Source organism: Trichosurus vulpecula (assembly GCF_011100635.1).
Source record: "Trichosurus vulpecula isolate mTriVul1 chromosome X unlocalized genomic scaffold, mTriVul1.pri SUPER_X_unloc_1, whole genome shotgun sequence".
Classification (NCBI taxonomy): Eukaryota; Metazoa; Chordata; class Mammalia; order Diprotodontia; family Phalangeridae; genus Trichosurus; species Trichosurus vulpecula.
The window spans coordinates 8,850,571-8,992,892 of record NW_023494377.1 but is presented as its reverse complement, the minus strand read 5'-3'; the positions used below and the strand labels follow the sequence as shown (position 1 = coordinate 8,992,892).

General features: G+C 46.2%; 4 protein-coding genes across 7 annotated transcripts; 2 read left to right on the top strand and 2 right to left on the bottom strand.

Moving 5' to 3' along the window:
- Positions 1–10,010: 10,010 nt before the first annotated feature.
- PNCK (pregnancy up-regulated nonubiquitous CaM kinase) lies at positions 10,011–19,415 on the bottom strand. Of its 4 annotated transcripts, XM_036740408.1 has the most exons (13): positions 19,330–19,390; positions 19,056–19,148; positions 18,030–18,135; positions 17,142–17,273; positions 14,146–14,220; positions 13,692–13,830; positions 13,172–13,295; positions 12,781–12,856; positions 12,077–12,189; positions 11,867–11,945; positions 11,693–11,780; positions 11,308–11,439; positions 10,011–10,842 (listed from the first exon to the last, which is right to left on the bottom strand). In XM_036740408.1, the coding sequence occupies exons 3-12, from the start codon at positions 18,104–18,106 to the stop codon at positions 11,344–11,346; spliced, it is 999 nt and encodes a 332-aa protein (XP_036596303.1). In that variant the 5' UTR covers positions 18,107–18,135; positions 19,056–19,148; positions 19,330–19,390; the 3' UTR covers positions 10,011–10,842; positions 11,308–11,343. The 4 variants fall into 4 exon arrangements, with proteins under 4 accessions (XP_036596303.1, XP_036596305.1, XP_036596304.1 ...); XM_036740410.1 differs by lacking the exon at positions 19,056–19,148 and having other exon boundaries at positions 19,330–19,415; XM_036740409.1 differs by lacking the exon at positions 19,330–19,390 and having other exon boundaries at positions 18,839–19,173.
- Positions 19,416–64,428: 45,013 nt separating this feature from the next.
- Positions 64,429–77,260, top strand: SLC6A8 (solute carrier family 6 member 8). Its single transcript, XM_036740476.1, has 13 exons — positions 64,429–65,719; positions 69,613–69,744; positions 69,935–70,184; positions 70,354–70,486; positions 71,540–71,674; positions 72,388–72,491; positions 72,603–72,727; positions 73,898–74,010; positions 74,146–74,283; positions 74,377–74,479; positions 74,611–74,711; positions 74,852–75,022; positions 75,590–77,260. Exons 1-13 carry the CDS (start codon positions 65,452–65,454, stop codon positions 75,728–75,730), a joined length of 1,914 nt encoding a protein of 637 aa, XP_036596371.1. The 5' UTR covers positions 64,429–65,451; the 3' UTR covers positions 75,731–77,260.
- A 1,438-nt stretch (positions 77,261–78,698) lies between these two features.
- BCAP31 (B cell receptor associated protein 31) lies at positions 78,699–113,959 on the bottom strand. Its single transcript, XM_036740374.1, has 8 exons — positions 113,860–113,959; positions 112,560–112,675; positions 111,799–111,899; positions 108,309–108,456; positions 84,412–84,547; positions 82,009–82,123; positions 80,848–80,948; positions 78,699–79,181 (listed from the first exon to the last, which is right to left on the bottom strand). Exons 2-8 carry the CDS (start codon positions 112,649–112,651, stop codon positions 79,143–79,145), a joined length of 732 nt encoding a protein of 243 aa, XP_036596269.1. The 5' UTR covers positions 112,652–112,675; positions 113,860–113,959; the 3' UTR covers positions 78,699–79,142.
- A 447-nt stretch (positions 113,960–114,406) lies between these two features.
- On the top strand, positions 114,407–138,514 carry ABCD1 (ATP binding cassette subfamily D member 1). The gene is made up of 10 exons (XM_036740474.1): positions 114,407–115,863; positions 121,663–121,843; positions 127,600–127,742; positions 127,827–128,001; positions 130,859–130,953; positions 132,285–132,430; positions 132,587–132,732; positions 134,230–134,314; positions 136,282–136,407; positions 136,735–138,514. The coding sequence occupies exons 1-10, from the start codon at positions 114,931–114,933 to the stop codon at positions 136,961–136,963; spliced, it is 2,259 nt and encodes a 752-aa protein (XP_036596369.1). The 5' UTR covers positions 114,407–114,930; the 3' UTR covers positions 136,964–138,514.
- Positions 138,515–142,322: the final 3,808 nt, after the last annotated feature.

The window sequence follows — 142,322 nt, the reverse complement described above, 5'->3', positions numbered from 1 at the left end:
TAATGCTTGTTGACGACTTCAATTCTTGCTGAGTAAACACACTAGTGGGGGCTTGAGCCAGTAGTATTTGGGAAAGCTGCCCCATTGCCCCTCTGGCCAAGATGTTCGGGTAAATGTTTGACAACAGCTCAGGGGGGTGGGGGGATGTAAGCCAAACTCACTTTTAAATTTAATCTTCATTTTAACATTTTCTCACTTTTTTTGGTCTAAACAATCAACCAAACAACCAATTTCCGAGGAGTTAACTTCTCACACTGAAATTTTAATTATCAGCTCTGAGGGGGCAGTTTGAGCTAACTCCAGTTCCCTTCTGCCTCAAGGGTACCTCCAGAACCCTGAGGGGGAGAAGTGGCCAGCCTAGTTCTGGGAGCCAATTCATCTGTGAGAATAGGAACTGGGATAAAGAAGTGATGTCAAACTCTAACCACTCAGGCTGCTCACTTGTACATAAGGATCCCTGCTGGCTGCACATCAACTTAGTTTTCAAATGTAGCATTATTTATTGTATTTTTATGCATTCTGTTAAGTATTTCCCAATTACATTTTAATCAGGTTTGGGCCACAGTCTGCAGTGTTATGGACCTGGGAGGCCAGCCTTCGGTGCATTGGACACCTCAGCCTCAGGATTACATTTAAAAAGAAAAACACATTTAAAAAGAAAAGCCCTCTGGTAGGAGTTGGCCCCAAAGCTCAGCCTAGGAGAAAGCTAGAAATTCTAAAATGCAGGCGTATGGCAAGAGTCTATTCCAAACTCGGCAGACGGAATGACTGAGTTGGGGGAACAGTGAATGGTCCCACTGGGCTGGAGTGGGTGAGGAAGAGTAATGTGTGATAAACCCTGGGAGGGTAGGCTTGGAGTCAAATTGTGAAGGGCTGTCAAATATTTTGTGTCTTATCCCAGAAGCAAGAGAGGCCATCTGAAGCTTGCCTGAGCAGGGAGGTGATAGGATCAGACCTGTGCTTTAGGAACATCAACTAGATGGCTGGGTGGGGAATGGATTAGAAAGAGATTGGAGGCAGGGATCTAAGGATCATTAAAGATCATGTAAGGTGGGAAGGGACCTTAAGAGCTGGAATAGTCCAACCCCCTCTTGTCCAAGCCTAGGCCCAGAGACTTCGGATAACTTACCCAAGGTCGTTAGTATCAGAGGCAGAACTAGAACCCAGGTCCACCAACCCCACACCTACCCCCAGCACTCTACCCACTGTACCAATTGAGAGCTGTGGGAGACACAGCATTAACCTTCCAGTTGACGGAGACCTCTGTGATCATGTTATCTAGTCCCCTCATTCTACACATGGCTGAGGTCACACAGTCAGCTGGTAGCTGGAGCAGGACTAGACCCTGGCTCGGTTGCACCACGTTATGTGGAGTGATGAGACTTGCTTGGCTCAGCCTGTCCTGCTCCCCAAGCTTTGCGTACGTGTTGGGGAGCTCCTTAGGGCAGATCTACAGTGGGAGGAAAGGATGACCTTTTGTCGACCTTGGATGTGAACTTGGGTCCTAGCTGAATTATCCTTTTACTAGGTACACTTGTAATGATGCCTGGCATCTACATAGACTGCCAGGGTTGCCCAGAGCTTCACCTACATGATCTTATCCGAGTCTCTTGTGTCTCAAAACACCCTGGTAAAGTGGAAAGGCCAGTGGGGAGGTAAGGGAAGAGAGGTTCTTTTTTTTTAAAAAATTCAGATCTGTGACTTCACTTTTGTAGGAGCTACCTCCTGGTGGGGGCGGGGGGAGCCCCTCTGATGATATAGATCCTACTGAGTAATTTCCAGTCAGAGAGCTGTACCAAAGGCTTAAGGGACTCTGCCCAGGCTTGCTCAGCCAGAATGTGTCAGGAATTTGAATCCAGAACTTCCCGACTTCCCTACTAGAGTAGCCCCTCAAGGCAGGCACCTGGAGAACTATTCTCACAAATTTAGAGGAACTGTGTGAGGTCATAGATTTTCCCCAGGGATACACAGCAAGTGAATAACATTCGAATCCACATCTCTCTGCCCCAAAGTTCAGCACTCCCTTTGTTATGGGCATTAGATAAACAGCAATCACCTTTTCCCTCCCAAAAGAGGATGCCCCCAAGCCAGTCTTCTGACTGAGTCTGAGTTTGGGATTATAAACCAAAGAATGAGCTTGGTGCTGAGGCCTACCCCACGCTCCAGAGGACTACTCCCAAATAGGCATGGGGGGTGGGGGAAGGGGTGGGGGAGGGAGTGGGGGTGGTTTTGGGTACAGAGAATTAGGCAAGGATGGGGGGCATAGGGCCTCGAATTTTTTCTGGAGAATGCCTTAACAAATTGGCTGCCACCTGACTGGGTCATGTGCTTTGATGAACATTTGAAATGGCCTGAAGCCCCATTCTTGGTGTTTCTAAATATTCTCTTGTGAATAAGCCCTGGAAAACACACCCTGATGGTATCAGACCTGGACCCCTGGGCAAACAGGAGTGAGGGGAATGGGGTGGAGAGAGGGGTAGTGCCTGAACAGGGAGTAGATGTAATCATAGGCTCCTGGGAATGTTAGGGCTGGCAGGGACCTCAAAGATCCACTCATCTGGCCCCTTGGTGTTACAGATGTGAAAACTCATGTCCAGAAAGAGGTAAAACATTACCCAAGGTCACACAGCTAGTAAATAGCAAGGGCAGGAATCCAATGTGAATATTCGGATTTGGAGTCTGGAATTTCTGAAGCCAGGAAGCCAAGCAGGATCAAAGCCCCACAAGGAGACTGGGGGGGGGGGCAGTCTCCTGTCCGGGGTACACCATCAGGGAAGCAACAAATAGGCTCAGAAAGAAAGACTTTCATGAGGGCCAAGGGTCAGAGCCCCAGGTGGACCATGGCTCAAGGCAAATCTTTCTCAGCCTATCTTTCTTCCTGCCTCCCCGGAAAGAACAGCCAGCCCAAGGCTGTTCAACCCACAGGAAGAACTCTGGAAGATTGGTTAATTGGCTGATAATGAGAGGAAAGAACATCAGGATCTCAGAAAGCCTCTCTCCCCAGAGGTCAGAGCTGGTCCCCATCCCCACCTCCCACATATCCTATCAGCTCTGGGTCATCCATAACTAGAATTTCTTGCAACTAGGGCAAGGAAAAATTACAAACCACAGGCTGGGCCTCAGCTTAGGAGAAGGGAGAGAAAGGGAGAGGAAGGGGGTCAGGCCCAGGGGTGTGCCCCACCCCACCATCTGGACAAATTATTTTTGTTACCTTGGTACCAGGCTCTACTGCTCCTATATTTCTGGAATGAAAGTGGCATCAGCACTTCTGCCCCCAAAACTGGGCCCCTTGGGTAAAAGCCCCAGCTGTCTGCCTACCTTAACCAGGGATCTATTCCTGTCTGGGATTTTAGAGGCTCCCCAGTCTCAATCACTGAATCTTCCCTCCCTTAAGGTGGGCCAGGCCTAGAAAGGGCGGCAGAGAGATGGGAATCTTAAAAGTCAAATAGTCCAATCCCCTGTGAATGGACAGCCTTTACCTGGGCTATGAAGCTCCAGGGCAAAGACTCAGAAGGAAGAGTCCCCACTCACACCAGAAGGGAATGGAGCTGAGGACCTGAGCCTGGAAAGGAGCCTGTGGCCTTTCTGTGGGCTCATCTCTACTTTGGCCAGCCCAGTCCCTGGGCAGGGGTAGGGAGGGTGGCCTTGTTCAGCACCGTGAGATCCTGGGCCTAGAGGAAGGTGTGTATTTCTGCTCTTTGGCATTTGGACATCTTTCCTGGGGCAGCTAGGTGGCACAGTGTCAGACTTGGAGTCAGAAAAAACTGAGTTTGAATTCTCCTTCAAACGCTGACTAGATGTGTGACTCTGAACAAGTCACTTAAGTGCTGCCTATCTCAGTTTCCTCATCTGTAAAATTGGGATAAGAATAGCTATTATTGTTATTGGTATTGTTGTTTTCCCCTCTCCTAAACAAGAAAGGCAGATGGAGAGACAGCTGGAACTGGAGGGCCTTGCCCCAGCCAGCCCCAGAACCACAGTCACCTCACATGCAAAATGGGCAGGGTAATGAATACCCAAGGATGTTATTAAAGGAAGAGAAAACTGGATTTGGAGCCAGAGCGCCTAGGTTGAAATCTAGGTCTTGTGTGGCCTTGGGCAAGTGCTTTCCTTTCCCAGCTCTGTAAAATGATGTGGTTAGATTTGATTCCCTCTAAGGTGTCTCCCAGCTCTCATTCTTTCCAACTCTCTTATTTCCTCTCCACTGGCAGTTTGTCCCCTCAATCACAAAGAGGTAGTGTAGTCTAGTGGAGAGAATGCTGCCAAGGGGCTATGGGACTAAATTCAAATCCTACCATGGGTGCTTACTAGCAGTATGACCCTGGGCAAGTCCTTTAACCTCTCCGAGTCTTGGTTTCTCCATCTGTAATAATAGGACCTACCTCCCAGGACTGATATGAAGATCAAATGAGATAATGGATGTAAGGTGCTTTGCAAACCTTAAATGGGGTTATAGGAATGTCAGCTGCTATTATTATTAATCACCGAACTCTCCCTTTCTGCCTCCTTTCACTTGCCCCCAGCAGTCCTTCAAACTATCATGCCCCTATGAAACAGCCAAAATCCCAGGGAAGAAAGTACCTACCTTCCTCCTCTCCTTTATTTCTTTACAATGTGACTTTCAATGTCATCATTCAACTCAAAAGTGTTCTCTCCAAAGTTACCAATGATTTTAGTTGCCAAATCGAATTGGTCTTTTCTTAGTCTTCATCTTTCTTGGCTTTGACTCGATTGACCCTCCTTTCTTCCTGGCTAGGCTCACTTTCCCCAAGTTTTCATGAGAATGCCCTTTCCTGGTTCTCCTCCTTTCTGTCCAACTGCTCCTCAACATCCTTTGTTGGCTCACCGTCCCTGTCCTGCCCTCTATGGGTGTCCCCCAGGGTTCTAAGTCACTTGCAAGTGCAGACATCCCCCTCCTGATGTAATTGGTCCTCTTCCAGAACGAAGGTCAAACAACAACAATCTTTGGCCCTGGTTCTTTACACCCTTTCTGAAATCTTATCAATGTCACACATCTAGATGGTGGTCCTCAAAGTCTTAGAGGAGCTCAGAAGCTTTAATAACATAAAGCTGTGCTAACACTTTGGGGACTCTTTACATATCCAGCCCCAGTCTCTCTCCAGAACCCTAGTCCTGCATCTCCAAATGCCTATTGGATCTCCCCAACTGGTTGTCCACTGACATCTCAAACTCAACACGTATCACCTACCTAGTCCATTCTCCATATCACTTCCAAAGAGATATCGTGGCTTCCATCAAGTCCTCGCATCTACAAGAAGCCTTTCCCAATCTTTTTTTTTTTTAAGGAATTGGGGGTTAAGTGACTTACCATGGGGCACACAGCTAGTAAGTGTCTGAGGCCAAATCTGAACTCAGGTCCTCCTGACTTCAAGGCCAGGGCTCTATCCACTTCACCATCTAGCTAACCTCCACCTCAATCATCCTTAATCTTAGTTCCTTCCCTGGGAGACTATCCCCAGTTCATCCTGTATATGTCTCATTTGTAACATGGTTTTTTGCAGATTATCTCCCATTAGATTGTGAGCTCCTTGAGAGCAAGGATTGTCTTTTGCCTTTCTTTGTATCCTTAGGGCTTAGCCTGCTGTACAGTAGGTGCTTAATAAATGCTAGTTGACTTCACTTGATATCCCTAAAACATAGATCAAACTATGTCAGGTCCTTACTCAAGAAACTTCAATGGCTCTTTACTACCTCTAAAATCAAACACAAAATCCTCCATCTGGCATTGAAGGCCCTTCACAATCAAGCTCCTGCTTCCTCTCCAGATTAGGCTGTATTGAAAGTTACTCCCTTTTTTGTGCTCACTGTTGCAGCCACTCTGACCTATTTGCTGTTCCCCATACAGGATATTCCAGCTCCAAAGTCTGTGCTTTTGTGGAGATTGGTTCTTAAGGCTGGAAGGCTCTCTCTTTCTCCTTCCCTCTTAAAATCCCTAGCTTCTTTTAGTCACAAAAGCTGCTTTCTACATGAGGCCTTTCTTAATACCCCAAGTGGGTAGGCACCTCCCTCCAATATAATTTCATATTTATTATGTGCATATTTTGTACTTTGCATATAATTTGTATGCATACATTACAAAAATTATTTTATTGGACTAGAAAAAACAATAAAATTCATTTGAAAGAAGAAAAGATAAAGAATATCAAAGGAATTAATGAAAAAATATAAAGGAAGAAAATTTAACAGCACTAGATCTTAAACTATATCACAAGGCAGTAATTATCAAAACTATCTTGTACTGGCTAAGAAATAGAAAGGTGGATCCGTGGAACAGAGTAGACATAAAATTTGTTGTTTGTCCTTAGTTCTGGAAGAGGACCATGACATCAGGGAGGTGATGTCATGAGATGCAAATGAATTGGATTTAAGTGAGGGAGGGTTGTGGAAAGAAAGGGGGGAGAGAGAGAGAGAGAGAGAAAGACAGAGAGAGAGAGAAAAAGACAGAGAGAGACAGAGAGAGAGAGAAGGAAGGAAGGAAGGAAGGAGAAGGAAGGAAGGAAGGAAGGAAGGAAGGAAGGAAGGAAGGAAGGAAGAAAGAAGGAAGGAAGAAAGAAGGAAGGAAAGAAAGGGAAGGAAGGAAGGAGAGAGAGAGGTGTTGTCCAACTTGCCGGTTCCACTTGGGTCCCCGAGGTGGGGCAGCTCCTACTACTACTCACAGAGGTTGTTGTTTGTCCTTCATTCTTGAAGAGGACCATAATATCAGAAAGGTGACGCCATGACCTGCAAGTGAATTGGATTTAAGTGAAGGACAGCTGTGCAAAGTCACCAGCCTCACTTTCTCTTCTGGAGCCATCTGGGCCCAGTGTCCAGATATAGATCAGGATGACTGGAGATGGCCCTCAGACATCTAATACACAGTAGTAAATTATTATAGTAACCTTGTATTTGATAATTGCAAAAATTTATGCTTCTGGTATAAGAATTCACTATTTGGTAAAAATTGTTGTGAAAATTGGAAAGCAGTCTGGCAGAAATTGGGCATAGACCAATATCTTGCACCATGTACCAAGATAAAGTAAAAATGGATACATGACCTAGATATAAAGGGAGATATAAGAAAATTAGAAGAACATGGAACATATTACCTATCAAATTTAAGGATAGGAAAAGAATTTATGAAAAACAAGAGATAGAGAACATTGTGAGATATAAAATGGATAATTTTGATTACATTAAATTAAAAAGGTTTTGTACAAATGAAACTAATGCCAAGATTAGAGGCAAAGTAGAAAATTGGGGGGAAATTTTTATAGACAGCTTCTCAGATAAAGATCTCATATCTAAAATATATAAAGAACTTCATCAAATTTATAAAAATGAGTCATTCTCCAGATGATAAATGGTCAAATGATATAAACAGGGAATTTTCTCATGAAGAAATCAAAACAATTTATAATCATATAAAAATGGTCTAAATCATTATTGATTAGAGAAATGCAAATTAAAACAACATTGAGATGTCATACCTATCAGATTGGCTAAAATGATAGAAGAGGAAAATGACAGATGTTGGAGGGGATGTAGAAAAATTGAGTTGCTAAATACACTTTTGGTGGTACTGTGAACTGTTCCAACCATTTTGGAGAACAATCGGGAATTATGCCAAAGAGCTTTATAAAACTATGTTTACCTTTTGACTCAGCAATACCACTCACTACTGGGTGTTTTCCCAAGGTGATCAGGGAAGAAGGAAAAGAAACTATATGTTCTAAAATATGTCTCTTTGTGGTGGCAACGAACTGCAAAGTGAGGGTATGCTGGGGAGTGGCTGAACAAGTTGTGGTATATGATTGTGATGGAATACTACTGAGCTGTATGAAATGATGAGCTCCATTATATTAGAAAACCATGGAAAGGCTTACATGAAATAAAGAAGAGTAAAATGAGCAAAACCAAGAGAATGTTGTATCCAGTAAGATCAATATTGTTCAAAGAACAACTGTGAATGACTAAATTATTCTGAATACTATAAATACTCAAATCACCTACAAAGGACCCATCCACCTCCAGAGAAAGAACTTATAAATGGAAGTATGCATAGTATGGTTTTACATATATGTATGTATGTGTGTACATCTCTCTCTCTCTCTTTCACAAAACCTTAAACACAGTTCACTCTGAAGCTCATAGATTGGACCACAATAGGTCCCTGCCTAAGCTCCACTTAATGGCTGTATTTTGGGCCCTCCTGGCTTAGAGTGAATGTCAATGGTAACTGTTTCTCTTTGGAACAGCAACACTGAGGGTCTTCCCCTCCGAGCTTGATTTTTTTTTCTCTTCTTCTAATTAAAGGGGTCATCCCTTAGACTCACTTCTTAAACAGGCCTATTCACTGAATGGGCATTACCTTACTCTAAGTGAGCACAAGAAAAGGCCTTAGCCTAAAAGGGCCAGGGTCTCCTATTGCATCCTGGGTCATCTCCAGTCATCCTGATGAATAGCTGGCTACTGGACCCACATGTCTCTGGAGAAGAAAGTGAGGCTGGTGACCTTGCATAGCCCTCCCTCACTCAAATCAAAGTCAACTGCAAGTCATGTCATCATTTCCCTGATATCATGGACCTCTTCAAGAACAAAGGAGAAGCACAACTATATAAAATAGATATAATCTGTATCAGTCTCTAGTGTGGGGTAGGGAGGGAGAGAGAGACGGATACAGTTTGGACAGGATATAAAATATAACAAAATAAATACATTTTTAAAAATTGTTTTTAACTGTATGTCTTGGTGAAACTGTTGTAGGAGGAGATAGCTGACCTGGGAATCAGGAAAACCCCTGCCTCTGACATCCTGGCTGTGTGACCTTAACCTCTTAGTGCCCCAAGTAACTCTTCAACACTAGAAACTAGAGTGGGCATCGACTTGCTTTGTCGAGGGAGTTAGGAAACACTGGACTTTCCCTAAGCCACCAAAATCTCAGATCTGATTTGAAATGGACATAATTCGTAGAGACTTTTCTATGCGCGGACTTCTCACCAGTTGAATATGTTTCTGGAAGGTAAGAACATTTTTATTCTTGTCTTAGTATCCTGAAATGCTGCCACAATTCTTGTTGGTCTGAATGAAATGTAAAGTCTCCAGTATAGAGAGCCTGGCCTTTGCTCAGCACCTTGCAGCCTTCACCTGGCATGGAGAGAAGGTATCCCAGCCCAAAGACAGAGGGCAGAAGAAATGGAAGGGTCTTCACTGCCATCCTCAGTGTTCTGCCACATATTGGTGACATGTGGAAGGAAGGATGCACCTTCGATTACCTTCTGTTGAACAGGGAGTTCCCTATTCTTCTCATTCAGTTTTCAGGAAACCCCATTACCCACCCACCTCCAGAATTCCCCCTCCAAAACCTGTGTCCAGGAGACTGAAGTCCAGAAGACAAAGCTCCCTATCATGCATGGAAGGTTCCAGTGATCCAGATGAAAAGCCAGAGCTGAGAGAGCCTAAAGAGAACATTTTCATACACGAATACACACACACACACACACACACACACACACACACTGAATGAATGAATGAATGAATGAATGAATGAATGAATGAAAAACCATGAATTAAGCATTTATTAGGTGCTAAATGCTACGGTAGTTGCTGAGGAGAAAATTACAAAAGTTACACAGTCCCTTCTCTCAAGGAACTTATATTCAAACAGAGGAAACAATATACATAAGGGAATAGTGACCAAGGAGGAGGACCTAGGTACAAAAAGTTAAGGGAGGAGATGGAAGGGGCACTAAGTGGAGCCTTGGTGAAATAGATTGACACACCCTATCCAGGAACAATGGCTGAGTTGATGTGATTGTGATTCAGGAATCCAGAACTGGAAAGTTGGGGGTGGGGGGAGGTTGGGAGAAAGAAGTTGGTATGGGGGCTTAGGCCAGGATAGGAAAGAGTAAAAGAGTAAAGTCTCTCTTCACACACACACACACACACACACACACACACACACACACACACACACCCCTTTAAGGATCACATCCTCCTCTTTTTTTTTTTTTAGTAATTTTATTTGCTTGATGAAAGGGCAAATGCTGGGGGCTAGGGCTGCTAGGGACAGGAAGGACCACAGACAGACAAACATACAGACATGCCCTGGGCCAGAAGGAAGAGGGAAAGGGATCCCCATTCATGGAGGCAATGAATTTCGAGCTAGGCAGAACTTTAATAGACCAACTGAGTCTGCCACCCATGTTAACTGTTGGAGAAAGGGAGGCTCTGATTGTGAAAATAGCTCACCCAAGAGTCTAAAAGCTCTTAGCTTTTTAGCTCCAAAAGTCTCCATCACTGATTTCCCCTCATCCCCACTTTCCTCTTCACTGCCTCCCCTATGAAGAGGTTGAGTCCCCAACCCTTTATTGGTCCCTTTCAGAAAAACTAAGAAAATCTTAGGCCCAGCCCCCATCCCCACCTCCCCAAGGGGAGCAGAATGGGAGCAACAGTCAAGCTTCTAGCTCCAGCCCCCTCCTCCTTCCAGCTTCCTAGGCTACACTTTCACTGGGACCTCAACACCTCATGCTGCCTCCCAACAGCACCAGTGTCTCAAATCAAGCCAGAGGGATTCCCCAGACTCCCCTCCACCTCCAGCCCCCAGGCCTCCCACACATATACACACACACATACACATCCAGACAATCCAGCCCAAACTATGAGACCCGGTGATTGCCGGGGCAGGGGTGCCAGGCACAGATAGTTATAACTGAGAGGGGTGGGGGAAAGGAAGGAGGAGGAGAGGACTCAGGGCACAGGCAGGAAAGAAATTGATGGTAACATCCATGAGAGCTAAGGAGCGGGCTCCTCTTCCAGCACTTCCAGCTCCAGGTGAAGGGATTTCTGAATCAGGGAATGGGAGAAAAAAACTAAGGCTCAGAACCCTGCTCCACTTTTCCTAGCTCCCTGACCATCACCTATCAACTCCAATTCTTCCAGAAGGCTGGGCTGGAATGCTGTGGCTCCCGCTTATCAACCAGATCATATTCAATCTTTTCAGCCACACATTCAAAGGGAGATCTCTGGCCCCACCCTCCTCAGCCAACCTTTTCTCACTTCCCTCTTCATTAGCAGACTGCTTAACAAAGCTCATTCCTACCTGAAACTTTGCCCCTGGCCTGGAATGTCTTCTGCCTTTCCTTCCCCCTCTCCCTTCCCCCTCTCCCATCCTCAATTGTCCAGCTCTGGTGCCACCTTGTCCAGGAAGCTTTCCTTGCCCAGCCCCAAGCAACCACTCCAGGACTCAATGTTTGTGTGGCTTAGGAGTCCTCTTGCTCTGGGCCCCCCAACTAGGCTGAGGGAACATACCTTGATGAATGAGTGGCCACTTGGCATGAGGCATCATCACTTTTTCTGCTGCCCTCCTTCATCCCCATCTGTCTCAGTGCTCTGCCCCATCTTGGTGATGTGCCGAAGAAAAGATGTGGCATTGATTGCCCTCTGGAGTGTGGTAGAGTGCCTATCAGTCTTGGTTTTGCCCTCATCCCTCTTCCCAATCTGTCTCAGGGTCCCCAAGTCACTGCCACCCCCAAATCTGTCCAGAAGGCAAATATTTCCCTCAAGCCACTGGGCCCAGAGAGGAGGTAGCTCAATTACCCTCACCACTAAGGAACAGAGACTAAGAGCTGGGCCTGGGGCCATTAACATCTTTGAAGAAGTCCCCCTCACCCTCTCTGGCCTCCTCTAATCTTACCTTCCAGTGGGTCCGAGCAAAATTCTTCTGGATCTGCTCACTGACAGAACTGAGAATGTTCTTGTCCAGGGCTGTGTCCCCAGAGATCCTATGGACAGGGGGGGGGGGAATCCAGAGGGTCGGGGTGGGGGAAAAAGAAGAGCGGGGCACCCACCCACTACCAAAGGTGCTTACCAAAGATGCTGCAAGGCTTGCTCACAGCTGAACCGCCTCTCAGGGTCTCTCTCCAAAAGGTGCCGAATGAAATCTTTGGCTGGGAGTTAGGAAGATCCCAGTCAGGGAATGCCCCTCTGTCCATAATGGCCTCCTCCATCCCCTCCCCCCCCCCCCCAGGAAAGCCCTGGGACTCTATCCTCCCAGGGCCAGGAGCTGCCGAAAACTCACCCGATTCAGAGATGTCATCCCAATATGGCGAGTCAAACTCATAGTTGGCTTTCAGGATCTGACTGAAGAGCTCCGAGTCATTCTCATCATAAAAGGGGGGGTAGCCACACAGACTGGGGGGAACAGAGCAGTGTGGGGTAGGAAAAATACCAGGGATGAGATTAGGAGATAAAAGAGAGAGAGACAGAGAGGAGAGAGACACAAAGAGAGGAGAGAGAGAGAGAGAGAGAGAGAGAGAGAGAGAGAGAGAGAGAGAGAGAGAGAGTGACAGACAGAAAGAGGAGACAGAGAGAGATAGACAGAGAGAGATAGACAGAGAGAAGACAGACAGAGAGAGGAGAGAGCAACAGACACAGAAAGAGGAGAGAGACAGACAAAGGAGACAGACAGAGAGAAAGAGAGAACGGGGGGAAGAGAGAGAGAGTAGGGGAGACAGACAGACAGAGAGACAGGAAGAATGAGAGAGAGGAGAAGGAGAGAGAGAAGGGGACAAACAGTGGGAGGAGAACCTGTTCAGGGTCCCACTTCCCAACCCTCTAAGCTTTAACCCATCCCCAGGCTTAGCCTCAGTTCCCAGCTCCCCACCTTTTGAAGGGTTAGGGTTAAGTATCTTAGGATCCCCTGTCCACCCCCTGGAAGGGGCCTCCAAGCTGAGGGGTAGACAGACAGCTAGAACAACCAGATGCCCATCTCTAGTAACTCACAGGATATAGGAGATGACCCCCAGGGCCCAGACATCTACAGCCTTCCCATAGGGCTTCTGTTCCAGCAGTTCAGGGGCTAGGAGCCAGGCACCCGGACACAGAGAAAGACAGACAGACAGACAGACAGATGGACATACATACAGTAACAAAGGTATGCAAGCACACAGAGACACAGGTATATAAGGCTCAAGAGGCAGAAAACACAGTCCCCTTGGCACCACCCTCTGCCAGCCTAGCCCACAGAGGAGAGGATTATGTGTGGCCATGGGTATGCAAGGGACTGTGCATTTGGATCCCAGGCCAGCCCTCTTTGCTCCCTTTTTTAAAGTCCCTTCACCATTCAACAACCCGTTGGCACCACCCACCAATGCCCACAGGCCTTGGCCCTCACCAACATAGCCTGGGGTCCCACAAGCAGTGCCCAAGACGTTGCTCTCCTGGATCTTGGACAGGCCAAAGTCAGAAATCATGATCTTAGAATCCTCAAAGGGGGTGGCGTACAGCAGATTCTCAGGCTGGAGAGAACACAGAGAAGGAGATGGAGGAGCCCTAACCCTGGGCTGGGGGTGGGGTGTTTGAAGGGAGTTTGAAGAGGAAGGGCAGTGTTGAAATCTGAGGGGGCCCCTGGGAGCTCCAGTTCCTAATTTGGGGGCAGTCCAGGTTCCAGGTCTGGGCAAGGAGTTTGGGCCTGGGGCAAGGAAATCCAAGGCCTGGGCCTTGGGGGTCATCTCCTGCTCAGCCTCCCAAGATTTCTCAGCTCCCTAGAAGCAGTTCAGATGGCCTGCTCTCCCCAAGGAGCTGAGACAGGGCTGTTCCAATCATAGGCCAGAGGGGCCTCCATTTGGCTATGGAGGGTGAGTTTGGCTCTGGGAGAAAGGCAGCTCAGGGTTCCCAGATTTCAGCTCAGGTACTTTTAAGTCACGGTGCACGATGTCCAGGCTGTGCAAGTAGGAGACAGCTCCCAAGACCTGGCCCACCAGGTGGCTAGCATCCTTCTCTGTGTATGAGCCTCGTTCCATGATGCGTTCAAATAGCTCTCCCCCTGTTACCCTGCAGAGAAGGGGGCAGAGGGGCTTACACCTTTCCCCGCTTTGCCAGGCAGCAGCCCACCTGCCTCCAATAGAACAGAAGCTACCTAAAGGCAAAGATTGTTTCATTTTTGCACCTAGCATAACATCTGACACACAGGAAACACCTCATCATGCTTACTGAATTGAATTTGGTCCAGGTACCATCTGGGGACCCCCCGTCCTGATCCCCAGTGGGGTCACCCCCTCCCTGCCCCCTCCAGTGCTCCATCCCCTCCTCCTGATCCCCAGTGGGGCTACCCCCTCCCCACCCCCTCCAGTGCCCCATCCCCCTCACAGTTCCATGGCCAGGTAGAGATGGGAGCTGCTCTCATGGACATCTTCAAGAGCCACAATGTTGGGGTGACTGACCCTGGAATGGCAGCAAGGGTTTACTGTGAGGGGGGCTTCAAGGGGGTGAGGGGATTGGGGCTGGGGAAGACAGAGAAGGGGACAGGGAGGAGGAGCATATCAAGACCTACAGAGAGCTACATATACACAAACCCAGAGGGATACACACACACATGCACACACATACATACATGTACATACACACACAAACACAAACTCAACATGTGACAAGATTTTATCAAGTGCCTACCATGCACTGTGCTAGCCACTGGAGTCACAAAAACAAACTATGATTATTTGTGTGTCTCTCTCAGACAAATAAATATACACAGGGCAAAATTATTAAGTTGATCTTTGGTGCCCCAGACTGCCTCTTCTCCTGGATGAGCTCAGAGTCATCAGATCATAGATTTAAAGCTGGAAGACGAATTAGAATTCATCTAGACTTCACTCCCTCACTTTAACAGAGAAGGAAACAGACCCAGTGGAGGAGAAAGGACTTGACCAAGGTCACCCATATAGGAAGGGACAAAGGCAGAATTTGAACCCAGGTCCACTGACTCCCCAAACAGTGCTCTTTCCTGCTGTTCTATTCCTCCCACTCCCCTTGTTGCCCCTTTCCCCAACACAACCTCCTCTTAGAAAAGGGTATGAGATGCCAATGGTTGACGGAGCCTAGGACACAACTTCTACAAAGGGACTATTGCATCTTAACAAGGGATGGCTTTTTGCCAAAGGAATGACTATCTAATGGTAATATTTTAGGCGTCAGTTCCCATGGGTTTGACTATGATTCCTATGTAGGTGACTGTGTCAACAACTACCTGCTAGACCTTTCTACTTGGACATCCCATAAGCACCTCAAACTCAACATATCCCAAATTGAATTCATTCTCTTCCTTCCAAATCCATCCTTCTTTGTAAGTTCCCTATTTCTGTCTGGGGCACTACCATCCTTCTAGTCACCCAAGTTCAAAACCTTAGGGTCATCCTCTACTCAGTCATTTTTCAGTCGTGTCCTACTCTTCATGACCCCATTTGGGGTTTTCTTGGCAAAGATCCTGGAGTAGTTTGCCATTTCCTTCTCCAGATCATTTTACAGATGGGGAAACTGAGGCAAACAAGGTTAAGTGACTTGCCCAGGGTCACCCAGCTAGGAAGTGTCTGAGACTGGATTTGAACTCACGAAGAGGAGTTTTCCTGACTCCAGACCTGGTGCTCTATCCACTGCAGTGCCACCTAGCTCATGGTCCATCACTCAGTCCATTTTCCAGTTCTTGCCAATTTTACTGCCACAATATATCTCTAATCTTGCCTCTTTTCTTTACAGCCCCAGACTAGTCCACCTCCTGCCTAGATTATTGCCTAGTCTCCTAATTGACCTCCCTGCCTCTGGTCTTGCCTGTCTCCAGCCATCCTCCACATGGCTGCCAAAGTGATATTCCTAACACACAGGTCATGCCACTCGCCCTGCCAATAAAGGGGAAAGGACTCGACCAAGGTCACCCATATAGGAAGGGCTTATTGCTTTGATGAGGAAATCCCAACTCTTTCATTTGGCCCTTCCTGATCTAGCTCCTCCCAACCCCCTCCAGGTTTACTGAACATTAGTCTCATCCACACCCCTTCTTTTCTAGCAAATTGGCCCCCTGTCCTCTAAACCCAGACATTTCATCCGTCATCACTGTGGCAAGAGGAAGAGTCTATCCTGATTCCCCAAACTGCTAGTGCCCCCTCAGAAAAGATAACTTTGCATATGTTTTGTATTTAATTGGAGAATGTAAGCTGTTTGCATTATCAGCATTTAGCCCAGTACCTGTCACATAATAGATGCCCATACTAAATGTTTGTTGGCCAAATCGGGGATGATTGCTGGGGTGGGCTTCCTTCTCAGAGTCCCCTAAATCAATGCATGCTACTCTTAAGGCAACCCTGGACAGGGATGCAAAGTCATACATAGTACATATATATGTGTGCATGAGTGTGGGGGTAAGGATGTGAGGGGTATGGGGGGATACTGATCAGGAGGAATTCTCCGCTCAACTCCATGAGCCCACAGGTCAAGGAGCCTTTGTGAGGACTCTGTGTCTTTTTACAGAGGATGTGGTCAGGGCCATGGACTGGGGCGCCCCCCCCCCCTTAGGGACACTGCAGGTGAGGCCCTCTCCTGAAATCTCTTCATCTGGGGAGAAATTGATCAGCTCCTGGATGGGAGATGAATTGCCCAGCTCTTTCCATTCAAGCCAATCTATTCATTCCCAAAGATGAGACTTCAGGACCTGTCTTTCTCAATGTGGTCATCAGATCCTAAGATCCCAACTCTGGAGCTTTGCAAAGACCAACCCTCTCATTTGACAGGGGCCCAGGGAGGGCAGACAGCTTGTCCACAGTCACACAGTTATTGGAATGGCCACAGGAAATGTGCCCTACTCTATTCAGGGTCCTAGACAGCCCCCCCTCCCCAGCCTGTAAGCTCAGTGTGCTAACCCCGAATACACAGAGCCCCCACCCCGGGCAGGCCTCCTTGGCAGGAAGACCAGGAGTCAGGAAATATTTGACCTAGGCAGAAAATAACCAGTCCCCAGGAGGAATGGGCTGAACCCTCCTCTCATTTCTCACCCCCCTCCCCTTCCTCCCCTGCTTACCCCTCCTTCCTCTCATCTTCCCCCTTCTCCCCTCTCTCCTCTCCATCCTTCTCTTTTCTTTTCCTCCCTTTTCTTTCCTCCCCATTACGCAGCGCGCGCGCGCACACACACACACACACACACAGAGTATGACACACTGGGACCAGTCGGGACTGGGCTGGAAAGCCTCTTGGGAGAGCAGTGAAGATCTTCCTACTGCCCCAATATATCTCCAATCTTGCTCCTTTTCTACCACTCCCTCCCCCTACACATCCAGGTATACCCCAATCATCCCCTTATCCCTCTGCCATGTCCTTACTTCTTGAGAACAGCGATCTCATTCTCTACAGCCACCTCTTTCCCCCTCAGAGCCTTCTTCGGGATACACTTGAGAGCCACCAATCTCTTGGAGCATCGATTCTGGGCCAGAAACACCTCCGAGAATGCTCCCCTGTGGAAAAGAAAGGTCTGGGAGGTAAGGAGCAGATACCCTATGCCTCAATGGAACCATTGACAGGCCAGGTGCACCTGACAAGCTGCAAATCACAACTCAGGGACACCAATACCCTGGGGAAGAGATGGCCTAGTATAATTGAAAGGAACCAAGTCCAAATCTCACCTCTGCTACCTGTATGACCCTGGACAAGTCCCTTTACCTCCCTGGGCCTCAGTTTCCTAGTCTGTCAAATGAGGAGGTTGGATTTGATGGCCTCTGAGGTCCCTACCATCTCTAGATCTAGGTGTGAGTCTCAGTTTCCACCCTTGTAATATGAAGGGGTTGGATTAGATGATCTCTAAGATACCTCTTGGTTCTATCCAGGACCCCAAGGACCCCTGATCCCATAGTCTCCAGCCCCTTACTTAATCGAGAACATCTAATAGGAGAGAATCCAAAACAAAAACAGAGAGGAATCAGAGGGCCCCAATTACAGAAGAGTGAAGCAGGAGCCCTGGCCTTTACCTTCTCCCCACCCAAAGTAGCCCATGGCTCTGGTGCAAAGGCAGGGGCAGAGAAATTGAGAAGGGCCTTAAGACAGAGACTCAGAGAAACAGGAGATTTGGAGGAGGAGCTGTGGAAATGCCCATGGATTGAGTCATTGATGGAGGGAGGCCGAACATCTGTCCAGAGGTGGAAGAAATGCTATCTGGGAAGAAAGGGTCAGTAAAGCCCAAGGTAGTCATCCCACTCCCAGTTGCCAACACTTACGCCCCAAGTTTCTCTCTGATGTCGTAGATTTTGCCAATGTCTTCGGTCCTCTTCTTCCAGCCTGAGCCCAGCAGCATGTCTGGGGGAATAGAGGGGCTGAGCTGGCCTGGGGGCAGAATGAGAAGTCGGATTGGAAGAGCACATCCCAGCTGATCTCCTCCCCCTACAGAGGGTTGAGGGACCCCCTCTCTGACCCCATGAATCCCAGACCCCCAAGGAAGGAGACCAGCCCCCCTGGGGTAAGGACGCATTCAGTGCTGGGAGACATCATGCCTGAGTCTGGACAGAGGCGGGGTGGAGAAAGCTACATCGCCAGTGTCTGATGCTGCCACAAAATCTACACACACACACACACACACACACACACACACACACACACAGACACCCCACACAAATGCATGAACGCGCATGGGCACATACACATATACACCCACACACATACACACACACACTCCAAAAATGAGAGGGTGGCTCCCTTCCAGCTTTAACATTTTATGATTCTGTGGCTCCATCCTCAAACATACATCTGCACAGCACTGTACATACAACATATACATAACAGAAACCACAGTGGACAACCCAACTCAAATCTACCACCCACATAAATCCTCAGCTAAACACTCAAAACACACACACACACACACACACACACACACACACACACACACACACACACATTTGCCCAATCTCCAGACTGCTCCAATAGTAGGAGACATAGCATCAGTATTGTGCCCTGCCCTTCCCCACCCCATCCCTGCCCCCACCCCCACTCCTTCCCTCCCCAAACACAGACACACATACACACCTACCTCAATTTCAATTCTGGGTCAGGAGGTTCCTTAGAACCAGGACAGCACCCTTGCCCCACTCCCGCTCCACCCTGCTTGGAATCCCAGGGAAGGGAGGGAGCCCAGAGAGATTCGGGAAGCAGGGGAGGGGGATGGGATGGAAGAGTGCCAGCTGTGTGTGTGTGTGTGTGTGTGTGTGTGTGTGTGTGTAGGTCTGTCGCTCTGCCTGCCCACCCACCTGCAGCTCTGCGGGGAAAGCTAGTGGTCTTCTGTATGACCAGCTAGAGCGCTGACTCCTGCTCGCCTGTATCTCTGGAGCATCCAGGTGTGTCTGCATTAAAAGGGGAGGGGGAAAGAAGGCTGGGAAAAGAGGATTGGTGGTCAGGTGTATCTGTGCGGCACTGAAGTGCTTCTGTATACCTGCCCCTCTGTGATGGGGTGTGTGTGTGTGTGTGTGTGTGTGTGTGTGGTGTATCTATCGTGAGTGACTTGGGGCGGGGGGGCAGCCTTACCTTTCTCCAGCAACTTTCCCTCCAGCCTTGCTGTTCTCTCCCAGCCAAGCCTTCTCCTCCCTCCTCATTCACTCCCTCCTTTTCCCTCCCTTCCCCCTGCCCATCCCTGCCTGCCTCCCCACTCTCCCTCCCTCCCTCTCTTCCTCCCTCCACTTCTCCTTGTAAGGACATCTAGAGAATCCTCCCAGGAGCCTGCAGCACTATAGAGAGGGAGCCCCCAAGCTCTCAGGGTGTGTGGGAAGGGGAGGGGAAACAAGCCTAGTCTCTAAGGGATGCCCCTGCCCACCGCCTGAGAGCCAGGGTGGGGCTGGGAGAGGATGGTATCAGGGATTCTGGCACCCCCCAAGCCAGAGAGGAGACCCCATGGACTGCTAACCCTGCCTCCTACCCACCTCTCCCAGGCAGAGTCCAGACGGAGCCAGCTGCAGAGACAGAGGGGAAGGGAGACATAGAGGCATGCCTGGGGAGAAGTACAAAGATGGAGACTGAGAAAACCAGAGGCAGAAACAATTGAGAATGTACATCAGAGACCTCCAGACAAAGGAAGGGAAAGAGAAATAAAAGTACCCGTATCACCAGCCCCTTCCCATTCCCAGGCTCTTTATCTGGGGAGGGGGAGGGAGGAGATGTTGGAATTCTAATGGTGCTGAGGGCCAGTGAGAAGGAGGGTCCGGTCTGTACAGGAGAGGATACAGGGAGGGGCAGGAGAGGATTGTGGGGGTGGATCCAGGTCAGGGGAGATGGTGGTTGCCTGGAGAAATGAGACTGGGTCAGAGAATTCAGATAAATTGCCCAATTTCTCAGGGCGACACAGAATGGTCCTGCTACCATATTGGCTCAGAATAGAGGGTTATGCAAGGAGGGGGAGCCAGGCCTCTCCTGCAGCTGGGCCTGTGCTGCCCTGACATTTTCAAACCAGCAAAGGGGACCTTGGAGGGGAGAGAGGGGATTGAAAATTCCACAAAACCGTCCCCAGAAGAAAAGTCAAGGTCAGCAAAGTGTTCACTAGAATGCCTTTGCCTTGGTATCACCAACGCTGGCACATAGTAGTCACTTAATACATATTGATTAATTGTATGATTGGATCTGCCTTGAAGCTTGACAAGCTTTCAGGGGAGGGCCAGATCTGTATGACCTGAGAATCTTCTTAAATCCAAACCCTGATTACATACAGCCTCTGATCCAAAATATTATATGGCTCCCTAATACTCCAGATAGGATCTGACCAGACAAGCACAAGATACTATACTTTTAATGCTACTGAAAATCACATTAGCTTTTAAGCTATTTCTTTGTTTGGTTTATATTCCATCATCTTACACAAAGTAGGTGCTTACTAAATGCTTATCATTCTGAGGCTCCACATGATATCCACCAGATTGGCGAAGTTGACAAAAAATGGAAAATGACAAATGCTGGAAGGTCTGTGGGAAAACAGGCTCACTGTAGTACACTGTTGATGGAACTGAGAACTGTTCCAGCTATTTTGTAAAACACTTTAAAACTATGCCCAAAATGTTATTAAATTGTGCACACCCTTTGATCGAGGAATACTAGGTTTATACACCAAAGAGATCAAAGGAAGAGGGGTAGGATTTACACGTACAAAAATATAGCAGCTTTTTGTGGCAGCAAAGAATTGGAAACCAAGGAGGTGCCCATCAGTTGGGGAAAGGCTGAACAAGCTATGGTACATGAATGTGATGGAATACTGCTGTGCCAAAAAAAGATGAAAGGGATGGTTTCAGAGAAACCTGGGAAGACTTGTAGGAACTAATGCAGAGTGAGTTGAACAGAATCAGGAGAACAATTTATACGGTAACAACAACATTGGAAAGGCAAACAAGTTAGAAAGATTTAAGAAGTCTGATGAGCACAATGATGAATGATCAGGACTCCAGAGGATCATGATGAAACATGTCACCTACCTCTTGACAGAGAGGCGATAGACTCAAGATGCAAAATGAGTCACATTTTTTGACATGGACAGTGGGAGAATTTGTTTTGTTTGACTATGCATAACTAAAATTCCTTTATCAGACCATAATATTTTATTATTCCATCTTTTCCTCTGCCTGATAACCCTGTTCTTTGTCCTTACTTTGTACTTTAATCTCTTGGTTCTTTCCTAGACCATCACCCCTGCACTGACTACACACACTCTTTTCCCTTCCCTATCTCAACCCTTTAGTGAACCAGTTCAACTCTACACTATGTTCCACACTCGAATTCTTTGCCTCCTTATCCTATCACTGATCACTCCTTGCCAAGCACCAACTTTGAATTACTCCATCCACTGCCTTCATGTCTATTCACATGTTGTTGAATGAAGATGCGTCTATTCACATGTTGTTGAATGAAGATGGAGAAAGTCGCAAAACCAGGCTTACTGGGTCCCCTACAAGCTTATGTTCCTCTACTGTAGTAAGGCAATCCTTTTATACCTGCTTAATGGCTTCCCTATTCCACACACAACAGTGGCTATTCCAAACTTTTTCATTTCCAAGCCTCCCATGGCTCCCCCACCCTCCTCCCTCTCAGCTGAAAACCTTGCCACATACTTCACTGAAAAAAATTAAAGCCACTTCCAAAGAGCTCCCTCTTCTCCCCTCTCTTTAATTTTACATCACTCAGGTGCCTTCTTCCACTCTCTCCTCCTTCACCTCAGTCTCACAAAAAAGTGGCCCTTTTCCTTGACAAGGCAAACCCCTCTATGTGCACAAGTGATCCCATTCTATCTCCATCTTCTTCAGAAGATTGCCTCCTTTATCATCCCCATTCTCTCACTAATAGTCAGTTGCTCCCTATCTAGACTGCTTCTCTATTGCCTATGAACACAAGAATGTCTCCCCAATCCTTAAAAAACCCTCGCTTGATCCATCCATCCTGGCCTGCTATCATCCTGTATCTCTCCTCCCTTTTATAGTTAAACTCCTTAAGAAGGCACCTACCACATTCTTTCCTCTCACTCTCTTCTTAACTCTCTGGCTTCTGACCTCATTCAACTGAAACTGCTCTCTCCAAAGTAACCAATGATCTCTTAAATGCCAAGTCTAATGGACTTTTCTCAGTTTTCATCCTTCTTGACCTCTCTACAGCCGTTGGCACTGTTGATCACTCTCACCTCCTGGATACTCTCTTCTCTCTACATTTTAGTAATACTGCTTCCTCCAGATTCTCCTCCTACCTGTCTCACTGCTCCTTCTCAGTCCTTTGATGAATCTTCTGCTAGGTCACAACTACTAACCATGGGTATATACCAAGGGTCTGCCTTGGGCTCTCTTCTCCCTCTACTGTCTCATTTGGTGATATTGTCAGCTCCATTGGGTTAAGTTATGCAGATAATTCTCAGGTCTATTTATCCAGCCCTAACCTCTCTCCAGACCTCCAGTCTTCTATCACCAACTCAACATTTATAAAACTAAACTCATTAACTTCACCCTACCCTTTCTAACTGTCTTGATCTTCCTTCTCGCTATTGTAGCTTTTTATGGTCAGGTTCTTTTTTTGTGGTTGTTGTTTGCTCATTTTTCCAGCCTATTTTTTGACTTTGAACTTTATGCTAAAGTTAGGTTCTGTTCACTGAGTGCAGGGTGGGGAGGAGCCCTGTCCCAAACTTCAGGCTTTTTTTGCACTGCTGTTTTTAGAGTTAGTTCCGGGAGTTTAGAAGTTTCTGATGCTTCCAAGGTAGTGTGATCTGGGAAGAGATGTTTACTCTCTGTTGGTATGTGCTCTGGTCCTTACCCAGGAAGGGTCCCTGATCCCTTGGGATGGCAATCGATATTGCTCCTCAGGGTCCCTGCTCACTTGGGACCAAAAGTGTTTCTTTCTACCCTTGAACTGTGACCTGGAAGTGGGTATAAGCAATGGAGTTGCCAAACAGCATCTGGTTCTGTGTCCAGTGCTAGCACAGGGGTCCCCTGTAATCTCTTTCTGGCCAGTTGCCAGGTCCCCTTACCATCTCTGGCTTGAGAACTCCTGAAGCTGCTGCTGCTTCTGTCACCACCACCTGGTCCCACCAGTGGTGTTTCACCCACCCCCAAGTCACAGATCTCTCCTTCCAACCTCCTAAGTTGTGTTGGGAGGGAGGAATGTCTCACTCTGACGTTTTGTTGGCTCTGCCACTCAAGAATTCAATTTGAGATGTTACTTTAAAGTTGTTTGGAGGAGAATGTTGGGAGAGCTTGACTGAGTGCTTCCTCTACTCTGCCATCTACTTCCCTATTACAATCAAAGGCATCACCATTGTCCCTGCTACCTAAGCTCAAAATCTGTCATCCTTGACTACTCACTCACACTCAGCCCACACATCCAATCTGTGCTAAACCCTGCCCTTTCCACCTCTCCAACATCTCTGAAGCACTCCCTCTTCTCTGACGCTGCCACCACCCCAGTACAGGGCCCCATCATTTTAAGCCTGGATTATTGCAATGGCCTGAAGGTTGGGCTGCCTGCTTCAAGTTTCTCCCCCCTCCAGTCCATCCTTTATTCTGCTGTTAAACTGGTCTTCCTAAAGACCAGGTCTCACCTTATCCCCCCCACCCCCCTCCTCCATTCACTAAATTTCAGGGGCTCCCTAAGAATGAATATAAAATCCTATGTTTGGCTTTTAAAGGCTTTCCTTCTTAACCTGGCTGCTTCCTGCCTTTCCAGTCTTCTTTCACCTCCCCCCAACCAATTACTCTGTAATCCAGCGACACTGGTCTCCATGGTGTTCCTGGAACATGATACTCCATCTCTCAGCTCTGGGCGTTTTCACCGGCTATCCCCCACACCTGGAATGCTCTCCCTCCTCACCTGCACCTCCTGGTTTCCCTGGCTTTCTTCAAGACTCAACTCAAATCCCAGCTTCTACAGGAGGCCTTTGCTGGTCTCCCCACTTTTCCCCCTTCTTCCCATTAGCTCCTTCCCTTTGATACTATCATTTATATAGCATAGATTTTATATGTACATAGTTGTTTGCATGTTTGTCTTCCCAATTAGAAGATGAGATCCTTGAGAGAAGGGATAATATTTTCCCCTTTCTTTGTATTCCTGCCCCACCCCGCCTCCCAACACACAGCACAGTGCTTAGAACATAGTAAATGCTTATAGACCTCTAGATCCTCAAGGGTGGCCTTTGGACTGAATCCAAACTTCCCAGAACAAATCCCTTTAATAAAAGGATTTATTCTGGAAAACTTAGTCAAAAGGCTGCACTAGAGAACCTAGAGGGCCACGTGTGGCCTCCAGGCCAAGGCAGGTTCCTCAGCACTGGACTAGGTAGTGCAGTGGATAGAGCTCAGACTAGGAGTCAGGAAGACCTGAATTAAAATCTTGCCTTATAATTTTACTTAGCTGTGTCACCCTGGGCAGATCACTTAACCTCTCTCAGCCTCAGTTTCCTCAGTTGCAAAAAGGGGATAATTTTTACCACAGGATTGTTACAACGATCAAATGAGATAACATTGTAAAGCACTCTGTCAGTCATGCAAACACTAGTTAATAATTATTGATAACTTTGTTATGAGGGTTCTGTTTTTCCTTTCTTTTAAATGGGGAAGTGTATATAGGAGAAAAAATAGATGCTTTAAAAATTTTAAAAATCAATTTATAAAGCCAATAGAGGTTGGAAAAAATATTAACACTGTACTTGGCATTTTAGGCACAAGTTTGCCAGAAACAATTTTTATTAACTTAACATTATCCTAAATTCAAGCATTTATAGCTAAATGGCAATGTGCCTGTGGTCAAGAACTGAGTTCAAATACAGCCTCAGAAACTCACTTGCTATGTGTCCCTGGGCAAGTCACCTCAGTTTGCCTCAGTTTCCACATTTGTAAAATGTGGATAAGAAAAGTACCTACCGCTAGAAAAAGCTGTCCACATCCAGAGAAAGAACTAGAGTCTGAATGCAGATTGAAGCAAACTATTTGCTCTCTCTTTGGTTTTGTTTCTTCTTTTTCATGGCTCATTCTAATGAGATTTGGGGGCTTAGGGGTGCTCAAGACCCCCAAATACCAATACCTTGGGTCCTGCTCCACAGAACTCGACTCAAGCCTTCCTCAGGCAAAGAAAAGAACAAAGTTTATTAAAGATTAGCCATATTGAGTAGAGTCCTGAGAAATCTCACCATTTGTGAGGGCCAGAAGACCTGAGGAGAGTTATATTGAATGAGCACCTTCATGCAGGCAAGATGGATCTTACATACAGAAAGATTGGGGGAGGGTATCTAGGGTGGTCCTGCCATGATGGGAGGAAGGCTTTAGGGAAGGTCTTAAGGAGGAGTCTAAGGAGGTTCTTGATGGGAGTGGGGTGAGATCAGACTCCTAGGGAACCAAGAGAATGGGATTAAGGGTGGGAAGTAGCTGAAGGCTACCTGGAGATAACAAGATTTGGGCATAGACACTTTGATAGGATCAAGGGTGAGAAGTAGCTGGACAATGGAAGGCTAGGCTAGGTTAAGGGTAACCTAGAGATTTGGGTCTCAGGCAAAGGCCTATTCAGGTGGGAAGATTCAAGGGGGCTCCCAGAGCCTGTACCCCATTAACTGCATTGGTTATAATTCTTTACAACATGACTATTGTGAAAATAAGTTTAATGTGAAGGTATATGTAGAACTTATATTGAATTACATGCCATCTTGGGGGGGGAGGGGAGAGGAGAGGGAGGGGGAGGAAATTTGGAACTCAAAAACTTGTGGAATGAGTGTTGTAAACTAAAAATAGAAATAAAATTTTAAAAAAGCGCCTACCTCCCAGGGTTTCTGTAAGGATCAAATAAGATAATATTTGTAAAATGCTTCACAAACCTTGAAGTACTATGTAAATGCTAACTATGATTATTAGAGAGAAATGTCTAACCTGACATAGCTACTCCATGCCCATAAGCATCTCTGTCTACCCCAAGATATCTCAAATGAGTGAACATTTATACTAATCTTAAAGGAGAAAAAAAAGTCACAATATGTTATACAGATTAGGCTTACCTTTGCAGAACAATTTTTTAAAAGCTAGCATTTAGATAACATTTTGAGGCTTACAAAGCACTCTACTGTTTAGATTTATGAGGTTTAGAGTTGTTAGAGCTGGTTCAGGTGTGAAAGAATTCACTTAGACCTTCTCTGTAGCCATTGGGAGCTTTATTGGCGCAAAAGCAAAGGGGCTAGCTCTGGAAAAAGGACTAGCAATTTACAGAGGGTTAGGGGCTTGGTTTTTTAAGGACAGGATAAGGGAGACGGGAAAACTTATGACCCAGGATGAGGGAGACAAGGAATTTTGTGGGCCAGGGTAAGGGGGATGTTTTAATGTATTCCAAGATAAGGGAAAGAGACTTTAGGATATCCTCAGGAGGGGCCTCACAAGGTACTGAAAAAGCAACCCTTAATATTAAAGCCTTAGGGCACCTTTGTAGCCACATCAACATCATCTCATTTGCTCCTCACAGCAACCCTGGGATGTAGGTGTTTTATTATCCCCATTTTACAGATGGGGAAACTGAGGCAGGTAGAAGTTAAGTGACTTGTCCAGGGTCATACAGCTAGGAAGAACTACTCAACCCCTTCCTGGGCCATTCCCCTCCTTTCTAAATGGAGAAGGGTGGCCCATAGCACCATCTCTTCCAGGGATAGGGAAGGTCATGATCTGAACTAGACAAAAGATAGTTCTCCTTTGGTCTTGGAATTTTTTTTGTTTGGTTGGTTTTTTAGGGGGGGGGGGCAGGAGGCAGGGTAATTGGGATTATCTTTGAATTCTTTCACATTTTCCTAAAGGGAAAAGTCTGGAAAGTGTTTTAGATTGAAAAAAATTACGTTAAGGAGATTTTAAATATGCTTCCACAGAGTATGATATGGGAAAAATAAATGCATGTTGGATTGGCCAATGGCATTGGGCTTGAGGCCCACCAAAACCATGGGAGCCTTTTCAGCCGGTGCTGCCTAGTCATACCTCTCCCCTGCTTCTTATTGTCATGAGCTGTGCAGATCCAGAGGTAGGCCAACGCAGACCCATCATACTGTTCTCTGGCAGTGTTCTTTCTGTGCTGCTGATGAGGTCAGGTTACCATAGGTTTTTAGGGATTATGGGGTGCTCAAGACTCCAAAATACCAACACGCTGGTCCTGCCAAATGAATTCAACCCAAACCTTCTTATAGCTAAAGAAAAACAAAGTTTATTTAAGATTCACCGTATTGGGTAGAGTCTTAAGGAGGCTGAGCATTTGTATCGCTAATGCCAGCTGGCCAGATTGAACCTTGAGCCTTGGTAAGCAGGCTAGATAGAATCTGAGCACCTTCATGGAGGCAAGATGAGACTTATAAACAGAAAAAATGGGGCAGCTAGGTGGTGCAGTGAGTAGAGATCCAGCCCTGGAGTCCAGAGGACCTGAGTTCAAATCTGGCCTCAGACACTTGACATGGACTAGCTGTGTGACCTTGGGTAAGTCACTTAACCCCAATTGCCTGGCCCTGCCCCCTCCAAAAAAACCCAAAAAACAAACAAACAAAAAAAAGAAGGGATCCAGGAGTGGTCTAGTAGTCTGGGTAATGCAGGAGGGGTCCAGGGAGGGTCTTGAGAAGGAGTCTAAGGAGGATCTTGATAGGACTGGGTGACTAGAGGTCAGACTCCAAGAACCAAAACAATGGGATTTTGAGGGTGGGAAGCAGCCAGGGAGGTAAAGGGTAACAGATTTGGTCCTAGATAATGAAAGGCTTGCAGCCTCAGGGAAAGGCCAGATCTAGTGGGAAGATTCAAGGAGAGTTCAGGGGGGCTCTCAGATTCTACCACCCATCACTGCCACATAAGCAACTTCCTCCCTATCTCCCTACCTTTCACCCACCACTAACTCTGGAACAGTCATCAACTCCACACTACTATTCCTGGAAAGGATGTGACAATCAATTGCCCTATGGCTCCACTCACTATCCTCGGGATTTCCCAGACCAAAATACCCGTCCATGGACACCATATCCCTATGTGTATTGTTTCCATTTATTAATATTACTGTATAGTATTTACATAGCACTTCAAGGTTTGCCAAACACCTTTATCTCATTTTATCCTCATAGCATGAGAGGAGAGTAGGTGCCATTGTTATTCCCATTTTGCAGATGGGGAAACTGAGACAGAGAGAAAGGTTAAGTGACTTGCTAAGAGTCACACAACTAGTAAACAAATATCTAAGCCACAACTTGAACTCAGGTCTTGACTCCAAGTCCAGTGTTCCATGCACTACTACTATATGCTCCTTGAGGGCAGGGACTCAGAAGACAGCTTTCTCACTGCTCCCCATGTCACCATATGCACTATCACCTACCCTCAGCCAGTATTTGGGATCTCTGTGAGGCTGTGGTATCCATGGGATCCTAGACTTCAGAGGGCCATCATCATTGTACACACACTTTGAGCAGCATCCGTGGCTCTTAGCACCAAAATTGACTTTTAATAAGCACTTAAATACTCTTATATTCATTCACCTAGTACCTGCTCAGTTTCTTTTTGAACCTGATTTCATACATATAAAATCCTATATTTGCTCATTGGGCATACCAGTCAGTCAGCTAACATTCCTTCTTGTTGTTGTTGTTGTTGTGTTGGGCACTTTGCTAAGCTCTGAGAATACAAAGAAAAGCAAACTACAATCCCTGCCTTCAAGGGGCTCCAAGTCTAATGGAAAGACCGTAAGCAAACATAAGCATAAACAAGCAGTATCCAGGAGAAATTGGGCAGTAGGCTCAAAGAGAAGGCACTGAGGTTAAGATGGACTAAGTGGGAAAGGCATCTTGCAAGAAGGTGAGGCTTTAGCTGAGATTTAAAGAAAGCCAGGGAAGCCTGGAGGCAGAGACAGAGAGTGAGAGAATTCCAAGCATGGGGGGTGGACAGCCAGCGAAAACACTTGAAATCTAGAGATACAGTGATGGGGTACAGTCTCTGGAAGCCCCCTTGAACTCTCCTTGAATCTTCCCACTTATTCTCCTGAGGCCATAAGCCTCCCATTTTTGCTAGGCCCAAAATTCTGTTACTCTTAAACTAGCCTAGCCCTACTTCCCATCCTTGATCCTATCAAAATCCCATTCTCTTGGTTGCTGGAGTCTGACCTCTAGTCACCCCAATCCCATCAAGATCCTCCTTAGACTCCTCCTCAAGACCCTCCCTAAACCCTTCCTCTAGTCACCCCAGACTACTTGACCACCCCTAGATCTCTCCCACAATCTTTCTGTATATAAGATCCATCTTGCCTCCATGAAGGCACTCAGATTCAGTCTAGCTCACCTTAGATTCAATCTGGCCAGCTGGCATTAGCAATACAAATGCTCAGCCTCCCTAAGAATCTACCCATTATGACGAATCTTTAGTAAACTTTGTCTTTTTATTTGGCTGAGAAGGCTTGAGTAGAATTTATTCAGCAGGACTCCCAGTGCGTCAGTATTTTGAAGTCCCCTAAACCCCTAACCTCAACATATGGTTCCCTCACCTCATCACTTGCAATAGCTAGTAGGTCATTGTCACTGTATCACAGAGAATGTGTGGGAGTAAAAGGTATAAGAAGACTAGAAAGGTGGGGCTGGTTATGAAGGGCCTTCAATGCCAAACAGGAGTTTATATTTGATCCTGGAGGCAATAAGGAACCACTGGAGTTGATTGAAAAGAAGGGTATATGGTGAGATTTGTGCTTTAGGAAGATCAATTTGACAGTTGAGTAGAGAATGGACTGGAGTAGGGAGAGCCTTGTGGCAGGCAGCCCCACCAGCAGCTACCACAATAGTCCAAACATGAGGGGACTAGAGTCTGCACCAAAGCAGGGGCAGTGTCAGAGAAGAGAAGGGGGTATATACAAGAGATCTTATGGAGGTAAAATGAATAGAACTTGACCACTGATTGGATATGGGGGATTAGAGGGAGTGAGGAGTCAAAGATAAGACCTAGGTTGCAAGCCTGGATGACTAGTAGGAAGGTGGTACTTTTGACAGTAATAAAGAAGTTCAGAATTGGGAAAGGTTTGGAGGGAAAGACAATGAGTTTAGTTCTGGACATGGTGAGTTTAAAATGTCAGGACAGAACAGATGTGATGGATATGATCTAATAACTGAGAAGAAGAAGGAACAGCCAGATAGGTAAGTGGAACCAAGAGAGAGTAGCATCCTGAAAACCTAGAGAGAAGAGAGTGTCAAGAAGAGAGTAATGCAAAATGTCACAGGTTGCAGAAAGGTCAGGAAGAATGAACATGGAGAATAGGGCATTAGATTTGGCAATTAAGAGATTAGCAGCTTCTGTTGAATAATAAAGTTGGAAGTTTGACCAAAAAAAGGTTAAGAAGAGAGTGAGAGGAAAAAAGAAGGCACCAATTGTAGATGACCTTCTCAAGAAGTTCAGCCCCAAGAGCAGAACCAGGAGATCATTATACAGGATTACGGTATCTATACGGACTAACTGACAGACCTGACTCCTCTCATCAATACAAGATTCAAAGACAGCTCCAAAAGACTCATGATGGAAAAAGCTATGCACATCCAGAAAAAGAATTATGGAGTCTGAATGCAGATCAAGGTAAACTTTTTGCTCTTTTTTTTCCTTCTTTTTTGGTTTCATTTCTCCTTTCTCATGATTCATTCCATTGGCTATAATTCTTTACAATTGGACTATTATGTTAATAATTTCAATGTGAAGGTATATGTAGAACCTACATTGGATTCCATGCTGTCTTGGCGGAGGAGGGAGGAGAGGGAGGAAGAGAAAATTTGCAACCCAAAAACTTGTGGAACTGAGTGTTGTAAACTAAAAATAAAAAATAAATTTATTAAAAAATAAAAGTTCAGCCCCAAAAGGGAAGAGAGATACAGGACAATAGCTAGTGGAGATGGATGAATTGAGTAGAGTTTCTTGAGGATGGGACACATGGACATGTTTATATACTCTAGGCAAACAGCCAGTAAACAGAGAGTGATTGAAAATTAATGAGAGAGTAGGGATGATAGTGGGGCAATCTTCTGGAAAAAACAGGATGGAATGGAATCACTTATGCATGTATAGGGGTTTGCCTTGGCAAGGAGCATGGCCACCTCTTTATTTGAGACAAGGGTGAATAAGAAAATAGTGGCAGAAGGCACTATGGTGATGTGAGGTGAGGAAGAGAGAAGAAAAAGGAGCTTATGAGGAATGGCCTCAATTTTTTCAGTGAAATATGAGGCAAGGTTCTCAGCTGAGAGGGTTGGGGGAGGGAGAGCCATGGGAGTTTTGATGAGTGATGAAAAGGTTTGAAAAAGCTGCTGTTGTGAGTGGAATAGTGAATCAATTAAGGAGGTAAAAAAGGATTGCCTTAGTCATCAAAACCTTTAATATTAGTTAAAAAATAGAGAGACAGATTAGTAGAACAAACTAGATAAGAGAGATTCAGAAACAAAGGAACTCAATAACCTAGGGTTTGATTAAGTGGAAAACATAAGTTACCTAGGAGAAACTTCCTATTTGATAAAAACTGATAGGAAAACTGGAAAGCAATCTGGCAGAAATTAGTCTTAGACCAATATCTTATACTACACTCCATGATACATTCTAAATGGATATGTGACATTAATATTGAAGATCAAACCATTAAAAAAATTTAGAGGAGGAAACATCATATATTTCTTATAGCTGTGGGTAAGAGATGTAATTTTTATATAAGTATTTTATTTTTTCCAATTACACGTAAAGATAGTTTTCAACATTCATTTTTGTAAGATTTTGAGTTCCGAATTTTTCTCCCTTCCTCCCTCCCCTACCCCGTCCCCAAGAACAGCAAGCAATCTGATATAGGTAATACATGTGCAATCATGCTAAACATATTTCCACATTAGTCCTGTTGTGGAAGAAGAAACAGAATAAAAGGAAAAAAAACACACAAAAACCAAGGAAGTGAAAATAGTATGCTTCACATTCAGATTCCATCAGTTCTTTCTAAGAAATGTATTCTTAACCAAACAAGAGATAAATTACAAAAGATAAAATAGATAACTTTGATTACTTGAAACTGGAGAGCTTCTGCACATACAAAATAATGTATTTATAATAAGAAAGGAAATGGTCAAATGGGAAAAAAAAATCTTTGTATCAAAATTTCTCTGCTAAGAGCTTGGTATCCAAAACATATGAACCATATCCATCTATCTACAAACACACATACATACATACACATACACACACATCTATAATTATATCTATATCTATATCTATATCTATACACATGCATGTTTATATAAAATAGAAATTCCTTAATAGATAATGGACAAATTGTTAAAGGATATGAACAAACAGTTCTCAAAAGAACTACAAAGTATTCACAACCACATGAAAAAATGTTCCAAATCACTAATAATAAGAGAAATTCAGAATCAAAACCACTCTGAAGTTTCACCTTACATCCTGCAAATTGGCAAAAATGATAAAAAAGACCACAGTCAATGTTGAAAAGGTTGTGGGAAGATAGGCACACTAATACATTGTTGGTGGAGCTGTAGAACAGCACAACCATTTTGGAAAGCAATTTGGAATAATGCAAACAAAATGAGGAAAATGTCCATGCCCTTTGAACCAGAGACTATATTATTGGGTTTACATGCCAAGGAAGCCATCAATAAGAAAAAAGTCCCCATAGACTCCAAAATATTTGTAGCAATACTTTTTGTGATAGCTAAGAATTTGAAAAAATAAAGTAGATACCTATCAATTGGAGAATGGCTAAACAAATTGTGTTACATGAATGTAATGGAATATTACTACTGTGCTGCAAGAAATGATGTATGTGGGGTGGGGAGAGGATAAGAGAAGGATCCTTGGAAGGGGGGTAGGTTAAGTAATAGGAGGGCAAGGTAGCAGATAGAAGTAAAGTAGAGGAGTCAGCAGGGATAGGAAATAAGAGATACACACAAACATAAATAAAGATCAGGAGTAGAATTTATTAGGGGTGAAAAGGCAGGGATAGTAATCATGATTTCAGACAAAGTTAAAGCTAAAATAAATTTAATCAAAAGAGAAAAATAGGGAAACTACATATATGTCAGCCATATTAATATTGTTTTAGACTATTTAAAATAACTAGACAGTATAAGGTAGGAATAGTGCTGTGGTGTAGGAAATGACAACTCGGCGGACTTAGAAGGATATGGAAGGAGTTGGACCTATAAAGGAAGATGTTATCCACCCTCAGAGAAACAGGAAAAACAAGTATAGTAAGGTATTACATAGATACATATGAAAGTATACGTCTATGTATGAGTATGATTATAGACAGTAAGTATATGTATGTGAATATAGATATGTTTGTGTGTATCTTATGTATATATGTTTGTGCATGTATATGTATGTGCATATACATATATATATTTATATACACATACATATGTGTGTATATAAATACGTCCATGTTTAATTGTCGCCTTCTTGGTGGGGGGAAGAAGAGGGGAAAAAGAACAAAGTAAAAAGTACACAGCAGAGAACAAAAGAAAATTTACAAGGAAGCAAAGAAAAGATGGACAGCTTGCAGCACAATGTATAGTATTTATTATTTTGGCTTTCTTGAAATGGACATTTATTGCTGTATAATTTGAATCCTCTTATGTTCTGCTGTGCACGTGGCAATGCTTTTTTTTTCTTTTATTCTGTATTTAAGTTTATAGAATGTTTCTTTTTCTTTCCTTATTGTGTATTTAAGTTTTAGTATTTAAAATAAAGAACAAAAAAAGGGGATGAGGGCTTGCAATGGATATAGCACCAGCTCTGGAGTCAAAAAGACCTGACTTCAAATCCAGCCTCAGACACTTGACACTTACTAGCTGTATGACCCTGGGCAAGTCACAACCCCAATTGCCTCACACACACACAAAAAAGAAATGATATATGTGATGAATACAGGGAAACACAAATGATTTATATGAACTGATGCAGAGTGAAGTATACAGAGCCAAGAAAACAACAATGTAAATATTCATGCCAATGATATACAAAAAAAAATCAAAAGTAAATTTAACAAAATGCTAAAGGTCAAACAGGACTCAAATGAAGACAGATGAGAAGACACCTCCAACCTACTCCTTCATGGAGGGGAACAGTCCCCAGGTGTTACACATTGCATATGTTTTTGGACTTTTTCAACATATCTATCAATTATGCTGATTTTTTTCCTCTCTCTCTCTAAAAAAACCCAACATTATTTGTCATATGGGATAGCTCCTGGGAAGGTGAAGGGGAAGGGATACATGGAATACTATGGTGAGGTTAAAACAAAACAAATCAAACCATTAATTAAAAACAATTTTAAAGGACTGCCTTGTTTCAGTGAGGGCCCAGTTGAGATTATGTTGTTTGTCCTTTGTTCTCAAAAATCAGGAAGGTGATGTCATGACTTGCAAGTAAATTGGATTTTAGTGAGGGAGGGCTGTGCTCAGCCTCACTTTCTTCACTTTCTCCTCTGGAGCCATCCGGGTCCAGTGGCCAGATATCAATCAGGACAAGTGAGATGAACCCAATCAGCACCAGTTTCCTGATTTTCTCTATCTTTGCTCAGCAGCATATGAGTAGGAGCAAAGGCAGTGTTTATTGGGAGTAATCCAAGGCTAGGATTTAGAGGGGCAAGCTCTTCAATAAGAATAAAGGGGCAAGGGACTCCAAAGAAGGAGACAGTGCCAAAAAAAAAACTTCACAATGTACTGTTATGTGTATGATTTATCTGTGCACATCCTGTGTTTCTTATCCCCCAACCCCAATAGAATGCAAGCTCATTGAGGGAAGGGACAGCAATCTTTTATTTTTTTAATCTTTGTATCATCAGTGACTAATGCTGTGTCTGGCACATAGTAGGTACTTTAAAAATGCTTGCTTAACAAATAAGTGCACACGTGTACCTCTCGATAATTCAGCAATGCAAGGATCTAAAACAGTTCCAACGGACTCATGATGGAAAATGCCATCCACATCCAGAGAAAGAACTATGGAGTCTGAGTGAAGAGAAAGGCATATTATTTTCTTTTTTGTTTTGTTTTGTTTTTTTCTTTCTCATGGTTCCTTCTACTCCTTCTAATTCTTGATACAACATGACTAATGTGAAAATATGTTTAATAGGAATGTATATGTAGAGCCTATATCAGATTGCATGAGTCTTGGGGAGGAGGGAGGGGGAGAAAATTTAAAATTTATGGAAGTGTATGTTGAAAACTAAAAATAAATAAACTTAAAAAATTAAAAATAATAATTCAGAAGTCCCCTGATGGCTGTAATGGTGTCAATATTCATCTTTCTATCCCCAGCCACCACTGTGGGAGTACCAAAGTCTCCCTGAAGCCCAGTGTCAAAACTTGCACACCAGTAGGAGGTTCTTAAATATCCTCAAATGGCTGAGATGGTAAGAGGACCCTAAACTGTCTTTAATTTTCAACTCACCAGTAACTGCTCAACTACATCCCAGAGAAATGAAAGAATTTCAGATGAGCTCCATGGGGTCATTGTTGGTGACAGGTTTAAAAATCATGAAGATCAGGAGAGGTATCTCAGGACTGGACAGAGGCTGAACATGGTTCTGATAAAAAGAGAGAGGGAGAGAGAGAGACTCTCAAGACACTTCTAGCTGTGTGACCCTTGGCAAGTCATTTTACCCTGAATACCTAAAAAAAAAAAGGAGGCTGGTGCCCAACCCTTTAACGTCAGGATTACATGCCAGCAAACCCCCAAAGCTATAAATGTCCATTTTCAGGATCTGATTAATAGTCTGTAATGTATGTTCAGAAAAGGAAATAGAAGGAGGTAGCCAGGAACCACAGGGCCTTGGGAAAAGGCCTCTTCTTAGGACTCCGAATAGATAAAACTGTACTGTAAGGAATGAAGAATATGAAGTATTCAAAGAAATATGGAAAGACTTGCATGAAGCGATGCTGAACGAAGCTGAACCAAAAGAGCAGTAAAGACGACTTTAGCTGAGGACATCTTTAAAAACAACCAGACTCAAGCACAGGGCCACTCTGGTACTGACTCATAATGCCCACACTCATCTGTTCTTTTACTAAAGGGGAAATGACCTAGCTGCAAAGATGCTGCATGTATTGTTGGCACCAGCACTGGGGGCTTTTTTTCTTCTCATTTTACTGCTTTGTGAGGGGGGGAATTCATTTGGGATCAGGATGGGGATCTGTATGATGTGTTGAGACAAAATTAATCAATGGGAGGGAAATAAAAACGAGACCTCTCCCAGAAACTCTAAGAAATCTGGGCACTGATGTGACATGGTCTAGGGGAGAGGATGCTGGATTGGAATTTATCCAACAAGTCCCACTTATCTCTCAGGCCCTTGGTATCTCTGAGGCACTCTGAGTCTCTCTAAATTGGACTAAGGTGACCTGTAAGATCCCTTCCACCTCTAAAGCTATGATCTCATAACTGAGCTGACTGAGACTTTGACAAATTTAGGTTATCTAACCTTATCTAGGGCTTCAATTGCTTTATTAAGGAAATCCAGTTCCACCAGTTTAACTGATTGTCACCTTAATCCCATCTTCTTCAGCAGAATGCTTCCTCAGTCATCTCTTCTCTCTAATCTTCCTTCCTTCCTTTTTCTTTCCTTTTTTTGAGGCATTGAGGGTTAAAGGACTTGCCCAGGGTCACACAGCTAGTAAGTGTCTATGGTCTGATTTGAACTCAGATCCTCCTGATTCCAAGGCCAGTACTCTATCCATTGTGCCACCCAGCTGCCCTTCCTCTCTCTAATCCTAAAACTTTCCCAATCTACTAGTTCTTTCCCTACTGCCTGCAAACAGAGCCCAAAATCTCCTCCATCCTTAAAAAAAAACCTTCACCAATCCCTACCATCCCAGCAAATTGTTGTCCTCTATCTCTCCCCCTTTTCTTAGCCAAGTAGATTGAAAAAGTTGTCTACATTTATTGCCTCCAGTTTCCCTCCTCTCAGGCACCCCTCAACCTTTTGAAATATGGCTTCTGACCTCACCAAAAGTGCTCTCTCCAAAATGACCAATGATTTCTTTATTGCTCGTGGTCTTTTCTCAGTCCTAATTTTTCTCCACTTCTTTGCTAAATTTGATCTTGTTGACCACCCTCTTCTTCTGGATACTCCTTCTTTTCTGGATTTTGTGATATTACTTTCTCCTGGGTTTCCTCCTACCTGTCTGACCACTTCTTCTCACTCTCTTTCACTGACTCATCATCCAGATCATACCCCCTAACTGTTTTAGTCCCTCTTCTCTTCTCTCTCCACCCTTTCTTTCTTACTGACCTCATTAGCTCCCTCCATCAGATGACACCCACATCTATATATTCAGCTCCAGTCTCATACCACTACTTGCCTAGTGGATATTTCAAACTGGGTATGCTAAAGGGTGGTATCATAAGCTAATTCATGGAGCATGGAAGAAATTAACTGTCATATCTATGGATAAGAAGAGTTCATGACCAAAAAGCAGATGTTCACAGGAGGTAAAACAGATAATTTTGATTACACAAAATTAAGACATTTTAGCACAAACAAAACCAATGCAGCTAAAATTAGAAGAAAAGCAGGAAACTGGTGGGGGGGGGAGGGAATCCTTGCACTAAATTTTTCTAATAAAGGTCTCATTCCTAAAATATATAGGGAACAGTGTCAATTCCCCCCACTGATAAATGGCCAAGGGATATGAATATGCAGTTTTCAGAGGAAGAAATCTAAATTATCAATAGTCTTGTGATAAAATGCTCTAAATCACTAATAATATAGAAATGCAAATTAAAACAATTCTGAGGTACCACCTCATACCCAGCAGATTGACAAAAAAAAAAGTAAGAAAATGAGAAATGCTTGTGGGAAAAAAGGTACTTTAATGCACTTTGGGTGGAGCTATAAACTAGTCCAATCATTCTGGAAAGCAATTTAGAAATGTGCCCCAAAGGCTATTAAACTGTGCTATTAAACTACTACTAGAGCTGTGCTCCAAAGAGGGAAAAGGAAAAGGACTCATATGCACAAAAATATTTGTAGAAGTTCTTTTTTTTATGGTGGCAAAGAACTGGAAACTGAGGGGATGCCCATCAATTGGGGAATGGCTGAACAAAGAACAATATATGTATGTGATGGAATAGTATTGTCTTATGAGAAATGATGAAGGGAATGACTTCAGAAAAGCCTGGAAAGATTTGTATGAATTGATGCAAAGTGAAGTGAGGAGAACGAGGGGAACAATTTATAAAGTAATTGTAATATCGTAAAGTTAATCAACTTTGAAAGACTTAGGAACTCTGATCAACACAATGGCCAACCATAATTCCAAAGGACTCATGATGAAACAAGCTATCTAGCTCCAGATAGAGAGCTGGTAGAGTCAGTGTGCAAAGTGAATTATATTTTCTTCTCTTTCTTTCTTTCTTTCTTTCTTTCTTTCTTTCTTTCTTTCTTTTTCTTCCTTCCTTCCTTCCTTCCTTCCTTCCTTCCTTCCTTCCTTCCTTCCTTTCTTCCTTTCTTTCTTTCACATGGCTAATGTGGGAAGTTGTTTTATATTACTACAGACCTGCACAACTTGGCAGTAGGTAAGGGCCAAAATTTAAAATAGGCTAAACTTCTTTGGGCTGCAAATAGGTTTTTAGCAGCTCACTTTCCAAATAAAGGTATAATTAATGATTAAACTATTTTGCAAATAAAGAATATTTTTAAAAAGGGAAATTTCAATGAGTATCAATTAATTACATTTATCACTTAAGATTTTTATTTATCATGAAATCACATTAATGGTAAAAAAAATTACTTTGCTAAGTGACTCGAGTTTTAATACATTTTTCAGGTTTTTTGCTGTTTACATTTAGTTAATGGGCCATATTACACTTCTTGTCAGCAATCAGTTTGTTGTACTCTGGAATTGTATTTGAAATCGATTTCTTTAGAAATCTGAAAACTAATCTTAGTAGCCACCTCATTTTCTGAGTTTATTTTCTTGAAAAACTGCTGTTCCCCACAGAGATTTTTCAACAATTTCGACACTTTAATTTGTTTTTCATTGGTGTCCAATTTGCTTAAGTCAGGATGTTTTGATTCGAAATGGTGATGAAGGTTGTATTCCTTCAGAACTGCTATTACTTCTCAGCAAACCAAGGACAATATTTTGTCTCTCACATAAGTAAGCAAGTATTTATTGGTCAACTCTGGATTAAACACTCTATGTTCTGATTCGATCTTCTGTTTCTTTTTATCACCCATTTTACAAAGTTACCCCCAAAACTTTAATATTAGAATCAAAAAATCTCCACAGCAACTGTTCACGCATAAAGAAATACTGAACTGAGTGTCTGACCTTGGAGAGAGCACCAGACACTCATGTATCTTGGAAGGCGAGGGTGGCTGCACAGTGAAGGAGGGGAAAAAACCCTTGAGTTGCTGCCACTTATGGCATAGATACAATGGTGTGTGGCTGCACTTACTTTGTCCCTGTAATAACCAAAAACACAATAAAAAGACATGACTCACTCCTTTCAGACTAAAGACAGACTGACCATGGTTGGTTGCCATGGGTCCCGTGGCAAACAGGAGATAGTGTACGGCGGCAACCCACCCAACAAGTTACATGATGGGCACAATAGTGACTAGTAGAAGACGGGTTAAGCAGGGCACTGACAAAGCATTCATTATATCTTTGTTTTCTTTTATATTCTCTACACTATTCATGTGCCAGCTTTGGAGGGCTGTATGTTATGCAGGCCTGCATTACTATACATATTTGTAATAGGATTGACTTTTCTTGCCTTTGCCATGGGTGGTGGATAGGAGGAGGGAGGGAGAGAATTTGGAACTAAAAATAAATAAAACTGAATTTTTAAAAAATACCCAGACGTCCCCAGAACACCTCAAACTTAACATGTCCAAAACTGAAGTCATCATCTCCACCCTGCCTCCACCTTCCCAAACCCTCCCCTCTTCCAAGCTTCCCTATATCTGTCAAAGGCACCACCTTCAGTATCCCAGCTTCATAACCTTGGCATCATCCCTGTCTCTTCACACTCCCTCATCCCTCACATCCCAAGTTACTGCCAAATCTTGCCCATTTGACCTTGAAACATCTCTCCCATCTGACCCCTTCTCTCCACTTACATAGCTACCATCTTACTTCCGATAGTTGTACCAGCCTCTTCATTGGTCTCCCTGCCTCATGTCCTCTCTCACCGAAGCCCATCCTCCACACTGCTGCCAAAGGGATTTTCCTTAAGTACAGATGTGACCATGTCATTCTCCTAGACCAGGGCCGTCCAATCTTAGGTTATCTTAGGGCCTCATCAAAATAAAATAATTATTCGAGGGCTGCACCCAGAATAAAAAAATAGAGTACACTAATAGAAAGTGGGGGAACACATGTCATCAATATGACAGGCAAAGGCCCAAGGAAAGCAAACACAAAACAACAAAGTGACAACACAACAGTATGAAGGTAGGCACATACTAACTAGTCTGCATCTTACAGACAGAAGGCATCCCAAAGATGGATTGAAAATTCCATGTGATATGTTCTGTCCGTAATACTGCTTAAAAACACCAAAGAAAATTAACATCAACAAGATTATTTATTAGTGATGGAATTAAAAAATCTAATACACATAATATTTTATTTTTTCACTTGTGAAAATTAAAACCCACAAGCGGGCCTCATAAAATCACACTGTGGGCCACATGCAGTATTTTGGACAGCTCTGCCCTAGACAATCAGCTCCAAATGGCTCCCTTTTACTTCTAGGTCAGAGGTTCTTAACCTGGGGTCCATAAACTTGCTTAGAATTTTTTTTTCCAACAACTGTATTTCAATATAATTGATTTCCTTTGTAATCCAATGTATTTTATGTATTTAAATTATCCTGTCAAAGGGATGTTATACCAAAAAATTTAAAAATCCATGCTCCTAGGGTAAAATATAAGCTCCCCTGTTTAGCTTTTAAATCCCTATGTGATCTGGCCCCTAGCCATCTTTCCCGGCTCGTTGGATGTTTCAACCTCGGGGATCCAGTCAAAGTGGCTTACTCTCTGTTCTCAGGATGCACCATCTCCTAACTCTATGCCAGGGGTGGGGAACCTACAGCCTTGAGTGGCCTTGAGGCCACAGGTTCCCCACCTCTGCACCTTAGTCTTGGCCTTCTCCAGCACGAAGAGAGTGAGGCCCTCCTTACCCTCACCTCATAAAGCCCCTTATTTCCTTCAAGAATCAACTCAAGAGCCATCTACCCCTAGAAGCCTCATCTCCCCACCGGCTTGAGCTTGTATTTGTCCTTGGTTTTTGAAGAGGACCATCACATCAGGGAAATAATGAGATGACTTGCAGTTGACTCTGATTTGAGTGAAGGAGAGCCATGTAAGGTCTCCAGCCTCACTTTCTCCTCCAGAGCCATCTGGGTCCAGTGACCAGATATTTATCAGGATGACTGGAGATGGCCCAGGATGTGATGGGAGATTGGAGACCCTGGCCCTTTTAGGCTAAGGCCTTTTTGATGTATTCATTTAGAGTGAGGTAACAGTGAATAGGCCTCTTTGAATAAAGCAATGAATAATTCAAAGAATGAAGCAATCAGTCAATAAGCATTTATTAAATCCTTATTGTATGAAAAGCACTGTAATAAGCCCTGGGGATACAAACTGAAAAGTAAGACAAGTCTCTGCCCTCTAGGAGTTCACATTCTAAGGGTAGAGACAATACATATGAAATAAAATGATCAGAGAACTCCCTGTCAAACAACCATGTACTTAAGGTATATTTGTATGTATTAATTGCCTATTGATTTGGTGAATGTAAACTCCTCCAGAGTAGGGATTGTTTCATTCTTTGTACCAGGCCTGGAGTCAGGAAGACCTGAGTTCAAATCCAGCCTCAAACACTCACTAACTGTGTGATCTTGGGTAAGTCATTTAACTGCTCTGTGCCTCAGTTTCCTCCACTGCAAAATGGGAATAGTAATAGCACCCACCCTACAGGTTGTTATGAGGATCCAATGAGATCAAATTTGTAAAAAGCACTCAGCACAGTCCCAAGGCATATCATAGGTGCTATATAAATGATTATTCCACTTTTCTTTTCTTTTTCTTTTTTTTTTTAGGCAATTGAGGTTAAGTGACTTGCCCAGGGTCACACAACTAGTAAGTGTTTGAGGATGGATTTGAACTCAGGTCCTCCTGATTCCAGGGCCAGTGCTCTATCCAATTCCCTTCTCTTTCTTCCTTCCTCTGTAGGGCTCTGCCTCTTTCCCTATAACTTAATTGTTACTGGATTGTGTCCCAAGCTTCTCTGGATCCCCAGAGACTTTCCCAGGGAGTTGGGCACAGCAGGTCCTTCATAAGGGTTGGTAGATCCTGATAAAATTGCAAAAAGGTGCATTTTGTCTACAAGATCTTGACTCCATTAGAGCTACCCAGCAATGTAGCCAGCTCCCTTGAGAGTGAATGAGCTCCCTGCTGTCACTAGGAGGTTAGGTCTGGGAGGTTTAAGGCTCCTGACCTGGGATGGACAAGGGGCCCAAAAGTCCCTTGTGAGAGCAAGAAATTCCCCAATTCTATTGTCTCCTAGCCTGACCCCTAGGGGCTTGAAGTGTTATTGCAAGGAGTCTAGGCTTCATCTGCACACCAGGCCCTGGGCATTCTGGTTTTGCTTTCCCTCAAGCCAGCAAACCATACAGCCATGATTCAAATAAGCAAATATACCCTCTGTAACTTGGATGAGGGTAATATGTCACATACAAATGATGGCTTTTGGTCATCCATCCTGCATTTTCCTAATCAACAAATTTGTTGTTGTTTAGTGGTTTCAGTCATATTTGAACCTTTATGACCCATTTGGGTTCTCTTGGCAAAGATACTGGAATGGTATGCTATTTCCTTCTCCAGCTCATTGTACATTTGAGGAAACTGAGGAAGACAGGGTGAAGTGATTTGCTCAGGGTCACACAGCTAGGAAGTGTCTGAGGCCAGATTTGAACTCATGAAGAGGAGTCTTCCAGACTCCAGGCCCAATATTCTATCTGCCACCTAGATGCCTGGAATCAACAAATACTAATGGTAAACTTACACCCGAGTTCAAATCCTGCCTCAGATACTTAGGGATTGTGGGACCCTGGGCTGCTGGGCCTCAGTTTCCTCCCCTGTAAAACAAGGAGGTCCCTTTAAACTCTAGATCTAGAGTCCTTGGGTAAGTCACTTCCCTTCCCTGAAGCTCAATTTTCTCCTCTAAGGAAATGAAAGGAACTGGCCCCCAAGGTCTCTAGGTCTAGGGGCCTGTGACCCATATAGGGGACAGTCAGACAAAAGAGTTATTTAACTGAAAAAGGGGAGAAGAGGATGGCGGCTGGAAAGCAGGGACTTGTGTGAGCTCCCCACCAAGTCCCTCCAAAAATCTATAAAAAATGGCTCTGAACAAATTCTAGAACTGCAGAGCCCACAAAATAGCACAGAGAAGCAGGCTCCAGCCCAGGACAGCCTGGATGGTTGCTGGAGCAGAGCAGAGCCCAGCGTGGGCGATGCAGACCAACCAGACCAGGAGCTGGTCGGAACAGGCCCTAGCATCCTGAATCAGTGAGCTATGGCAGTTACCAGACTTCTCAACCCACAAACACCAAAGACAACAGAGAAGGTTAGTGGGAAAAGCTGTGGGGAGTGAAAGGAGTTTGCAGTTTGGCCACCGCCCTGGGGGCAGCAGAGGTGGTGCAGCTACAGAGCTACAGCTGCAGTTGCTTGCAGCCCAGGCCCACCTGGTGGGAGAAATTAAGTGGCAGATCAGAGCAGGAGTGCACAGCCTGCTAAAGATCCCAGTCAGGTCCAGGTTGGTGGTTCTTGGGGAAGGAGCAGTGCTGGTGCGGCAGAGCTGGCTGTATAGAAATACCTCTGAAAACAACAGCACATCCCCTCAAGCTTGGAACAAAGTACTCTTTACTCTACAAGCAGTCATACTCTGCTGAAAAACTCAAGGGTCAAATAACTTGGCTGTGAACATGACCAGGCAGCAAAAACGCACTCAGATTCAGTCTCAGAGAAGAAGAGTCTCAAAGAAGACCAAAACATACAGCCAGAAGAAGTCAACAAAGTCAAAGAGCCTACATCAAAAGCCTCCAAGAAAAACATGAACTGGTTTCAGGCCATGGAACAGCTCAAAAAGGATTTGGAAAAGCAAGTTAGAGAAGTAGAGGAAAAATTGGGACGAGAAATGAGAAGGATGTGAGAAAACCATGAAAAACAAGTCAATGACTTGCTAAAGGAGACCCAAAAAAATATTGAAAAAAATACCAAAGAAAACAACACCTTAAAAAATAGACTAACTCAAATTGCAAAAGAGCTCCAAAAAGCCAATGAGGAGAAGAATGCCTTGAAAGGCAGAATTAGCCAAATGGAAAAGGAGGTCCAAAAGACCACTGAAGAAAATACTACCTTAAAAATTAGATTGGAGCAAGTGGAAGCTAGTGACTTGATGAGAAATCAAGATATTATAAAACAGAACTAAAGGAATGAAAAATGGAAGACAATGTGAAATATCTCATTGGAAAAACCAATGACCTGGAAAATAGATCCAGGAGAGATAATTTAAAAATTATTGGACTACCTGGAAGCCATGATCAAAAAAAGAGCCTAGATATCATCTTTCAAGAGATTATCAAGGAGAACTGCTCTGATATTCAAGAGCCAGAGTGTAAAATAGAAATTGAAAGAATCTACAGATCGCCTCCTCAAATAGATCCCAAAAAGAAATCTCCTAGGAATATTGTCGCCAAATTCCAGAGCTCCCAGATCGAGGAGAAAATATTGTAAGCATCCAGAAAGAAACAATTTGAGTATTGTGGAAACACAATCAGAATAATACAAGATCTAGCAGCTTCTACATTAAGGGATCGAAGGGCTTGGAATACAGTATTCCGGAGGTCAATGGAGCTAGGATTAAAACCAAGAATCATCTACCCAGCAAAACTGAGTATCATGCTCCAAGGCAAAAGATAGATTTTCAATAAAATAGAGGACTTTCAAGCTTTCTCAGCGAAAAGACCCAAGCTAAATAGAAAATTTGACTTTCAAACACAAGAATCAAGAGAAGAATGAAAAGGTAAACAAGAAAAAGAAATCTCAAGGGACTTACTAAAGTTGAACTGTTTTGTTTACATTCCTACATGGAAAGATGATGTGTATGATTCATGAGACCTCGGTATTAGGGGTAGCTGAAGGGAATATGTATATATATGTGTATATGTGTATATATATATATATATATATATATATATATATGTGTGTGTGTGTGTATGTATATATATATGTATGTATGTGTGTGTATATATATATATATATATATATATATATATATAGACAGAGGGCACACAGGGTGAATTGAATATGAAGGGATGATATCTAAAAAACTAAAATCAAATTAAGGGATGAGAGAGGAATATATTGAGAGAGGGAAAAAGGGAGAGATAGAATGCAGTAAATTATCTCGCATGAAAGTGGCAAGAAAAAGCAGTTCTGTAGGAAGAGAAGAGAAGGCAGGTGAGGGGGAATGAGTGAATCTTGCTCTCATAGGATTTGACCTGAGGAGGGAATACCATACACACTCAATTTCGTATCTTACCCCACAGGAAAGAAGGAAGAAGAAGATAAAAAAGGGGGGACGATAGAAGGGAAGGCAGATAGGGGGAGGAGGTAATCAAAAACAAACACTTTCGAAAAGGGACAGGGTCAAGGGAGAAAATTCAATAAAGGGGGATAGGTTAGGAAGGAGCAAAATTTTACAACATTAGTATTGTGGAAGGGTTTTACATAATGATATGCATGTGGCCTATGTTGAATTGCTTGCCTTCTTAGGGAGGGTGTGTGGGGAGGGAAGAGGGGAGAGAATTTGGAACTCAAAGTTTTAAAAGCAGACGTTCAAAAACAACAAAAAAAGTTTTTGCATGCAACTAGGCAATAAGATACACAGGCAATGGGGCGTAGAAATTTATCTTGTCCTACAAGAAAGGAAGGGGAAAGGGGATGGAAGGGAAGTGGGGTGACAGAAGGGAGGGCTGACTGGGGAACGGGGCAACCAGAATATACACCATCTTGGAGTGGGGGGGGGGGGAGGGTAAAAATGGGGAGAAAATTTGTAATTTAAACTCTTGTGAAAATCAATGCTGAAAACTACATATATTAATTAATTAAATAAATAAAACAAAAAAGGGGAGAAGAGCCCCCCAAAGGCACTATCCAGAGTTTCTAAATGAAAATTAAAATCTTTTTTTCCCTTGAAGCCAAATCAAGCAAGCCATCTCACAGCTGAGGAGGGATAAGGAAGATTAAGAGAAGTATGACATTCTGCACCCTGTTTTCTTCTGGAAACCTAAGACTCCAAGGAGACAAAATGCCTGGTGGATAGGCTGGTCGCCAGAGGGATGGGGAGGGGAGAGGGTGAAGGGGGGAAGAGGGAGACACAACTACTCCTCCCCAAACCTCAGCTTTCCCACCTGTAAAATGAGTGAGCCAGACTCCAAAAGCTCTCAGGTGCCTTTCAGCTCCCAATTCCCTGATCTGCTGCTGTGGATGAGAACAGCTAGCATTTATGTAGTGCCTTGAGGTTTGTGAAGTGCTTTCCGTGTAGCATCTCTATGATAGAGGGCCTTCTTCCTCAAGGGAGAAGGTCAGAAGAGTGTGTATTTCTCTACCGCAAGGCCCTCTCCTTGACAAGAGGGCTCCTTCTTGTCTGATTCAGGACTAGAACACTTAGCCACCTAGGGATGGGGAAGCCCTTTGAATTCTATAATTAAATTCAACAAGGTGTAAAGGCTTTGGGTCTACTCTCCTAACCCCCACTAGAACTGACATATCAGGTCCCCAGACCACAGATGCTACTTCTCCTCTCAAGGTTCTAGGGAGGTGATTTTACTAGCACTTTAGCTCATAAGCCCTCATTAGTGTGCTGTTCCCAATGATTGTCAATTAGCCAGACAGACTTAATTAGTGTTTAGTTTGAGGTATTTACTGAGGTGGCATGGTAAGAACAATTGATATAAAACATCTCTCCAAAAGCTTGTAACACACTCTCCCACCAGTACCAAATAGAATCCAGGGGAAAGTAGCCTCAGGCTTATAGAGCTCAGGTAGGAACTTAAGCCATAAACTCACAGGTCAAAGAACTTTACTGTCCTGGGTGGACATTAGAATGTCAGAATTAAAACTAGTTTGCAAGCCCCTCAGGGAATGACTGAGCATACTCAACCAATCCCAACATATTTCCTATATAATTTCATTTCATCCAATAACCAGGAGCATTCTACTCCTTCTCTATTCGATTCCTTAAATCAGCAGTTCTCAAACAGTGATTCTTGGACCCCAGAGGGGAGTTAGTAAGGTCAAAATGATTTTCATATAATACTAAGACATTATTTGCCTATTAAAACATTCCTTCAAGGGTGGAACCAAGATGGCAGAGAAAAGAAAGGGATTTGCCTGAGCTCTCCTAAATTCCCCTCCAAACAACTTTAAAATAATGCCTTGAAAAGAATTATGTAGTGTCAGAACCCTCCAAAGAATGGGGCAAAACAATTTTCAAAACAAACAAACAAACAAATAAAACAATTTTCCAGCCAAAGACAACTTAGAAGGTCAGCAGGAAAGGTTTGTCACATCAGAGCGAGAGTAGAACACAGTACAAAGCAGGCTGTGCCTTGGCAAGCCAGCAGCAGGCCTTGGAGAAACTGAATCGGCAGCAGCAGCTTCCAAAGCTCTCAGCCCAACTGGTCAGAAGGAGATTATAGGGGTCTCTTTGCTGGCACTGGGTGCAGGACTCTGCTGCATTGCTCATATGAGGATCAGGATCACAGTCCTGGGTTGCAGTCTCAAGGCAAGGAGGAGCACTAGCACTCCAGAGCTTGCAGCCACAGGGGAGCTGGGACCCTGGTCACAGTTCCAGGGCAGAAAAGAGTACTTGTGGTTATTTACAGACCAGAGTATGGGATAGGAGAGTAGCAAACACACCTCTCCTTAGATCATACCACCTTGGAAGAACTGGAAACTTGCCAGACCTCCAGAATTAGCTTTAAAAATAGCTGCACTAAAATACCTGAAACTTGGGACAGTACCCTCTCCATCCTGGGAGTAGAGCCCATCTTTAGCATAGAGTTAAAAGCCAAGAAATAGGCTGGAAAAATAAACAAGCAAAGAAACAAAACCTAACCATAGAAAGTTACTATAGTGACAGGGAAAATCAAAATATAAACTCAGAAGAAGACAACAAAATCAAAACTGCTACATTCAAAGTCTCAAAGAACAGTGTGAATTGGTCTCAGCCCCCCCCCAAAAAAATTCCTGGAAGACCTCAAACAGGATTTTAAAAATCAGATAAGACAGGTAGAGTAAAAATGGGGGAAAGAAATCAAAGTGGTGCAAGAAAACCATGAAAAAAGAGTGAACTGCTTGGTAGAGGAGGCACAAAAAATACCGCCAAAAATAACACCTTAAAAAACAGAATGGTAAAAGAGTCACAAAAATCCACTGGAAGAAAAAACTCCTTAAAAAGTAGAATTGGCCAAATGTAATAAAAAGGTACAAAAGCTCAATGAAGAAAATAATTCTTTAAAAATTAGAATTGGGCAAACAGAAGCTCCATGAGACACCAGGAAACAATAAAATAAAATCAAAAGAATGGAAAAAAAATAGAAGGAACTGTGAAATATCTCATTGGAAAAACAACTAACCTGAAAAATAGATCCAGGAAAGCTAATTTAAGAATTATTGGAATAGCTGAAAGACATAATCAAAGAAAGAGCCTAGATATCATCTTTCAAGAAATTATCCAGGAAAACTGTCCTGATATTCTAGAACCAGAGGGTAAAATAGAAATTGAAAGAATCCACTGATCACCTCCTGAGAGAGATCCCAAAATGAAAACTCCCAGGAAAACTCCCATAGCCAAATTCCAAAGCTCCCAGGTCAAGGAGAAAATGTTGAAAGCAATAAACAGGAAAGAGAAATCATATGGGACTTAAGGTTAAACTGTTTACATTTCTACATGGGAAGATGATAATTGTAACTTATACAACTTTTGTATTATTAGGGCAGTTAGGAGAATATATAGAGGGCACAGGGCACAGGTGTGGGTTAAATATGAAGGGATGATATCTTAAAAATACAATTAAGGGATGAGAAAGAGGAATGCACTGGGAGAAAGGGAAAGGGAGAGGTAGAATGGGTTAAACTATCTTACATAAAAGTAGCAAGAAAAAGCTTTTACAGTCAAGGGGAAGATGGGGGAGGTGGGAAGGGGAAGGGAGTGAACCTTACTCTCATCCTAATTAGCTCAAGGAGGGAATAGCATACATACACAACTGGGTATAAAATTTATCTTACCCTACAGGAAAGTAGGAGGGGAAGGAGATAAGACAAGGATGGGGTGATAGAAGGGAGGGCAGGTTGGGGGAGGGGGTAGTCAGAAGAAAAACACTTTTGAGGAGGGACAGTGTGAAAGGAGGGAGAGAATAGAATAAACTGGGCGGGGGAGGAAATAGGATGTAGGGAAATACATTTATTTTTTTAAAGGGATAAAGTATTTTTTATTTAAAATTTAGATCCAAACCTCATGACATATGTCATATTAAATTCAGGATGAAGTATCGACAGAAAAACTATAATAATACATAGAGAATAACAGAATAATAAATTTCTCTAAAATGTACAGGGGAGATACACATTTAGTTATTAAACAAAAAGAAGTAATTCATAGGTAGATGTACTAGTTTGCTTAAAAATGAAAAACCTCTACAGAGAAAAACAATAAAATAGAAATAAAAAATAAATTGGGGGAAATACGGCAAATATACAAGTAAAAGACTATCTAAGAATTTTTTTAAAATGTTTTATTTATCCTTTTTGTTTTTATATAACAGTCATTTCTGGATATTCCTCTGCTCTGCTTCCTTCAACCTGAGAATTAAACTTTCTTCTTGGAACAAGCATAGGAAGTTAAGCAACATAGCACAACACAATTACGGTGTCTAGCAACATCTGCAAACCTCTAAATCCAAGGTCAGCTCCCTCTCTGATGCGTCATTATCTTTTCTGAGACCAAGATTTGTTTGAACAACTACTTAGAAAGACTTCAGCTGTCTTTTAGTGTTCTATTTATGTTGTTGGGTTTAATCTGTTCTCTTATATTATTGTGGTCAATCTGTATGTTGTTCTCCTGGCACTTTTCCTTCTGTAGGAGTTCATACAGATCTTTCTGATTCTCTGAATATGTTGGTCATTTCTCATTGCACAGTAACATTCCATTATGTTACTAACCAGTTTGTTCAGCACTGATGGGTACCAACCTTGTTTCCAGTTCTTTGCTGTCAGTAAAAGTACTGTTATTAACTTTGCATATATGAAGCCTTTCTTCTGTCTTTGACCTCCACTGGTATATGTTCAGCAGAAAGATTGGTGAGGAGGGCCCACGGCCCAGCCGCTGGTGCTCACGCCCTCCTACCCCTTGGCTCTCGCTGGGGCGAGGGCAGGCTCCCGACCAACCAGACCTGGGGAAGAGACGCGGGTTATGGGAAAGCCGTCGAGGCCCGTGGGCCCGGGAACTAGCGTGACCCCCCAGCCCCGTTCCCACATTGTCCCTCAGACGGAGGAGGGTCCCCCTGGAGACGCTGACCCTGCAGCAGCTGCAGCTCTAGCTTCAGACCCGCCGGGGGACCGGCTACCTCCATTGGGGGTCATCAAGGCGGGCGGGAAGCGGCTGTGGATGCCATAGGGTGCCCCTTTTCAACGTACAGAGTGAGGGAAATACATTTACCAAGTGTGACTGTGGAAAAAATTTGGAAGCAAGTTTCTCTGATAAAAGCTTCATTTCTCAAATATATAGAGAACTGAGTCAAATTTATAAAAATAGGAGCCATTCCCCAATTGATAAATGACCAAGAGATATGAACAGTTTTCAGTTGAAGTAATCAAAGCTATCTATAGTCATACGAGAAGGTGCTCTAAATTTCTATTGATTAGAGGAATGCTGATTGAAACAATTCTGAGGTATCACCTCATACCTATTAGATTGACCAATAGGACAGAAAAGGAGAACAACAAATGTTGGGGGGGATATGGGAAAAATGAGACATTAATGCACTGTTGGTGGAGTTGTGAACTGATTCAACCATTCTTTAGAGGAATTTGGACTTGTGCCCAAAGGGATATAAAACCAGGCATACCTTTTTGACCTAGCAGTGACACTACTAAGTCTGTATCTAAAAAGAGATTAAAAAAAAACCCAAAGGGAAAAGGACCTATATATATGGAAATATTTCTAACAGCTTTTTTTTTCTGGTGGCAGGGAGTTGGAAATTGGAAGGATGCCCATTAATTGGGGAATAGCTGAACAAATTGTGCTATGTAATTGTGATGGAATATTATTGTGCTATAAAAGCAATGAGCAGGATGCGCTCAGAAAAACCTGGAAAGACTTATATGAGCTGATGCAAAGTATAATGTACTGTGTACAAAGTAACAGCAATGTTGTGAGATGATCATCTGTGAAAGCAATACAATGATCCAAGACAATTCTGTTTATTTGTTTGGTTTTTTTTGGAGGGGGGAAAGTAGGGCAATTGGGGTTAAGTGACTTGCCCAAGGTCACACAGCTAGTAAGTGTGTCAAGTGTCTGTGGCCAGATTTGAACTCAGGTCCTCCTGACTCCAGGGCCAGTGCTCCACTCACTGTGCCACCTAGCTGCCCCTGATGCAAGACAAGTCTGAAGGACTTATGATGAAAAATGCTATCCGTCCCCAGACAAAGAATTGATGGTGTCTAAATACAGACTGAAGCATACTTTTTTAAAACTTTCTTTATTTTTCTTGAGTTTTTTTGGGTCTATGATTTCTTTCACAACATGACTAATATGGAAATATGTTTTGCATGACTATAGACATATAACGTATATAGAATTCCTTGCCTTCTCAATGTGGGGGTGGGGGGGAGGGAGGAAGAGAGTGAGTGTGGAGCTCAGTTTTAAAGATGAATGTTAAAAATTGTTTTTACATGTAATTGGGGAAAAATAAAATACTAAGAATTTTTTTTTTAAAAAAGGATATGACATTCTGGTAGGCAAAGGAGCTAGAATTACAACCAAGAATCACCTACCCAGCAAAACTGAGTATAATCTTTCAGGGAGAAAATGGATATTCAATGAAACAGAGGACTTTCAAGCATTCCTGATGAAAAGACTAGAGCTGAGTAGAAAATTTGACTTTCAAATATAAGACTCAAGAGAAGCAAGAAAAGGTAAAAAGCAAAGAGAAAATACATAGGATTTAATAAGGTTAAACTGTTTGCATTTGTGCAAGGGAAGATGATATTTGTAACTCCTAAGAACTTTCTTATTATTAGGGCAATTAGAAAGAGTATACATAGAGGTCAATGTTGTGAGTTGAACATGATGTGATGATATCTAAAAAATAAAATTAAGGAGTGAGAAAGAGGGATGCATTGGGAGAAGGGGGAAGGGAGAGGTAGAATGGGGTAAATTATCTCACATAAAAGAGACATGAAAGAGTTTTTACAATAGAGGGGAAGATGGGGGAGGTGGGGATAGAGAGCACTTGAACCTTACTCTTATCAGAATTAGCTCAAGGAGGGAATAACATACATACTCAGTTGAATACAGAAATCTACCTTACCTTATAGGAAAATAGGAGGTGAAGGTGATAAGAGAAAGGGGGGTTGGTCCTGATAAAAGGGAGGGAGGATTGGGGGAGGTGGCAGTTAGAAGCAAAACACTTTTAAGGATGGACAGAGTGAAAGGAGAAAGAAGATAAACAGAGAGTGAAATGGGAATGGAGAGAAATACACAATTAGTAATCATAACTGTAAAAAAAATTACAGCAAGTTTCTCTGATAAGGATCTCATTTCTCAAATATGTAAAGAACTGAGTCAAATTTATAAGAACATAAGTCATTCCCCAATTGATAAATGGTCAAAGAATATGAATAGGTAGTTTTCAGATGCAGTAATCAAAGCTGTCTATAGTCATAGGAAAAAATGCTCTAAATCACTATTGATTAGAGAAATGCAAATTTTAAAAAAAGTTTGTTTTTCTCTCACTTAATAGTGTTTTAGTTTTCCAATTACACGTAAAGATAGTTTTCCACATTCATTTTTGTAAGAGTTTGAGTTCTAAATTTTTCTTCCTCCCTTCCCCCTTCCCCAAGACAGCAAGCAATCTGATATAGGTTATACATGTACAATCATGTCAAACATATTTCCACATTAGTCATGTTGTGAAAGAAGAATCAGAACAAAAGGAGAAAACCCCAAGAAAGAAAAAAACAGAAAAAGTGAAAATAGTATGCTTTGATCTGCATTCAGACTCCATAGTTCTTTCTCTGGATGTGGATAGCATTTTCCATCATGGGTCTTTTGGAATTGTCCTGGATCATTGTATTGCTGAGAAGAGCCAAGTCTGTCATAGTTGATCATCACACAATGTTGCTGCTACTGTGTACAATGTTCTCCTGGTTCTGTTCACTTCATTCAGCATCAGTTCCTGTAAGTCTTTCCAGGTTTTTCTGAAATCTGCCTGCTCATCAAAGAAATGCAAATTAAAACACTTCTGAGGTACCACTGCACACCTATTAGATTGGCTAATATGACAGAAAAGAAAAATGACAAATGTTGGCGGGGATGTGGGAAAAATGGGACACTAATGCACGTTGGTGGAGTTGTGAACTGCTTCAGCCATTCTGGACAGCAATTTGAAACTATGCCCAAAGGGTTATAAAACTGTGCATATCCTTTGACCCAGAAATACCACTACTAGGTTTATATCCCAAAGAGATTTTTTTTAAAAAAGGAAAAGGACCTATAGATGTGCAAAAATATTTATAGCAGCTCTTTTTGTGGTAACAAAGAATTGGAAATTGAGGGGATGCCCGTCAGTTGGGGAATGACTGAACAAGTTGTGATTTATGACTGTGATGTAAGAAATGACAAGCAGGATGCTCTCAGAAAAACCTGGGAAGACTTACATGAACTGATACAAAGTGAAATGAGAAGAACCAGGAGAACATTGTACATAGTAACCAATATTGTATGATGATCAACTGTGAATGACTTAGCTATTCTCACTAAAACAATGATCCAAGACAATTCTAAAATAGTCATGATAAAAAATGCTATCCGTCTCCAAAGAAAGAACTAATGGAGTCTGAATGCAGATAGAAGCATACTTTTTTAAACTTTATTTTTCTTGTTTGTTTTTGGTCCATTTTCTTTCACAATATGACTAATATGGAAATATGTTTTGCATGACCGTACATGTATAACCTATATCAAATCGTTTGCCTTCTAAATGAAAGGTAAAGGGAGGGAGAGAGAGAATTTGGAACTCGAAATTTTAAAAAACAAATGTTAAAAATTGTTACATGTAATTGGTAAATAGTATTTTTTCCCAATTACACGTAAAGATAGTTTTCAACATTCATTTTTTAAAATGATTTTGAGTTCCAAATTTTTCTCTCTCCCTTCCTGCCCCTCTCCCCAAGACAGCAAGCAATCTGAGATATATATACACATATACATGAGTAATCATGTTAAACATAGTTCCACATTAGTCTTTTTACATGAAATTGGGAAAAAGTAAAATATTGAATAATTGAAAATGCTCCATTTTCCAATTACATATCTGTATGAGGCCAAATTTTCTTCATATACCTCAATCAAAACAACATATCACAAAATATTCAATGCAGAAGCAGATATGAGAATCTATGAGAATCCAGCTGTCTTTACAAGGCCAGATATTAAAGAGATTTGTCTTTTAAGGGGTGTGATCTGATGGAGAAGATGGGAGATCATTATTTTAAATTAATTACTAAATACAGATTTTAAAATGCTGCCAGTTTTCATTTTTAATATGGTAAATATCAATAGACGCAAGTGAAGTGAAGTTCTTTGGGTCTTCAGTAACTTTTAAGAATGTAAAGAGGTCCTGAGGGGAAAAAAAAGTTTGAGGACTACTCTAGGGTGTTTGATTGGTTGATTGATTCAATGGATGGAGACCACCCCACACACACTCCCACCTTCTGCCAGAGTATCTGGTAGAGAGGAGGAATACCTACACCCCGCAGGCCCTGGTAGAACCCAACTCCAAGCCATGCCAATCCTTTACCAGCTGCAGGAGAGGGTACTACCCACCTATCCACCACCGTACCACTGCTCCATCCCCTCCATCAGCCACCTCAGTAGAGAGGCAGACCCAGGGCTGCCACCTGAGCTCCCTCTATAACACTCCTTGGAGACTGTGGACTTCACTGTTCATCTGCCAACAGCTATTATCCTTATGGCTTCTTCTCTTTCTCATCTTATTTCTATACTAATTAATCACCAGCCACTTAGGAGAACACTATCCTCATCCCCTTCCCTTTCCATCATCCTGACTCTTCATCTCTACCCCAGCCTTGTCCCATTGCAACCTTGCCCACCCCTTCTCCTGTGCCCTCTGGAATTTCTATTCCATAGTGAGCAAATCTCTCTTCATCCTGGACTTCTTTCTCTCAAATTCCTTCCATCTATTATCTGAGACTCCCTTCTGACAACACTGCATCCCTGGCTCTCCTCTCCAGTACTGATGGTACCTTGAATTGGTCCTGGAGGGGTGTCAGAATACTCCTTGCCCCCCACTATTGCTTCCAGAAGTCCGATTCTCCTCCTTCACTCATCAACCTTCCATCTTTTGAAGTCCACTGAATCAGAATTTGCCACCCAATCCAAATAAGGGTAGCTGTAGCATGTCAGCCCCGGGGGCATTCTCCATCCCATCTTCAAGAAGTCACTATCCCAGTTTACCTTCTGCCTCTCTTCCCCAACCCCCTCCTTTATACTAGGAGACTTTAATATCCATGTAGATGCTACCTCAACCCACTGCCTCCGCTTCCTTTAAACTCGTGACCTCCTCCTTCACTCTGCTTCAGCCACGTATAGGGATGATCACACAGTGGCTCTCATCATTGCCCTCAAGGATTCCACTTCCCTAAATGGACTCTGGCATTCCCCTATCTGATCAGAACTTCCTATTATACTTCCTCTCTTCATGCTTCAACCCTCCAAAGTTGATTTTTCATTCTCACCGATCTATCTGATCCCTCCAACCTGCAATACTTTCTCAGGCCATCACCCCTGCTCTGACTTTGCCATCTCTCTCTCCAATCGCAACCTGAGTTAGGCTCTACTCTAAACTGTCCCTTGCTCTGGAGTCCCTTCCTCCCTTCCCCTATCAACATTCTTATCTTGACAAACCTCAGCCTGAGATTGTTTGGACCAGGGGTGGGGAACCTGCAGCCTCAAGGACACATGTGGCCCTCTAGGTCCTCAAGTGTGGTTCCCCAATTTGTTCTGTGAAGTTTGGATGCTGTCAAAGGGCCGAACTTGCCTTGAGGCCGCACAAGACGTTCCCCACCCCTGGCTTGGAATATTTCCCTCCTCCTCTGCTCCTACTCAAACCTTCCTCTGCTCCTACTCAAACTTCTGCTGCTCCTACTCAAACCTTCCTCGGCTCCTACTCAAACTTCTGAATGTAGGTGGAACAAATCTCATAATCATGCTGAGTGGGCACATTATAAATGCATGTTACCAACCTCAACTGGACCCTCACTGCAGCAAGGCAGTCCTTTTATTTTTTCCTTAATTGATTTCCACCCCCCCCCCCACCTTTTTGGGAGGCAATCAGGGTTAAGTGACTTGCCCAGGGTCACAGAACTAGTAAGTGTCTGAGGCTGGAATTGAACTGAGGTCCTGCTCACTATAGGACCTGTGCTCTATCCACTGAGCCACCTAGCTGTCCTCTTAACTGATTCCCTATCTCACCATTTCAAACTTTCTCTTCTTTTCTCAAACCTTCCACACCTCCCCCTCACCCCTCTCTCTCAGCTTACCTTTTACTTTCCTGAGACAGAGCCCATTCAATAGGCACTCCCTCTACTCCCATTCTCATCATCTCCAAATCCCTTGTCATCATGTCCCTGCTTCTTCACCTTTCCTTCAGTCTCTGACAAAATGATAGCCCTTCTCTTGGCCAAAGACAATTTTCTCCAAGTGCATTTGATCCCATCCCCTTCCCTCTTCTCCATCAGTTATATCCCTAATCACCTCCAGCTTTCTCAAATCCTCAGCCTCTCCCAATCAATTGGCTTCTCCCCTACCACCTACAAACAAGCCCAAGTATCCCCTCATCCTTAAAAAGCTTTCATTAGGTAGAGCCAAGATGGTAGAGTTTCAGGGATAAGTACAGTCAGCTCCACCCCCACCCACCACAAAAACCAAAACCTTCTTCTAAATAGATCTAGAAAATACACCAAACCAAATCCTGATCAGAAAATCCAAGGAAAAAAATCATAGCGAGTCATTTTTCCAATCTAGATTGGCAAAGGGAAACAGATGGATGAGTCTTCGGACATTGGGGGCTGGATCTGGCCAGAAATGCACCTCACAGAGCTGAGCATTCCAAGGCAGGGAGGGGCCGCATACTAAGGCAAGAGGAGGTCCCAGCACACAGGGGCCTAAACTTGTACGTTATGTGGGAACAGGTGCCAGCTGGCAGCTCCATCACTCACTACCCAGCTCTGGGCCATAGATCAGGGCAGACTGAAAAAGAGCTCTGCCTTGTGCCTGGGGGCAGTGTTCCAAGGTGAGGAGTAGTCCTGGGCTTTGGGCTGTATACTAAGAGAGGAGCATATTCAGAAGCCAGCAACATCTGAGTCCAGGAACAGAGCAGGGTCTCAGTTCCAGCCCACTTTGAACTTTGCAAAGGAACAACCAAGCCAGGATTCTCAGAGCAATGACAAGTCTATAATCCCTCTGAACCAGTAGAGCTTCCCAGCTGCCTGATAGTGCAGTATTAGTCCACTGAAACTCCAAATGGGGCAAGCACACAGGCTTGTTGCTCAGACCCAAACTCAGGTCAGAAACTTGCAGAACCTGGACAAAGTGCAGCAAACAGACTTTGCCCTCAATCAGACCACTTTGGGAGCACTGAAAGCCTTCAGGTACCTAGCCTGAGCTGTCCCTGGGATCCTGGAATAACACAACACTCAGCACCTGACAAAAGCTGTAGCACAGCTTCCAGAAACACACAGAATCCAATCCTAACACAAAGTCTCAAGTCAAGAAGAAGGGGCAAACAAACACAAATTCCACCATGAGCTATTATGGTGACGCAGACACTCAAATCTAGAAGAAGAAAATGATTCTAAAACATTTACAAGCAAAGCCTCAAAGCAAAACACAGCTTGGGCACAAGTTCAACTAGAATCCCGAGAAGAGTCGAAGTATGAATATTTTTTTAAAAGAGTTTTATAAATGTTTTTATAAAAAGCCTTTACTAAACTCTGCTATGTCTTATAGCTATCATGTTATATCTTTTCTCCCTTTCTCAGCCAAGCTCCTTGAAAAAGCTGCTGTCTCTACTTTCTCCTCTCTCCACAATCCTTTGAAATTTGGATTCTGACTTCTTCATTTAACTGAAACCACTCTTTCTGAAGTTACCAATGATGTCTTTTTTGGTTTTATTTATTTTTAAAACATTCATTTTAAAAAATTTTGAGTTCTAAACTTTCTCCCTCTAGTCCTTCCCCCACCTATTGAGAAGGCAAGCAATATGATATCCATTATACATGTAAAGTTATGCAAAACATTTCCATATTAGCCATGTTGCAAAAAAAAAACAAAAAAAACAAAACCCCAAACCAAAAAAACCAAGAAAAATAAAGTGAAAAAAAAATGCTTCAATCTGCACTTAGAGTTTATTAGTTCTCTTTCTGGAGATGGATAGCCATTTTCATCATGGGTGTATTGTTGGAAAATTATGACTTTAAAAAAAAAAAGAGTTTCAGGACATCTAGGTGGCTCAGTGGATAGAGCACTGGCCCTGGAGTCAGGAGTCTGAATTCAAATCCAGCCTCAGACACTTAACATTTACTAGCTTTTTGACTCTGGGCAAGTCACTTAGCCCTGATTGCATAAAAGAGAGAGAGAGAGTTTGAAAGTTTGAACTGGCTATTTTCGTTTATTTGAAATGCATTTATTGATTTTTTTTTGTTTTTATATGACAAAAAATTTTCCCAGCATCCTCTTCCCAGAAAAGCATCTATTATAACCAAGAATATTTTTTAAAGAATGAGGAAGAGAAAAAGAATCCAAGTACACCAATCCATTTCAAACCATTGAAAAAAATCTGAAAATATGTGCAATGTGCCACACCTGTGGACATCCTACCTCTGCAAAGGATTGGGGTGGGGAGGTCTTCTCTTATCTCTTCTTCCAAACCCAGCATGTTCTTTTATAATTTAGCAACATTCATTTTAGATTGTTTTGTGGTTGTTCTTTCTGTTTACATTGTTGTAGTCACTGTATATGTTGTTTCCTTGGTTCTGTTTACTTCACTGCATCAGTTCATATAAATCTTTCCATGCTTTTCTAGATTCATCATAGTCCTCATTTCTTACAGCCCAGGAACATTCTATTACATTCCTGTACCACAACTTGTTTAGCTGTTCCCTTATCTTTGGGCATCCTTTTGTTTACAATTCTCTGCAACAAAAAATGTTGCTGTAAATTTTTGGTTTATAATAGATTCTTTCTTTGGTATATATGGGAACCTTCAGGTATATGTCTAATAGTGGAATCTCTGGTTCAAAGGACCCAATGCCCTCTTAATTGCTTAGTCCAGGGGTGGGGAACCTGTGGCCTCAAGGCCACCTGTGACCCTCTATACCCTCAAGTGTGGTCCTTTGACTGAATTCCAACTTTACAGAACAAATCCCCTTAATAAAAGGATTTGTTCTGTAAAACTTGGACTCAGTCAAAAGACCGCACCAAAGGACCTAGAAGGCCACATGTGGCCTCAAGGCCAGCTGCAAGTTCCCCACCCTTGAACTATTATCTCCACTGGATTACTCCCAAATCTATACAGTTATCCCTTGCACATCAAGATTTTGCGCATCTCGGTATCAACATATCACAGGTCCAGGTCGGCATGAGAAATTAAATGGAAATTTGGGGGGAGTTTTGTGGAAGGCACAGAAAACACAGAAAAAAATTTAGAAACTCAGAAATGCATAAAATATATGTATAGTATTGTATAATACCAACATATTCTAACATTTAATACCATATTAATTAAAGCTTCTTCTCTGGTACAAAGGGAGGGCCAAAAAATTTTACTCGAATTTTCCAGATTGCTGGGGAGGGGTGGGGGGAAAGCCCCTAACCCCTGAGATGTAGAAGGGATAAGTGTATATCCAGCCCCCAAGTCCCACATCACCAATTGCCTATTTCAAACTATATGTCCCAGGAACACCTCAAACTTAACATGTCTAAAACTGGAGTCATTACCCCACCCCCACCCCCAAACCCTCTTCTCTTCCAAGCTTCCCTATATCTGTCAAAGGTACCACTATTCCTCTAGTCTCCCAGCTTCATAACCTTGGCATCATCCCTGTCTCCTTACACTCCCTCATCCCTCATATCCCAAAGTTACTGCCAAATCTTGCCCCTTTGACCTTGCAATGTCTCACCCAACTGACCCCTTCTCTCCACTCACATAGCTGCCATCTTACTTCTGATAGTTTTACCAGCCTCATCATTGGTCTCCCTGCCTCACGTCCCCTCTCACTGAAGCCCATCCTCCACACTGCTGCCAAACCACAGACATGACCCCAAGACAGTCAACTCCAATGGCTCCCTCCTACCTGAAAGATGAAATATAAGTTTCTCTGTTTAGTTTTTAAAGCGTTTTGAAATCTGACCCCCACCTCCCTTTCCAGCACCATTGGATGTCCCTCCTTCCATACTCTGGGATGTGACAAACTCTCCTCTAAATCATACTTCTGCCCAGGCCCCAAACCTTGCTGCACCCTCTTGGCATTGCTTCACACAGCTCAGGCACTGCCCTCTAGATAAGATTTTTTCTCTTTACCCCCAACCCCCAGTGTCCTCCCTCCCCAGCTATCTTGTACTTAAGGATTTTGTATTTACTCCTCTTAGATTTATGCTGTCTGTACTTATACATGCCCTGGTTGCCTTCCCCATTAGAATGCCAACTCCTGGAGGGTAGATATTGTTCCAGCTTAGTACTTGTGTGCCAAGGTGTGGCACAGTCCCGGTATGAAACACTTATAGGTTGTCACCTGATAAAGAGATCAGGGGATGCGGCACTTTGTTAAGTCACTTTAAGTGGGGTGGAGTGGTGTGATTGATTTAATTGCCCTCCCCCCACCCCTTACAAAGGAAAGACGTGCCAGGAAAGATATTAACTCAAGACACCTTTGGTTGTACACACCCTCCATGATAATGTCAGAAGTGGCTTTGCTCCAGTACATGGGGCTCTCCCGGCTGGCTCTGGCTCCCTCCTGCTCCTCCCAGGCCTCACCATTGAGCAACCCAACCTTCTACTCTCAGACCTATGGGCAGGAGTTCTAGGGGACAGCAGTTCAATCTGGTTTACTCTGGGACTGGATTTGCCAGCTCCAAGCTGACTAGAGGCTTAGCTTGCTGAAATTTAGGCCTGGGCACTGGGGCCCTTGGCTGGGAGGAGAAGGAAAGGAGAAAGGAAGGAAAGGAGGAAGGGGAGAGAGGAAGAGAAAAAGGGAGGGAGGGAAGGAGACAAGCAGATGAGTTGCTCCTTACGGCAGTGCCCAAGGAAACCACCCATTCTAAAGTGCTGAGCCTTAGGCCTGGGATGGTGGAGCCAAGGAGTGGCAAGTACAGCTGGAAATTCTGGGCAGGGGCCTCTTGGGCCCATAGGGGGAGGTTCCCATAGTGGTCACCAGAGGGCCGCCGAACCACACTTCTTCCTCTCTGAACCATTGGCAAGGGCCGAGGATTATTGGAGAGGGAAGCGTCTGGAAGTGGGGAGACCACTTAGTAGAAGAAAGCTGTGATCAGGGCCTGAACCTGGTGCTGATTGTGTGGGTAAAATAAAAGGGGACAAACGCCAGAGGCCTACGGAGAGATATTTGAGACCTGGCTACTGATTAAATATGGGGGTTGGGGCTGGGAGATTTGAGGGTGACTCTGAAGTTGATGAATCTGGGTGACTGGAAGAACAAGGGTGCCCTGGACAGAAATCGGAACGTTAGAAGGAGGGGTTGATTTAGGAGGAAAGACATACTGAATTTGAGCGGTATTGTGAGCCATTTGAGAGGAGGTCTAATGTGCCAATGCAATCTTTGCAAACAAACAAATCCAGGACTTCCATTTCTAGGACCCTTTAAGGTTTGCAAAGCACCTCACTTCCGACCACCCAGTGACTGAGGGAAAAGCATCATCCCCTTTTTCCAGATGACAAAGCTGAGGGTCTGAGAGGTCACGCATATATGCTAAGGAAGTATCTGAGACCTAGTTTCCGTTCTTATCTCCCAACTAAGGCCACAAATGTAACCACAACTTAGTTCTTCCTTTACAACTCCCCTACATTGATATACCTGCAGACCCACACCCCGGTGGATGGAGTCCAAAGCCCTCCGGTGCCAACCCTGCCAATTCATTCCCAACTATCTGTGTGGCCTTGGCCAAGTCACCAGATGATCCTAGTTGCTTCCTGTCTCGGTCAGACATAGGCTTTAGGAAAAAGTCACCTTAGCAACTAGCTGTGAGAGGGCCAAATTAGGGAGGAAGGCTCTCTGGGCCTGAGCCTTGGGGCCAGGTGGATAATGAGGTCAGCAGGCTGGGAACTAGATTCAACAAATATTTCTCTAAGATCACTTCCAGTTTCTGTTTCTGAGGCAGAGAAGTAGAAGAACTCGTATATACACAACCATGCACACCCACATACACACCCTCAGTCCACACACATACAATGGAAGAGAGGGCTGATCACCTCTTTGCCCATTTCTTCCATTCACAAAAAGGACTTTTTCTTAATGACCAACTGCTCTAACTGGTTCCCTTTCAGAATCAGAAATGCCCAGCCGCTTTGGGTTGGGGGTAGGAGGTTGATCCTTGTAATTAGAGAAAGACTGCTAGAAGGGACTTTCTATTCATTAATCCACCTTCATCCCCTCCCCACCACCCCACCCCATCCCACTCATTTATGCAGACAAGGCAGCTGTAGGATCCCTCCGAGGCACCACCCTCACTACGGGTTGCTAGGCCTCAGGGAGGTAGTTACCAGCCCAAAGCCTACCCCCACCCAGACCCTCCATCCACAATCCGGTAACAACTCTCGAGGACCGCCCGAGATCTATTGTGCCTTTCTTTGTTTCAATATAATCTTTGTTGTGACAATATAATCTTATCTCTGCTGATAGTTTGATTTTTACAGTATACTCTTTTACAAATTTATCGGTCCGCTCCCCGGATGCAACAAGTCATACTTTGTAGCGAAGAATAAAAAAGAGAAAACCTGCGGTTCAGCAAAACCAACCCATTAACTGTGTCAGGTAGCGTAAGTAATACTCCATACCCCTAGTCATCCACCTTTAAAAAAGGGAAGTCCGTCAGCCCCTTAAATGAAAGCTACTGACCCAGAAAGGGATGTTCGGTTAGGACAGTTTAGCAGCCGCCCCAACCCCCACCGCCTATCTTAAGTTCAAGCTTCCCCCTTTACCCCCTTGGGCCATTCCATGAACCCCTTCCAGCGTCAGGGAGGGGCTAGAGATGGGGTAGACAAATGGAAGGGGGGGTCAGGGAGGAGACCGTTCTAGGCTTATGGGGGGGAGGGAGGGTGGGCAGTGTTTAAAGGTGCCCTGAGTTGCAAAGGGGGGGCGAGGAGCAGGAACGAGGCCCAGGAAGGGGGGGTGCTGGGGAGGGGAGGAGGGATGAGGCCGGAAGGTTTGTGTATTGGGGTGGGGGAGACAGGCGTTCTCGCAGAAAGGGAAGTAAAGGTTATAGGGAGGGCAGGGAGGGCAGCGATGGGAGCCAGGGCTGGCCCAAAGGACTCGTTCTGCGGCAGCGGCAGCGGCAGCCTGGCAGGCGGGGGAAGCGGGGGGGGGGGGGGTGCCAGGGCAGAACGCTGTAGGGCTTGGGGGCGGGGAGGGGAATCCGCTAAGAAGCCTTTGCCAGCGGGGGCCCAACCCATCCCAAGCGAGCGTGCTGGGAGGAGGAAGGCAAGGAGGTGGGCGGAGTGATGGAGAGGGAGGAACGAGGAGCGGACTGTCGGGGGTGGGGCGACAGTGACATCACCTCGGAGCAGGCTCTTAAGCGGCCCCGAGACGGGGGGAGAATTGTTCTGCCCGCTGGGGAGAGCTAGGAGGTCGGAGCGGAGGAGCAGCGGAGTAGAGGATAGGAGGATCGGAGGATCGGAGGATCGGAGATCGGAGGTTGGAGGATTGGAGGATTGGCCAGGAGCCGGAGCTGCCGGGGACAGACCAAGGTTGGGAGAGCGCCTTTGGGGCTCGGGCCACAGGGCCCCCCCTCCCTGCTCTGCAGGGCCGCCCAGCCGCTGCCCCCCTTCTCGACCTTCTCGGCCGCCGACTTCCAGAGTTTGCCGACAGCGGGCGTCCGCTCTCCCTCTTGCGCCTCTTGGCATTCTATTCCTCCCGGAGCGCCCAGGTGAGCCTCGGACCCCGCTAAACCCCTGTAGGCGTCCCCCCCCCGTAGCCGCCACCGCCGTCGCAGCCGCCGGGCCGGGTCCCCAGCAGCTGTCCGAGTCTCCCCCCGCCAGCCCCGGACACACATGAGATTCTTCAGGCTGACTTTCAAGTGTTTTGTCGACTGCTTCTGAGTACCCCCCCTCCCGCCCCCTCGAACCTCACGGCCCTTTATCCTCCCCCCAACTAGGGGAATTCCCATCCTTTTCCCCTTCCCCACCCCCTCCCCTTCCCTCTGGAAAATAGTTTTCCCCCCCTCCCCAAATTCTGGGGGTTGCTCCCTTGCTGCTCCCGTAGATCTTGGGCTTGTGCCCTCCTCCCCCAATTGTTAGGGGCATCTGTCGACAGTTGGCGAATTCTTTAGAGGGGATTTGGGGAGACCACCTTGTGGGTCAGAGCACCCGGGCCTCCCGGGGTGTCCCCCTCCTTTAAAGGGGACCGGAGTACCTAGACAGTGTCCTTTGTATTCTCTCCGTGGTCCCCCTCGCCCCAATCCGAGCCCTCTGTCGTATTCCCTCCACACACACACTCACACATTCTCACACACACATATACACACACACATACATACATATACACACACCCCAGCCCTGCCCTATTAGCGGGGCCATGGCGAAGAAGACCACAGAGAACGGCATCTACAGCGTGTCCCGGGAAAAGAAGGGCTCGCTTCTTGACTCCGCGGACGGGGCCCCCCCAGCCAAGGCAGAGGTGGTGGCAGCCGGGCGGGGGGGCCCGGGCTCAGGCCCAGGCCTGGCCATCCCGCCCCGGGAGACATGGACCCGCCAGATGGACTTCATCATGTCTTGTGTGGGCTTCGCGGTGGGCCTTGGCAACGTCTGGCGTTTCCCATACCTGTGCTACAAGAACGGCGGAGGTGAGTGTAGCTGGCCTGCTTGCCGGCCTCTCTTCTCTCCTGGATGCTCATCTCCTGGCCCACATCAGTCCTTTCGGGCCTTCTCTAACCCCGCCCCCCCTCCTTGCCCTAGCCTCTTCAACCCCCCTCGGTCTGCCTACTCCAGCCCTGCTCCCTTTCCCTCCGACCCCATCCCCGCCATCTGCTTCACCTCCAGCTCCTAATCCTTGGCAGACCTTTTCCTGTCCTCCTCGCTTCCCACCACCAGTCTACTGCCCATTGCAATCCACACACACCCCTCCATTGCCTTGGTCATCTATCGGCCTTCTTCCTCCCTCTGGTCCATCCCTACCCAGTCAGAGATGCCAAAGTCCATGGACAGGGAGGACCCGGAAGGGGAGGGGAAAAGGGTTGTGTCTAGATAGGGTGGGGAAGGGATAGCAAGAACACCAGCAAGTGACTGGGGTCCTGAAGCCCCGTCCCCTCCCTGAGTCTGGGACCCAGGCCTGCCACTCTCTGCTTTGCCCACCCTAAAGGCTGGGGAGCTGGAATGGGAAGGATAGCAGAGGCTCCTTGGTTGTGTGGGGTGGGGGTTGGCAGTAGTGAAGGCAATTTTAAAGGCTAGAGAAGGCGCTTCCCCAATCTATCTCTCCAGGGGCTGACTGCCCCTTTAAGAGCATGGGCTCCTGGGAGAGCTCTAGGTGAGTCTCTGCCTGACCCCCCCACCAGGGCCCACAGTACCATACTGTGTGGGTGCACCCCTTCCCCCCTGCGCTGCACAATGGGCCACTATCCTGCCTGTCACACTGGGTGCTTCTGCTCCCTTAGGTGCACAGGCTTGGCTTTATGTACACATGCATACGCACGTGTTCTACGCATGTGTTTATCATTCATGCTCATCCACATGCTGTTACATGTGAGTACAGACATGGTTGGACCGTGCATCACAGGGTACATGCATTCAGTCATTGCTCATTCATACATGACTGACATGTTGCACGCATGTTCTTGGCATACTCATAAGGCTTATGGAGTCATACTTTGCACCCTAAGGATGGGGGAGTGCCAGTGGGGAGGGTGCTGTCTAGATAGCATCATATTACTGAGGAGAGTGAACAGGGCCATGGGGTTCAGGGAACTTAGAGATGCCCAGCTTTGCTGTCTGGAGGGAAGGACAGGATTGGGGAGGACAGGATAGATGGTCCCAGACCCTCAGGATCTCAGTGGGCTATGGGTACTGCCTCCAGTTCCCCTCTCCCTCCCTCCTCCAGCCACTGTCCTTGGCCTTGACCCTTCTGCTAGCCCAATCCTCAGTGCCTGAGACCCTGGGGAAGGAGGGGGCAAGAAGGAGGGGGCAGGCTTCTAGCTGCCTCAGAGACAAAGCTGGGTAAAAGCAGCATCTCCAACCCAGATCATCAGGGCTTCTGGCTGCCTGTGTCTGCTGGGCTGACTCCATCACCTCCCTCAGGCCACTTGTCCCACATCTCTTGTCTCTGTCTCTTGGCCTGTCTTCTCTTCACTCCCTGTCTCATCTCTATCTCTTGCCCCGTCCCAGGCTGCCACTCAGTTTTTACTTTTCTCCAGAAAGCTCTTCCTGGCCCTCCCCCATCTGTACTTCTCTCCTGCCCAGGTTGTGGGACCCCGGGGCCCCTCCCTTGCTCACCAGCTGTCTCCACCCCCTGGCGTGGGTTTCTCTCACATGCATGCTCGTGGCTGTTGCGTCACATGACGCAGTGTGGCGCAGACACATGAGGCAGGCAGTCTGGGAGCGTGGTTCACAATGTCTTCTAGGGATTACGTGTGACCTGAAGCTTGAGGGGTCTGAGCTCTGTGGCCATCTGCCTCTCGCTCAGTCTGTTTTCTGCTCTTTACACCCACCTGTGTGTGTTTGTATATGTGAGTGTGTGTGTGTTGCTAAGGGAGGCTATAGCTCACTGGGGACAGCAACCTGAATAACCAAGATGATTGCCTCTTCATCCCACACCCCTCCCTCCCAGACCTGCCCCCCTTTTTCCCAGAACTTGTCCCAACCTGCCTGGGGTGGGGAGAGGGTGAGGCCCCAGCAGGGGGTCTGGGCTGTGAGAGGAAGGCCCATCCCCTCCTGAACCGACCTTACAGAGCCCAGTGGCACCTCCTCCCCACCATCTGCCACTGCCAAAATTGACCACCATCACTGCCCCCCTCCTCCAATTTCCAGCTCCCCAGCCTCTGGAGTGAATAAGGCAAGGACTGCTGGAGCCTGCTAGGCCAGGACCCAGCTTCCTTGTACCCTGCAGCCCCAGGCATCACTGCAGGTGGAAGACCTGTTACCTACTGCTTTGTCCTCCCTTAGTGTCCAGTGACAAGAACCAAAGAGGGAAGGAGTCTGACTTTGGGAGGAGAGAACCTATGTGATTTTAGAAGACCTAGTTTTGAATCCTGATTCTGTAGTGGCTCTCCTAGGCGACCTTGGGCAAATCACTTCCCCTCTGGGCCTGTTTCCTCATGTCAAATGAGGGGATTGGATTAGAGGATTTCTCCATTAGAGGATCTTTAAGGTCCTTTGCTTTAGGGTCTCCCTTCTCCGAAAGCAGTCACAATGGAAAGTAGCAATTTGATAGACCAAAAAGCCTCTCCTACAAGGCCTTTAGATGGCAGGGTAGACAGCATGCTTGAGTTGAGGTCAGGAAGACCCGAATTTGAATTCTGCCCAAACACTTAGTTGTGTTGACCCTGGGCAAATCCACTTCTGAGCCTGTTTACTCCTGTAAAGTTGGCAGATTTAACAAAGCACCAACCATATAAATGGTGGCTTTATTTCCTATACTTTCTAGGCCCCCTGTTTTACCATACTCCTTTAAATTGTTTGAGCCACCATCTCACTGAAGCCTCAGCTCATGGTTGCCTGACTGGCCAGCTGGACTTTAGCCACAGTGCCAAACTGCCTCTACCAGCTGTGAAGGCCATTTTAGTAACAATTGAAGGTTTGCAAAGACACTGGATATCATCCATCCTCATCAGAGCCTCCCCACAACTTTTGAGGTGCTGTCTCTGAGGTCAGGATCCCCAGGATTTGTTTTGGTGACTTGGCCCATGGCTACACTGCTGGGTGGGATGTAAACCCAGACCTTCCAGACTTCCTGTCCAGAGCTATAGCTGGCATTTTGTTACCAGCTTCTATAAAAAGGAGTACCGGGGTAGTGAGTGCCCAGGATAGACTGGGGGCATGTTTTTTCCCTGAGTGATGTCTTTGTCTCTCATATCGTTTTATGTAGTCTTCTACACCCATAGGACCCCACCTCAGCAAAGGATGGGGTGGGGACCAGAATAAACAGGACATTTCATCTAATTCAGGACAAAGTTGGCCATGATTACTGTTACATTCTGTCTTTTGGCCATCCTGCCTCTACCTACCTCTTCAGTCTGCTCTCTTGGAGAGCTCACCCTCACCCACTTGAGACCAAAGGACAGGATGTGACGGACTAGCTGCAGCCTTCCCAGGAGAGCATGGCATTGGCTGTCCAAGTGGACAGGGTAGCCTTCCTAGAGGTGGGGACCCTTGAAAACAAGGCTGATTGAAGACTGGCAGGCTAGGGGGAAATTGAGTGGCCGATGAGCTGAGCCCGGTGGGATGGGAGATGTGGCTGGGTAGAGTAACCCAAGAGATAAGGAGGACTTTCTGGACAGCCCTCAAACCTGGCCAAGTTATGGGGTAAGACAAGACCTCTCATGTGATCTTATGGCAACCCTGGGAAGTATTTTATAAATAGGGAACTTTAGAGCTCCGAGGGGTTAAGTGGTTTGCCCACAGTTACTCAGCTAGCTTCAGTGGGGAATTCAAAGCCTGGGCTCCTTTGGGAAGAGATATTGTCTTCTGGAGCCATAAATGAATGTGGATGTGACTTGGACTTGAATTGTTTTTTTTCCTTCCATAGGAGTATTTCTCATCCCATATCTTGTGATTGCTCTCCTGGGAGGGATCCCCATTTTCTTCCTCGAGATCTCGCTGGGCCAGTTTATGAAAGCTGGCAGCATCAATGTTTGGAACATCTGCCCCCTCTTCAAAGGTTGGCATCTTTGAGCAGTTTCCCTCCCTCACCGTGGAGGCCAGGGGCACCTTCTAAGCTGTGGGTCTGTGGTGAGGGAGATTCTGGCTGGCTGGGTTATATAGTAGAGGACTTGTTGGACTGGGCAGGTTGGGTGGGCTAGGGCATCAAGGCCCTGATTTACTTTTCACCTATTCTCTTCTACCCCCAGGCCTAGGATTTGCCTCGATGGTGATTGTCTTCTATTGTAACACTTACTACATCATGGTGCTGGCCTGGGGTTTCTACTACCTGGTGAAGTCCTTCACGGCCTCACTACCCTGGGCCTCCTGCGGGCATGACTGGAACACCCCAGAGTGTGTGGAGATCTTCCGCCTGGAGGATTGTGCCAATGCCAGCATAGCCAACCTCACCTGTGACCAACTCTCAGATCAGCGCTCCCCTGTCATTGACTTCTGGGAGTGAGTCTTCCCTCCCCTCCACCCCCCCCCACATCTTGTTATGGGTATGGTTTGGCCCTGTGCATGCCAACAAAAAGGCCCCCACCTCTAGCCACCTTGGGTACGTTGGTTATCCCTTTTTCCTGCCTCAAGCCATAGCCCTTCATTCTCTTGACATCTTCCCTTCCAGAAAGAAAGTCCTTCGCCTGTCTTCAGGTCTAGAGGTGCCTGGGGATCTTAACTGGGAGGTGACTCTCTGCCTTCTAGCCTGTTGGGTTTTGGTCTATTTCTGCGTCTGGAAGGGAGTCAAGTCAACCGGAAAGGTAACTGCTCACCCAGCCCCACAGCTGAAAGGCCTGCCTTCTTAACCCCTGCCCCTTCGCTACTTCCTGAGTGCCCTCCAATTCAGCTCCTGGGTACCCTGCAGTGCCCCAGACTCCAGCCCTCTGCAGATATATCTGAGAAGAGGCCAGCCATAGGTCTTCAAAGGAAATGCTGTCTCCTGGCTTCACAGCCAACCCATCATAACCATAAGCCCACATTCATACACACAGGGGCAGGCAATCCCCACTCATCCTTGACTCTCACCCCCTTCACTCCCGGACTCTGAGGCTCATAGGCTGGGATATGGATGCTGTTTCCACAGCAACAGCCTAACAATGTTCATCCTGGCCCCTTTCCCAGTCCCAGCCCTGTTGGGGGAGGGGAGGCAAGAGCAAAGCCCTGCTCCCCTGCTGGTCTGACCCCCCCCCCAACTTGGCCAGGGGTAGGGGGGGCATTGACATTTTCTTGGGGGCTTCCCCCCCCCAACAGGCCCTACCCTGGATTTTCTAGAATCCAGAATGGAGTTGGGGAGGGTGGGGAGAAGGGAGGTCCTAACTGCTTCCTTTCTCTCTATTCCTCCCCTCCCGGCTTCTGACCTGACCCCATTGTCAGGGATGGTGGAGGTGGGGGGGTGGGCAAAGGGAGGGATTGGGGATGGTTAGTCCTTGGGGCCTCCCAAGGCCTCTTCTCTAGTATTTGAGACAATGAAGGAGAGAGGCAAAGGGGGGGGGAGAGGAGTGAGGGAAGGGGGGGCAGGGAAGCACAGGAATATGAGAGAACAGGTGAACAACAAAGGCAGCAGGGGACTGGGGCCCTGGAAGGAGAGTTTGCATGGTCCCTCCCTATTCTGATCCAAGCATCCCTACCCCTATAGCCTGGGCAGCTGCTGCAGAGGAGGGGAGGTCTGAGGAAGGATTTTAAGACCCACGGCCTTCCAGACAAGGCCTCTGAAGAGAGGAAGACCAGGAAGGCCAGGCTAAGCTGGGAGGCCTAGCCTGGAGGAGGGTGATCTTGGGGACTCTAACTGGGGCTTGGTGCTCATCTCAATGCAGATTGTTTATTTCACTGCTACATTCCCGTATGTCGTCCTACTTGTCCTGCTGGTGAGGGGGGTCATGCTGCCAGGAGCATTGGACGGCATCATCTACTATCTCAAGCCTGACTGGTCGAAGCTGGGGTCTCCACAGGTAAGCTGCCTCCCTGCCCCCATCTCTAATATACCCCCCAGAAGTAAATTTGAGTACAGATAGCAAGTCTGATACAAGCAAGGCTTCCTAGCCTTAAATGGTCCACTGAGGCAGACCAGGAAACTGTTCTAGTCTTGCCTAGAGCATTTGAGACATTATGGTACTTGCGCAGAGCCACCAAGATCTTGATTCTAAGGCCATTATATCCCAGAGCACTTATGCTCTGAGGCTGGCTCTTCTCCCCCCACCCCAACCCCACTCCCAATTTACAAAGGAGGAAACTGAGGGCAGGAAGTATTTGTTTTTTGTTTTCTCAGCATCCTACACTATAGAATTGAGAGGGCAGGATTTTTCTGGGCTGGCCACTCAAATCCTGGCAATTGGAAGGCTTTGGTCCCTGCCTAGGGGCTCTCTTCCCATACCTTCTAGGCCCCCTGTTTTACCATACTCCTTTAAATTGTTTGAGCCACCATCTCACTGAAGCCTCAGCTCATGGTTGCCTGACTGGCCAGCTGGACTTTAGCCACAGTGCCAAACTGCCTCTACCAGCTGTGAAGGCCATTTTAGTAACAATTGAAGGTTTGCAAAGATTGGATATCATCCATCCTCATCAGCCTCCCCACAACTTTTGAGGCGCTGTCTTTGAGGTTCCCCTGCCCTGGGCCTCCTGACACTCTTGCTCATTGTTTTTACATTCTCTCCCTGCCCCCCAGGTGTGGATTGATGCTGGCACACAGATCTTCTTTTCCTATGCCATCGGCCTGGGGGCACTCACAGCCCTGGGCAGCTACAATCGTTTTAACAACAACTGCTACAAGTAAGACTACTCCTTCCCCAAGATGCTTTGCTTTCCTTTCTGGAATTTGGATCCCCTCTTGGATCACCCCCCCCAGTTGCAGTGGCATCTTCTAACTCTCTTGTGTTCCAGGGACGCCATTATACTGGCGCTCATCAACAGCGGCACCAGCTTCTTTGCTGGCTTTGTGGTGTTCTCCATCCTGGGCTTCATGGCCACAGAACAGGGTGTGCACATCTCTAAGGTGGCTGAGTCAGGTATGTGAGGGTCTGCTGGATCAGGGAGCGGCAGGTGGTAGGTAGAACATCCAGGTAAATGGTTTGAGCAGGTAGAGATGATCCCAGTCCCCTTTGATACAGGAGACCCATGTGTGCAGATTGAGTTGCTATGCTATGCCCCCCTCTCCACCCCATTTTATAGAAGAAAAATTTGCCTTTCCTAAAGTTGACACATCACAGGTGGTCGGTCAATGGTAAAGCCAGCATTTGAACTTTCGGCCCATTTTCTCATTGGCCCAACTCCTGGTATTATCCTTGTAGAAAGGGAACTGAGCCCTCAGTGGTCATGTGCCCAGGGTTGCACAGTTAGTAGGAATTAGAACTCAAGGTTCTCGGGGGTTCTTGGACACCGAGTCCTAGCACGTTTTATACTCCACCAAGCTGCCTAGCATTTCAACACAAAGGCAGTGGGGTGTCCTGAAGCAAACAGCTGTCCTGGCAGTTGAATGAAAGACCCACAGGCCTCAGTCAAGCTGGGTGAGAGTGCTGAACTCCTGGCCCAGGCCAGAAGGGAGCCCATAAGGTAGCTCTAATGAACTCTGCTCCCTACGCTCTGCAGGGCACTCTGTGAGCGGAGGAAGCCAGGAGGAAAGGATTATTTGTTTAGAAAGTTCACAGGGGGTTAAGTAAAGGTAGGGGGGCACTTGTGCTCTCCCTGTTCCCCCAAGCTCTGGCAGCCAGTTTCTAGGGGTGTCATTTGTGCTAAGGGAGGATGGGAGGAGGGGTAGCCTGGTCCAGTGTAGGCTCTTCTGCTCTGGCCCCTGCTGGGCTGCCCCAAGGGTTAATGGGTGACCTCTCTGGTTTCAGCAGCTGCTGCAGACCAGCTGCCCCTCCCTGGTTAGGGATCAGATGTCAGGCTGGAGGAGGGGAATGGAAGGCACAGTCATCAGATTCTGATTGGGGGGGTGGGTCATGGGTATGGGGACTTGATGAGGTAAGTAAGGGCTAAGGCCTCTTTGGGTCCTTGGGAAAACAGACAGGTCAAGGTAATTGAAGGGTGGGCAAGATGCAGCATGCCCAGTGCCTCAGGGAAGCTGCTCAGGGGGATGCCCACCATGAGACAAATAACAACCTGGGTGCAGTAGGTGCATGGACGCCCTGGGGCGAAGAGCTGTTGAACAAGCCTGTGTCTCTTCTGCCATCCAACAGGACCAGGGCTGGCCTTCATTGCATATCCCCGGGCTGTTACCCTGATGCCTATGGCTCCACTCTGGGCTGCCCTCTTCTTCTTCATGTTACTGCTGCTCGGCCTGGACAGCCAGGTGGGTCCCGGCAGGGAGGGAGGCTTCCTCTATCTGGGAGGGCCTAAGCCAGCCCCTGAGGGAAAGAGGAAGCACCCTCCAGTTCTAAGCTGTCTTCTGTCTTGTCTTTCCCCTCTTCCTGTTATGGGGCCACAGTTCGTAGGGGTAGAAGGATTTGTCACTGGTCTCCTGGATCTCCTCCCAGCCTCCTACTACTTTCGTTTCCATCGGGAGATCTCTGTAGCTTTGTGTTGTGTAGTCTGCTTCATCATTGACCTTTCCATGGTTACTGAAGTAAGTTGGAAGGAGGGTTGGGAAGGGAGAAGGAAGAGGCCAGGCAAGATCTTGACTTTTTCTTCTGACCTTGACTTTTTTCCCTCTTGGAAGGGCGGCATGTACGTCTTCCAGCTGTTTGACTACTATTCGGCCAGTGGTGTGACCTTGCTGTGGCAGGCTTTCTGGGAGTGTGCAGTGGTTGCCTGGGTTTATGGTAAATGAAAGCATGGGGAGAGATGTGTTTGGGGTGGGCAAGAAGGTGGGACATTGTGGGACATTTGTGGGGATAGATCAGATCAGTGCTCCCTTCCCCTCCCCCCCCCCTCAACCCATCCTGTCCACTAGGTGCTGACCGGTTCATGGATGATGTTGCCTGTATGATCGGCTACCGGCCTTCCCCTTGGATGAAATGGTGCTGGTCCTTGTTCACCCCACTGGTCTGCATGGTAACAGCTAGGGAGGGGGCAGTGCGGGATGTGACTGGAGGATCACTAAGGATGGAGGGAGGCTGGCTGGGGGAGGGGTGTGCAGCCAGTGGCCACCCAGTAGTAACAAGTGTGACTGCTAGCCTTCTTAATCCCCCCAGGGCATCTTCACCTTCAATGTGGTATATTACAAGCCACTTGTATACAACAACACCTACGTGTACCCATGGTGGGGCGAAGCAGTGGGCTGGTGCTTTGCCTTTTCCTCCATGCTGTGTGTGCCGCTTTACCTACTCTACCACCTCCTCAGGGCCAAGGGGACATTCATTGAGGTCAGCCTCCCCAATCTGCCTTAGCCAAGGGTCCCTCTCGCCTTGCTTTATCTGTCTGCCTAATAGTGCAACAACCATTCAGTAACCCTTTGCCTATCCTCAAGTCCATCTATTGTCTCTTTGGAGACTTGGGATTCTTCCATTTTAAACATAGAAAACTAACAAGCCTGTGGTCTGGGTTCCACCAGGCCAAGCTGCCTACAGAGCACTTGCCTGTTTTAAGCCCAGACGCTGTCCCCGAGGAGTTCCTGCTCCCCAGTTCCATAGTCTCACTAGAGACACAGGCTTATTACTCAAACATGGGCAAAAATAACCTGGCATTGCCCACAAGTGCTGAACCCAAGTAGTGACACAGACACTTGAGGCTTAGAAAGACACCCAGAAAGATACCCTGAAAAGGCTGAGGTGGGGTGGGGGGCAGTACACTACACTGTCTGTGGGGAGTTCCAAACTGAGGAAGAGGGTGGGCCCGTGAGGAGGCAAGGGACCTTCTGGGAAATGGGCAAGGGAGGATTCCTGGGGGACCCTGTTGGAAAGGAAATAACCCTCCCCTATCTCCCCCCTCAGCGTTGGCGTGACCTGACCCAGCCAGTGTGGGGTGTCCATCACTTGGAGTACAAGGCCCCTGACTCTGATGTCAGGGGCCTGACCACCCTGACTCCAGTGTCTGAGAGCAGCAAGGTCATCGTGGTGGAAAGTGTCATGTGACCTGCCCTTGCGGGGGTGGGGCAGGAAGGGGGCACCTGCCTCTGCCCCCAGTGCCCAAAGCCAATGGGGAGAGACAGCCACGCTCCCCCTCTCCTTTGCCTACCCACTCCCCCACCAGCCTCCCTTCTTTTAGCCATAGTAAAACCCCCTCTCACTCCTTTCAACCCCCCTCACTGAGACCCTGGGGAGGGGGGAGCCTTTTCTGTATGATACTGATAGAGGGGACCCGGGTCAGGCTGGGGCCACAGTGTATGAGTGCTTGAGTTGAACTGGTTTTCTCTTCTTTTTTTAAAATAAAACACCAAAAAAAAAATAAAATTTTAAAAACACCCACCAAAATCAAGATCCCACCCCCACCCATGGCACCTAGTCTAGTTAGTGGGAATGTTTTCCACTTTAGTTGCCCCCCCTCCCCATTTGGGGAGGGAGCTGACCTCCAGAGGAGCAAGCCCCTTCTTGGTGGATGGTGGACTCCCTTGACCCCCCTGGTGTCACTACAGTCCAGTCCCCTCCATCCTTCGTGGGAGCCAGCTGCAGCTTACCTGTGTGTGGAGCAACTCAGCTGGAGTAAACAATTTGAAGCTCCTCTTCCCCCGCTCCCCCCACCCCTCCCCAGCTTTTAGACCTTGTTGGTTAGGAGTCTTCTGGCCCCTGATCCTCAAGACCAAATTCCTGACAACCCCCAAGATTAAGGTGTGTATGTGTGTGGGTGGGTGGTGTGTTGGCCTGCGCATGTATGTGTACATATATACAGTGGCTATATATATATATACAGTATATAGATATATACAATACATATATATATACAGTATATAGATATATATGGAGTTGAGAATACCAGGTGTAAATTATGCCTGAGGGCAAAGAAGACTTGTATTTTGCACATTTTGTAAAAACTCTTAAGAGTGATTTCTGCCTGTATATTTCTAAAAAGAGAAACAACCCTCCTCCATCCCCAAACCCAAGAGAGCTTGATAGAGATCTAATTTTGTTAGAAAAAAAAAAAAAGCTGAAAAAAAGCCTCCAACCCTGGTTTTGTTACAGGTTTTTGGTCCTCAGTCCCTCCTTCCTCACCACCAAGAGTGGTGAGGCCAGATCCCTTACTCTGCCCCCTCCCCAGCAATGTTGCCTGCCTGTGGCATGGTGCCCAGTGTTTCTGGCCTTTTAGGAGGGAGGGAAGGGGCATCTCCCAAAACACCAGCCTGGCACAACCCATGGTGCCAGTTCACACTCATCCCCGCCCCCAGCCCCTTCCCTTAATGCCATCCTGGGAAGGGGAAGGAAGGGGCACTGGAGGGCACCTCAGAACCCCTGCCCATGTCCCCCCCACTATGTCTGATGCACTTTGCATATCTCAGTCTTCCACATAGAAGCTTTAACCCGCATTGTGTCAAAAGCAAAAACCGTGACAGCCAAAATGGGCCTCACAAGAGACCGGGCCCACTCTAGGTCTTGGGGGGCACCCTGGGACATTGTGACTGCTAAAAAGCCACCTGCAAACATAGCAATAAAGACATGTCATTTTTCAAATTGTTGCTCTGCCTTTCCTTTGGGGGACAGGTGCCTTTGCAGGTCCTTCCATATGAACCTATACCATCGTGGTTTTCTTTCTCTAATGATTTCTTTGACAAGTTCACAACTTGTCTCCCTAGCCAACTGGCATTTCAAGTCAATCCTGGGCGCTTAATTATCTGCAGACCTCTTTCTGTCCTCCTAAGCTGCCCTGGGCTGAAAACTCACTGGGACCTTTTGTCCCACTCTGAAATTGTTCCGAGCCGTCTTGGCTTCAGCCTCTTGGGTGCTCCCTAGTCTCCCCGCCCCCAAAATTACCGTGTTTTCTTCTTTGGCAAAATGGTTTCTCCCATGTTTTCCTTCTGCCAAATTTCTGGGTCTCACCTTTGAAAATGGCTTCCCCAAGGGCTTCTTGGGGTAACACCTCCACAGCCCAGTTCAAATTTGGGAAATGCTGCCTTTTGATGGCAGAGACTGGTGGAAGTCTCCCCACTACTCCCCCACTCAGGAAAGCGCCTATGGGCCTTCCTCATTCTCATCTCTGAGATATTGAATTGGTTGCTAGGAGGTGGATTGGATCTATTTTGGAATTTATACCAAATCCAAGAAAAAACATTGCTAGCCATCGCAACTCATGCGATTTGTTGAAAGTTCCCCTGGGCAAGTCAGATTTACAAATCCTACCTGCTCCAACCAACATGGTCTCTGGCCCCTCCAAGGCCTTACCCATTCCATTAGCCCCTCAACTGGGATCCTTTGCCAACTTGTCCACAGTTGTCCACAGTTTGGGATCAAAAGCCTGGGGCACTTCTAGGAAGGCCACTCACAACCCCCATATCCAATCTGTTGCCTAGGCCTTGATTTCTTCATGTGCCTTTGGGGAGGGTGCCTTAGACCTAGAGCTAGCCACCTCAACAGGGCTAGCTTGTTCTACTTACAAACAAATTTGGAAGACTCCCCCAACTTGGAAGACTGGTCCACCATAAGCATCTCGGAAGCCAGTGCTTACCCAAATACAAATTTTATACAAATAAATAAATCCAGCCCCACCCTGCCCAGAAAGGCAAGTCCTTTCTGAAGAGCTGGGATTTGGAAACTCTGGTTTATACTGGTCAAATACTGGTATATACTGATCAAGGAATCAAAGGCTGGGCTTTTTTCCTTAGCTCCCTGGGAGCTGTTCAGATCCCAGAAGCAGAGGCACATTTGCCTCTGCCCTACTGTAACAGAATAGACCATAAACTGGCCTTCCCTTTGGCCCCAAGAGGCTTTCAGGTTCCAAAGGGCAGATGAGGCAAGGTGAAAGATTCATGTCAGGCCAAAGCCCGCCTTTGTACAGGGAGAGTACCAGGGGAGGGCTAGGAAAGTGGGATAAGAAACCCAGGAGTTCTGGAAGTCTGGGAGACTTCCAGAGGGAGAGAATCTCTTCGGTGCCGGCAAGATCCACGCAGTCAAGTTGCTTTGATGAACAAACTTTATTTCTCCAAGAGAAGCTGGGAACCAAACCAAGCCCAGAAGTCCCACACTGGAGAGAACACGAGAACACACGATGCCACAAAAAAAACAGTCACTCTGGTGGCCCCTACTCAGACAGCAAACCCCTTTGGAAGATGAAGGTAGAAGGGGGCGGAGAGCAAGGGGGGTAATAAGAAGGGGCCCAAGCTCCCTGCCCCATCTCTAATTGCTAATTGTCCTCTAGATTCAGGGTAAGGCAAGCATGGGTGGGGGAGTTCAGTGGTGAAAGTTGGTCAAGCAAAAGCAGTTGAGTCAGCACAGGCCCAAGGAAGACCAAGGAAGTAAGGGCTGGATGGGGCAGGGAGCATTCCTTGCGTTCCCCTTTCCAGAGAGAAGCAGCTGCTTGTGATGGGGAGGAAGGAGGAAGAGGAAGGCAGCCAACCCCTCACTCCTCTTTCTTGTCTGTCGGCCCATCCACCGCAGCCTGGAAAGAAGAGAGGGGCAGAATGGCATGAGTGGTCCCAACTCCCTCTTGGCAATGTGTGAGTATGCACCCTACCTAGCCTTTAATTCTACCCCTCTCGCCTGGCCCCAAACCCTCCCCAGTAGGAAGTGTCCAGGCTGGGGGTGGAGGGGGAGGAATGTCAGCCTCCCAAATCCAAGTTAAAACTCTCCCCATCATCCCTGGCAGTAGCTCTGAGTCTTGGAGCCTGTGGCTGTGATGTGGCTGCCAGGACCCAGCCAGGAGCCTGGTGACTGAGACAGGGATTGAGTGAAGCCTGGGAAGACAGCCGAGCGGACGCTTCAGGAGGAGCTGGGAGGCTGGGCCCCTGCCAGGGTGGGGCCAGTTGGAAGGGACAAGACTCTCCTGTTTACCTTCCCAGAACACGAGCAAGAACCAACTCTACCACCTACAGCCCTACTAGCCCCTGCACCCCCTGTGCTGAGGCCCCACCCCCAAGGCCTGGCCAACCCAAGCTGCTAGCCCAGAATGTGTGCCTCCGGCAACAGTTAAGGCTAAGGGAGGAGCAGCAAGCTGCCCACTGAGGTTGGGTGGCTCCCTCCCACCTCCCATTCAGCTGTGACAGGAGCCCACAGGGTCAAAGAGGGCAATGAATGACAGGAAAGCAATAAACAACCTCCTTTGCTACTTTGGGCCTCAAGCTTTGGCATCCAGTATGGACACCAGAACATGGTAGCTGCCAGGGTCAGCACTTAAGGACCTCCATGGTCAACCCCATGGCTCCCAACCCCCCTGCAGGGCAGGACTGGTTGTGATTGCCCAGAATAGCTGCTGGGGGCCTATAAATAACTCCCCACCCCAACCTGAGACAAGATCACTTGGGCTTCCAGAGTCTGCCCTTGTGGTTTCAGAGCTATTCCGGGGTAAGTATGGGGATATGTGGGAAAGCTGGCCCACACCCCAACCTGTCATGTCCATCTCTGACTCAAGAGAGGGTAATGGGCTGCCATCACTTAAGCAGGCCTCCTGGGCCCAGATGTGTGGCCAGGGAAGGGAAGCGCTGCTGGCTTTTTTCCCCTCTGCTATGTCCAGATCTGCGGAGGGGGGAGGGCCCAGGCAGCCAGAGGGCCTGTGATGGAGTAAGAAGCCACAACCATGTTGGTTTCTCCATCTCCCCTAATACTGCCAGGTGGAAGCATATGGTGGATATGAACCTGGGAGAGCCAGAGCTCTCCCCCATTTCCTACACTCTGTCCCAGTACTTGGTATGGACACTTTAGGGTAGGAGGGCCCAAGAAAGATGATAAGGTAACAGAGGATAAAGAAATTGGAGAGAGACTGAGGAGCTGCCTGAACCTATGCAGACAGCTTTCAGGGGCCCTCCCACCCTACAAGCATCACTCCCATACCCAAGGCTGGCAAGCAGCCTCTGAAGGAGTCTTCAAAACATGCCCTCCTACGTGCTGGTCCAGCAGCTGGCATCACTTGGCAGGAGGAGGGGCTAGTGCTATCTGGGCCCCTCCTGTTCCTTGGCTATTTGAGGAGGCCCAGGGTCAAACTGGTTTTCTTTTCTTCATTAACTGCTCTCAGCGTCCCAGGGAATGGAGAATCCCCTCAGCATCCCACCCCTATACCTGGAGGTCTCCCCACCCCTAACCCCATCCCAGTGCCAAGCCTATGCACGTACCTGGAGGCGAGTATGCTCCTCCAGCAGGCGGTCATACTCTTTGGTCAGCCCTTCTGACTGCTTGCGCATGGCCAGGGCCTCATTTTCTGCTCGCTCCAGGTCTTGGGAGAGGAGACAGGAGACAAATTAGGGTGGGAGGGCATGGCTTGCGGTCTGCATGCCACAGTCCATTTTTCAGAGTCTTCTTGGCCAAGGACAGGGGAGGTTGGGAAGGGTCACTGTCTCTAAAAGGAGCTTAGGCATGCTTTCGAAATCAGTCTGTGTGCCCCCTTTTTCCTCATGCACACCTACAGTCTTAGAGGCTAGAGGACTAAGTAAAGAAAAGAGAGGTGTGCCACAAAAAGACATCCCAATATCACAAAGGGATCTTGGTGCCACACCAACCAAGTGTCCACATCTGGATCCACAATCTGCTGCCCAGATAGGCTGGCAACAATGAAGAACCCAATATCCACCAAGTTTGGGGGAGGAGGTGGGCAGAGTTCAGACAAGGAAACAAATCACCCAAACCTTGGGCCATTTTTGTACACCTAGTCCTGGCCCTAGCCACCCCTTCCCTGCCAGGCCACCTCTACTGGCCAACCTGCCACAGCAGGGCAAAGAGGCCATCATCTCTCAGGACTTTCCCCCATTTGCTCAGACTGAGCTAAGCAGCTCAATCACTGGGAGGAACAGGGGGCAGTCCAAAGCCTGGGGGTGTTAGAGAGAATAGATGGGAATTGGGGGATGGAATGACTTGGGGAGGCTGATAGCCCATCTGGATTTATGAGAAACTCAACTGTCCACTCCCTTCATGAACTTTTCTCTTTGTGACCTTTGAACCTTCTTTCCACCTTCACTACTCCGCCCCCAATACCCCTTTCTGTTCTCAGCTCAAAGGTATCTCTGGGCTCCCCACACCTCCCCCTTGGCACAGCTAGTCTACATTGTATGCTGCTGCAAAACACTATCCGGCTTTCTGTATCCACTGGCACTGCCAGCTCCTGACCTCTGCTTGGCATTGCAGGGCCCCATGATAGCTTGGCATACACATAAATGTGTGTGTGTTGGGGGGGGCCTGGCAGGGAAAAGCAGAGGGAAGAAACTCTGGGTTTTTCTTCCTCAGCTTCCCAGAACAGGGGGCAAGACCAGGGAGCTTCTTCTCATGGGCCCAGCTCTTACTCCGCTTGCTGACGGCCAGCTCCTCCGTGAGTTTCTTGAGCTCAGCCTTTAGGTTTTTGTTCTCCACTAGCACATCATCGTTCAGGTCCAATTTGCCACCATTGGTGCCAGCTTCCTAGGAAGAACACCAAAGAGGCCTGGGTTACCCAACTCCCTGGGGACCCAGACCCACCCTTCACCTCCCAATCGAGTTGCCCTTAGGGAATAAGGGAGGAAAGCCTCTGTCAGCCTAGGCCTAAGGCCTAAGGCCAACAGGAAGTCTTGTCCACAGTTTGGGCTAGTCTTTATCAAAAGCCTGCCTTCTGGGGAAGTTCTAGGAAGGTCATTTACTCGCTCACAACCCCCATATCCAATCTGTTGCCAAGGCTGTCATATATGCCCCCTGACATTGCCCCCACTGTGGTGCAAGCCCCCAACTCCTCATGCCTTGACTATTCCAATAGCTGTTGGGGGGGGGGGGGGTTGCCTGCCTCGGTTCTTTTCCCGCTCCAATCCATCCTCCACTGAACTGTCAAATTGCTCTTCATAAAGCACAGGTCTGACCATATCACACACTACCCTTCCCCCTTCCTGTCCACTCGGTCAGTTTCACTGGCTTCCTATCAACTCCAGGATCAAACAGAAAATCCTGTTCGCCATTCAAAGCTTTTCCTAACCTGCCTCCTCACACATACCTTTGCAGTCTTCTTAAATGCTACTCACTCCCATATACTCCGCAATCTAGTCACACTGGCTTCCTTGTTGCTCCTCACACAAGTCCCTCCATCTCCCAACTCTGTCATGCTGGAACTTTCTCCCTCCTCATCTCTGCATTCTGGCTTCCTTTGAGATGCAGCTTAAATCCCACCTCCTACAGGAAGCCTTTCCCAATCCCTCTTCATGCTATTATCTTCCATCAGTCAGTCGATAAACACTTATTAAGTGCCTGCTACACACCAGGAAGTGTGCTAAGCACTGCGGATACAAAAGGAGGTAAAAGATAATCCCTGCTGGCAAGGATTATTTCTAATTTATCAAGCACTTAATAAATGCTTGCTAACGGGATATGGCCCAGAATAAGGACCAGAACTGAACCCCTACCCCCCCGCCCCATTTCCAGCCATTCCCTTCTCACCAGAAGAAACAACTGTCCCTTACCAATCAATGGGCTGGGCAGGTCATCCAATTCTAGCTAATCTCCTTGGCCTGGTCTTGCCAATGGCCCCTATAATCACACCAATCAATTCCATTTTATCCCCTCCTCCCCCACCTCTGACTGTCCACTTCACCCAAGATAATACCATGGGCAAGATCCATTTGGCCTCTCAGCCAACAAAACCTTCCAAGACTCACCTAATGCAACTCTGGTCACTAACTCCTCATCGCTAACCTCTCAGCACTTAGGGATTTTAACCTACCCTAACTTAGCAGTTAGATACCTCCGACATATCTGTGTCTAGGGATGTGAGAAAGAAAAAGGGAAGCCCAGATCCTAGCAGGAGTATCTCCTAAAGCCAAAGATGGTACTTGTTCCCACCTGTCTGGCTAGCTAGAATGGATTCCCCTCAGTGACAGCCCTTTAGCTTCAATTTCTAGTCTAACTGCCTCAGAACTCCCAGTAAAAGGCTTCACCCACAGGCACCACCCCAGCCAGGCTGCTGGCTTACTGGTTCACCTCTGAAACCACCCCCACCCCCCGGGGCGGGGGGGGGGGGGAGGGGGGGTCCATGCTAGAGCCAGCTCTCCCTGGCTATCAAAAGCCAATTGACAAATCGGGCCTTGATTTGCTGCTTTGTTGATTGTCTAAAGCAGGGGTAGATAAACTCCAGTCCCACTGACCCTTCATTTTGGGCAGCCTGTTTTTGTACTGACCCTGCTTGAGCTAAAAACGATCTTTACATTTTTTAAAATAAAACTTAATTTTACTTAAAAATGCACATGGGCCTTCAGGCTGTAGTTTGTCAACCAACCCACTTAAAGTGATGGAGAAAAAGTTAATAATGCCCATTTAAAGCATTTCCTGCACATATTCTTCCCCAAGATACAGCTATTAACCATTTATCAGCATACCTTGGGAAAAAAAAGCTCAGGGAAAGGGAAAGTGACAAAGAAAGTCAGAGTAGAGGGTAAGGAGCTCACTCTCAACAAGGAAAACCTTTGAGCTGAATCACTGGGACACCTGGGATTGAGTCAACACCACAGAGTACAGCCCACCCAGCCAGGCTTCTTGGGTTTTGCCACAGGCCAGCAGTTTTACAAGATGTTGTCAGTAGGGACATTTCCAGGCAGTATAGGGCGAGGCTGCTCAGGGCCCTGGCAGCTGAAGCCAGAGCAGGAGCCCTTGTGCTTGGCCAACTGCTTGAGGCTGCCCACCTGGCACAGCCCCAGGGCTATCACGTGCTAAAGGGAGGGGCCAGAACTCACCTTCTTCAGCTTGTCATTTTCTTCTATGTATTTCTTGGCGGCTTCGCTGGCACCCTCAGCCTGTTTTTTGAAGGCTTCATTGGAGGCCAACAGTGTGGCCTGCTGGGAGATAAGGGTCACCAGGCGTCTGAGCAGGCTGTGATTGTTTAAAAAGGAAGAGGATAGTATTTAAAAAAAGAAAAAAAAGGAGCCAGATGGCATGACCTACCCTGACTGACACTTCTGGGTTAAGGGGAAGGCTCCTGTAGCATCCATCCCTAATAAAGCACCTACCACACTTTATATCTGACTTAGTCTGTTCCCCATTGACCTCACAGAGAGACAGTCTCCACCCTCAAAGGGCAGGGAAGCAATTCCATCTGGTCACAAATAGATATACCTGAAGATCTGTCTCCAAGAGCACACCAGGGTTGCTATGGCTTATCAAACCCACTCCCTGATACTGGGCTTTTCCTGCCTCTTGTTTTTTGAAGGAGAGGGAGAAGACTCACAGTAGGGTCCCTGGAGACAAAGTGAGAAGTGATGAATAGACACCCTTACAGACTAGACCTGCTGATTCTCTATATCATCTAGGGCTGGCCTGTAAATGTAAGGCCCAGAGGGAACCAGAGTTGTAGGGCATTCCCATGAGGGATGGAGAGGATGCTGCTTTAATTCCCACAGGACCAGCCACCTTGTGGCACCAGGCCTGCCTTGTATGGTAGATGGCAGGATCAAGGGGAAGGACAGACCAGACTCCTAGGCCCTGTTTTAACTTCCCTTCCAAAGTTCCAAGATATTAATCTCAGACACCCAAATCCTGACAGCCAACACACAAGGCAGGGCTCACAGCAAGGAAAAACAAAACAAACCAGGCCATGTGAGCAGAATGGGTGTCTGATTAGCCTAAAGAAGTGAACACAGGGCAGCTGAGCCAGTACTGACTTCCTAGACCCCTAAACCAGCAATCTGAGGGGCCTCAGCTAGGAGTAGAAGGAGCGTCAAAAGCAGCATACAACCTTCCAAGAGGGCAGGCCCAGGGCCTAGCCTGGGCGAGCCCTCCTCCTACTCACAAACCCCAGTCTTAGACAGCTGTGAGAAGTTCAAGGATTCCCCCATTTTCCTGAAATCTGGGGAGATACTTCTTCATCCATCAAATTTAGGGAGACATTGCTTCCCCCCAAAGGGATTTGCTGGAGTATGAGAACTTCTCTCCCCCTCCCATTTGGCACAAGGGCACAAAGGTCACAGAACTAGGGAGTGAGCAAGAAATCTTCACCTCCCAACTCCATTCTCAGAAAGGGATAGAGAACAGCCAGGAAGAACAGCAGGGGGCAAAAAAGCTGGGCCCAAGCTACAGCCCTGGGACAGTGCTCACTCACAAGGCCTTTGCTGTGCTTTTCGCTTTTCTCCTTCCTCCTCCTCCTCCTCCCCTTCCCTCCCCTACCTCAAACAAATGCTCACATTTTCCTCGTGGTTTCAGTGGCAAAAAACCCTTTAAAAATAAAGAACCAGGAGATTTCCCCCAATACCACCTCCACTTCCCTTGGGGGCTCTGCCTTGCCCAGTTTTTGGGCAAGCACTCAGAAGAGAAGTGGGAGTGGGTCACAGAAGGCCTTCCCCTTTCCTTTTTTCAGTTAATTAACAGCTATTCAGTCCCATCCAAGTCAGGGGTACAAGAACCAGGGGGGCTCCCCCAGGAACAGGCCCAGGGCTGGCCAGACTGCTGCCATCTGGCAAGAGCAGCGAGTTTCCAGTGACATGTACCCTCTAAAATTAGCGGTCTCAGGGATCTCGTGGCCCAAGGCTCAGATTTCCCTAACTCAGGCTGTAGGACCCCTCCTCAGCCAGGCCCTCTGCACCAAAGGCCTTCCACCAAGGGCCAGGCTGAGCAGCAACCAAGACGGCCGGCTCATCTACATACAAAGAGGCAGTCTGGAACTAACCACTGGGGGGGGGGGGGGGGGGGGGGGCACAGTGGAGACAGGAGATAGATGGGGACCACAAAGATTGGAAGGGCAGGCATGTCTGAGTCAGATCGGCACCCCCCCCTCCTGCCAGCACAAAGCCCTCTGGGGCTCCAGTGCAGAAGGAGGATGACGCCAGGTCTGGAGGACCACCCCTTCTGTCGAAGAAGCAAGGGACTTCAGAGTGCCACCTGGTGGCATAGATGGGAACCACTGGACACTGAAGGACCTTGGAACCCAAGCTGGTGAGCATAGACAGCACTTCCCTCCCCCTCCTAGACAAGTGGCTGACATGAGAAATGTTCAAGAACACTGGTAAGTAGCCAAAGGTGCATTGTTAAGAGGCTGGACCCAGGGCAGGGGTGGCCAACCAGCAGGTGAACAAGAGAAGGAGCCTAGCTCTCAGCTGCAGCCTCCTAACTCCTGTGATCAGTGGAGCAAGGCAAGGGCAGGCCTGATATGCGCTGGGGGACAGCATACACTTGAGCCCCAAGAGTTCCCATCAATTTCCTTCCCTGTCCCTCACTGGGCCAAGGCAGAAGAGAGGAACTCCCGAACCAGGACCATCTGCGGCGCTTCATCTTAAAGGGCCAAGCTGAGCACTGGAGGGAGTTCAAGCTGTCTGCACAATCCCTCTTACCAGAGGCCTTGACTTGACCCAAAAAATCAAGGTCATTTGCCATCATCAGCCACCTCCACTGTCTCTTTTCGGTCTGAGGAAGACATAGCCCTATATCTTGCCAAGGCCAACCTTGATACTTGGGCCCCCGATCACTTACCTTAAAGTACCACACAAATGTTGGCTGCCCACCCACCTGCAGTCCCCTACCACTAATTCCCACTGCCTTCAAGCAGGTTTTGGTCTCCTTGACTCAACTCTGCCATGCCTTTAAGTTATGATCCACCTGTCTCTTCTATTTCACAACTAAACTCCTGGAAAAAGCTATCTGTAAGATTGCTAGGGACTGCAAAATGGAGTTAAAGAAGCTGCTCTTTCCAAGGGGGCCAATGGCTTTTCTCTGCTGTCAAACACTCCCTTCCCCCATCTTCCACAACAATATTCATCTGGCTCTCTTATTACCCAACTGTTCCTTATCTGTCTTTTTTCCTGGACCATCACCCAACCCCAACGGGTCCTCTCACGGCTCTCTCCTGGGCCTTCTCGTCATTCCTTTGCTTGGTGAACCACATGGAGCTCTATGGGCATGACTCCCAAACCCACATAGCCAGCCCTAATCTCTCTCATAAATTCCAGTCCTACATCACTGACCTGCTAACTATCAACACCGGGATGTCCCATCTCAAACTGACCCCCCTTCCAAACCCAACCCTCCCCCAAACTTCCCTATTTCTGCTATGGACACCACCTAGTTAACCAGGTTTACAAGAGTCTTCCTTGACTCTTGATTCTTTGTCACTCCCATATCCAATCAGCTGCCAAGCTTTATCAAGTATCCCCCCCCCCACCAACTCTCAAAGTATGCTCCCTTTCCTTCACTCACCAGGCCTTCGTCACCTCTCACCTGGACAGCCTCCTTTTCGGGGTACCCGCCTCCAGTTTCTCCCCACTCCAATCCATTCCCCATACAGCTGCCAAAGCACAGATCCAATCACATCAGTCCCCTACTCAAAGAGCCCTTGGGGCTCCCTAATGCCCACAGGACAGAATACAAGCTTCTCCATGCCCTTCACAACTGGGCTCCAGCCTACTTCTGCAGACTCATTTCCCATGACTCCTTTTCTTATAATCTGTTCAGCTCAACTGGCCAACTTTCTGGTTCCCAAACATTCCACCCCTCTTCTCCATACCTCTGTATAGAGGCATGTTCCCCAGAAATGTACTCCCTCCTTCCACCTCTGGTCCTTAGAATCTGGAGCTTCCTGCCAGACTCAGCTGGGACACTTCTCAAAGGGAGTCTTTCTAGTCCCTTTGGTTGCCTGTCCTCTACACTTAAACTGTTTGGAGGTTCCATTCCCCAATACACCCCGGGGGAAGGGGCACATACAATGTCTACCACTACACAGCAAGTGCTTACTGGCTCTCAAGTCCAGCCCCCTATTTTACAGATGGAGACACTGAGGGAGGGCTTTGCAAAGTCACCAGCCTCACTTTTTCCTCTGGAGCTACTTGGGTGTAGTAGCAAGATAAAGATCAGGATGACTGAAGATGGCCCCAGATGCAATGGGAGACTTTGGACTTATTAAACTAAGGTCTCTCTGAGCTGTCACTCTGACTCTGAGGCAACACCCATTCAGTGATTAAAGCTGGTCAAGAAGTGAGCCAAGGAATGGCCCCTTTTATTGAATAAAAAAAAAATCAATCAGAGAGGGGACAGCCCTCAGAGTTTCTGGCCAAAATAGAAACATTTACTATTTACATTCACTCTGAGCCACCAGGACCCAAACAGTGACCACTAAGTGGTGCTTGGGCTGGGACCTATTGTCGGCCAATCAATGAGAGCCAGAGTGAACTGGGTTTAAGGCATGGTCTTTAAGAAAGAAATCTAGCCAGCAAACCCTAAGATATCTTGCTGGGTTTCAGCCATCAAAATTTACATTCCTTTGGGCAGAGCACCCACAGGTAAGGGCACAATACCCATGTGGACAGAGGGAGAGGAAGGAGGGAAATGAAGGGAAAGAGGAGAGGACAGGACGAGCTGAATTTCCCAACTGGAACTGGCCAATTGGGTCCCTAGCGGGGCAGCTTGGACTACTCACAGGTTGTTGTTTGTCCTTGGTTCTCAAAGAGGACCATGACATCAGGAAGATGATGCCATGACTTGCAAGTGAATTGGATTTAGAGAGAGGGCTGTGCAAAGTCGCCAGCCTCACTTTCTCCTCCAGAGTCATCTGAGTCCAGTGGAAGATATCAAGACAGCTGGAGATGGCCCCAGGTAATATCCGTATATTTATCTAAAAGGCCCAATACAGCACCAGCCTGTGGGCCCTGAGCCAGGAAAAAAAAAAACTGGACTGGATGTAAACATCCACTATGAAAAGCAGGTGAGAAGTTGTACAGCAGCAAGCTTTTGCTTTTGTTGTTTTAATTCTACTCTGGGTGGCACCAGGAGTTAAGGATGAGAAAAGAGATCCCCAGGTAGGCTACAAAGAAGAACGTGGGGCCCAAGTGAAAGCAGAGAGGGGAGGGAGTAGTGAGGGGTCACTGCCAAGTGGACTCTTCACAAACCACTGGATTTCAGCTTCCTCCAAAGAAGAAAAGGAAGAAAAGACTTGAAAGCAAGCAGGAGGAGTGATAAGTAAAGCTTTTCTCTTTTCCCCGGGAGAACTCCTGTGCCTGACCTTCCTTCTTGGCATCTGACCTTAGGTAAGGGAATAGGTCCTGTCCGTGGTACCATCATTCTCTTAGTCACTCATGCTTCAAACCTCAGTCACCTTTGAACCCTCCTTTCCTCTCTTACAACCCCCAGTCTAGCCGGATGGGGAGCTCTGCTGACTCTGTCAACCCTTCCAAATTTATTCTCTTCATTCCCATGAATTATGGCATGCCCTCCTCCACCTACAATCCCGCCCTCCCTCCTAGATCTCTCCTGGTTGAGACTCAAGCCCTTCTTCCAGGGCTCAGTTCAACTTCTGTCTCTTCAGGAAAACCTAACACTTGTACTTCTCTCTCTTTCCTGCACTTACATTTTAATTCATACCAAGTCATACTAATTACACACTAAGAACATAATTCACGCTAAGACTCCATAGAGGTCACTCCCAGTAAGTTGTAAATTCCTTCAGGGTTAAGGCCTCTATCTTGTTTGCTTTCTATCTCCCTATCTGTCAAGCACTATCAAATTACAAACTGAAGGGTTTACAGTAGATCAGTGAGTCTTAATCTGGGGTCTGTGAACTTAAAAAAACAAAATCAATATAATTAGTTTTCTTTTTAATCCTATGTATTTTATTTTATGTATTTAAAAACATTCTGAGAAGGGCTCCCTAGGCTTCACCAACCTGCCAAAGGGGTCCATGACTGAAAAAAGGTTAGGAAGCCCTGGACTAAATGATCTTTGAGGTCCTTCTAGCTCTATGGTGATTCTAAGGGCTTAGGTCCAACTTAGGGACAGAGGAGTGGCAGCTTCCTCTCTCAGGGAAGGCTGGTTCCCTGTTCCTCAAGAGGCGGGACCTACCTGACTTGTAGCAAAATGGCCCAATGTGATGGTTATCTAACCCAACCAGTCTCTGAAAAAGGACCTCTAGTACAATACCCACACCAAGCTGTCCTTTGGCCTTTGCTGGAAGCTTCCAGTGAGGGGAGGGAGTCACTTATCATCCTCTGGAGGCAGCACCAAATTTGCCTCTTTGAAGCTTTCACCCCGTGCTCCAAGTTCTGTCCTCTGAAGTCAAGCAGTGGAAGGCTAATCCGTCGTCCATGACAGCTAGCAATGTGAATTTAAAGGGCTCTCACAACCTTCCTTAAGTGTACTCTTCTTCACCCTCAGTTCCTTCAACCGATCCTCACCTGGCACAAACTTGAGGCCCTTACCATCCTGGTTATGCTCCTTTAGACAAGTTTCAGCTTCACCAACACCCTTCTATCATGTAGATCCCAAACTGAACACAATCCCACACCCCCCACCCGTGGTGTGATGAGGGCACCATTCCCCTACCTCTGGGCTGGATCTAAGTCACCAGAATCACAGTGAGATCATCTGATCCAGGGCTTCCTATCCTTTCTTGGGTCATGGGCCCCTTAAGCAGGTTGGTGAAGCCTAGGGACCCCTTCTCAGCAACAAAACACATAGGATCGCAAAGGAAAACAAATATATTGAAATACAATTTTGAAAATATGTTTTCAAAAATTCAGACCCCCAGGTTAATAGCCCCTGATCCTAGTATAGGCCCTTCATTTTGCAAGAAACTTATTCTTTTCCCTATGGCCTTAAAAAGCAAGGCCTACACCCAGTCCTTTTGGGCCTAAGCCTGCCCTAGCTTTAGTCCACACTCTCAAGCCCAATCTCGTCGGACTATGCCACACTATGGCATTCCTCCTCAGTTGCCTGCTCTTGCTGCCATCTTCTGTACATGCCTTTTTAAAATCTAAGTTGGGTGATTTCGCTGTGCATCCAAATAGATCTCTTCAGAGAGATCCCTTTTCCTTCACGTGCAAAAACACTCTTTCTTGAGAGCTCCCTACCCGTCCTGGCCTACTTCCTCAATGGAATTTTAGGCCACAGGATCCTGTCTACTTTCTCTCTGACACCTTTGAAATCTGCTTGCCCCAAATCTAGGGTCCGTGCCTGGCCTTCTTCTTCCTCAAACTTCCCCTCATTTCCACTTAAGCTCCCAGTTTCTCCTTGTTGGAGGAGAAAGTACTTGGCTTTCTAGCCTCCAGTAATTGCTCTTCACCACCCAAGCAAAACCTGTTACCAGAGCGCCACCTACTGGACAGCCGAGGAGTTCACCTGACAGAAGCAGAGGGGCCTAGAGCCCTTTGCCTTCAATCAATCACTTACCTAGGGCCCACACCTCTAACCCTCCTTTAATAGGCCTCCATATGAATAGATCACATTATAATCTGCATTTCAACAGTAATTTATATTACTCTTCTGTTCCAAATAGACTGTCTGCTGCTTGCCAAGGAGATCTAGTCATTTTGGTAACCTCCTGTACCTGTCGCAGTTATATAGACAAAAGGGACTTAATAAAGGTGTGCTTTTAAAAAATTCTAATATTTAGAGTCTATTTTTAGATTGCAGATCTGCATTTGAGCACTAGGAAAGATATTTAAGGGTGGTGACAAGGAAGTGAGTAGACTGTCCATCCCTAGAGATTGGGATAAGTAATTTATGACCATGACTCCTGTTCTAGGAGCCTAAAAACCAGGGAATATACCAGTAGAAAGGATGCATTCCAAAAGTTTAGGAGAAATGATAGGATCCAAAGTTACTGGGCATACTATGCACCTTGGAGGGAAACCTGAAGCCAGAGCAGAGGATTATATCCAACAGAATCTAAGTTCCTTGAGGTTTCTATGTAGAGACTAAGTACCACCAAAGATTGGGCTACAGATTCATTTTCAAAGAAATGAAAAACTTTAGTATTAAGGTATAGCACAGGGAGTTCTCCAGAAAAGTAAAGCTTCCCAATTTCACAACAGCTGCTGAGGAAATTGCAAATCAGTCTAATAGTAATTTAGTTTAAATCACAATTTTATACCACATACCACCATAAACTACAAAAGGATATGTGAGTTAAAATTTTTTTTAAACCTGTAAAAAATGAGGAGAAGCAGATGATATATGGCTTTCAGAGTCATGGGTAGCTGATGTTCTTCAGCAAAACAAGGGACAGAGGAAATTATAAAAGATAAAACAGATCATTCTGATTACATGAAACTGAAAAGCTTCCAAACAAATAAAATTAATGTATCTAGGTTAAGAAGTGAGAGAATGGGAAATAAAATCTTTGTGTAAAATTTCTCAGATGAAGGTAATGGTAATTTATCATATAAAGTATCCACAAGATCAAAAACCATTGCCCCAAAAAATAAGTGGGTCAAAGGACATGAGCAAAGCGTTCTTAAAAGAACTGCAGACTATTAACAATCATGTGAAAGAATGCGCCAAATCACTAATACTGAGGGAAATGCACAGCAACCCAACCCTGAAGTTTCTCCTCACACTCAGCAAATTGGTAAAGATGACCAAATATGGCAACAGGGAATGCTGGACGGGAAGTGGAAAGATAGGTACACTGTTGGTGGAACTGTAAACCGTTTTGGAAAACAATTGGGAACTATGCAAATAAAGTGATAAAAGTAGGTCCATACTCTGACCCAGAGACTCTACTACGAGGCTTACACTCCAAACAGGTCATTGCTAAGAAGAAAGGTCCCATATACACCAAAACATTTAGAGCATTTTTTGTGGTAGCAAAGAATTGGAGAAAAAGTGGATACCCATTGCTGGGAAAACAGCTAAACAAACCGTGGTACATGACTAATGGAATATTACTGTGCTGTAAGAAATGATGAATATGATGACCACAGAGAAGCATGGAAAGACTCACATGAAAAACTGATGCAGAGTGAAGTATTCAGGGCCAAGAGAACAACACATACAGTGACTATAGCAAAGAAAATGTAAAGAACAACTACCACAAAACACTTAACAGCGAATGCTGCAAAATTACAAAGAACAAGCAAAGAAGAGATATGAGGCCCACCTGTGTAGAAGACTGCATATATTTTTAGACTTTTTCCGATGTACTGACCTGTGTTGTTGGTTGTTTTCCTCTTTCTTTGAAAATATTTGTTAGCACCAGCCCTGGAGTCAGGAAGACCCGAGTTCAAATTTGGCATCAGACACTTGACACACTTACTAGCCGTGTGACTTTGGGCAAGTCACTTAGCCCCAATTGCCCTGCCTTCCTCCTTCTAAAAAAAAAAACCCAAGATAACTGTAAAATCTATTTTTTTTTAAAAGGCATGGGGCATTATAGCCTCTAGATGTCCAGAAAACCCATGATGGTGATTTTTTAGGTCTACTTTCCTCTGCTTACACTGGCTGATCATATTATGGGTTCCTCCATGGCCTCACCTGTTTTACTTCTTAGTGGCACCCTTTTCTGAGCAAGCAACATAATCTCTTAAAAGAATGAATTTCCTGGGTCGAAGTTAACCCTGTCAGTTTCTCTTTTGGGAGGGGAGGGGGGAATGAGGGGAAGGGGCAGGCAGGTTCTTCTGGAGACTTTGTTTTTAGATTTATACTAACCAGTTTTTATACCAACCAGTCTTAAGCCACATAATACAATCTTCTAAAAATGTTCCATTTTTATGCTCCTCCCCCCCTCCGCCACCACCTTTCTTTCCTACTGATCCCTTCCCTTGTAACAGATAAGTATAATCAAACAAAACAAGTCAATACATTGGCAAGGCCTGACTATCTAGGCCTCTCTATGGAGAGGCAGAAGGAACACCATCGATTTTTGGAAGTCATCGTTGGCCACTGCGTTGATCAGAGTTGTGAAGTCTTTACCTTTTTTCCCTTTCAATAATTTGGTCTTTTGTAAATCTTCCTGCTTCTGCTTATTCCACTCTGCATTAGCTCATTAGAGTCTCCCCAAGTTTCTCTAAATCGTTCATATTCATTTCTTAGGTCATAATTTTTTCTTACATTCATACCACAATTTGTTTAGTCATTTACCAGTTCTTTGCTGCTCTAAATACTTCTGTGTACTTATGGGACCTTTCCCTCTGTCTTTGACCTCCCAGGGGAATATTCCTAGTAATACTCTTGCTGTGTCAAAGGGTATGTAATGACTTTTGGAGTATAATTTCAGTTTCCTAGAATTGTTAGACCAGTTCACAGTGTTATAAACCACCAGCATATCAGTGCTTCTGTCTTCCCCATAGGTCCCTCCAACATTTTGCCATTTTCTTCTTTTGTCTTCTTTGGCACACTTGGATGTGAGGTAAGAGTTGTTTTAATTTATATAGGGTTTTAGAAAAGTCAGTGCAGTTTCTTAGCTTAAAACTGCACTGACTCTTGTAATACTCTGCATAAATTAAAACTCTTTACTTCACATCTAAGAGTGCCAAAGAAGACAAAAATGAAAAGCTTGTGGCTTTCTTCATTTAAAAATGCATTAAGATGTTGGGACACCCTGTATCTCTCTTATTAGTACTTTGAAGCATTTTTTTTTCACATGGCTGTTGATAGTTTGGCTCTTTTCCTTTGAGAATTGCCTATTTGTGACCTTTGACCACTTTGGGAATGACTCTTGCTCTTAATATCTCAATTCCTTCTATCTTGAATATCAGACCTTTGTCGGAGAGATTGGCTGCAAATATTTTTCCCAGTTAGCTGCTTCTCTTCCACCTTCATTGGTTTTATTTGTGCAAAAAGGTTTTCATTTTTATGTAATGGATACTAGCCATTTTATTGTCTATGAATACCACTATCTTTTGCTTAAATCCTACCCCTGGCCATAGTTATGCATGGTACCTCCTTTTATTCTGTTCTTTTAAAAAAAAGGTTTTTATTGTCTTTTTTTTTTTACATCACCTAGATTTCCCCCTATATCTCTTCCCCCTTAGCCACACCCAACAAGTACCTCTGATAAGGGTTTCATATCCAAGATATACAGACTAACAAATATATCAACCAAAAGCCAATTAAGTGATCAGGAGAATTGCAAACTAACAGCCATGTGAAAAAATTCACCAAATCTAAGAATTAGAGAGATGCAAATCAAAACAACCCTGAGGTTTTACCTCACACTCCACAAATTGACAAAGATAATAAAAGATAGGAATAATCAATGTTGGTGGAGGCGTATAGAAAGACATACACCAATACACTGTTGGTGGAACTGTGAAATAGAACAACAAATTTAAAGGGGGGAAAACCAATCGATAAATTAAAAAAAAAAATCTGGCATATGCAATATTCCAAACCTTTGAACAGTAAATCTAGCATACCACCCCCCCGCCCCACCGGCTTCTGAAAAAGGAGCAGGCAGAGGTCATATGAGACCAAGATCTTTTTGCAACATTCATCTTTCATTCTTCTGTGATTCTATTTACTTTGGGGGGGGGGCGGGGCGGGGGGAAGGCAAGGCAATTAGGGTTAGGTGACTTGCCCAAGGTCACACAGCTAGTCAAGTGTCTGAGGCTGCATTTGAACTCGGGTCCTCCTGACTCCAGGGCCGGTGTTCTACTCACTGAGCCACTTAGCTGCCTTATCTATTTACTTTGATGGAATAGTTAATATTGTTTACTTTGTTCTGCTTACTTCACTTTGCATCAGTTTTTATAAGTCTTTTCATGCTTCTCTGTATCATCGTATTCATCATAGTAATATTTCATTAACATTTCTGTACCATAGTTTATTTCCCCTTTGCTACCTCAAAAAGTGCTGCTTTAAATACGTTGGTAGGGGCAGCCTGTCCCTGGAGTCAGGAGGACCTGAGTTCAAATCCACCCTCAGACACTTGACACTAGCTGTGTAACCTTGGGGAAGTCACTTAACCCCAATTGCCCTGTCTTCCCCCCTTCAAACAAACAAATAAATAAATAAATAAATGTGTTGGTGTATGTATGGAGCTTTTTTTTTTGGTCAATGACTTCCTTGGTGTATAAACCTGGTAGTGGAGTCTCTGGGTCAAAGGGTGTGGACAAACTATCATTTTATTTGCATAGTTCCAAAGCGCTTTCCAAAATGGTTGTATTGATTCACAGTTCCACCTACAATATATCAGTGTGCCTGTTTTTCCATATCCCCTCCAACACTGATTACTGCCATTTTTATCATCTTTGCCAATTTGCAGGGTTTTCATTTCCGTTTTCTTAAATTATTATTGATTTGGAATGTGGTTGTTAATAACTTCGAATTCTTTTGAGAACACTTTTTTCATATCCTTTCACCCAGTTATGTATTGAAGAATGACTTTTGGTCTTAAATATTTCTTTTTTGTTTTTATAAAATAGATTTTTATTGCTATTTTTTTATATAAGTAGAATTTCTCCCAGTATCCCTCCTCCTCTCCTCTCCCAAAGAGCCATCTTATATATGACAATTAATATTTTTAATGGGAAAAAAAATCAAGGGGAAGAAGAGGAAAAAAAATCAAGATAGATCACTACATCAAAAAAGTCTAAAAATATGTGCAGGTGGACCTCCTACTTTTGCAGAGGAGCAAGATGGGGATATCTTCTCATATCTCATCTTTGGAGACATGCTTGTTCTTTGTAATTTTGCAGCATTCACTGTTAAGTGTTTTGTGGTAGTTGTTCTTTACACTTTCTTTGCTATAGTCACTGTATGTGTTGTTCTCTTGGCCCTGAATACTTCACTCTGCATCAGTTTTTCATGTGAGTCTTTCCATGCTTCTCTGTGGTCATCATATTCATCATTTCTTACAGCACAGTAATATTCCATTAGTCATGTACCACGGTTTGTTTAGCTGTTTCCCCAGCAATGGGTATCCACTTTTTCTCCAATTCTTTGCTACCACAAAAAATGCTCTAAATGTTTTGGTGTATATGGGACCTTTCTTCTTAGCAATGACCTGTTTGGAGTCTCTGGGTCAAAGAGTATGGACCTACTTTTATCACTTTATTTGCATAGTTCCCAATTGTTTTCCAAAACGGTTTACAGTTCCACCAACAGTGTACCTATCTTTCCACTTCCCGTCCAGCATTCCCTGTTGCCATATTTGGTCATCTTTACCAATGTGCTGAGTGTGAGGAGAAACTTCAGGGTTGGGTTGCTGTGCATTTCCCTCAGTATTAGTGATTTGGCGCATTCTTTCACATGATTGTTAATAGTCTGCAGTTCTTTTAAGAACGCTTTGCTCATATCCTTTGACCCCATGTCTTCTTATATTCATGTGGGTAGACGATAAAGTTGCCAGAAATTCCAAGGGAAGAACAGTCTGTGCAGTTTTGAAAATAAGCAATTAAGGAGCCAGGCAAAAATCCAAGACCACCTTCCAGAAAAGAACCAAACCTCTCACTTGCCCTTTAAAGGTTTATACTAGTGAATACAGAGCATAGGAAGACTTATACAAACTGATACAAAGTGAAGTAAGCAGAACCAGGAAAGAAATACACACACTGACTATAATGTAAATGGGAAGAACAACATAACAATCAAAAAGCTCAATGCTGGGAAATTAAACTGCCCAAATTTGGCCCCAAAGAAAAGACAAAAGGCACATACACCCTCCTCTGGGGTCCTTTGCACAGGTAGGGGAAGGAATATGGAACATTGCACATAATAACAGACTTTTCCTGTGTTGGTTAGTTTTGCTAAACTGGCTTTCCCCTTTCTTTTTTATTCTTTTTATAAGGAATGATTCTTTGGGAGAAAGGACACACATGGAGAAATGTGGATGGTGTGAAAACAAAAGACAACAAAAATCCATTTTTAAAAAGTATGAGATTTGGATTTAGCCAGGAATAGTTCCAGAGAAAATTCTATACAATAAGAAGGGTCAGTCATTCACCACTCAATAAAAGCAGGACACCAAGCAATCAGTTGATTCTAGGGAGACAGCATAGACAGACATCTTTAACAAAAATCTGGACTTAATAGTCATTGATACACTATACCCTCTTCTCTTCCAGAAAATCTGGCAACTAGTGATTGTCAGGAATCCCCTAGCAGACAAACCTGCATAGCACTGGGGAGTATCAAATGGACTGCTAGATTTCAAAAGATGGGGGAAAGGTTTACAAAGATCTAGCCAGGATTTATTGTGCTTCAGGATTGGGGTAGGGCCAAGGGAGGGTAATGGAGGCAAAAGGCAGTTAGATGGCTCAATGGAGAGAATGCTGGGCCTAGAATCAGGAAGACATGAATTCAAATCTGGCCTCAGACACAATAGTTGTGTGATCCTGTGCAAATCACTTAACCCCTTTTTGCCTTAATACACTGGAAAAGGAAAAGACAAACTACTCCATTATCTTTGCCAAGAAAACCCCATGGACAGTATTGGCATACTGTGGTCCATGGGGTCACAAAGAGTAGGACACAAATGAATGACTGAACAACAACAACGGAGGTAAAAATTCTGAGAAGGGAAGTAGGAGTCCCACCAGTGAAACTGTAGCACTGAAGCCCTAAGAAAAGAACTTGTAAAAGTAGACAATCTGAACAGATCCCAGGAGAACCTTGAATCCAAGGCACAGTAAGAACTTTGAGAAGGGCTGGGTAAAAGTGTGGGGAAGCTAGAAGTGACCTAGCAGGTATTCTAATCAAATTTATAAGGCAGGAACTTTTAAACCAAGCATCTAAACTGCCAAGCCAAGGGGTGGGGGGAAGAATGATAAAGAAAGTATCAACTACTACTGACTGATGTATAGGCCAACCTAACCCAGATTGTAAATGAGCCGCAGGGAGAATTTGGGAAATGTGGATGGGGGAAAGACTGAGCCCCATCTTAGGATTCAGATATATCAGCAGCCCTTCAGCACTTGGGAGGGATGGTAGAAGGGGAGTCTTCAGTACAAAAGAAAGCAAAATGAGAGAGAACCAAGTCAAATTTACAAGGATATAAGTCATTCCCCAGTTGATAAATGGTCAAAGGATATGAACAGGCAGTTTTCAGAGGAAGAAACTAAAGCTACGTCATATGAAAAAATGCTCTAAATCACTATTGATTAGAGAGATGCAAATCAAAACGACTCTGAGGTACCACATCACATCTACCAGATTGGCTAACATGACAAAACAGGAAAGTGATAAATGCTGGAGAAGATGTGGGAAAGTTGGAACACTAACTCATTGCTGGTGGAGCTGTGAGCTGATCCAACCATTCTGGAGAGCAATTTGGAACTATGCCCAAAGGGCTATAAAAATGTGCATATCCTTTGACTCAGCAATAGCGTTTCTAGGGCTGTATCCCAAGGAGATCACAAAAATGAGAAAAGGTCCCACATATACAAAAATATTTATGGCAGCTCTTTTTGTGGTGGCCAAGAACTGGAAGTTGAGGGGATGCCCATCAATTGGGGAATGGCTGAACAAGTTGTGGTATATGAATGTAATGGAATACTATTGTTCTATGTAAGAAATGATGAGCAGGTGGACTTCGGGAAAACCTGGAAAGACTTACATGAACTGCTGAGTGAAGTGAGCAGAACCAGGAGAATATTATATACAGTAACAGCCACGCCCGTGCCAGGACTGATTTTGATAGGCTTAGCCCCTCTCAGTAATTCAAGGACCCAAAACTTCTCCAAAGGACTCATGATGGAAAATGCCATCCACATCCAGAGAAAGAACTATGGAGTCGGAATGCAGAGTGAAGCAGACTCTTTTCTCTTTTGTTCTGTATTTTTTTCCTCATGGTTTTTCCTGTTCGTTGTAATTCTTCTATGCAATGTGACTAATGCGAAAATGTGTTTAATAGGAATGCATATGTAGAGCCTATATCAGATTGCATGCTGTCTTGGGGAGGGAGGGGGAGAAAATTTAAAACTTATGGAAATGAATGTTGAAAAATGAAAATAAACTAAATATTAAAAAACAAAAGAAAAGAAAGCAAAATGAGAAGAAGGAAGACAGGAAACCAAGCCCTGGTGGGGTCTTGAATGCAATCCATACTTAGATAAATTTGTCTTTTTTTTTTTTTTTGGAGGGGGGAAGGCAGGGCAATTGGGGTTAAGTGACTTGCCCAAGGTCACACAGATAGTAAGTGTGTCAAGTATCTGAGGCCAGATTTGAACTCTGGTACTCCTGACTCCAGGGCCAGTGCTCTACTCACTACGCCACCTAGCTGCCCCCATAAATTTGTCTTTTAAGGTCTAAGGGATAGAAAATCTGTTCAAGCTATGTTAAAGTCATCTATATCACCAAAGGGAAGACAGTTATTTGAGCACCAGGTCTAGCTAAATTTAGAAAGGCTGTGCTCTGAGTGGAGAAGGTTGGCCCCAACTTGTGTAGACTGTCTAGTATGACACAGGATTGAAATCTGTCAACAGAGGTAATGCCCACCAAAATGTAGCCAGGGAAATACCCACAAGACAGACATGGAAGACCACACCCCTAGTCAGGATGCCTCCATTTTGAGTAAATGTTGTCACATAACAGAGAGGTTATTAAGACCCTAGAATTGGGAATAACTTCTCTATGTGAAAGTACTTGGCCTTGGTCAAAGGACATGAACAGTTTTCAGAGGAAGAAATTAAAGATATCTATAGGCATATGAAAAAATGCTCGAAATCACTACTGATCAGAGAAATGCAAATCAAAACAACTCTTAGATACCACATCTCTCCTGTCAGATTGGCTAAAATGACAAAACAGGAAAATGATAAATGCTGGAGAGGATGTGGGAAAATTGGAACATTGTTACATTGCTGGTGGAGTTGTGAACTGATCTAGTCATTTTGGAGAGCAATTTGGAACCATGCCCAAAGGGCTATAAAAATGTTCATGCCCTTCGACCCAACAATACCACTTCTATCCCAAAGAGATCACACAAGTGGGAAAAGGACCCACATGTACAAAAATATTTATAGCGGCTCTTTTTGTGGTAGCCAAGAATTGGAAATCAAAGGGATGCCCATCAATTGGGGAATGGCTGAACAAGCTGTGGTATATGAAGGTAATGGAATACTATTGTGCTATAAGAAATGGGGATGATACGGACTTCATAACAACCTGGAAAAACCTACACGACATAATGCTGAGTGAGAGGAGCAGAGCCAGGAGAACATTATACACAACCACAGATATATGGATTCTGTGAGGACTAACCCTGACAGACTTTGCTCTTCTCAGCAACACAATGTGCAAAGACAACTCCAAAGGACTCACGATGGAGAATATCATCTACATCCAGAGAAAGAACTATGAAATATGAATGCAGATTGAACACTTCATGCTCGCCTTTTTCTCCCCCCCTTTTTTTCTCTCTTTTGTATTTGTTTTTGGGTTGTGTTTTTTTTGTTTTTTTTTTTGGTTCTGTTTCTTCTTTCTCATGATTCATTCCATTGGTCATAATTCTTCTCCACAACTTGACTAGTGTGTAAATTAATTCAATGTGAAGTTATACATGGAAGTTATATGGGATTCCATGCCGTCTTGGCGAGGGAGGGAAGAAAATCTGGAACTCAAAATTATGTAGAACAGTGTGTTGCAAACTAAAAAGAAAAAGAAAACATAAAAAGAAAAAAAAAAGAAAGTACTTGGCCTTTAGCAGTTCTCTTACCTGAGCCAGGTAGAATATTATGATTCTATGTGCATTAGAGGAAGGGAAAACAAACAAAACTATCTCATACCTGCTAAGAGTCCTTGGCAGCTTTACCAAGAGATGATACCACTATTTTTAGTCCAGTTAGGGAAACACATCTGGGCCATTTATAGATTATTCTCTAGGTTAGTCAGAAAGCCAGCATGACTACAAAAACTAGCTTGCATTGAGTGAAGGCGCACAGTGGAAAAATCACATACCTGGGAAACAAAGGTGAAGCAATTCAAAAGCAGGTGATCCCAAAGACAAAGAAAGGCACTGGGTTCTGCGAATCTGGCAGATCACCCTCCTTAATCTATCAGCCATGGTACACTGACATCTGCCCCAATCTGATTTTTTTCTTGGCTGTAATAAGCCTAACTTAGACCCAAGTGCCTATAAAGTGTTGCCAATTTAAAATCCAGTTCACTGGGAGCTGAAAATCTAGTTACTCTAAGAGGTTCTCAGTAGACATTCCACTCCAATCACGGTTTGCAGTCCTATAGCTTCTTGCAGAAAAGTGATGCTGGGGGCGCACAAGCTGGGGACTAGACAACAGCAATACCTTGAAATACACTGTCAGGCCTCTTGGTAAATTGAAAACATTGGTAGGATCCCTGCTGCCACATAAGACTAGAGAGGTGACAAAAAATGATCATATGAGGAGAAGAGGGTGAGAGACAGGTGAATTTTGGAAACTATCAACAGTTGTGCTTAATTTGGGTTTCGAACAGAATTCTAGTACAATTAAATGGATGGTGTTCGGACATTTGGAAAAATATACTGCTGATCACAAGGAGCCAGCAGAATTTAGGAAGGTCAAACTTACTTTCATTTCCTTTTTCAACAGTATTACTAGACTGATGACTTAAATACTCTTGCAGAATGCCAAAGCGTAGTTTGGCCAAGATGGATGACAAATATCTCACATTAGATCTTTGGGGCCAAGATGGAAAAATGTGGGTTCTCTCATGGCTATGATGATCAAAAGAGGCTTCCCAGAAGAGCTGAGCTGAATCTTGAAGGACGACCATGGGCCCAGAGACTGGGGATGAGGCTGTCGCTAGGCAAATACACAGCAATGGGGAAAGCTGTAATACACTTGGGGGAAAGAGTCCGATTTGACTAGAGCTTGTAGCATTCAAGGAGAAGAGTCAAAAATAAAGCTAAAAAAGGTTGGAACTAGGTTGTGAAGTGTTTTTAATAGCACGTGATCTGCACTTTAGCCAGTGGGAAATGGGAAACCTCAATCAACCTGGGGTCCATAAACTTGTTTTTAAGTATTTTGATAACTGTACTTTGATACAGTTGATTTCCTTTGTTAAAAAAAAAAAGACAAAAGAAAAGTGTGGAGTCAACATGGTCATTCTCTTGTGGCACCCCTGAGGGCCCTGGGCTGTGAAGCTCAACATCAACACTGCTGAGACGATCTACTTATTTAATTTATGTCCAGCAAATCTGGAAAGCTACTTTCACGCTGATGTTGCTGTAAGCTTGCCGTCAGTAGAAGTGTTAATGCAGAGGCGAAATGACCACCTGTCAGGATGCTGCCGAGGATTCCCCTGAGGAGTAGGTCACACTAGAGGATCTCTAAGGCCTCTTCCGACTCCAGGATTTTATACATAGTGCCAAATGAGTGGCATGATGAGTGCAACAGAAACCAGAGTGGCTGGGCAAGGGGTGGGGAAAGAAATAGCTGCAAGGTTGGCAGTGTGCATTTAGGCCAAAGGAGCCTTAGTTCTGACTCTATCCCCCGCCCTGCCAGAGTCAGAGCCTCACATTTCTTCTACTGCCCAAACAACATGCTAAAAAGAACAATGAATTTGGATTTAGAATCCAAAAGCCTGAGTTGGAGGTGACGTGAAGCCTGTAAATGGCAAAAGTCAGGATTTGAAGAAGTCACTTACTCTTCTCAACCTGTTTCTCCATCTATAAAATGGGGACAATTTGCACTGCTTTCCCCACTCTAAGGAAAGCATTATATAAGTGCAATCTATTATTTTAAACTAACTGGGGGCAAAGACCATATAATTGCACATCAGGACACCCGTAGGATCTATAAGACTATTTCTTACCCAGGTGTCTGGAAGCATAAGACTCCTCACTTCCAGCTACTGCTTATCCAAGGCCTCTTGGAGAAATGACTTGGCTCCTCCCTTAGGGGTTAAGACTATGGGGTTATTAAGGCAAGATTCTGAACTCCTGGGTTCTCTAACTCTGCCCCAGAGTTACTAAGTTATTGGCCCTCTCTCAGCCTCATTTCTTCAAAACACAAGTAAGACGACATAAAGAAAAAGAGACAAAAATCCCTTCTGGTACTTGGAATTCTGGGATGATACGTATGGGACTAGGAATTACTGTTATTGAGTACAGCCCTGCTGACTCAACCAGGGAAGACCTTGATAAACCCATCTCTGACGACACCTCTTCTTTTTTTAATTTTTTTTTAAGTTTTTTTTTTATTCTTAGTTTACAACACTCGGTTCCACAAGTTTTTGAGTTCCAAATTTTCTCCTCTTCCCTCTCCTCCCCGCTCTCCCCCAAGATGGCATGTAATCTGATATAGGTTCTACATATACCTTCAGATTAAACTTATTTTCACAATAGTCAAGCTGTAAAGAATTATGACGAATGGAATGAACCATGAGAAAGAAACAAAACCAAAAAAGAAAACAAAAGACAGAGCAAATAGTTTGCCTCAATCTGCATTCAGACTCTGTAATTCTTTCTCTGGATTATACCTCTTGCTTTTATCTCACTAGGTGCACGTTGTCTAGGAAGAGCCCACTCCCAGTACCTTCAGAACTGCAGGGCTGGGGGCAGCTAGGAGGCACAGTGAGTAGAGCACGGGCCCTGGAGTCAGGAGGACCTGAGTTCAAATCTGGCCTCAGACACCTGACACACTTACTAGCTGTGTGACCTTGGGCAAGTCACTTAACCCCAATTGCCCTGCCTTCCCTCCTCCAGAAAAAAAAAGAACTGCAGGCCTGGAAAGGCCCTTTGAGGTCACCCAATCTCTTAACTCAAGTGGTTACCAAAGAGCCGCTACTCTAACTTCTGCAGTCATAGCAAACTTGCTACCTCACGGTTCATTTCAATTTTGCTTTTTTAAGCAATGTCTAGGAAGTTCCAAACTGAAATCCATCTCCCCATGACTTCTACCTACTCTACTCTAGCTTTGACTGCAGAAAAATAACCTATCTTTCTATAGCACATGTTTTGGACCCCACAACTCTATGAAATAGGTACTACAGGTATCACTTAGTCCCATTTTACAGATTAAGATCTTGAGGCTTAAGGAAGTGGCTTGGCTATGTTTCCAGAAGTTGCCAAGTTATTAGACAGAATTTGAACCTAGGTCTTCTTAAGTCCAGAGTTCCATCTAACAGGACAGCCCTTCAGATATTTGCAAACAGTTCTATCCCATTAGATTATAAGCTCCTTGAGTGAAGGAAGCGTCTTTTGCCTACTTTTGTGGCTGACCACCGCTCCCCCCTACCTGCACATTTAGCATAGTACCTGGCACATAGTAGGCACTTAATAAATGTTTAGTGACTTGAATATCCTGCCAATAATTTGTCTCTCCTTTTTTCCTTTCCAAGATGCTGCTCTATGTAGTATCCTGTTCCCCTAAACTCTCGCGCATTTGCCAAGTTCTACATCTATGTGGAAATCTACCAACAGTCCTTTCCTACCACCCCTTATGTACTGTTGTGTAGGTGGCCCCTCTATTACTGTATTCCAGTTGTAGGTCTCAGAAACACAAAAGTTCATTATCTGTCATCTTGTCCAAAGATCAAGCTCACTTTGCTCCCCTGAACAATGATTCAGATGTGTGTTAATCCTGAACTCCCAGTTACGTTCTTCTGGGAATTACTGGGCATTTCTGTTCTATTTCACTGTTCTATTGTAGTCAGTGTCTTCCTAACATCTAGGTTTTTCATTTAAACTAAAAAAAGAGAGGGAGAAAAAAACCCAGATGTGAATAATCTTGATCAAATCAGCAAGTCTCCAGCCAAAGAAGCCTGCCTTTCCATGTGAAAAAAACATTCCGTCCCTAGACAAAACGCTATGTTCTATTACCAGGCTTAAACCATGGTTTTGAATAATAAATCCTACTGATAGCATCTAAATATCTAGTCATTTATTTTCCTTATCATCCTCTCATTTACAAAGCCACCACTTTCAAAAGAAAGGAGATGAAAGCATCACTTATGCCTGTGTGCCTCCCCCCTCCCCCCATCCCTAAAGTCCTTTGGTTAGCTGCCCAGAAGTTCTTCATTCTCGGAGAGCCTTTCAGATTTCTTTTCGTTGGATTCTTTATTCCCTCATAAATCACTGGAAATGGGGAGTAGGCCAGCAAGTGGGGTAAAGCTCTGCAGACTCTCCGTCACATCTTGGGTACATTTACCAAGATGGGAATCTGATTTCCTACTGGCTGGATCAGGCCTACAGTCACCTGTGTATTGCTGAGTTGCAGGGGGGTCACAGGGACAGATCTAGCTGGTGTCAGTGATGGGATTCCTCCCACCTGGTACTGCCTGTGAAGCCATGCCTTTATGCCATGGAGCACTGAGGGTCCAGATCCAAGTTCTATGGGAAAAGCCTCCCTAGTTTCAGGAGTTTATTTCTTCACGTCCCCCCTGTACCACACTCTTCTTCTCCATGACTTGGTTTTGGTTTCAGCTCATCCCTTTCTCCACCCCACATCTTGTTCCTAGATGATTTCTTCATCCTATCTACTCAGCCAACTAGCATTTCAAGTGCCTACTACATGGCAGACACTGGAGATTCAAAGACAAAAACAAAACCTCAAGGAGCTTACGTTCTATTGGGAAGGAAAGACAACACATAAACAGAAAGCGATCAAAATATATGCAAGGACAAACACTGATGCCTAGACAAGAATGTAGACCGTGAATGAAGAGGTCAGGGATCTGACAAGTCAGAGGTGACGAGGAAGTGTATTTCAGGCAAGCATGTCAGCCTAAGCAAAAGCAAGGCCATGGGAGATGGAATGTCACATAAGGGAAAAAGCTAATTTGGGCTAATTTGGCTAGACTGTAGAGTACAGGAAGCACAGGCCAGAGACCCGATTGGTGCAGGCTTTTACACGCCCAAGAGAAGAGTTTGCATGTTGCCCTAAAGGCAATGGGCACCAGAGCTGCTTCAGAGCTTTGGAAGCCATGTGGAGAAGGCTTAAATAAACAATCTCACAATCCCTGCTAATCACTGAAAGCCTTTCTTCAGTCGCCATATTGCCTTGTATTTTTACATTAGGGTTAGTACTTTCTAGTGCATTTAGAGTCCTTAAGAGATCATCCTGAAGATGCCTGCAGCAAACATCTTGCCTCCACATTCACTACTTGCTACAGACACGGAGGTGGGGGCCTCTGCTACTTAAGCTGGACTGAACCACTCTCTTTGAGATTTTTGTGCCAACCTGCCCGAGTGTGGCCCACTAGTCGCCAACATCAGGCCTGAATCCCCAAAGAGCTATCAATGGCCAGACTAAGAAGCATTCACCTCTTATTTGCTGCCCTCATTTGTTGCTGGATCCCAGTGACCAAACACTTTAGTGGCACAGCCGACTGGCCAGTGTGCCATAAACACCACATGGTACTCTAAAGGCCTCAGCACTCTTCCCATAGGATAGAGATACAGTGTCTACCTTGGGAAGGTACCACTTCTACAGCCTTTCTTCTTCCCATTTCCCAAACTAATCCCACTCAGCTCCAGTCATTCCACTCAGGTCATCCCAGCACAGATGTTTACATAGCTGCTTATAACTATTGTGGATACTTATTTGTATGCTTCTATTCACATTCTAGTCAATGTGGGGGCTCTCTCAGTGCAGGAATTACCTCTATTCCTTCCTGAAGTCAGATTAGACTCAGTACATTTGGAGCAGTACTAGGACCTTACAGATGGGTCCAGAGCACTCCCACTCCTTGAGAGAAAACAGGGAATCACACTCTGGGAACTACAAGGGACTTTTAACATCGTCTAGTCTAAGGCTTTCATCTTTGGGAGACACAGACACAGCCCATTATTGTCTAAGCAACAGGATGTGATCTGGCCTCCTAGAAGAACTGGACCTGCTGCCCCAGAAACAGCCTCAGTTTAAGGTCTCCTGGCTTCTTTCCCCCAACCCACCACCCTCAGTGGATTCTGGTGACGTGACACAGAGAGGAATCCTATCCCGTAAGCTGCTCCAGGCCTCCCTCTGTGCCCCCACCCTCCTAAATCCTGGGGACTCACAAAGACAGCAGCAGAGAGAAGCCAGCGATGTGGAGGTTCCTCTGGGCTCGGAACAACTTCATGTGGAAGTGTTCCATGGCTCCAGGGTTATTCTGGAGGTTCACCTTCTCTGTCACGTCATCGTACTTCCTGATCTCCCGCACAGCATCTGTTGGGGAGCATGAGAGGAAACACAGGAAGGGGCTCAACCACAGTGCAGTGAGTCGAGGCTGCAGTGTTAGGCCATGACGCTTGTTTGCTGGTCCCAGTTCACTCAAGTTCCACTGTCCTCTCATCAAAACTCACCTTAGTGAGCCTCTCTTTGGCACAGATCTTCTGGAAAGCCAGCTCAGAAACATATACTCCCAATCCCCCGACTGAAAGATTTGGGAAATCGTAAATTTCCAAAGAGTGTAGAAGTCCCTCTCCCTCATCTCCATCTCCACCCAAGGATGGCAAGCCTATTCCATCAGCAACATGTTTTAACTGTGGATGAGAACTAGGGTGATAATAATAGTAGGGGTTTCCTCTTCTCATGTCTGACCTGGAAAAGCCCAGCCTTAAACTAAGTCAGTCATGTTTTTAGAATTGCATCTCTGGGGAAGTGGCAGTGGGTTGGTCACGACAGAAGATAGGGAAGATGTCTGCCTAAGGATGAAGGAGGACCTTACTGGAGTACCACTTTAAAAATGAGAGGCATGGGGGGCAGCTAGGTGGTGCAATGAGTAGAGCATCAGCCCTGGAGTCAGGAGGACCTGAGTTCAAATGTCACCTCAGACACTTGACACACTTACTAGCTGTGTGACCTTGGGCAAGTCACTTAACCCCAACTGCCCTGCCAAAAAGCAATAAATAAATAAATAAATTAAAAAAGAAAGGTATGCAGTTCCAAAGGACCAGTGCTGAAAAATGCTATCTACTTTCTGAGAAAGAACTGATGGACTCTAGATACAGATCAAAGCAGACTTTTTTAACTTTATTTTTCTTGCCTTTTTTTTGCAATATGGCTAATTTGGAAATGTTCTGAATGTCTTCCTATGTATAATTGATATCATATTGCTTTTCTCCTCAATGGGTGAGGGGCGGGAGTGATCGAGAATTTGGAACTCAAAATTTTGAAAAATGAATGTTAAAAAGTAATTGAAAACATTGTTTTAAAAATGGAGGTCATCTCTCAAAAACATGTTGTTTAAAAAAAGTCAATAAAAATGCAATCCTGCTCACCATGTCGAAAAAATTCTCCTACTCTGGAGGGCTTTTGCCAATGAATCCGAATTTACCTACTTTTCACTTGTGTAGTTTTGATTCATGTTGCAGAATGTACACAATTTTCTTTTTTTCCTTTGGTCTAGAGCTTTCTTAGACAATCGCCCAGGGGCATTAAGAGCTAAGTGACTAGCTTAAGATCTACTAATCTGTCAAAAGCAGGTCTTCAACCCAGGTCTTCTGGACTCCAAGACCAGCCCTCTATCCGCAAGGACTTTCAGCTGCCCAAATCTCTTTGGACTAAGTTTTAAGCTGGTAGTAAGGCCATACCTAACAAACCCTGCAGTGCCTGACACAGTAACAGACTCACTAAACAATCAAACCTTCCATAACGTATCTAGAATGCTTAACTGCCCTTCATCACATAGTCCCCATACTTGAGTATCCCTGTCCCAATCTCCACAAAGTAACTTCGTAGAAACCCACATGACACCTAAGTTATAAGATGAGAGCCCCAAAATGCAGTCCGCTAGTCAAAGGATTTCATGTGCCATCCTCTACCAGATGGCCTCACTTTTCTCTAATCTTTGCCTACCACTACTTCCCTTTGCCTAAGGGGCCCAATTCAATTTGCTGAGAACTACCGACAGGGTGGAATGAGAACCCAAATTTGTTAATACATGGCTCCCCCATCCACCTTCCTCTCTTCACACTTAGCCTCTGATTGACTTCATAGGCAAAGGGAAGGGCTCTCATCTACTAGTCCCTGTTGAGACAGGTAGCAGTCCCAGAGTGGACCTGTCTCTCATCAATTATTAGATATATATTAATAAATAGTTGTATTTGGTTGTTATTCAGTCATTTCAGACATATCGTACTCTTTGTGACCCCATTTGGGGTTTTCTTAGCAAAGATACTGCAGTGGTTTGCCACTTCCTTCTCCAGCTCATTTTACAGATAAATTTGCAAAGAGATATTCTCTTTACATACACACAAATGCACACGCACACACTCAAGCACTTCTCTGTATGACCAAAAATAGCTTAGGATTCAACTGTCATTACTGAAAAATGGCAAGGAGGGGGAAATGAGAAAGACACAAGTCTGAGTAAACTGTCTGTAGCTATCCGAGCAAAGTGGGATCACAGAAGTAGAGTTGGGAATCAATAATCCAAGAACTGCCACGCCGCCAATAACCCCTAGAAAGGAGATTGTGTCCTATGCCTAGTCCATGTGGTTTTGAATTTCCAGATCACTGCACTAACCAAAACACATGAAGGCAGGAGCACATGTGGCATCTGGATTGAGATGGAGCCCTGGATTGAGTAAAGAGTCCCTGAAGCCACCCCACCCTTCTCTCCAAAAAATCCTGGCCTCAAAGTGGACCAAGGACAACACAGAAATATTCTTTTGCCACTATCTGGCTCAAAGCCTTGGTAGTGAGAGCACCTTGCTTAAAAGCAGCTACCTTCCTGAATTTTTCTAAGTGAACGCTTCATATATAGACATGGGTATGGTATGCAATTGGCTGGCATTGCAGATGCTTGAAAACTGATGTGTCACACCCATCTTGCTGAGATGCAACCTTGCCTGGACACATCCCCTTGAGCCTTGTGAATTAAACTGCCAAGCCCTAGGAAGACAAGTAGGATATGGGCATAATATTGTTACAAGATGGAGGTTTTTCCCTGCTTGGACTAACATGAGACCAGTTAGAGAAGCCATTAAAGCTCTTTTGAAGCAGTGGCATTTTCTTCACCCCAAGGTGAGGTGTGATTTGCCCCAAGTCCCAAAGTGGGTTAAGAGATCTAGGTTCTAGTCCCAGTTGCAACACCAACCCCCAAGTCCAATGCTTTCCCTATTCATTGCTTTATTTGATTCTTTCTTAGGAAATTCACTTTTTTTTCTTTTTGCCTTTCTCCTGACATAGGTTCTTCAAGGATAAAAAAAATGGGACTCTGTTTACCTTTGCAACTTTTACGGGCCTAGCTGATTCAATCCTCTGTACCTAAAACCTGGTTACCATAAGAAGCTTGCCTGAGCCTGGGGTCCAGATCTGTTGGACCAGTGGCTGGAACCTGGTACTAATGAGAAGGCAAGGCATCCTGGAGACCATCCAAAGCATACATGGATCAATAGTGCCATCCCTGTTTCTGAAGGATATCAGAGGACAGATGCCTAGGATATGTACAGAATCTGGTAAAGGGGGTGCTACACAACTAGGAAAACTAGACAAATGGAAGAAATGGAATTGTGAGAGGTTCCTATTTGGGATACTGCCCACAACCACCTCTCTGTCACTCACCAATGAGAAGCAGCACCAGGATAACAATGAGAACCACAAAGAAGGTGTTGCCATAGCTCACCACCAGTTGTACCAGGCGGGACTTAAAGATCTTCTGCCATCTAAGGAGAAAGAAACAGAAGCTGGAGGTACTCAAAATACCATGGGGGCCCTCTCAGCCTCAGTTAGTCTAAGAAAGAGTTGGCTTTACCTTATTATCCCACCTTTAACAGAGATACTTTCTCAACTTTCCAGTTTGGGTAGTCTGTGCACTTTGACAGACAATTGCTTAATTCCAACAGACTGACAATTCTGGAGAGAAGTATTAGGTAAGAGATACAACTAAAAAGAATCAACTTAGAGACCTGGTGTGTTGGTTGCATAAGGACCCCCAGCCTCCCACATTCACCTCCATCCTAGGAACCTGGCTGCACAGCAGACACCCAAAGGTGAAAGGGGAATGTGGGAGGGGAAGAGAAATGTAGGATTTCATGTAGGTGAAACACTTTATATAAAAAATATAAACAGCAATTCAAGCCCCATACAGATGGCTCTGCCCATGAAGAATGGCAACACTGATGCCCAGGAAAGCTCAGAATCATTTCACTAGGGAAGCCAGCTACCCCATTCCCAACAATTTCTACTTGCTTCAGCCTGGCTTAACTCCTAAGGTCCTATCGATTAGCCACCAAACATATACACATAGATCATGGGCCTCAGCATTGCACAATTCATTGTAAGGGGACCTTGAGCCCTGAAGTTGATCACTCGATAGGCTGTACCTTTTGGGAGAAATGAAAGGAATGCAGAGCAGCAGCACAGCAAAGACCTCAGCATAGAGGAAGGTAGCAACCGCAGTCCACTGAAGACTCATCCTTAGTCACTAGCTGGTTTTGACCTGGAGGCAGAAAAGACCAACCTTTGAAAAGTCTGAAAAGATTTGAGGAAACACAGGCCATGAGAAAGGGATGGGGGTGGGGAGCCGATCAATCAATCAGGAAGAGGCTGTGCTGATGCATAGCTCATCAATCCTTCTCCTCCGCCTTCAAAACCATACTATTCGTCTTCAAACAGGAATTAAAAGAAGCAAGTGAATTGAGCTACTTTAACATCGCTGGGGAAACCTGTCAATAACTTCCAAAGGACCAGGGGACCTCTTGATTCCTGTAAATAAGTTAATCTACTACATAACTTACTGAAGTCTTGAGGGTATGGGCTTTAAAAGCCTTGAACACATGAACTGCCAGTGTGACTCATAGGACTACTACATCCCTTAAACCAGGCACACAACTAGACTCTTGAGATGGCAGGAGAAATCAAAACTAGTTGACTTCCAGTGGGAAAAGTACTAAGGAGGATCTGTGTTTGATTCCCAGAACAGGCCCCTTAGGTGACTCTGGCTACAAGCCATTTAACCTCTTTGGGTTTCATTTTTTTCCATTTGTATATATGTATATATACAATAAATTAATAATGATGATTGCAGCTTACATTTACATAGATATTTAAAGTTTTGCAAATCTCTTTGCATACATCTGGTTAACATAAATGAATTGGACTAGATGACCTGGGCCCCTGCAAAGAAGAATCTGGAAGAGGCTAGGTCCCCTTCTCTCCAAATAAGTAACCCTACTCCACCCTTCTGCTGGAACCTGATCAGGGCCCTGTGACTATGCAGCAGAAACCCTTCGCTCACGCCCTCAATAAATGCACTTCCTGACCATTTTTTCCCAGGCACTCTGTGACAGATCTGGTTAGCTGGCAATGGCAGGGCGGGGGCCCAGCCCCGCTACCTGGAGCCGAAGGGGTCCTGCTCCGTGGGCAGCAGCCACTCCCACCAGGCCAGGGTGCCCTCGGCCACCTCCCGGTCCCCCTACCCCGCCCCCTCCTCTCCAGTCTTCAGCTCCATGCCCCGGGGCTTGGGGCCCCAGGCGAGGCTGCCTAGCTTCGAAGGCGGCGGACCCCTCGTTTTGCACTAGCAGCCTTGCGGGGGTCCTGGTTCATGGCGCACCCCCCTCCCCCCCCCCCCCCCGCCAACTCCTGGTTGGCCCCCGGGACGGGCCGGACCCGGCCTCGCCTTACCTACTCGCCTCTACACCACAGCCGCAAAATTTGACTGCTGGAACTGAAAACTCTCACGCCCAAATCCCGCCCCTCAGCCTTGTGTCCACAGGCCGGAAGTAGGAAGTCAGATGGCCAGGCCCCGCCTTCTCTCCGCGCTCCCACCAACCACCGCACCGCTTCCATCTACTGCTACCGCGACCTCAGAGGGCAGGCAGGAAAACGTGAGCAAGGAAATGCGCGTGCCCAGGAAGGGGCCAGAGGGCGCTCTCTACCGGTGACGGCCTCTCTGAGGGCGGGGCCAGCCGGGGGGAATGGCCACTCTAGCCGGCTGAGTCCTCCAAGTCCTCTATGATTTCGGAGGCTAGGCTGGGAGTAGCTAGAGGTGTGAGGTGGGCGGGGTCGCTGTAGCCCGCGGCGGCAGAAGCAGCTGCGGCTCCTCCTCCCCTCCTCCTCTCCTCCTCCTCCTCCCCCCCTCCCCATCTCGCTCGCCCCCGGGGAGGGGTGGGTGGGGATTATGGGCCGGTGGCGGAGTCACTGTCGCTCCAGTCTGGCTGAGGAGCGGTCGAGTTTGCTGCCCTGGGGAGGGGCCGCGCCCTGGGAGGAGGAGGAGGAGTAGGAGGAAGAAGAAGAGGAGGAGGAAGAGAAGATAGCACTCCCTTCCCCGGACCCCCTCCACCCCAAATCCTGACCCTACATGGTCCTCGAGGCTGTCCGGGGGGGTGGGGATCACTGACTGAGGAGGGTGAAGAAAGAGAGATAGAGACTGAGAGAGGAGAGACAAACTGAAGAGAGGAAAAGTGCAGAGACAGAAAGGAGTGACAGACTGAAGAAAGCTAGGGACATAGAGGAGAGACCCAGAGGAGAGACAGAGAGAGAGACAGAGGAGAGACACAGGTTGATAGAAGAGAGACACAGGGACAGGGATACCTGGTTGGTTGCCGGGGCAACCACCTCAGTGGACGCCCTGTTGCACCCCTGGTTACCTAGGAAACGGCCTCGGGGGCCTGCCCGCAGGGCCCTAGTTGCCCGGGCAACCTTCCCAGCAGCCTCTGCTAGAAGCGCGCGTGCCCACCCTTCCAGGCGGGCGCCATGCCGGTGCTCTCGACGGCGCGGCCCTCCCGGGCGATCTCCCTGCGGCGCCTGGCGGTGGTGCTGGCCCTGACCGCCTACGGGGCGCACAAGATCTACCCCCTGGTCCGCCAGTGCCTGGCGACGCCGCCCCCGCGGGGCCCCCAGGGCCAGGCGGCGGCCCGCAGCGCCTCGGGCTCTTCGGCCGCCGTGCCCGCGGGCAGCGGCGCCAGCGGCAGTACCAGCGCCAGCGCCAACCGCGTGTTCTTGCGCCGGCTCATGTGGCTGCTGCGGCTCCTGTTCCCCAAGGTCCTGTGCCGGGAGACGGCGCTCCTGGGCCTGCACACGGCCGCGCTGGTCAGCCGCACTTTCCTGTCCGTGTACGTGGCCCGCCTGGATGGCCGCCTGGCCCGCTGCATCGTGCGCAAGCAGCCGCGGGCCTTCAGCTGGCAGCTGCTGCAGTGGCTGCTCATCGCGCTGCCCGCCACCTTCGTGAACAGCGCCATCCGCTACCTGGAGGGCCGCCTGGCGCTGGCCTTCCGCAGCCGCCTCGTGGGGCACGCTTACCGCCTCTATTTCAGCCAGCAAACCTACTACCGAGTCAGCAACATGGACGGCCGCCTGCGCAACCCTGACCAGTCCCTCACTGAGGACGTGGTGGCCTTCGCAGCCTCGGTGGCCCACCTCTACTCCAACCTGACCAAGCCTCTGCTAGACGTGGCTGTGACCTCGTACACCCTGCTGCGCACGGCTCGCTCCCGGGGTGCCAGCACATCCTGGCCCTCGGCCATTGCAGGCCTGGTGGTCTTCCTCACAGCCAAGGTGCTCCGGGCCTGCTCCCCCAAGTTTGGGGAGCTGGTGGCTGAGGAGGCCCGCCGCAAAGGGGAGCTGCGCTACATGCACTCGCGAGTGGTGGCCAACTCAGAGGAGATCGCCTTCTACGGAGGCCACGAGGTAGGGAGCCAGCAGTCTGGGGTGTGGGGGGTGTGGAGGGTGACAGGGGAGACTGGGCCCACGTTGGGGAAAGGTTTCAGCCGTCCTGGGAGTTGGTGGCAGAAATGAGGAAGGAAAGGGGGGAGGGGTATTGGGGTTAGTGATGAAGGAGGAACCTAATGGGGGGGGGGTTCAGACTGTTTGTGGCTGGTTGAAGAAAAGGGAGGTTTTGGGAAAAGTCGGAGATTGACATAGGAGTATGTCTTGGATGTGTGTGTGTGTGTGTGTGTGTGTAAGGGTAGGGGAAGTGCCCCTGGGGTAACACAGGGGAACATCATGATAGTGAGGGGTTCTTTCCCAGCTCCATCTAAGTTACAAACTGCTACTTTCTTTTACACTTCTGTTTATTTTGTTCTCAAGACTGGCTGCCAGAAAATCTTAGCGGTTTCAGACTAGAGCATCCCATGCAAGCCTCTGCTTGTCTCTCTCAATGCCTGAGAGCCCCGCCTGGCCCCCTCTAGCCTTGTTCCTTGAGGTTCTTCCCAGTCTTTCGTGCTCTAGGGCAAGTTCCCTTTTGCCCAGAGCCCCAGGAGGTCCCAGGGCTGGGTCTGTCTAACCTAATGACTGAACTGGGAAGATGCCAAGGACTGGGGATGTGTTCTCTGAGGACCAAGCTCTTGGCTTTCATGCTAAGGGGTGGGGAAGAAGAAATGCAGTCAGAAGCACTCCGATAGACAGAATGCAGGGCTTTTAAAGTTTGGGAAATCTGGGATGTTGTTGGTCCCAAATGAAGGAAGGAGGGCAGCTTGGGGCCAGGGAAAGGGGGTAATGGAGAGCTGCCTTTTGCCATGTGACTTGAGCTGGTTGAATCAAGACCCAGCTCCTTGATCGTTTGACCCCTCCCTATTCTTTGTTGTTGAAACCCAGGTAGTCCTCGGATGGGCCTCTGGAAGGCGGGGGTGTTCAAAGAATGACTCAGACCCAAGCAGGTTAACAAGCGGCACCAGCGCAGGCTGGCCATCTGGGGTTGTGGGTCAGGCCTTTTCTGACCTCCTTCCTCCTCTCTGGGATCCAGTACCTCCCTGGCTCCTTGCCTGCAAAGTTTGTCAGCCAGATTGGGGCTCTGGTGCCCTCCCCACCCCTTCCTCATTTCCTTGAAAAGGAGGGAATGAGGGGATGCTGAGATAACAGACCTAGTCGACAGAGGTCACCGGGAAATTGTGTAACTCCTGTTTGTCTTGGCCTCAGCTGCCAGCTTTCTCCTTGTACCCTTTCCCCCTCCCACACTTTGCTATAACCTATTTCTCGCTAGGGAATTGGATACTTGAAGGCTATCTTGAACTCCTTCTCCCCACCCCAAGTGGGCCCCTCGGGAGACTAGGCTGGTGTGGGCCACTTCCTGCCCATGCTTCCCTACCACGGGAGGGTGACCGCCCTTCCGAAGCCCTGGCCAAAGCCCACCATCCTCCCGGGGAGACTGGCTCCCGGATCAGCCTGGGTCCCTGCCTTCCCCTGGCAGAGTCTGCCCCCGGCATAAAGATCAGGAATAAGATCTGTTCTAGTTTTCACTGCCCGTGGCGAGGGCCTCTGGAATGTTCTAACAGGGTGGAATTAGCCCCTGCCTTAAAGGCATAATCCTAGGGTTCCGGGAAAGGTTACTCCAGGCCAACGCTGTCTCTATCTCCTCCTCTTCCCTTCTTTGGGCTGGGGGCTCCAATGCGCAGGCGCCAGCGTGCTTGTTTCACTTTCACCCTGTGCGGCGGAAAAGCTATCTCCACAGTCCCCCGGCCCCTCTACGTACTTTCACATTGAGCCCTTAGTGGGGAGGGGCCCTGAAGGGGCGGTCTTTCGCTGAGATTCCTTCGTACTAAGCTATGTACTTTGGGGAAGCCTTTCTCCTGATGTTTGTTTGGCCGGTGACATGTGGCTTGTGGGGGAAGTAGGAAGGTAGGAGGGATGGGGAGGGGGAGGCATCATATCCACCCTCCTCAGTTAAGTATTTAAAAGATTCACCTTTGGAGAAGTCGGAGGGAACCACAATGAAGAATATCCAGGAGAGGGACCTGGCCCTCCCTTAAGATTTTGAACTATAGGGCATAGGACTTAAGATCCCGCCCACCAGTCTCCCCCAGGAAAGTGAGCCCTTGGAAGACAGTGTTGAAGGAGAGCTGCTTGGCCAAGTACCCATAGCTAAATTGTCCACCAGGCTCGGATCCCCTTATGCCCTCTGGAATCGAGAGTGCTTAGAGAATGCAGACTCATGTCTTTACTAGTAGAACTTGCTCCCAGCAAGATCAATCCAATCTATGACAATCTGGATTTATAGCACAGATAATTAGAGGAGGAGTCAACTGGGCTACAGCTGTGTTTGCCTCAGTTTGCTTCCATAATCATTTCCCAGTCCCTACTTTAGGTTCTGTTGGGGATACAAGGATGAAAACCACCACCAGCCTTGCCCTCAAGGAGCTCTGAGTGGTACAGAGTTAGAAGGCTTATACACAAATAACTACGGTATAAGTTAGAGTACATTAAAGCGGCAAAGTTTAGGGCAGGGGTTCTTAATCCGGGGTTCATGAATTTGCTTTTGAAAATATTGGGGTAACCATTTCAATATGATTTATTTCCTTTGTAATCCTATGGATCTTATGCGTTTAAAAACATGATTCTGAGAAAGAGTCCGTAGGTTTCACCAGACTATCAAATAATATTATGACACAAAAAAAGTTAAGAACCTCTAGCTTCTAGCCTACAGGGCTAGGCTGGGAAGAAGACCTGAGTTCTACCTCTGACATATTTTGGCTGCATGATCCTGGGAAAGCAACATGATGCAATGGATTTGGAGTCATGGGAACTAGATTTGAATCCTGACTCTGTTCCTTACTACCTGTGTGACTTGGGTAGGTCCCTTAACCTCCCTGGGCCTCAGTTTCCTCATCTGTAAACTGAAAGAGTAGCTCAAGGTGGCCTCTGTGGTTATTTCCAGCTCCACATCAATAATCCTACCACCCTAAATTATTTAATCTCACAGTGGCTCAGGCAATTCTCTGAGACTATAAATTGGAAGAAACTGAGGCTCAGAGACAATTTACCTGAGGACACAGCTGGAGCCAGGGCTCCTGACTCCGACTTTACTGTTTCTCTGATTAGGGTCATAAATTAGAAAGGCTACTCTGCCCAGTGTGTGAAAGATGAGTTGGAGCAGAAAGAGACTGGAATGAGGGAGGCCAGCCAGACTGAGATTAGAGGAAAGGCTAGGAACAGAGCTGTTTGGAGGAGGGCAGTTGAGGGACCTACCTGTGGATTGCCACCACATTCTCTGTAAAAAGGTGAAGTCAAGGTCAGCTGCCAAGATTGTTGATGGAGGTGAGAGAAAAAGGAGATGCGGTGGACACTGGCTAGTGGATCAGAGATAAATCAAAGAGGCCAGCAAGCAGGGCTGCCTGAGGTTTGGCACCAGGTGCCTGGAGAGGGCTCAGTCAGCCAAGCTTCAGGATTTCAAGTTTGGTCTCTCCAGAGCAGTATTGGAGAAGGTAATGGTCAGCTTAGTAGGGTGAGACTAAGGCATATCACCACTACGTGACCACTGTCTCAGTCCTTGATAGACCCACCTGGGGAAATCAGCTCCTGGAAGATATTTGGGGTGGGGGGCAGAAGCTCCAGGTGACTGAGGAGCTCTAGAAGCTGCGGTTGTTACTTGGTGTATGCACCAGCTACTTGATATGACGCTCAGTTCAGTGTGATTTATTTTGAATTTAAACTAGCTCCCTTGTATATATTGTGTTGTGAAAGAGTTCAGGAAAGAAATATAGTTGTATAGTAACTTTTGTCCCATGTTGCTTGTGTGCATGTGAGCACACATGCACATACGTATATGTGTGTATTTATGTGCAAGGCCAGTAAAGGTAGGACTAGAACCCAGATTCCTGACTCCCAGTTCAGGGCTTTCTCTGCTATTATCACAAAGCTCCTTTTCCCAGTTTTTTTAACTCTTAGAGTAAACATATAAAAGGTATACTCTTGACATTTCTTGGCTATACACATAAATATACACACTTATATGCATACATATATGTATAGTTTAAGCTTTAGTAGCTTAAAATTGCTCTAAGAGTTTTGGGACATACAGTACAGATACCATTTCAAAGCCAACTAGAACTGACTTTCACATTATCTTCTCTTTTGGATTACCTGTGGCATGGGTATTTTCTATTGATATATTCAGATAATTAATAATTATTATAATAATATAACAATAATAATAATTATTGACTGTCTCTTTCAGTGGTATAAGTATTGGGGAGCCAAGATATTCAGTGAGGCCTACCTTCCATATGTTTACTCCAACTCTGAAGTCTGACTTGTAAATGTCCCTTACACCTGAGTGGCCACCATGGTCAAGGATTTCTCTCCCAGCTGTAACTTCCACCTGGACTCAGCACTACTGGGGAACCCCACCCCCTTCCTGCTGCCAGGGCCCTTATCCCCTTCCCTCCTCCTTTCCCTGTTACCACTGAAAATCCTATTCTCTCTTCCTTCCCCTTTCTGCACTAAGTCACTTAGCCCCAGTTTCCTCATCTGTAAGAACTAGATGAATTCTAAAGACACTTCTAGATCTTAAGTCCATGGTCTTCTCTCCTCTCTGCCTCACCTTCCTCTCCCTGTCCTGATTCTGTGACAAGAAGGTAATTTGGAAATAGTGTTGAGTTTAAATCCTGGCTCTGATGTTTACCAGCTGTGTGACCTTGGCCAAGTTACTTTACCTCCTGAGTTTCTACATCTGTAAACCAAGGGGGTGGGGGAATAATAATAGATATACATATGTTGGAAGGGCCTAAAAGGGCCTTTGAAATGAAAGTTGTCTTGGCCTGTACAGGAGATAAGAGACTGGAGGGGAAGGGAATGAGTCTTTGTTACTAAATAGATGTGTCCTTGGCTTCCCAAGTAATGCCTTGGAAAGAGCTTTCTCACAGAAATTGTTATATATGGTAGATAGTACAGTTGGTACAAATGTAGTCCTAGTCAGAGTGTTCATTTAGTGACGTTGTGGGTTAAATAGAGCTTTGTGGATTGGCCCAAGAATATGACCACCATATACATTTAACATTATTTCTGTTGACTCATACCACTTGGAAACGCTGTGACCATGGTTCCAAACTATCTACTTGTAAAGAACTGTTGGGAACAAAACCCCTTAGTGAGCTGGGGACTATCTGTGGATGCACACACAGTGTGTGTGTGTGTGTGTGTGTGTATATAAATATGTCGAGTATGTACGCATACTTCCATGTGCTTATCCTGATTCTGAAGTGAGACTTGTAAATGTCCCTTACACCTGAGTGGCCACCATGGTCAAGGATTTCTCTCCCTTCCCCTTTCCGTTAAGAATGAGAAGATTGATTTAGACCAGAGGTTGTTAACCTAAGTTCCATGAACTTTTTTTAAAATTTTGTCTATCTATTTATTTTATATTTTATTATTTATTTAATATTTTTAGTTTTCAGCATTGATTTCCACAAGATGAACTTTTTTAAAAATAACTGAATATTAATATAATTGGTTTCCTTTGTAATCCTGTGTATTTTATGCATTAAAAACATGGTTCTGAAAAGGGGTCCATCACTTTGCTAGACTGCACAAATGGTCCAGGACACCAGGAAGGTTAAGGGTCCCTGGTCTTGATTCTATCCAGTCACATGATTATGAGAACCCCTCACTGACTGCATCTTCTGCTACTTGCCCAGGCTGCTCCCCGAGGGCAGGAGTCGGTCCCCAAAGGCAGGGGGAGTGGGCAAGCCCTCATTGAGCCTCTTTTTCACGCAGGTGGAGCTGGCCCTGCTGCAGCACTCTTACCGGGACCTGGCTTCCCAGATTAACCTCATTCTACTGGAGCGGCTCTGGTATGTCATGCTGGAACAGTTTCTCATGAAGTACGTGTGGAGTGCCTCAGGTCTTGTGATGGTCGCGGTACCCATCATCACTGCTACTGGCTACTCAGAGTCAGGTAAGAGGACTGCTGTGGGAAGGAAGGTCTGGGAGCAGGAACCCACAAAAAGGCCTAGCTCTAGATGTGACCCCCACTGGGACTGGAGAAGAATTGGGGAGAGGTGTGCAGTCGGGGCCTGGGTTCAGCTGTCAGCGCTCCCATCTGCTCCCCATGTGACCTGAGCCAAGTCACTTTTCCTCTGAGTTGCTCACTTATAAAAACCAGATGAACTCTAAGCACCATGCCTGCTCCGCATCTGTGATCACTGGCTTAAGGCCCTGTATCCAGTTAATGGCTGGGTCAGGAACAGAGCCTAGTTCTCCTGACTCCTTCCTGGTCCAGGCCTCACTCTTTATACTAAATCAGGCTTAAAAAAATCAGCTTACCTTTCCATTTCAGTCTACTTCTCTGCTCTTGTATACACATCTTCTCCACCTTCCCCAATTTCTCTTTCTTTTCATTTCAAACACACAGATTTACCTTTGTACCTTTTCCCAGGCAAACCACCAGAATTGTGTATAAAAAGCTCCATTTGACCCATCATCAGACACACAGACATACTCAGGCATGAGTGCGCATATGTGCATACACATACATACACACAATTTATTTTCATTATTAAACCATTGATGGATGCCTTTTGTTTTTCCATCACAGTCTTTTCCTACCTCTTTCAGATAGAATCCTCTCATAGGGAGCACAAATGGCCTCTACTAAGACAGTGTTTGGGATTTTCTTGACAAAGATACTGCTATTTCCTTCTCCAGATTTTTACAGATGAGGAAACTGAGGCCAACAGGGTGAAGTGACTTGCCCAGCGTTACACAGCCAGGAAGTGTCCGAGGCCAGATTTGAATTCAGGTCTTCCTGACCCCAGGCCTAGTGCTCTATCCCCTGCCACACCACCTAGCTGCCAGGGTCTGCTTTAGTTGTCCTCCACCCCACCTTTCTGCCCTGAAGAAGGAGATATGTTTATTGCCTCTTTTCAGGGATCTTCCACCTTCCACTTAACTTGTTGGTATCATTGTTTATGTTGTTCTCTTGGTTCTGCCTACTTCATTCTATGTCACTTCCTTCTCTCTGAACTCATATTTGTCATTTCTCACTACAAAATGAGACATTAATATACCGTAGCTTTTTTCAGCCATTCCCCAATCAATAGGCAACAACTTTGTTTCCAGATCTTTATTATCAGAAAAGTACTGCTGTGAATATTTTGGTGTATGTAGGCCTTTCTTTCTGTCTTTGACTTCCTTGGGGCATATGCCCAGTAGTGAAACTGCTGGATAAAAGAAAGTATGTATAATTCCAAACTGAAGTCCATGATGGTTAGACCACTTTGCAGTTCATGTAATACTGAATATTCCCATCTTTTTTTAATCTTTGCCAATTTGCATAACATGAAGAGATCCCTCTGTGTTGTTTAGATTTGCGTTTCTCTTGCTCTTAGTTATTTGGATCGTATTTTCATGTGGTCACTTATGGTTTGCAATTCTTTTGAAAACTCTTCACCCTGGCAAATTGGTGAAAATAACAAAAGACGGAAATGGTCAATTTCAAAAGGGCTGCAGGAAGACAGGCTCATACACTGTTGGGAGAGATGGAAATTAGACTAAATATTCTGGAAAACAATTTGGACTTATCCTAAAACAAAAGTGACTAAAATGTTTATTGACCCAGAGATCCCACTGTTAGGCATAATATGCCCCAAGGAGGTCCCTAACAAAAAGAAAGGCTCCATCTCCACCAGAATATTTATAGAAGCACTTTTTGTGATAGCAAAGAATTGGAAGCAAAGTTACTGTCCATCAGTTGGGGAATGGCTGAACAAGTTGTGGTCCATGAATGTGATAGAATATCCTCGTGCTATAAGAAACAATGAATATGATGACTACAGAGAAGCCTGGGAAGACATATATGAACTATGCGGAGTGAAGGATACAGAGCCAGGCAAACAATTAGACAAGAACACAACAACATAGACAGAAAGAACCGAAAATGTAACCAAAGCCAGGACAGATGCCAGAAAGATGTGCAAAAAAGCCCTTCCCTCTTTGCTTTACTGAGTTTAGGGACCGTGGGTATGGAATATTGCTTATACTGGCAGACACTATTGACTAGCTGATTGCTTTTGTGGAGTCGCTTTTTTCCTCTGTCTCTTTGATTGGCATCACTCTGAACTGGCATAGAGTGAAGTGAGTAGGACCAGAAAAACTCTATATGATAACTATAATAATATAAATAGAACAAAAAAGAAACTGACCACTGTATAATTTTTAATTTGATTTTTATTGCTACCTTTTGTTTTTACATTGCTTTCATTTCCCAATATTTCCCTGTCTTCTCCAATGCACAACAAGCTATCCCATGTAACAAAGAATAAGAAAGAAAAGGGAAAAAGGTCAGCCGAACCAGCCAACATATCCACCATGTCTGAAAGCATATATAATAGTCCATACCTATAATCCTCTACCTTTGCAAAAAAAGGGAAAGAAGTACATTATCTTAACTCTTCTCTGGAGCCAGGCTTGTTAACACTGTATAATCATAATGATCAAGGACCTGATAAGCCTGGTAGATAGCTGCTGCCTGCTATTCAGAAAAATGTTACCCTACCCCAAGCTCAGTCTTTTCTCCAATCCTTCCAGAGCAAGTAGTATCTGAGCAGGAAGGGATATAGTTTGAGGTTTATTAATGCTATGCACCCTTCATTAAAACTTTTTCTCATTATTTCCCTTGACGTTCTAGACCTTTTGTTCTGTTATTTTGTTTAGCTCTAAAAAAACTGTCTCTGAGGCAATTTGGTATAGCACTAAATATGTAAGTGAATTTAGCTTGTATTGTCATTTTTATTATTTTGACATGGCCTAACCTTGAGCAGCGAATGTCTCTCCACTTATTTGTCTCCCTTTATTTCTGCCAACTATGTTTTGTAGCTTTAGTTATATAAATCCTGGGTGTGTCTTGGTAGGTTAACTCAAATATTTCATGCATTTAATAGTTATTTTTAACAGGATTTATCCTATTTCTTTGGGAGTCTGTTAATATTGTATGGAAGTGCTGGTGATTTTGTGGATTTATTCTACATCTTGCTACCCTGCTGAAGCCATTATCTCAGTTTCTTTGCTGATTCTCTGGGGTTTTCTAAGTATATCATTGTGTCACTTGCAGATAGGGATAGTTTTGTTTCCTTTGCTAATGTATATGCCTTTGATTTTGTTCTCATTATTACTATAGGTAGCATTTCTAGAACTATGTCAAACATTGGGGAGAAAGAGGCACACACCCACGCGCGCACACACACACACACACACACGCACGCATTTTTCTGGCCTCAGTTTCACCACGTGTAAAATGAGAGAGTCAGACTAGATGATCTTTAAGTTCTCTTTCAGATCTGACATTCTATGACTATGAAATATTTATTGAGTACCATCTACTCATTCAGCAAACATTAAACTGTATATTCTATGCAAGGCACTATAAGAGATATATAAATAAAACTCACTCTCTAGTAGAGAAGAGAAGTCACAGAGGCATGAAAAAAGGTAGTGCTCAGCATCCAGTGAGGACTGCAGACTGCAAGATGATTAAATAGGCAGAGTCAAAGCCTCTTAGCTTAAGAGGTAGATTTCCTCCTGATAAAATGGCTCATTTCCCAGAGTCTTCAGGAGCGACTTCCTGATCACATGCAGATAACCTGAAGAGGCCTTACCTGGAAGGAGATTACCAGGGCCTGATTATGCCTAATGGGCCACTGCTGCTGCTACCCTCCCCTGCATTGTCTTCTCCTTTCCCTGCCCTGCCTTGCTTGAACCACGAGGGCTCTGTTCCCCCGTATGTCTGACCTTACTGGGCCTGTATGTGGTTGTCCCTTTTACCCAGTGGATGGTGCCTTGGAATGTTCTCCATCTTACTGTTTCATTAGGCAGTGGCCCATTCTTCCCCCTCTTCAGAGTCCTTGTTCCATACTTGTCAATACATTCCATGGAGGACCATAGAATCATAGCATGTTAGAGCTAGAAAGGACCTTGGAGATTGACCAGCTCACCCCCTTCACTTTACAGATGACGGTCAGAAGGGTCTCACTAAAGATTGCATGGCTAAGTGGAAAAGCTGGAACCCAAACTTAGGTTTTCTGACTCCCAACTCCAATGTTCTTTCCATGGGCATCAGCTGCCTTTTGACTCCAGACCCTGCAGACTTGCAGTGTAACTTCTTGTAATGAATTCTTCCCCTCTGTCTTCCATGATCCCTCTCCCCTCCCCACCATGGTGTATGTTTGCTAGGCTTTCACTTCCTCATCTGGAAAAGGAAGGGCTTTAACTAGATAATCTCCGAGGTCTGTTCCAGTGCCCAGAACCCATGATTCCAAACTGAACTTCTCAACACTACACCTATCACAGAGGCAGTGACTGCTGATTCCTGTAGCCTGGTTTCATTGCCCCCGAGTGGCCCTTTATATGATATGATGGCAGGCCTCTTTCTTTCCTTAGCCAAAAATATACCTATCTCATCATCAGTTCAGCCCTGGAGTCTTTGGTCCAGGGAGGGCACCTCCAGAGGGTAGCTAGCTAAATCCCTCTGGGTTCAGTCTCTTGCCAAAGGGATTTCACAGAGTGCCCTCGGTCATTCACACTCCCTGTGCCCCTCTGACTCTTTCAGGCCATAAAGCTGCCTTCTTACCTGACCCACCCAAAGAAGGATTGGGGGCTGTGGCGCAGAGGTGGTGCACCTCTCCATATACTGGGCCAATGAGCCTTTTCTTTAACATAGCATTGGGTTTGTCCATTCCATTTCCATTGTCTCAGATGATCCTCATGACAACCTAGTAAGAGAGGTAGGGCAGAGATTATTACCCCCATTTTAGAGGTGGGGAAATAAAATAGCAGAGCCAAGACTAGAACCTGGATCTCCTAAAACTACTGAGTAGCTCCATTCTCCTTCCACTAAGCCTTCCTTGTTGGCCAGTCATTAAACAGGTCTATTTTGAGCCCTAACTGTGTGCCCAGTCCAGTACTCTGCACCATGGAACTATAAGAGAAATAGGCAATGTGGGCCCTGTTCCTGAGGAGCACAAAGTCAGGCCCACTGTAGCTGGGGAATGAATATGCTCCAAATACTGGGCTCTGTCTTGGGATTCTCTGAGAGCCCCACTGTAGTCACTGCCCATGTTCAGCCCAGAACTGGCTGGAGGGAACGAGGGAGGACGAGTGGGTCTGCCGCTTCTGTCTGCTTCCATTTCTGAGGCCCAAGGTAAGGCCATGCTGTGGAAGGCAGACTGACTACAAAGAAGGATCCAGCACAGACCTTGCCCCACCCCAGACGCTTCTAGTCAAACTAGGGAGATAAGCCTCTCACATGTGAAAAGCTATCGGAGTTAAATGCCAAATGATTCAGATGGTGTCCTGGAAGTTCAAAGAAGGGAGAAAACACTGGGGCCTGGGCTGGCAGGGAAGGCTTCATGGTGGCATCAACTTTGGGCTGGGCCTTGAAAGACATGTAGGCTTGGAGACAGAGCCATGTGAGGCAAGGTGTATTTGGGACAATGAGAAAACCAGGCTTGTCGGAGCAACGGGTGCTTGCAGTGGGGCAGCTGTAAAGTAGGTCAGGCCCGGGTTACCGAGGGCTTTGAGTATAGCCATCCAAGGAGTTTGCACACTGTCCAGGAGGCAGTTGGGAAGTATTAGAAGATCGATTTGCAAAGGTGGGATTGGAGCCTCCCAGAAGGCCTGTAGTTAACTCCCTACCTTTCTCCCGTCCCTATCATATAGACTCAGAGGCAGTAAAGAAAGCAGCCTTGGAGATGAAGGAAGAGGACCTGGTGAGTGAGCGCACTGAGGCCTTCACGATCGCCCGTAACCTGCTCACAGCTGCTGCAGATGCTATCGAGAGAGTTATGTCTTCCTATAAGGAGGTACTCTTGCCCCCAGCTTGCTCTGGGCCTCCTGCCAGAGTGCCAAGCCAAGACTGACTTTTCCCCACCCCTCCCGCCCCCCAGGTGGCAGAGCTGGCCGGCTATACTGCCCGAGTGTACGAGATGTTCCAAGTGTTCGAGGATGTCCAGCGAGGTAGCTTCAGGAGACCTGGGGAGCTAGAGGACTCCCCAGCGACGGCCAGGACTGGAGCTCTTGTGAGGCATGGGGTGCGTATGGAGGGGCCCCTGAAAATCAAAGGTAAGGACCCACTTTCTGTCCTCTTTCATTCATTCATTGAATCGACATACCAAGCACCTGTTGTCTTTCTTGAATGGTTTCTATCTTGAGTCACTCCTACTCATCAACCCTGTTGCCCATCACATAGTCTTAACTCTGTAAGTCTATTGTTCATGTCCCCTACAACTCAGTTTTGTCCTGTGTTTCCACACTCATGCCTCTCTGCCCCTGCTTGGGATAGACCAAGCTTATCTGGTTCCTGCTTACCCTCTTAATTCCTCTCTGTCCCTCTGGATCCCCTCCATCCTTCAGGGCCCATCTCAAGGTTCCTCTCCTTGGTGAAGCCTTTCCTAAGTGGCCTGTTGGGTGCAGAGACCTCCTCCCCCTGCACTCCTAGGGGAGCTCGCTTTATCTGTCACCCTCATTTGGCTCTTCATGGCTGCTGTTGCTACACGTACCAGGCTCGCTGGGTAACTAGGATTAGAGGGATCAGAGGGAAAATGGATGCTACTGGTCATCTAGTCCAGTGCTTCTTAAACTATGGGATCGTGAAAAATTTGGCAACTGTAAAAGGTTTCTGAATGATCAACAATCAAAAATTAATTAAAAATCAATTATGTAATGAATCCGAGGTGTTTTTGGCAGCACTCACCCAAGCTGCATGGTGAAAATCCTTGGTTCTGAACACTTTACACTGTGCATGCCATCACGCCCACTCAGCACCAACAAATGCTGCCGAAACCTGAAAAGGGGTTGTGAGTAGTCCAGTGCCCTCATTTTTCAGATAGAAAACCGACCCCCAGAAAGCTAACATGCTCAGAGTCCTGTGAGAAGGTGATTAGTAAGCCAGGTGCACTGACTCCAAATCCAGTGCTATGGATAGTTATGATAAGTCTTCAAGTAGCTGCTGGATGATCTCTTGTCAGGGAATCCCTGCTCGGTGGTTGGTTGATCATATGCCCTGTAGGATCCCTGTCAGCTTCTCTCTGTAGATGCCCCATAACCAGCCACTGCACAAACTCACAGATGTTTACATATGATCTGAGTGCACTCACGCAGTCACTCACCCATGTGTATACACACTTGTATACCCTGCCCCAGGCTGATAGCCTATTGCTGACCTGTGGATTATGAGCTTTGAAATGCTAATTTGCATGTGATTTCTATATGCCTTGTATGTGTGCCCCCCATGAGGCTGCAAGCTCATGGTCTTCTCAGCATGCCTACCCTAGTACCATACCACATCTGAGAGTGCCCATGAATTGTCTCTGACCTGCTCTTTCTTCTGCCCCTGAATGGCAAAGTTCAGGGAGAGGGGAGGGCAAAGTTCAAGTCCTCTAGAGTCAGTCAGCGTACCCCACACAAGTGTTGGACATAGAACTCCAAGCAAGGCATCAGTCTGTCCTCCAGTGTAGACATCAGTCCTACATCACACTCCAGGCCTGGGGAACCTCTGGCCTCAAGGCCACAGGTGGCCCTCTAGGTCCTCAAGGGCAGCCCTTTGAATGAATCCAAACTTCACAGAACAAATCCCCTTAATAAAAGAATTTGTTCTGTCAAATTTGGACTCAAGTCAAAAGGCTGCACCCAAGGACCTAGAAGGCCACGTGTGGCCTCGAGGCCGCAGGATCCCCCCGCCTTGCCCTGTCCTCTGGGGCTTCTAAGTAAGTTCTTAGGGAGCTCGGGTGTATATATAAGAACAATTGCAAATGATCTAAGATAGAGTCTACATGATGCGTAAATGGTTCCACTTGGATAGGTGGTAGGAGAGAAATGTCTAAATAAGAATGTTTGGGGATGGGAGGAGAGGTGGAGGATTTGGAGAGATGGAAGGGAGACAGGTTAGGATACTCCAGGGAAGGAGAGGCACAGACAGGGGGATGAGTGTGGTGTGTGATGAGGGTGGTAGAGAAGCTGCTGTAGCAGTGCATGTGTGTGAGCGTGAGGTGGATGCGAGTGTACATGTCTGTGAGTGCATGTGTGTGAGTGTGAGAACGGGTGTGAGTATACGTCTGAATACGTGAGTGTGTGTGTATGTGGGTGTGAGAACATATGTGAGTACACATCTGAATGTGTGAGTGTGATGTATATGAGTGGGCATGTAGGTGAGTGCATGTGTGTGTGAGTGAGAACGTATATGAGTATACATCTGAATGTGTGAGTATGAGGTATATGTGAGTGTGCATGTGTGTGTGAGTGTGAGAACAGGTATGAGTATACGTCTGAATATGTGAGGTGTATGTGAGTGTGTGTGTATGTGGGTGTGAGAATGTGTGTGACTATCTGTGTGTAGGTATGTATGAGTTGTGTATGAGTACGTCTGTTACTGCATGTGGATGCTCAAGCATGTGTGTGTGTGTGTGAACATGTATGCCCATGTGGCTGAATGTGTATGTATATGTGTGAGTTGTATATGAGTATACATATATGTGAGTCCATGTGTATGTTCAAGTGTGCGTGAGTGTGAGAACATATGTATGTATGTGTTTTGGAGGACTATGGATGAGGTTTGGAGAGCCAGGCAAGGGAGCTGAGACGTGACTTGGAGGTAGGCAAGGGAGAGGCTGTTCCTGCTTCCAGAGCATTGGTATGATGGCTCTGCTCTTGGGGACCCCCAGTAGACACTATGAAAGGACCGACAAGGACCTCCTAGGCAGGCCTCGTCCCAGCTCATGGTCACTCCCTCCCTCAGCAGCGTGGCCTGTCTGGCATTCCGTCCTCTAACAACTCAGTGGGATTCTCAGTGGCTTCCCAGGGAGCTGTGGCCTGAAGGCTCTTCAGTGCCTTCACAGGCCTCTCCTCAGCCCTCCCCTCCCCTCACCCCCCACTGCCTGCCATCCTCAGGGTAACCAGCCTTCCTTGTTCTTTCTCCCCTCAGGCCAGGTAGTGGATGTGGAGCAGGGGATCATCTGTGAGAACATCCCCATCATCACCCCAACAGGAGACGTGGTGGTGGCCAACCTCAACATCAGGGTAGGCCAAGGCCCAGGGGAGCTGGAGGTTCTGTGTGCTGTCAGGCTCTTCCCTAGCACAGGGGAAAGAGCTTCTCCAGGGGCAGCGAGAAGGGAGAATGTGAAGGCAGGCAACCATCAGCTGTGCGTCCCAGGCTTCTGTTACCAATTGTCTAGTCTAGATAGTTCCCAAGGTTCCTTCTGGCTTCAAGGTTTTCTCTATGGCTCTATAATTTGAGGATAAGAGGGCTTCCCCAGAAAAACACCTCAGGCCTGGGCACTTGTGACCTATATGTGTTGGCAGCAAAGCGATGCCCCAGGCTCCATGCTCAGTGTGAGCATCCCAAAGGTCACGTGTGCTGCCAGCAGGGCAGAATTGATCAAGGAGGCTGATAATTGTCAAGAGAGGGTCAATGGTCCCTGAGCCTGGCTGCTGCCGCTTATACTCCTACTGTCAGTGAGATCCAGGTCAGCTCCTCCCACTTTCCAGACAGACTTGTCTACCTGTGCTGTGGGGAGCCAGTAGCTAGCACCCGTTACCCTTTGAACCTCCTGCCCTCACACCCATCACACATTGACCTATGAGCAAAAAGTCTGCTGCGTTGTAAGTCCAAAGGCTGGGTTCTGCTTGCAAGGGAAATTCTCTTATATGCACTACGGAGACTCAGCATTGGCAAAGGGCCCAAGCGGATCAGTCATTCCATGTTGATGGAGTCCAGCTTGGGGCTGTCGAGGAGGAAAACGAGAGAAAAGAGCTCTCAGTGCCTGTTCTCAGGGAGCTTCCCATCTCCTGAACAGGAAGCAGAGAACACTTGAGTGTTAAGTCAACTAATGCCAACATGAAGTGTACCATTTAAGAGAGGGGAGAGATCAATGTGTATGGAGGGGGGTAGGCCCAAGCTAGGCCTTGAAGGATGGGGGTGGGGGGAGAGGGTTTGAAAGACAGCACATGCTCACTTAGTGCATGCTATATGCGAAATTTTTGCCCAGCAGCACTGTGGGTAGCACTCATAAATGGGGGAGAACATGGTAAGCAGGAGCCAGCTATTGCTGGGGAAGGCTTCCTGAGAGAGGTGGAACCTGCAAAGGGTCGGGCCAGGAAGGAAGCCTAGAGCCTTCTAGATAAGGGGAATGACCTGTGCAGTTTGGAGGTAGAAATGAGCCACGTAAGGAGAGCGGCCTATCTGTGTTGGAGGGTGGCCGACGGCGGGATGGGGCTGGGTCATGGAAGGCTTTGACTGTCAGGCTTGCTGCAGTGGGTAACAGGATGGTTTTCCTCAAAAGCAAAATGGGGAGGGAATATAAGTCTCCCTAAGTACACAAGACCTCCCTCTCCTGTGACTCCCCCTGTAGGTGGAAGAAGGCATGCACCTGCTCATCACTGGCCCCAACGGCTGTGGCAAAAGCTCCCTGTTCCGGATTTTAGGTGGACTCTGGCCAGCCTATGCTGGAGTCCTCTACAAACCCCCACCACAGCGCATGTTCTACATCCCCCAGAGGTGAGTGAGACCATAGGTCTCCACAGCCTCTGTGTCCCAAACAGAACCAGCCAGGGCCACCGAGCTGGTCGTTGGGATGGCATGGGCAGGGCAAGGAGCCAAGCCAGTTCACTGGTGGGCAGCTAAAGCCTTCCCACTCCTGTATGTCTCTCACAGGCCCTACATGTCAGTGGGCTCTCTGAGGGACCAGGTGATCTATCCTGACACAGTAGAGGACATGAAAAGGAAGGGCTATTCTGATCGCTACCTGGAGGCCATCTTGGACATTGTGAACCTCAACCACATTGTCCAGAGAGAAGGAGGTGAGTGCTCAGGGATCGGGGAAGGTCCTGGCTTGATGGTGGCCCCACCCCCATCCAGCATCCCCAGGCACACAGGAGTTGTCTTTCCACAGCATAGATAGCACATGTTGTCTTGCGTTTCTCTCAGCCACCCTGGCCAATACATGGTAACAGATGAACGTGTTGGCCTCCCAGGGTGGCCTGGGCAACTATGCCCTGGCTTTTGGCCAGCTTCCCCACCCTGGACAGGCTCTTCTCTCTCCTTGAGGAAGCTCTAGTCCTGATCTCCGTTTTCATTTAGAAGTTGGGCAAGGGGCTTCCCTACACATGGGACTTAATCAGAGGACATAGAAGAGACAGTCGGGGGTCGGGACAGCCAGCAGCTATCTTCATACCCCATCACAGGGAATGGAGCCTGTGAACTCTTGAGCATAAGATTCCTGCGAACACAAGGGAAAGCTGTCAGGATACTCTGTCACTTGGGCTTCTCCACTCTGCTCTTTGGGGTGGCAGAAGGGGAGCAGCCCCCAGACAAGGGGCCAGTGATGTGGTGCCACATCTGTCCATTTTTCCTCACTCTTACTCCACCACTCCAGGGGAAGGAAATAAGCATTTAGTCAATGCCTACTATGTGCTAAGAGCTTTACAAACAGGCTCCCCCTGGGTCCCCACTCATACATCAGTCTCATTCTTCCTTTTACTTACTCGCTGGCCCTTTAAGGCCAGGCGCATTCCGGGGAGGGGAGGATACTAAGTAATGTCAGTTCTCATACTGATTCTGTCTCTGTTGGAAAGAAGAAAGCATAGAGAGGAGAACACTGGCTCTGGAATCAGAGGACCTCAATGTGAAAGCCAGCTCGGGGCCCAGAAGCATTTATTGTCCAGACCAGCTTTTGACTCGAAATTCTGTTCAGTTTAACCACTTGTTTTTATACTGTTGATTAAACGGTTTCAACACCTCTGCCCCCCTGGCCAGCATGCTTGCTCTGGACTCCCATGACTGGGTTTCAGAGCCAAATCCTGGCTGTGGGACCCCAGGTACGACACAGTGCTTGGCACAGCGAGAGACACTTAATAAATTCTTATTGATTCGTCGATCATGGACAAGTCACTGTACAATCTGTACAGTGTAATGAGGGTCAAACTACCTCCCACCGGGGTTGTTGTAAGCAAAGTATTTTATAAAGCTGCCAGGTGGTGCCCGGTGGCCAGGGCCCCAAGTTCAAGTCCAGCCTCACATGCTTAGGTCAATTCATCTTTCAGCCTCAATTTCCTCATCTGTAAAATGGAGCTCATAGTAGCACTGACCTGGAAAGGTCAAATGAGATCATCTGAGTAAAGCATTTGCAAATGTTAAATATAGAAATGCCAAGTATTATTACCTACCGTACTAGAGAAATGCTATTATTTATTATTAGCCCAAGCCCCAGGACAAGGAGCAATGGTGTCTTTTTGCACAAGGCTAGGCACAGTACTGAACTACATTGAAGCCTCCTCTTCCTTCTCCTTCCTCTGCAGGTTGGGAGGCTTCCTGTGACTGGAAGGATGTCCTGTCAGGTGGGGAGAAGCAGAGAATTGGAATGGCCCGAATGTTCTACCACAGGTCAGTTGGGGTTGTGCTGGAGAGAGTGGCTGGGAGCCTGCAGGGTAGTAGGAGATGGCAATCCCTTGGTATATTGGTCTCTCCCTCTGGGGTATCCACATATGGAAAGAACCAAGACAAAAGGCCCCAGAGCTGGCTGAAGGGAGGCTGAGGCCAAGCTGCAGGCCATTTTGTTCTCCTAGATCAGAAGTTCCCAGACTTATTTGGCATACTACCCTCTGCCTTTTCAAAAAAGAATTACTCAGTGCTCCCCTGGAAATATACTTTAACCCTTAAATGTTTTTTTATTTGCATTATTTCAAAAAATATAAATTGTTTTAAATGATGCATCTTAAATTTAGTAACTTATTGTAAGTTTGTGGTTTTTTTCCTGCATTGAAATTTTGATGATACAATATTGTGTCATGTAACCTCATGCTATCATATCGTAAACAAGTCATTACATGCACATGTTCCTGCCGACGCATGCTGGACTTCCCAACAATGCACAACACACTTGCTTGTAGAGACCTGTCGGTGGACTTGACCACTGATCAATTGTAATATGCATTTTGTGTGTTTATCTGGAAAAGAATATAATTACTGTGACTTTAACTTTGTTACACAACAGATGAAACATGCACAAACGGTCTTTCAAAATTTTCTTCTCTTCTTTCCTTATGCTTTCAACATCCCCCAATTACACCCAAGGCTACTTCCACCCTCTTGGAACATTCCAGTGCCCCCCAGGGGGGTGGTATCACCCACTTTGGGAACCAGTATCTTAGATAGAAGAAAGTGATGAGGGGAGTGGGAGAATCATTCCCTTGAGAGAGAGTCCAAGTTGGAAAGAAAAACTATATTTCAGGATGGTTTGTCTCCATTTGTCTTCTCAGATAAGGGACCGGGGGACAGGGGGCAACCCCAGGAGGTGGGGACCCATACCTATTGTGACATGGTAGACCTTAGGGTCCCTGGGCCAGGGCCAGAAAGGCTGTGGTCTGGCTCTGGTATCCCTTCACCCACAGACCTGTTCTAGGTGGTTGGGAGTTTGATCCATTTCCTCATTCATGGATGCTTGAGACCAGAGGTGTAGCCCTGGAAGGGTCCTCAGAGGCTTCTTCTTCATTAAAATGCAGCCCCATAGGAAGCCCTCTTACCTGTAGCACTGTGCTAAACCTGGAGGGGAGGGCTACCCAGGCCTAGTCTCTGACCAGGGAAGCCATGTAGCCCAGACTTAGGCCAGTGAGTGAAGAGTGAATGGATAGCACTGAGCCCTAGAAAGGAGGACAGTGATAGCAGTGTGTCTGGCTACAAGCCTTCAGGATGCTGGGAAGTTAGCAGGAAAAATGATCTCCTTTGGAATTCCTTCTTTTTAAAAATATCCCAAATGTCTCGAGAGTGGTATGTGCTGTGAAGCCAAAAAGCATTGCCTGTGCCCAGGAACCCAGGTCCCAGAGCAGAGCCTGGGCCTTCTGTGAGCCTCCCTTCTGCCCTCCCTTCCACTCTGTAGTGGCAGGAGATCCACTGAGGCCAGGCTGGGCAGATGTTCTCTCTCAGGAAAGTCCTTGAGTTCTCCTATCAACAGTGGAAGGGCCTTGGACATCAGTTAGTATTTGAAAACCAATGGAGGCCCAGAGAAGTTGGGACCTGCCTAAGACAGCATAGTAAATCATAGGACTAGGATTTTAACCTGGGTCCTGTGACTCCGAATCCTGCCTTCCTTCTGTTGTATCATGGTGCCTCAACCCCTTCCTTTTCCAGGTGATGGAACTGAAGCCTAGAGTGGGTAACTGAGTGACTTTCATAAGGTCTTTCCCCTAGCAGAGATGGGCTTGAACTAGGCCTTGAAGGGTGGGTAGGATTTCTGATGAACATTCAGGGCAAGGGGAATGAATGCCAGGAAAGGTGTTTGAGCAGCAGTGAGGATAAGAAGGGATTTTGTTTAAAGAGGAAGGGTTTGTGTTCCTCCTTGTCTCTCCCTCCAGGCCCAAGTACGCACTTCTGGATGAATGCACGAGTGCCGTGAGCATTGATGTGGAGGGCAAGATTTTCCAGGCTGCCAAGGATGCTGGCATCGCCCTGCTCTCCATCACCCACCGGCCTTCCCTGTGGTAGGTGCCTCCTGCCCCAGAAGGAGCACTGAGCTCCAGGTGGGGTACCTTCTACCAGCTGAGTCCTGAGCAGAGACCCTCTCCAGTTGGCTGCCACACGTTTCTGGTCAGGGCTCACAGTGCCCTTGCGAAGATCCAGTTCACCTAGGAATCAGTCAGCTGCATGGAGGATTGCCCTTTGGGTAGAGGGAACAGAGGAGACAGGGGAGAGTTGTTTGCATGATGGAGATAATATGAAAGGGGGACAGTACAGAATGGAGGTGCCGGCTTAGGGATACCGAGGGCTCTGGCCACCTGCCCACTGGCTTCCTCCTGCTCACCCTACAGGAAGTATCATACACACCTGCTGCAGTTTGACGGTGAAGGGGGCTGGAAATTTGAGAAGCTTGATACAGCCACCCGCCTAACTCTGAGGGAAGAAAAGCAGCGTTTGGAGCAGCAGCTGGCGGGCATCCCCAAAATGCAGGAACGTCTCAGTGAACTTTGTGAGATCCTGGGTGAGGATGCTGACCTCCACCGTGTTGACCCATCTCAGGCCTCCTGCCCTTGCCCTTGAGGCCTTGGCCTCAGCCGGGGCCTGCTTCTGGCCCAGGAGACCCTCCTATAGCCAAATATCCATGGACACTCCTGTCCTGTGTCCCTAAGCCCACAGCCTTCCCTAACTCTGATCCCCTCCTGCACAAATCTCCCCAGATCTCACGCAAGAAGCCGTGGGGTCTCCTTTGCCCTTCCCCTCCCAAAGAGATAGATAGAACCCTGTGTGGTTCTGGTGCCCCTCCCTGACTAGGGACTTGTTTCCTGGTGAGGGAGAGGTGTGTGGGGAAGGGATACTCTCCTTAATAACTGTGCCATGTGCCCAGCCAAGGATTTGGCCTGCCCCAGGTCTGTATTAGCTGGAGGGAGGAAGGGGGAGGGGGGCTGGCTGGTAATTAGTAACTGTGAAGTAGATAGCATGTATGTAGCCAGGGTCCTTTCCTTTTCGGGGTGGGAGGAGGGGGAGTCGGGGTGTGGCCCTGCTTGTTCTCTCAAGCATCCTCAGTGAGTATTTTTGGATGAAGGCAGAGGTATTCGGTTCTGTGCCAAGACAGGTATGGAGAGTGGGGAGCCTGGGACCACTCCCACTACACTGCCAGCCAAAGTCCACGTGAAAGGCTGCGTGTTGCCCATGATCCTCTCTCACTGCCCTTCTTGTCCCTTCCCCCTTCTCCAAAGTGTGAACCTCTTTCCTCTCCCTGCTCTCACCAAGATTTCCCAGCACCACCCAGCTTCTCTGCCAAACTGAGTAGTCCCCTGGCCAGCTGGGGGCCACTTCCTCAATCTTCTCTGACACCACTTGTTCCAAAGAGCCCTTGCCCACCCGCCCACCCCAAGAGGAAGAGCCCAGTATTTCCTGCTGATGAGAATGTAGTCTTTTCTCTGTCTCTCCGTAGTGCTATTTTGGTCTTTCTCTCTCTTTTTTTTAAGTAATTTATTTTATCCAGTTTAATATATGTGATGATTGCCAATGTGAGTATTCCACCAGAGAGATGGGGAGGTAGGGACAGAGGCTGGGGAAGTGTTCCCTTGCCCAGTTCTGTTGGCATGAAGGGTTTGATTTGCCCATGCTTTTGCCCTGGTGTGTCAGTATTGGGGGGTGGGGTGGGATGGAGAAGGGGAGCAGGGGACACTGCTCGTGTAGGCCAGTTCCCCCCCCAGGTTGTCACCAGTAGCTGTGGGCCCACCCCAATTCCCCTTGACACCAGCTAACACTGCCAACTACCTACCAGCCAACCAGCCAACTCCCCGTGCCACCTCACTGAAGTGAGGGACCTAGGGAAGGGGGAAGTATTTCCCTCTGCTTGCCAAAACCACTTTGCCCCTCCCCCACCCCCACCCTCCATGGAGGAGACAGATGCTGTGAGGGGTCCCTTCATCTCTTCCCCTGCCCCCTCCCCAATGCCAAAGTGTACTAAGGAGGAGAGAGAGATCAACTATGCAAAGCCACACAATCACTTGTGGATGGAAACTCAACAGAAGCCACGTGCCTTAGCTCTCCTCCTTGGGGCTGGGGGTGAGCTGGGCCCTTCTGTCCTCTCCCACCCTCTCAGTAAAGAAAATGTGTTTGAAATGCAGTCCCTGCCTCTTTATTTTGTTTGGGGGAGGTGTTTGGTGGGGGGAGTGGGTTAAACCTACCCACAGCCTAAAACCTCGGACCCCGCCCAATCCATTCTAATGTGTTCTCAGATGCAGATCTCTAAGTGTTTACTGTGTATCATCTTTAGTTTTAGGCATTGTGGTGTGGGGGCAAAGTCATTGAGCTCCCATTTTCGAAGGGAGGAAGAGGGAGGGATTGAGCATTAATGCAGTTTGTGCACATCCTGGGGTTGGGATGCCCAGCACCTGTGTAACTCTGGACAAGTCCAAGGAGAGCCTCCATTTCCTTCTCTGGTGCCTCTGGTAGCTACCTCACTGATGTGTAAGGTACAAATGAGATACCGGATGGCAAGTGTCTTCACAAACCTAGTGCTGTAGAAATGCCTGCTACAGACAGAAAAGTGGCTTGATTAGCAGTGAAGGAACAAGGTTCAAATTCGGCCTCTGATACTGCTGACTAGGGGTAAGGCTCTGAACCTCAGTTTCCCTGTCTGTAAGAGGATCCTCAGTCAGTCAATATAAACTTTGGGGCTACAAAGAAAGCTCAGAGACTCTGAGGAGAGTCTCAGGAGACTCTCCTAAAGCTCAGGAGAAATTCGAAATAATCTGCAGAGGGAAGGCATGACATTTAAGGGGCATCAGGAAAAGTGTCCTACAGAAGGTGGGATTTTAGGTGCCAGGAGGCAGATATGCACATTGCCAGCGTGGGGGACAGCCAGAGAAAGTGCCCAACGTCAGGAGATGGCTTGTGTGAGGAAGAGTAAGGGGGTCAGTGTCATTGGATAGAAAAGTAAGTGGTGAGATGGAAGGTGGAAGAAGACTGGGCGAGGACAGATTATAACGGGTCTCGAACACCAAACAGAATTTCATATTTGATCCTGGAGCCACTGGAGGTGTATGTGTGGGGGGGCGGTGATATGGTCAGCTCTGTGTTTTAGGAAGATCATCCTGACAGCCAAGTGGATGAAGATGGACTGGAAGTGGAGAGAAATTTGAAGCAAGGAGACCCACCAGCAGCGATTGTGAGGGGGCGCTACCAGGGTAGTGGCAGTGGCAGAGGAGAGAAGGGGGCATTTTCAGGGGATGTTATGAAGATAAAATTGGCAACAGAAGTCAGAAGGGGAGAGTGAGTGGCCAAAAATGACAGCAAGAAGGAGATTAGGAAGAAGGAAAGCTAAGGAATTCTGTTTTGAGAATTTGGAGATGCAAGACTAAATAAATCTTTAACAAGAGATCTGAAAAACAGCTCATAAAAATGATCACTGAATCTGCAGGAGTCGCTAAGATCACCAAGTGAAATAGTCTAGAGGAAGAAGAGAAGAGGGTCCAAGGTGGAGGTCTGTGGGACACCCACATGATGTGGGCATGACATGGATGAAGGTCCACCAAGGAAGACAGGAGCAGTCAGGTAGGAGGGAGAACCAAGATCTGCGAAGAAAGGATCAAGGAGAAGAGAGTAATCAATAGTGGAAAGGGCAGCATAGAGGTCAAGAAGAAAGAGGACTGGGACAGCTAGGTGGCCCAGTGAGTAGATCACTGGCCTTGGAGTCAGGAGGACCTGAGTTCAAATCTGGCCTCAGACACTTGACACATGTACTAGCTGTGTGACCTTGGACAACTCACTTAACCCCAATTGCCCTGCCCAAGAAAAAAAAGCAAAAAAAAAAAAAAGAAGAAGAAGAAAGAGGATCGAAGAGGGGCCATTAAGTGATTTGGCAATGAAGAGCTTTTGGGTAACTTTGGAGAGAGCAGTTTCAATTGATTGATGAGATGAGGTCAGAAGCCAGACTTTGGAGTTGAGTGAGAGGAAAGGGAATGAACTCTACTCAATAGAAGCATCTATTGTAGGTGGCCTTCTCCAGAAGTTTAGACACCAAAAGAGAGATATGGGAAGACAGCAGCATGAATGTATCAAGGGAGTGTCTTTTGAAGATGGAGGAGACATGAGTATGTTTGTGGGCAGCAGGGAAGCAGCTAGAAGACGAAAAGAAAGGGAATGATTAGAAGGGGCAGTTAGGGGAGAATGGGATGGAATCAGTGGTGAGATTCAAATAAATTAACTGATTCTCCATGAAACTGAGCTGAGGTGTAGCTAGCCCCCCGCCCCCAACAAATGGTTCACAGGCCCCGGGACCCTGCTAACAACCGGTTTGCCAAACTTAACCTAAAATTAGGTACTGCTTCTACCAAACCGGTGTGAACAGCTGAATCCCACCACTGGATGAAATGGGATAATCTGTACAGTTAGAAGGGTTTGCCTTGGCAAAAAGAAGGGTCACCTTGTTATGTAAGATGGCTGAAAGCATCCAGGTGATGTAAGAGAGGAGGGAGCTGTAGTTAAATGTCTTCCATTTTTTCAGTAAAATATGAGTCAAGATTCTCAGCTGAAGGGCAGCTAGGTGGCGCAGTGAGTAGAGCGCCGGCCCTGGAGTCAGGAGAACCTCAGTTCAAATCCGACCTCAGACACCTGACGCACTTACTAGCTGTGTGACCTTGGGCAAGTCACTTAACCGCAATTGCCGTGCCAAATAACCAAAAAAAAAAAAAAAACATTCTCAGCTGAGAAGGTGGGAGAGAGAGGAGCAGGGGGGAGGGGTGGAGTTTGAGAAGGGATGTGAAGGTTTGAAAGAGCCACTGTGGAGAATGAGCTAGTTAATGATGGAAGTATTTTTGATATGGGGGTATGGAGATATATTGCTGTGCAGCAGTGAGGGTCCAGTTGAGGTTATGTAACATAAATTTGTAGTGGACCTAATCAGACAGCTTTATAATTTTCTCCACCATTGTTAAGCAGCAGTATCAGTATCTACCTCCTAGGGCTGTGGCAAGACTCCAGTGAAAATGTATGTGAAGTGCTTTGTCAGCTCTATACTGTATATAGTATAGTATACTCTATACCACACCAGCGGTGTAAAACATGTCGTCGGGAGGGACTCCCTAGTGTCCCGAACCAGATTAAAATCTGGGAAATATTTAACAAAATAAATAAAAATGCAATAAAATATAAATAATATTACATTTGAAAATTAAGTCACTATGCAAGTGGCAGGTATCCTTCTGTATGGATTTGTGGATTTAAGTGGGGGGTGGGCACTGTATATACTCCTCCTAGATGCATTGGGTGTTCCGATTTGTTTGGCTTTAGGGGAAGGAGGGGAAGAGAGAAGACAAAGCCTCTCATTTGGAAAAGGGGGTGGATGAGAGGATGGTGATCCTCAAGGCAGTGAGAGGAAGAGAACAAACTGCTACTGTAGGTAACCTCACTCTCTCTTACTGACTTCGTAGATTTGAGTTCCAAAACACTCGAGTCCCGCCCCCCCACCCCCTCCCCACCCCGTAAGCCTACAGTTAAATCCATTGCCACCAGGTGGCGTACGTGTAATGGCATTTTTGGTTCCGCCCCACCCATCCACCCGCTGGCCCTCTTAACCATAAGTGAAAACATTCATTTATTTACTAATTCTTGTTTTGTTTTGCTGTTTAATCAAAAGGGAAAAAGTGTTAGAAGTGAATGGGGCTCCTGGGGAGAAAAGATTGGAGAACTGCATTGGGTTCCTACCTGAATTTTCAGGCCTCATCGGGCTCCATTGCACCGGCTTTGGCTTCATTTGGTTCTGTTGGCAGGGAGTACCTATAGATTCGCCCGGTGCTCTGAGGCTTGGGGGGAGACAGTCACAGATGAGAGGGATCCAATTCAGTTCAACAAGGTGGGGAACCCCAAGATAAAATCAGAAATAGTCCCTGCCCTCAGGGAGCTGACAGTCTGCTGGAGGGATGCACCA

What these genes read in the sequence shown, in the direction of transcription:
- PNCK (XM_036740410.1), bottom strand. Translation starts at nt 18,106, where the DNA reads ATGCTGCTGGGCTCAGGCTGGAAGAAGAGGACCGAAGACATTGGCAAA. An exon ending in CTCTACCTGGCCATGGAACT is followed by an intron (nt 13,831 to 14,145) that starts GTGAGGGGGATG and finishes CCTTCTCTGCAG; the next exon opens with GGTAACAGGGGGAGAGCTAT. An exon ending in CAAGCCTTGCAGCATCTTTG is followed by an intron (nt 11,781 to 11,866) that starts GTAAGCACCTTT and finishes CCCTGTCCATAG; the next exon opens with GATCTCTGGGGACACAGCCC.
- SLC6A8 (XM_036740476.1), top strand. Translation starts at nt 65,452, where the DNA reads ATGGCGAAGAAGACCACAGAGAACGGCATCTACAGCGTGTCCCGGGAA. An exon ending in TTTAACAACAACTGCTACAA is followed by an intron (nt 72,492 to 72,602) that starts GTAAGACTACTC and finishes CTTGTGTTCCAG; the next exon opens with GGACGCCATTATACTGGCGC. An exon ending in TCACCCCACTGGTCTGCATG is followed by an intron (nt 74,712 to 74,851) that starts GTAACAGCTAGG and finishes TAATCCCCCCAG; the next exon opens with GGCATCTTCACCTTCAATGT.
- BCAP31 (XM_036740374.1), bottom strand. Translation starts at nt 112,651, where the DNA reads ATGAGTCTTCAGTGGACTGCGGTTGCTACCTTCCTCTATGCTGAGGTC. An exon ending in TTCTCTCTGCTGCTGTCTTT is followed by an intron (nt 84,548 to 108,308) that starts GTGAGTCCCCAG and finishes AAACAATCACAG; the next exon opens with CCTGCTCAGACGCCTGGTGA. An exon ending in AAAATGACAAGCTGAAGAAG is followed by an intron (nt 82,124 to 84,411) that starts GTGAGTTCTGGC and finishes TGTTCTTCCTAG; the next exon opens with GAAGCTGGCACCAATGGTGG.
- ABCD1 (XM_036740474.1), top strand. Translation starts at nt 114,931, where the DNA reads ATGCCGGTGCTCTCGACGGCGCGGCCCTCCCGGGCGATCTCCCTGCGG. An exon ending in GGGGCCCCTGAAAATCAAAG is followed by an intron (nt 128,002 to 130,858) that starts GTAAGGACCCAC and finishes TTCTCCCCTCAG; the next exon opens with GCCAGGTAGTGGATGTGGAG. An exon ending in ATGTTCTACATCCCCCAGAG is followed by an intron (nt 132,431 to 132,586) that starts GTGAGTGAGACC and finishes TGTCTCTCACAG; the next exon opens with GCCCTACATGTCAGTGGGCT.